At 38.6% G+C, this 121,478-nt stretch overlaps 5 protein-coding genes across 5 annotated transcripts; 2 read left to right on the forward strand and 3 right to left on the reverse strand.

Moving 5' to 3' along the window:
* Nucleotides 1–277: 277 nt before the first annotated feature.
* On the reverse strand, nt 278–10,238 carry ccdc69 (coiled-coil domain containing 69). Its single transcript, XM_084132803.1, has 9 exons — nt 9,932–10,238; nt 6,654–6,717; nt 6,193–6,368; nt 3,845–3,932; nt 3,644–3,717; nt 3,398–3,499; nt 3,195–3,314; nt 2,679–2,776; nt 278–1,511 (listed from the first exon to the last, which is right to left on the reverse strand). Exons 1-9 carry the CDS (start codon nt 9,977–9,979, stop codon nt 1,337–1,339), a joined length of 945 nt encoding a protein of 314 aa, XP_083988929.1. The 5' UTR covers nt 9,980–10,238; the 3' UTR covers nt 278–1,336.
* A 5,436-nt stretch (nt 10,239–15,674) lies between these two features.
* LOC311095354 (ganglioside GM2 activator-like) lies at nt 15,675–17,368 on the reverse strand (the record flags this gene model as incomplete). Its single annotated transcript, XM_084133846.1, has 5 exons — nt 15,675–16,258; nt 16,359–16,514; nt 16,839–17,027; nt 17,073–17,130; nt 17,361–17,368. 5 exons carry the CDS (start codon nt 17,366–17,368, stop codon nt 16,085–16,087), a joined length of 585 nt encoding a protein of 194 aa, XP_083989972.1. The 3' UTR covers nt 15,675–16,084.
* Nucleotides 17,369–17,606: 238 nt separating this feature from the next.
* Nucleotides 17,607–20,508, reverse strand: LOC311094686 (ganglioside GM2 activator-like). Its single transcript, XM_084132804.1, has 4 exons — nt 20,153–20,508; nt 19,902–20,051; nt 18,334–18,516; nt 17,607–18,224 (listed from the first exon to the last, which is right to left on the reverse strand). Exons 1-4 carry the CDS (start codon nt 20,255–20,257, stop codon nt 18,066–18,068), a joined length of 597 nt encoding a protein of 198 aa, XP_083988930.1. The 5' UTR covers nt 20,258–20,508; the 3' UTR covers nt 17,607–18,065.
* A 22,714-nt stretch (nt 20,509–43,222) lies between these two features.
* On the forward strand, nt 43,223–94,121 carry fat2 (FAT atypical cadherin 2). The gene is made up of 24 exons (XM_084133296.1): nt 43,223–43,428; nt 47,027–50,320; nt 50,792–51,103; nt 52,846–52,904; nt 54,066–54,377; nt 54,824–55,034; nt 62,403–62,542; nt 62,727–63,002; nt 63,359–63,569; nt 63,795–67,832; nt 68,063–68,259; nt 68,607–68,760; nt 69,325–69,558; nt 72,025–72,411; nt 76,250–76,461; nt 77,557–77,694; nt 77,851–77,994; nt 79,563–79,760; nt 80,741–81,542; nt 83,340–83,494; nt 87,028–87,469; nt 88,746–88,905; nt 90,477–90,985; nt 92,109–94,121. The coding sequence occupies exons 2-24, from the start codon at nt 47,056–47,058 to the stop codon at nt 92,564–92,566; spliced, it is 13,014 nt and encodes a 4,337-aa protein (XP_083989422.1). The 5' UTR covers nt 43,223–43,428; nt 47,027–47,055; the 3' UTR covers nt 92,567–94,121.
* Nucleotides 94,122–108,432: 14,311 nt separating this feature from the next.
* On the forward strand, nt 108,433–116,908 carry mtnr1al (melatonin receptor type 1A like). Its single transcript, XM_084133710.1, has 2 exons — nt 108,433–108,716; nt 115,878–116,908. The coding sequence occupies exons 1-2, from the start codon at nt 108,452–108,454 to the stop codon at nt 116,645–116,647; spliced, it is 1,035 nt and encodes a 344-aa protein (XP_083989836.1). The 5' UTR covers nt 108,433–108,451; the 3' UTR covers nt 116,648–116,908.
* The last annotated feature ends 4,570 nt before the right edge of the window (nt 116,909–121,478 follow it).

A 121,478-nucleotide genomic window follows, 5' to 3' on the forward strand; every position in this document is an offset into this window, starting at 1 on the left:
GTTTTTATCTTGAGTCATTGCGCCCCCTAGGGACAAAGTCTGTGTATTAACATCTTAGCCCTTGACATGCAGTTGGGATGTTTGAAGTTCATAAAATGTATTAATGTGGAGAATATAAGGTAACCAAATCTGATATTCATTCTAGAAGAAGAAAAAAAAAAAAAAGGAAACACATGCCATCTCCCACAACCAACTTTCTAACCAAACGTTGTCATTTATTTTAGTAATCTGTGTGGTTTAAATATTTTCATCTGGAAGAAATGTGCAGAACTTCAAATACAATCCCTTTGATGTAGCTTTTATTGCTTGTTTTTTACAGGAAACACCAAAGGCACTGATTTGGAAGTAAAAATACAGTATATATGACAGAACATGTTGCATGAATCACAATAGTTTAAAGAAAATGGTGGAGAGAGATATGGGTACAAAGGCAACCCATTTACCACTAATGTTTTTAAAATGGCAAATCAATCACTGCAAAAAGGAGGCCATCAGACACAGTGCCTAAAATGCTTTTAAAGTATGAAATCATTTCAAGAAGTTCACTGTCAAATGTTTCTGTTCAGAATGTTTCAGATTATTCTTTTAAAGTTGGCTTTGCAAAAATAGCATAACAGAAAACGGCTATTCTCTTCTTGTAATACATGTGTACTGGTTGTATGAGCAAACATTGGGTTTGCCCGAGCTAAAACGACTGGATTTTACCCAATAGGACACCAGTACTTTACCTACTACTGAAAAACAGGACTTAAAACAAAGATACTCCGGCAAGGTGTGCAAAGGAAAAAGCATACGGGTAAACACCAAAAGCCCATTATCTCTCTAACAAAATGGCTAGAGATAAAAGTGCAAGTGCATCTGAAAAGATACCAAATATTCATGCTACATGTACAAGTGCTTGGGCTCCAATAATGTCTTAAGGCAAGAAGATAACCGTTTTTTTTTTGCTCACAATACCTGCTTGACTGCTGTTTCCAGTTATGTAAATAATAATAATAATAAAAAAAATAGGCAAAAACTACTACACTGTGTAAAAAAAAAAAAAAAAAAAAAAAAAAAAACCTTTAAACATGAATAACTACTGCATATATCCACAGTCATTTCAAATAATAAATGCAACCAAATAAAATCCTGATAAACAATGTCTCTTCAAATAAAATGTACAAAAATATTTGTTTTGCCAGTTAAAAATGATAAATGCAGTGAGTAAGTCCATTTCAGCACTGCATGTTCACAGCACTCCATAATAAACTGGCATTTAAAAAAATAAAAAAGCGCTGCTAAGGCACCTCGTCCAGGCAGGGTGAGGATACAGTGACGAGGGTTAATGTTGCAGTCAGCTGGGAGACACCTCAGTGGGTATGACTGAAGGAAGGTGGAAGGAGGAGCACGAGTCTCTGCGGTGCAGGAGCTTAAAGAGCAGCTCTTCTTTCTCCTGGCTGAGCTTCTGGTTCTGCAGAGAACGCTTCTCTAGCGCCTCCTGCAGCTCATTCTGCTCCTTGGACAGTCGTCTGAAAGAGGACCACAAGGTTTATGGAGTCTATACATCACACGTGTTGAGTTTTCCATAGACAATGATTTTTTTATACTGAACAAACTTTATATTCTATCCCCTACCCCTAAACCTACCCATCACAGAAAACTTTATGCATTTTTACATAAAAAAAAATAAAAAATCACTTGGTATGATTTATAGGCTGTTTTCCTCATGGGGAGCAAAAGACATTTCCCCACAACGTGGAGTATACCTAGACCACACATGAACTCATAATTGGCCAATCATGTGATTGTGAATAGCAAGGGAAATATACATAAAAGCATCTAAAACGCCAGGTGGCGCCACATACAAACATTTGAGCTAACAAGAATAAAATGAGACCAGGAAAGCACGAGAGAAAACTAAGAGACAGCAATTTTATCATATTTGGAGAATAAGAGACTAGAGAGTTCGTTCCGTCTGTATGGAGTCTTCATAAAGTCCTTTTAAACTTGCTGAGATAATGCATAACATTTTTGTGCAACTTATTAGCAAACAGAATTGCTAAAATTCCTGTCATTGGCTGGAAAAACAAATAGTCCTGCCCCAAACATTGTTGGGCTGGACAACGAGAATAATAATGCTTTGATAGCAGCACTACAGAAGCAGTGTGTTTTTAATAGGATAAACTTAAAATGCATGACATATTTACAGTAAAACTTGTCAAACTTTTTCCACGTTGAAAGAAGCACAAACTTTGTGTCAATATTTTAATGTGTCCCTATTATGCTATTTTAAAAGTTGCTAATTTAGTTTTGGAGTTCTCCTACAATAGGTTTACATGCATCCAAGGTAAAAAAATAAAAACACAAATTCTCAAAATACACATTGCAGCATCACCTCTTTTCTCACATTTTCTGAAACGGTTCAATAAAGGACTCAGTCTCTCTAAACCCCTCCTTTCTGAGAGCCGAACAAAACTTGTAGACCTCAGCTAAAATACAGCGTTTGGGTCAAAGTAGACATTGTTCGCGGACAGCCAATGTAGACCATAGGCTGGCATTATGCAAATTTATTAAAAACCTACGTAGACATGTTACAGAAGTAAGACCGGAATTACTGACGACAGGTAATATTCGAAAAAGCATAACGGGACACTTTAAAATACTGTCTATAATAATAGTTTGCAAAGAAAACATACTGTATGAGGCTCTGGTAGTTTTCTATCCGGACCCTGTAGTCCTCATTCTGCTGGAGAACATGCAGGAGCTGATCCTCCAATGAGAGATTCTTCTCTACCTGACAATCAGTACAAAACAAGCAGCAGAAAGTTAGTAAAGCGTGCATTAAATGTTTTGGCCTCAGTTGGAAACTTCTGCATTTCTATTTGCAAACAAATAGGTCAATTTGCCACATTCAAATAGACAACATGAATACACAAATTATGTGCACCTGCTCTCACTTTTGTACATAATTTCTCTTACTCAGAGAGAGAGAGAGAGAGAGAGAGTATAAAGCTTTAACGAGGTGGATGTAACCAATTGTTTTAGATACTGTAGGGGATCAAATGTAAAAATGAAAGAATCTGCTATTGAAAACTGCATATTAATCTGGTCTAAATTGGTCTGTCTATAGATAGAGATAGAGATAGTTTATTGATCCCGAAGGAAATTAAGGTTACAGCCTTGCCCTCTAATTAGATGTCAATCAAAGTTACCAGTGTTTCCATCTGCAGCAGCTTGTTCCCCTGGTCCTGCAACCGCTCAAGCTTCATTTCAATGACAAATAACAGGCTCTCCTGCTCCTGCTCCCAGAATTCACCAGGGCTGCCATGAGTCTGGGATGAAAAGACAGATGCAGCTGAATACTACAGCTATCTGAAGCATGCTTTGACAATAGATCTCCATTCTCATAACAAACCTCAATATTTCTCTGGAGGTCTCTCTTGAGTGTGGACTCCTCCGCTCTGCGCTTTAACTCGTTGAACAGCTTCAGCTCTGATGTCAGCCCTTGAATCTGATCCTGAGTTCATGGAAAGTTCAGACCAATCATTTCAAAGTCAAGTCTGGCATGACTGGCTTGACGTGGGAAGTATATTAGATCAGTTCTCAATCAAATGAAGTAAGGCAAATTAGAGAAGTGATGTTACAAATAGACGTGCTTTACCTTCAAAGCGTTCTCAGCTGCTGCATGCGACTCATTTAAAACGCTCTTCTCTTCATTGTGTAATCGCTGTAGCTCTGCAAAGCAAATCAATGAATATTGCTATAATTACCTAGATGCGTTTGACAAAGTGACTTGGTACTTCACATTTGTGTCCATACATGACATCTGTTGTTAGTATTACATGTGCTGCCATGCTCTGACCTTCAGTTGCGCTCTGATGCCGTTCTAAGGTGCTCCTCATCTGTTTTTCATGGAGATCATTTAGATCAGCGGTTATCTCAGTCTTTACCTGTTAACACAAGACATCATGCATATTTACTATCTAATGCAATTTAAGCAGCAAAGGCTTTTTTCATGGCAAATAGCAGAAAACTTAAATAAATAAAGAATTATATACAATAACAATATTTCCCGATCACCCTGTCTGGGTTTATTCTGCGATAACAACCGGCTGGATGTACATTATCCCTTACTTAATAACCTTTACCAAATTTGGTTAAAAAAAATGTATTGACCAAAATCTGAATCACACATACATTACCAGTCAAACATTTGAACAAACTTGACTGGTTTCTCATGAAAATTGTATTACCTTGTAAAAAAAAAAAAAAAAAATGAAGAAAAGAATTAATTATTAAAAATGCCACAGTAAAAAATTATTTACAAAACTAAATGGATAGTGAAGGAAAAGTAGTAAACAAGCAAACATGTGAACTCTTTCGGTTTAGAAAAGCATCCCAGGATGTACCTTATTAAAAATGTTTAGATAACGGCCAGAGTTAGCAGAGTTATACATTTAGAATTATTTCACGTTGTATAATAAAAAAACAAAACATTTAACTATTGTATATATAATCTACACGTTACGATCACATTGATAAAATATTTTATTAGCTTAGCTATTTAAACCTCTAAAGAAACTAAGCTAAATCTGACAAAACCTTCTTCGGACATCACCTTTCATGTAGTGTTTAAATCGCTGTTTGTGAATGTAAAAGGTCTGCAAAGTTTCAAAGATCTAAAGGCAGATAAATGGAGTCTCAATGAAGCTATTGTCTCCCAAAACAAAAGAACTGATTCTGAACTGCCTAAAATGAGTCATCATTAATTCCAGTCTTGCTTCCTGCACAAACCTATGTAGTTGTAAGAAATTAGCATCATGCCAGCCTATGGTCTTCATTGACGGCCCATGAACAACGTCTACATTGACCCTATTTTCTACGGTCTTTCCCATCGCGGTTGCAACCTCTCTCCAGGCATTTTCGAGTGTAATTGCGATGAACTGTCTTATAAATGCGGATGTATACGTATAAGCTCGCATAATTTTTCCCCTTCGCCCGCCATTGTATTCAAACCTTCTTCTGTAAACATAATATACTTGAATTAATGTACAATACTTGCAATGTCACCCCCACCGACAACGCATAGTATTGCGTGCATCGGCGCGTCGTGTATCAAAAATTAGGACGACACATTTGGCTACGCATCGACACAATGGCGGCCGAAGCGTAGCGATGCGTAGCCTTGCGGACGCGTATGCGTACCGATGCGTTGACTATGTAACAGCACTAAAACCCAATGTCATCATTATGGTTCGCATCATTCTGCATCAAGTGTTGAGGAAGCCTCCAGAGCTGAAATTCAAATATGACAATTCTTTTCGGATGCACTGTAAGTGATAGACCAATCACAACAGACTGGGCCATCTGACCAATCAGAGCAGGAGGGGAAGGAGGGGTTTAGACAGACCGAATCTTTTATCAAACTGTTTCAGACACTGAGAAATGAGGTGATGTTGCAATGTATATTATGAGAAAATTAAAGTGTTTTTTGCCCTTGGATGCATGTAAACTTATTGTAGGAGACCTCCAACACAAAATTAGGAACCTTTAAAATAGCATAATAGGGGCACTTTAAATTCTAAAAATGCAGAGAGTTTTCTCTTAGGGTATGGGTTTGATTATAGTATACATACATTTTTTTTTTTTTTAAATCATTGTAATGTCCCCATTTAAATAGCTGCGCATGTGTGTATGCGTGTTTAACTCAACTAGTTTAAAAGTGATATATAATTTTATATAATAAATAAGTCTACAAATAAATTCTTGGTGAAAGGTAAAGAAAAACCATGCCATCTTCTGTTTTCCCCTGTTAAAACAAGTAGTGTTCTACAGTGTTTAAACATACAAGCCAGTCCTCTTTTCCGGGGCGATGAATAACATCCCTCCCTGCAAACAGGTTTAGCTTTGTTGGTCAGAGTTAGCACAAGGACAGATGTACCACAGCACACATTCCCAAACCCTGTACAGACAATCAGAACAACAGCGCACAGAAACGGCATTGATCCCAATTATGCTGTAATGGAAAAGCATGTCTTGTTTATTGCTGCTGACAGCTCCATAATGTATAAGCTGCTGACATAATCTGGGATCAGAATACTCGTCTTTCTTGAATGGCTACATGAAGCTGCATGAACTTGCTACGAGAGTTCCATTCACAAGACAAAAAGAAAAGGCTTTCAATACCAAGAGCTTTTATTTGCACCATACCTTTTCTGTAATGCTGTGGACTAAAGTGCAAATGTCTCCAGGACGGGCCTTGAGGAGCTGCTCTCTCTCTTGGTCTCCTGAAGCAGTCAAAACTGCATGTAGTATCTTTAGCTGCCACTCATAAGTCTCCAACTGATTCTCCAAACCAGAGCGTTGCTCCTCAGAAGAGTGTGTAACTAGGGGAGAACAAGCGAACACTACATTGTTTGCTCACCGGTACATCAGAAACAATATACCCATGAACTCAAGCCAGGATCGCCCACGGCCAGGAACACAAGAATATTAACAGGTCCCTGCAACCTAACATCAGCACTACCAAAGCCTGGCTCTGCCAAGATCAACACACTTCACAATGGGATCATGGGACATTCAAAAGGCTCTGAAAAGCACGCATTAATAGATAATAACCGTAGCACATGCATCATGCACATGTTCACATGAATGGGAGAGAAAGCACTTACCACTTGCATCTTGAAGTTTGATGTCCTTTATGTGCTTCTCACCTTCTTGTGCTTTATTTTTTTTCTAAATGAAAAGAGAGAGAGAAAAAAAAAGTTTGATTTATTGCATTTAAGCCAACGGCAGCAGACACAGGATTAATCATTCAAAAACTATCTGACAAGCTGGATCAACATGTGCAACTCTTTCACAGGTGTCTTATGAATTGATATTTGTTGCATTCCAACAAGTCTTCCATTACCGGTGAGATATGCACTCAAGATTGCACAAGCATGACATCATCGACAAATCACTCGCAGTAGTACAGCTCACTTTGAAAACTTGACTTGTATTTCTCAATAGGTAGGACAACTGAAATCTTACTTTTCATTTGTAAATAATAAACATTTTAACAAATTTATACAAGGCCACTGCTTATTCTATATAGATCATATTAATAAGAACAAACTACTCAAATCCCACACATTTATAACCATTCAAAAGGTTTTGGGTGGGTACAATTTTTTATTTAATTCGTCTCTTATGCTTTATTTGAAAATAATTTAAAATAAATAAATATAAACTTTAAATACAGTAAAACCAGTAACATCGCGGAATATTATTAGCCTACAATTTGAATATATTTTAAAATATAATTTATTCCTGTGACGCAAAGCTGAATTTTCAGCATCATTACTCCTACTTTTTAGTGTCACATGATCCTTCAGAGATCATTCTCATATGCTTCTCAGTGCTCAAGAAACATTTCTTATTATTATAAATGTTGAAAACAGTTGCTTGGATGCTTAATATCCATCATAAACAGCATTTATTCGAAATAGAAAGCTTTATCATTATAAAATGTCTTTGTCACTTTTAAACAATTTAATGCATACTTGGCTTGCTGAATCATTTATTTCTTATATCTCTTACGGACCCTAGACTTTTGAATGGTAGAATCCAAAGTGGAAACTAAGCTAAAGTAGAAGACAACACAATATAACTTCTCAAAAAGATGGCTTTCATTTAGCTGAAAACTTTAACACGCTTATTGTTTGGTTTATTAGCATGCTCTCACATTTCACAAGCTCCAAACACTTCTCTGTTCCAATAATTCAAATCACAGAAGTATTGGGGAAAAAAAGCTTATAGTTCGGATATAAATACACTGATGTCTAAAGGCAGCGATTAAAAAGCTTAAAAATAAATTATAATAAATCAATTACATCGTTATGCCAGTAGGTGGCAACAAATGGCTGTTAAAAATGTATTTGTCATCAAATCATTATTTCAAAAGATTCATTCAAAGTCTTTATGAGTGAGTCATTGAATCATTCACTCAAACTAATTAAAATTAAATATTTTTTTTTAAAAATAGGCTGCAGTAATTAACACTTCATCAGAACCTCTAGTAAATCACATGTTTTTTTTTTTTGTTTAGTTATCTTTTTAGAATTATGATCTGTTTAAAAAAAAAAAAAAAAAAAATCATGATTCTCAATTCATCCAGAATGGTGCAGCTCTACATCCCAGTGTGAATGTTTGAAGATGGCTGGTACTGTTCACAGGTGATTTAATGTTTTGAAGATTGCACGCCAAATGTCTGCCGAGAGATATAGCCTACACACACACAGCCTCAAAACACTCACAAGCGTCTCTCCAGAGAGCAAAATCTCCTGACTTCAGATTAGAGAAGCGTTTCTCAACACTGTTTCTGGAGCTTTTCACACAAAACAAATTTTAAAACACGAATAAGATTTGAGAGCGGCGACGAAGACTATCAGTGACTTCAATTTCTCTCTTAACTCGTACAAAGCAAGTCACATAACTTCAGTATGACTTGGAACTATTTTGATTATGATTCCGGGGGCTTGATTGCCCCTGGTCACCTTTCTCTTTCGTCACATTGAAAAGAGCAGCTAAACTTCATCTTTTTGTGCTGCGTATAATAAAAACATACTATTCGTCTAAGCCGACACCCTCGATCAAGAACGACAAATAAGAGTCAAATCATCCTGGTTAATCACTACTGAGATTCTCTCTGCCATGTGAGACCGTTTAAATGAGAATTCAGAAATAAAAGGCAAGAAAAGAAACGGCTTCCATTTCATAATTCAGTAATCCACACAACAGCGCTGTTATGCATTCGCTGGCTCTCTGTGGCAGGGAACCAAATGTTCTGGAACTTTAATGAACCCTTGGCTTTATTACACTTCACCGTCATGTGGTTATGTGCTTTTGATGCAGCAACTCCAATAAAGGCTGTAATAGTGAGTGTAAAGCTTTCTGTGTTTAGTCTTCAGAGACTTTTCACACTTCTCCAGTTGTCCATGTCAAGTATACTGACACATGGCTATGTGATTAACAGGACCAAAGGAACTCTGTCTGTTTATAGGTCACATTAAAACTTGCAGTGGGAAATTTGGGACCCTGTGTCTGTCACATTCGAGCCCAGTGAATCTAAATCCTTCAGCAATCTGGGCTAATGAAAGCTTGACCCTGTTGCTATCAAAGCCAGATTTCCCCTGAATGTTTAAAGGCCCCAGGAATTTCATTTTTAAAGCGTGAATGAGGCGCTAGAGGTACTTCTATTATAAATGGACTAATGAAATGAAACTATTCCTTCTTCTTTTTTTTTGCATGCATTAACATTAAAAATGCAATTAATTAAAAAAAATTGACTATGCCTTTTCCTTTTCTATGACAGACATGTTTTCAAAATGTCCCATTAAAATGCTTAAACTCTTGAAAAATATATAGTTTGGAATAAAATAAATAAATAAAAAAAAGTAACTTTTAAAACATATTTCTTTTGAAAATATAAAAACCGTTTAGAAAATATTGACTAAGCTGTGTACCCAAGTATATTTATCAACACCATTAAATCAATAATATTTGCAGGTAATGGTAAATGTTTAAAATACAAATTCGTACATCTTGATTTGTTATTGACCGAAATGCGGAACAATTTAAAACTGAGCAAAGTGATAACACTTAAATGTAGGATAACACACCTTAAATTGGTCATAACGGATGTCAGCGGCACATCTTAAACAACAGTGCTGAACCCGTCATCTGTGTCTAATTAAAGCTTTCACAAGTCGACAAACTAACATGAGAGCTTTCGCATCGACTAACGGATTAGAGAGGAAGTAACAAGTGATTTGAGAGAACAAAACAAGACTGGCTCCCATGATACAAATACATTTACACGTGGTGTATTTGCAACATCTCTAACATTGCTGCGGGTCTCATTGTAAACTGGCATTTTTTATGAAAATACTAAAACAACCTAACTTACCCTTTTCCGGGGGACCTGACCACAATTTTTGCTGTTGTGACAACCCATAGCTGCTACTCCGCTGTCTCGTCGCTATATTCTACCGCGTCTTCGCTAGTAAGTTTTTGTCTGCATGCAGCAGTTCAAATATGAGCTCAGCCTCATTGATCCGCTCGAATAGGTTGAGGCTGGGACAGAGGGGCGGGAACTGCAGGGTCAGGGCTGCGTTCCAAAAACGCAGCTACATTTAACATGAACAACTTTACGCCGAGACTAGCGGGAAATTGGTGAATCCGTGCACGTCAACTGATGTCACCGCAGCTTCCTCGAAGTGCAAATCATGGCTTTTTTTTTCTTTTTTTTTAAGGAAAAAGAATATGCCTATCTTAAAGTCACTATGAAATCAAATATATATATATATAAATTATAAATAACTTATCAGTATATATTAATTCTTTTTAAAATTCATGTAAACTTCCCCTCTCTCTTCTCTGATGGCGCGAGGGCGTGACATGACATCACGGCAATAACAAACCACAACCATCCAACCAAGTCCCGCCCACTCCGATATCGACTTCACAATAGGGAAGAAATGACATTTTTTTATTGCAGGAAAACACACAATAAGGCAATACAAAAATCAAATAAAATTCCTAAAGAACAGAGCACAACTCTACACTGTAATATATATATATATATATATATATATATATATATATATATATATGATCAATAAGTTATGGCAACATATGTTTTTACATTGCTTTAACCCATCAAAAGAAGTTAAGCAATTTTCAACTTTTTGTTTTTTTATGTTATACAAGATTCAACTCATTTTTAAGTCAGTTTAATGTGATTTAAGTTAAATGACTTAAATATCCCAGTTGACTGTACTTAAACATTTAAGGCAGCAACTTTTTTTCACAGTGTATAGAAAATAAACATTTCTTCAATAAACCAAGTAGTCTTCTTCCACTTTTCAATTTGAACATTCTTAAAGATTAAATCCAAAAATTATTTTTGAAAAACAAAACAATGGCTTTGTTTTAAGGCACTTACATTTATGAATATAAAATTTCCCCAAAATGAAAATGATTCGGTAAAAAATTTAACGTGAGGGAAGAAATGATTATCGCTCTTTCTGTTTCTGTTTTGTTCAATATAATAATTCCCTGATAAAGTTCAATTAAATCTAATAATGTTGTTTAATTAAATAAATATTAACAATATCCCTGTGTTGCATCATAATTTTGAGGGTTAATTGCTAGCTATATGCCTTACCGACAGATAAACAGATAGATAGTTACTGTTTGGCAGTCTGGCCAGCTAGAAGAAACCTTGAAATTAACAAATTTATTGGACATTTCCTTCTCTAAGCATAATATTGGTCATCTGTCTCCAAATTAAAATGAGTTCTGACAGTAAAATGGTTGTATTTTGCAGTAGGTTTAACTGAGGAGTAAAAATGTGAGGCTCACGTGCTCAACAGAGAGAATTTTAAGTTGTACTGTATTTGGCCATATTGTCACCCTGCTGCTTTAGAGGAATTGTTTAGAGAAACTGTCAAAACAGCAGTGATCCATAGTCAGTGGTGAGGTATGTGGATGCACATGCTGAATGTAAACATAACAAGGTTTATACTGGCTGCCAGTTGAGATTTCATCACCAGTGTCATTTTAACAAATGAGTTCAACTTTAAGTTTAAATTTAAAAAGAGAGCCAAATGGGTATTTAAACCTTTCTACCAATCCGTCACTGCCTTTCATAACATAAAACATTGTTAAATGTTCATTGGACAAAATATAAACCAGCTGAGCTGATCACATTCACTGCTCTATATATGGTGTATACAGTAAAGTGTCAGAGATGCATCTATTTTTGGCCTCTTGTTTGGTATATATTAAGCTCTAATACGATACGTCGACTTTGGATCATCTGGGTAATTTGAGACTTTCCTTTTTGTCGAAACTCTGTCTATTTATAGGAAGGTCTCTAATCTGTCATAAAAACGATAGAGCAGTTGTTGCTGAGAAGTGACAAACTTTCCATTGACAGGCAGCTGCAGGGTCTCGGCAGCTCAGTGGTGACAGTAATAAAGCGAGTCGTCTCTACACAGGAATATAAACACAGCAATCGCATAAAACAGTATGTTTGGATTTAACATAGGATTTGCCAAAGTTAACAGGCTTATCACACATATGAGGTCAGGGTTTTAAGGGAGAACAATAAACCAAGCCTATTTCCTTTACATTCATCATGACACACCTCTCATGCTTGGCATGAAATCTGAATGGTTTTGAAACCATGTTTGATGTATTTTGTGACAAAGCGGATTACCTTAAAACAAGTCGTTGGATATTTCAGAGCATGAAGTTCATTGTTCGTTTTTTAATAATGTTTTTCTGCATGGTAAACACATGTAGCGTGCCAGCCAGGAGCATGTGCCGCAAAGCTTTATGAACGTGCTTTGTGCCACAAAGCTCTTTAAAAAAAAACAGACGCAGCCTCTCAGTCAGCCAGGAGATAACATTCTTTCCGTTGCTCCCCCTCCGACCCCAGGCATGGTGTAAGCCTCAAGGCCTCGGAAAACCTCAGTGTTTTCAGAGGGCGAGATAAAACTCAGAAGTCCTACTGAGAGTTAAGCATCTGAGAGAACTATTAAGTTAGGTTTAATTAAAAACCTTAAAACAACACACTATTCCGATCACATACTTCTGAGAGTTCTGAATTTCATAGATACATTTGTATAGAGTGCAATTTAATAATCTTAACATTTCACATGTCAGGATTTTTTTTTTTTTTTTACAAGTGATGGTACATCTGGGTTAAGTGATCATTAAAAATGAAGAACATGGCTAGTCTTGCTCACAGTGGAAATCTGCTTTGGTTGGTATTCCACCTGGACATCTGGATTGAGGGCTCTTGAAAGACAGGCTGGAAAATCAGGAATGCAAACAATGTTTACAGGAGGAGAACAAACATGGGCGATTTTTGACCGTATGAACATATCCTGGTGAGACATGTATATATCAGCATTATGAAATGTCAAATTGTGTTTTGCTTTTCATTGCCATTCCTAAAGGCTGGAATACACAACACAGCTTTAGCCCCGATTTGCAGTTTAGTCAGTTACCAAAAAAAAGCTGGGCATCCTGTATACTTGCCGACTTTGTAAATGGTTACAGAGGAAAACTGGCCATCTTGCACTAAACGACTGATGATCTCACACTGCCAGACGTTCAAGTTGTTCTGAACAACAAACTCAAACAGAAACATGCGCCTCACTGCTAGGAGACATGACAAATGAACACAATGTTGTTTAATCAGCTTAAAATATATCAGAAATTCATACAGGTTTGGAACAACTTGATGGTGAGAAAATGACAGAATTTTCATTTTTAGGTGAACTATCCCTTTAAGTCGGAGTCAGTCTGCAGATTTGCATAGTGTATGATGGGCACAGACTCTGGATTTAGCAGTCAAAGGATATCCTGTGCATTTCCTAGCAATGAAGTACATTTTTCTTGATATTTTTGCATCCGGACCAACTTGAAAGTCTGGTAGTGTGTGATGCCTACAGGGTTTTAAAATCAGATTTGAAAAGTCACGTAATGTATTCCAATCTCAATATGCATGACTGACTGTGCACTCTGCTCCATAAAACAGAAGCATACAGGAACCAGAGGCGATCAAGCTAAAAAAGGATTAAAAAAAAGTACCACTGCAGCTTTCAGATCTCATTAGAGTTATATTTAAACTTTTGGTTACACATGTGAGAATGACATTTTGCATCACTAACATGACTGTGCAAATGAGATTTGAGAGCTACAGCACAGGGGGAAGATTATCAGACTTAAAAAATAATAATAAAAAAATTAACTACCATAGCATCACATACTCACTGGGAAAATATAATACATAACTAATAACAACGGTTACTGATTTGAATGTTTATTAAGTTTATAATGTTTATTTATGTTTATTAAATCCTTTTTAAAGGTAAATTATGTAATTTTTTTTATGTTAAAATATATTCTCTTAACCAAGTTTATTGTTTGTTTACAACTATTAGAATGCCATTCATGGGTTTATTTTCCCCAAACATGTAACCATTGATCCTCACAGACACCATCAAAACATTGAGAGCGGTCGATCAGATTTGTCAATCTCTTTCCAGGTCAACCTATGGCGAGAGTCTGGGGGCGTGGCTACTGTGGTGGGCGGAGCCAGAGGGTGTTTAGCCAAGTGCTGCTCATTTAAAGAGATAGTTCACCAAATGGTTTCACTTTATTTTGATGGTCCCTTTAACACATTCTGTTGTCTAGAAGTAACATTGCACCTACATGTCTACTAACTCTCATTAGAGTGTTGGTAGAGTATTAGTAGACTGGTAGGGTTAGGGTTAGAATAAGTTGACATAGTTGCAAAGTTACTTATAGTCAGTAGAGTGTCTGTTGGAGGACCATCACAATAAAGAGTTATCAGATATTAAGCAGACAGTACACTAATACTCTAATGACAGTTAGTTGACATGTAGTTGCAAAGTTACTTATAGTCAACAGAGTGTTCAAAAGGGACCATCAAAATAAAGTGTTACCCACCAAATAAATGAAAAGTAGCCCATGATGTACTCACCTTCAAGTCATCCTAGGTGTATATGACATTCTTCTTTCAGACGAATATAATCAGAGTTATATTAAAAAATCTCCTGGTTCTTCCAAGCTTTAAAATGGCAGTGAATGGCTGTTTCTGTTCTGAAGTCCATAAAAGTGTATCTATCCATCATGGACATGGAGGGGGGGTTAATAAAGGCCTTCTGAAGCGGAGCAATACGTTTGTTTGAGAAAAATATCCATATTTAAAACTTTACAAATTGTAATCTCTAACTTCCGCTAACTGTCGTATGTGTGTTCACGAGAGACTGGCGATCCAGCGTATGACGTAGGGCCCTCCGGTAAGAATATGCTAGTTCTCGCGAGACCCAAGTTTGTTGACATCGAAGGACATCCATGTGAAGAATTGAATAGTTTGAACTCTGTCGGAGGATTTCGAGATAATCAAAGAGGAGACCTTTTCCTTTAAACGCCCTCTTTTTAGACTTCTGATTCGCGACTGTGATCGTCACAATAACTTACACTACGCCTGCGTCCTACGCTGGATCGCCAGTCTCTCGTGAACGTGCATATGACATTTAGCGGAAGTTAGTGGTTACAGTTCGTAAAGTTTTAAATATGGATATTTTTCTTACACAAACGCTTCGCTTCAGAAGGCCTTTATTAACCCCCCGTAGCCGTGTGGAGCACTTTTATGATGGATAGATACACTTTTATGGACTTCAAAACAGAAACATCCATTCACTGCCATTATAAAGCATTTTTATAATATAACTCCGATTGTATTCGTGTGAAAGAAGAATGTCATATACACCTAGGATGACTTGAGGGTGAGTAAATCATGGGCTAATTAAAATTTTTGGGTGAACTATCCCTTTAAGTGCCAAATGACTTCCAGCTCCACAAAGGGGGAGCTGGATGTCAAACTCCCCTCATTGGCTCTGCAATGAGCAGGCTCTCTATTTAGCCAGTGTGGGACTATGAGTGAAGCGTTACGTGGGAAAAGACATTCAGCTTCGGGTACAGGAGTGCAAGGCAAAAATCGCTGTATTTAGACCTTCAAGGATCAAATGAATCCTGAATACGTCAAAGTGAAAATAATACCATACACCATGAGACACACTCGAGACACTCACGAGACACACACAGTTCAAATAGAGAAATGTACCAGTTTATAACACAGCCTCAAACAGTTGTGGTGCATCATGCACCCCCAGAGCAAATAAGTTGGGTGTGTTTATTAAAAGTGAGATGCTCGTTTTCACTCTACACAGTCGCTTACTCGTGACACATAGCAGCAACTGTAAGAGCTTTTTGTGAGTTGGCATCAATTCTTACATTTACAAACATTTAAAGTAAATTGATCTGACAAGCAGTCATCAATTAAAACAAGTTCATGAGATGTAGATTGCTTGTTAAAGTGTATGTTCTTGATGACTGAAGATTGTAATCTTAATTTACTGTAAGTATTGTAGATTAATTTAACTACCTTGAACATTTGTCTCTTTTGTCACTTTCCCAAAAGCCAGGATCCGAGCAGAGTGCTGTGGGACAGCTATTACTACATTTCATTGTGTTGGTAGTGTAGTGCTGATGCCACTGAGAAGTTGACTTTAAGGCATCCCAGTTCTTTTTCAGTGTTTCCTAAAATTATCTGCAATCTGAAATAAGTCAGTCTGTCAGAGAGTAAAAAATTTGGGATGTAGATACCAGACGTAGGCCAAATGTAGTCACCCTAAAACAGAGAGACATGTTAACTTGAAAAACAGATAAAACAATACATAAAAGTTTGCTGCATGTGAAACTAGATGTTCAGTGAATCAGTCAACACTCACAGCTTTGAACGGGCAGTCAATACTGAGTCCTGTGAGTCCCCTAAAGCGCTGCACCAAGCGTTCACAGGCATCAGGGTAATAACAACTTCCTAGGTCATCAACACAAGGTATTTTTACCCATGCACCAGCAACTTCTCTTTCCAGAGTCAAGTTCGCCTGAAACAGATAAAATGACATCATCCAAATGATCTTATGAAGATAAGGCATGGTGTTCAGCTGCTGAAATGTGGTCATACAGGTTTACCGTCTAAATGATGGTCTTAAAGTACAAAAGTCTCAGACATAAAAACATTTGTGACACCAAGAGTTTGTTAATAATGGGAATGGATGGGATACTAACTCAATTCAGAGGTTTATCATTTATCATGATTTATCATTATATTTCACTAAAATAAAACTTAAATATTGACGAAAATTCTATGAAATATTATTTATATGTTATAAATAGATCAGACGTCATACGACAATATTTCAACTTACAGGTAGAGCAGAGTGCAGCATTATTGATATATTGGCCGATGCTAATACATATCCTGGTGAAGGAATTGGGTTTGGATACACATGTAGCGTCTTCACATATATGGGGTCATCTGGCTTTCCACAGTTGTCCCAGGAAAATTTCTTAAACTGATCAGTAACACAAAGTAGCACATGACAATACAAAGACAACTAAAGTAGTATCGAAACGGTCTGATTTCAGTCTCAGGTTCTTACCTTCTTAAATGCAAAGCTTTTCCTGCTATGCCATTGGCTCGAAACTTCCAGCAAAAAACTGTTGGAAACGAATAACGCGATAAACACGGAAATGCAGCTTTTCAGTTCAACGGTTTAGTCTCACCTTGAATTTTTGGTTAATTATCTAAGAGGTATTTCCTACAAGTTGAAGATATGATACTCTGACACTGACACAGATTATAAAGTGTGTCATGCGATTGTTATGTTACTGAAATATGTTTTTCCGTGAAACTTTATGCATTTATAAAAATAAAAAAACAATTATACAGCGACATCTACAGGCTGATTCACACCATGACAACCCTTTAAAAAACCTCAACAATAAAGATTATAACTGTAACCATGACAGTAAAAAAACCTATACACCTTCCACTCTAACTCATTATCAAACATGTTTGTTTTGTTTATGAAAAATGATGTGCAGACAACAAAAAACTAAAGTTTAAAGTATTTAAAAAAAGTTAAAATGTAAAGCATTACAAACGCAATGAGAAAATGTTAAACAACTACTAAAAACTTGTTTGAATGTTTATTAAGAAAAAAAAAATCCCTTTTAAACAAAACTGGTTCAGCTTTGATTTGACACTGAACTAGAACCAAAAGAACAGCAAAAATCATGATAGGAATACAATCAGTAGTTAAAACATTCATGTTAATTACAGTAATAAAACCTGTGCAGTTTATGATCTAAAGATTTTCAGTACTCATGAGTCTCAGCTGTCAAACTTTGTCCAGTGGTTTGTGAAACAGTCTGATGTAGGGACATTTACAGTTTCTACCAATCATTTAAAAAACAATTGAATGAGACTTCTAATTAGTAAAAAACAAATGTGCTCCCATTCTAAAAAGTTATGAAAGTGAAACTTAAGTAAAAGTTCTATTATAGATGAATCACATACTACCTTTAATCAGGAAAGGTTTTCTCTTATTACCCAAAACCAGTGTCATAGGACAGTAAATGATCAGTAAAAGTTACATTGAGGAATGCAAGGAGAAGCTGATTTTGAGGCATCCCAGTTCCTTCTCAGAGCTTCCTAAAACACCCTGTACTTTGTAATTGCCATTAGTCAGCCAGCCAGGCAGTTCAACTTCTGGTATGTTGATATCTGACGTCGGCAAAGAATAATCACCCTGAAAAAAAAAAGAGAGATATGAACTTTGTTATGCCTCTAAAAAACGCATGATGAACTTTTGTGTTCTTGCATGTTCAATAAAATCTTGTGAATCAGGAGACTCTCACAGCTTTGAACGGGCAGTGGCAGGGCAGGCCATATGTATGCAGAGGCTCGGGACAGTCCTGTCCTGGGGGGATGAGCTGATTGAGCAGGTCACAGATATCAGGATAATGACAACTTCCTATTTCATCCAGACATGGTATTTTCACCCACAAACCAGCTACTTCTTTTTCCAACGTCACATTCACCTGAAACAGAGTAAACGGAGTTATTAATGGGATAGTTCATTAATTACTCCCCCTCATGTTGCAATACTTTCTTTCAACTTCGGAAAACAAATGAAGATTTTTTTTTATGAAATCTGAGTGTTTTCTTACCCTCCATTGACAGTCTGTAAAGGTGGTAAAGACATCATAAAAGTAATCCATGTGACTCCAAAGTAATCCAATTTACTACTTTATTTACTAAATATTAATCTCCATGTGGGTTCACGCAACAATGTTTGCTCTCGCATCAACACGCATACATCGTGTTGCTCTTGTGAACGTGTCGGAGATAAATATTTTGTAAATAAAGTGGTAAATTATGTTGTTGTTGTTTTTTTGCACAAAGCACTCACGTCACCTTACTACCTTTCTGAAAGTAATAGTTGCGTAGGCTGTCAATGGTGGGACAGAAAGCTCTCAGATTTCATCAAAATGATCTTTATTCGTGTTCCGAAGATGAACAAATGTCTTAGGTTTGGGACGACATGAAGGTAAGTGACAGAATTTTCATTCTTGGGTGAACTAGCCCTTTAAAACGATACCTTATGAAGACACAAACTATCATGGAGGCTTACAGCCTCTTGTGATAGTCACAAGACACCCAACAGAGGTTCCAGACATAACAATGTATTTCACTAAGCAGTCCATTAAGGCATAAACTAGGTCACAAGAATGGCCAGAAAACTCTGAACTGAATTCAGAGGTTCATGGTGCAGGGTAAAGATAGAGCCTTCTACACCTCGTTTTTGTATTTTTTAACGACTTTGTAGTATTTGAAGCATAATAAACATGACAATCTCATTAAGAAATCAGGAATTATGAAAATGAAGCAAAGATGTACATTTTTAGCCTTCATGTAACTTCTTCAGCAAGTCATCTGTAACGCAGGTATTATAAAAAATGCAGGAAAAAGATATTTATAGTTTTTTCCTATGCACACTAGCTTAAAAACAAATCAGTGTATGATAATAGGTAATAAGTGGGTGTTTCCAACCTTAAAAAAAAAAATAAAAAAATATTAACAAGAATTTGGGTCAACTTGTTGTATAAACAATACATGTAATAATAGGCAGTGAAATAAGTGTCATAGGGACATTGTCTTTAATACATGTAATGTTTAAAAATATATATAATAATGTCAATCACAAAACAATGTATGTACTATGTAGAGTTCCTCTTTCCACTAACAAATGTGATGATGTTACCTTTTTTAACCAAGAAGTGGAAGTTGTTGCATTTCTGAAAATCCTACAGAAAGTCTCTACATAATGCTTTTAGAGATATTCACTGCAAACATGCAATTCTGGGTCTCAAGATAAATATCAAAATGGATTTAGTCTTTCTATAATCATATGTCCATAGCATACCGAGAGAGGAGATACCAGCTCTACTGATGTTGTGCCTGATGCATCTGCTGTTAACTGTCCTGGAATGGGAATGGGATCTGGAGATATATGGAGACTCTTCAATTGTGCAGGATCTTGTTTACCGCAGTTTTGCCAAGAAAACCCCCACACCTGTTCAATAATAAAAATGAGCACATGACAAATGAAAGAAAACAGAAATTATACAGTCATCAGTATAGTGTGGCCCTGATTACAATATTTCACAATCTTACCGTGGTTAATTTAGAGATTTTCCTGCTGTGCAAGTGGCTCGAGCCTTCCAGCAACAAACCGTTTGCAGCGAAAAGAACGATAAACACGGAAACGGAGCTTTTCATTTTGCACGGTATAAAGTCAAAACCACGAAGTATAACTTTGGATTTTGTTTAACAAGAGAGCTTTACAAACCCCACAAGCGACCATGCCCGGAAACAGGTAACACGACGTAGCTTAAAAGCACCTGATAGAACAACAATATAAAGTGCGTTGAAGACCAATAAAAGCTTCACTTGAGGAACTATCAGTGTGTGTCGAGTGTGTTGTGGTATTTAAATGTTTTGCAATGATGATTCTTTCCGCATTTCATCCTGCGAAATAGAGTGTTACTGCGACCTCTAAAGGCAGGAGGAATAACAGCAGTCCGTTAGCAAACATGATTAGCAGAGATTTAAACAAAACGACAACAACTTATTGTAACTTTCAAAGAAAAGGACATTTTTACACAAGTGCATTTTTGGCACTTACAGCTTTTGACGTATAAAAATTGCCATGCAAACATTTTTGTCCACACTGACAGATATTTATGAAAACATTAAGTAGCCTAATCTTCATCCTGAAAGCACCTTTACCCTTTTTTTTTTTTTTTTTTTTTTACTTACATTTTTATTAATTCTCGACAGAGCAGTTACATGCATCAGCAATAATTATCATATATGTTACTAGTGTACAGTCTTGAAAAGAAAAAATAATATATTTCAGCATTACATTTTGCATTTCCATGTGGTTTCAGCATCACCATACAACCCTAAGAAAAAGATTCACTTTTGGTGGCAGAGCCGGGACCCATAAACCAGAACCCTAACTTGTTGGACCTTTACATGAATAAAACTTCTGCTGGACCCCATCGTAGACTAAAAACAGATTTCTGAAGTCGTAATGAGTATGTTATCTTTTCCATTTGATACAGTTCCCGTACTTTTTGAACCCAAACGTTGTAGAAGGGAGGCTCTACTTGCATCCACTTAATTGTGATGCATTTCAAGGCTGCTGTGAACAGAACATTTAAAGGTCCCGTTCTTCGTGATCCCATGTTTCAAACTTTAGTTAGTGTGTAATGTTGCTGTTAGAGCATAAATAATATCTGTAAAATTATAAAGCTCAAAGTTCAATGCCAAGCGAGATATTTTATTTAACAGAAGTCGCCTACATCGAACGGCCCGTTTGGACTACAGCCCTCATACAAGTATACTTCCTTCTTTACTGACGTCAGTAGGACAGTTTTTTGACTAACCTCCGCCCACAGGAATGCTCCCTCAACTCTACCGAAATTCGTTTATGTACTTGCACACTTCTTATAACTTAGATCAGTATATGTTTGATCATCATTCAGACAGCAGACTTGTAGGCTATTAATAAATAATGGATACATACAAGCAGATGACAAATACGTTATAATAACCGTAATTAAACTACTAAACTATACCTGTTTCATCTCTATACAGCACTCTGACTCTGTAGGCATTATTGTCCGACTCGAAATGAACACCGTTACTGAGTTTCTGATATTATCATCATTCCGTGAGATGAAATTGTCCTGAGAGACTGAGCGCGAGCTCATGAAGCTCCGCCCCCTGGGTCGTCCAGCAGCAGCTTATTTGCATTTAAAGGGCACACACTAAAACAGCGCGTTTTTCTGTGCCCCAAAAAATGACAATTTAAACATGCTGTAAAAAATGATCTGTTGGGTATTTTGAGCTGAAACTTCACATACACACTCTGGGGACATCAGAGACTTATTTTACATCTTGTGAAAAGGGGCATAATACGGGACCTTTAAGAGATATGATTTAGCACGTCCTTGCACACTAGCTGGCATAATACAGAGTAATGCAACTGTTGCATCCTTCGGAATGACCACCTTTACCCTTTTCACCCGCTATGAGCTCAACAAGGCCATACTTCTGGTGAGTTTATATAATACAATTATTTTGTGTTAGGCCTGACAAAGCATAATTTTAAAGGGATAGTTTACCCAAAAATGAAATTTCTGTCATTAATAACAAACCCTTGTGTCGTTCTAAACCCGTACGACTTTCGTTCATCTTTGGAACAGAAATGAAGATCTTTTTAATGAAATCTGAAATCTTTCTGTCCCTCCATTGACACCTACACAACTAGGCCTACCACTTTGAAACTTCAAAGTGTTCATACAAATATAAATAAAACTAATCCATACGAATTGAGCAGTTTAGGCTAGTCCAAATTATAAAGAGCCACTATCACTTTAGTTTATATGATGAACAGATTGAATTTAGGCTTTTATTCACATATAAACATTCGTCAACTCACGCATCAGTTGTGGTAAATGGAAGCTCAAGCATGTTCGCTTGATGTGTGAGAACCAATGAGGTTCATTCTCTGGGAAGTATTCCCAAGTCGAGATGTACCAAGCTGATAGACTCAAACTGAGTGTTGTAATAAAACCAAAGGGTGCCTTGATTAAGTATTAGTTCAGGGGTGTGAACACTTTATGCAATTAGTGAATCCAATGTTTCTACTTTTTTTGTTCTATTAAATCTGTCACTCATATGTGTTTTCAGTGCATTACATAACCAAAGAATGTCTTTAGTTCATTATTTTTTATTTATTTAGTTATCTAGAAAAATTGGAAGCATCATAAAGAATCATATAGCTGTCATGATTATGCTTTGGTTCCATTTAGTTTCATTGTGTTTTTAATTTGATATTTCCCTGTGCCCACTAGTTTGTTCCCATGGTTTCTAATTAGTTCTATGTTCTCATTTCTGTTAATAATTATCCCATGTATTCAAGTTCTTATCTCCCCAGTTCTTTCTTGCGGTAATGTGACGTTATGAAATGTATGTTTGATCTATGTTCCTGTACTCTCCTGAGTATTTTTGGATGCAAAATAAAGATTTCCTTCGTCGTTTTTACTGACCAGCAGTACGTGACAATAGCTAAAATTATTAATGCACTTGACATTTTTGTAAAATATAAACAAGTTTTTATGACAACCATTTAAATGATCTAAGAAATGATTAAAAACGTATTACAATAATTCAAAGCAGAAACTTTATAATTGAGTGCAAAAATCTTAAAATGTATGTCTGGGTTGTCATAATCACAAAATATTTAATGAAACTGTTGTGTTCACAATGCAGCTTAATTATCCTACTTTTAGTGTATTAGCTTATTTTACAATAATCTATTTATTACATTGAAATACAATTATTTATTGTGAACATTGTTTTACTTATACATTATGTCCTGTCATTACCATATGAACTGATTACATTATAAGTTGCTACAGTGTGTTCATAATGTAATATATTTCTCAATAACCTATTACATTATGTGAAAAATCGTTATTGCATTGGAAAATAGTTATTGCAATATGAGCGCAAGATTTTATTACATTTTGACAAAAATGATTACATTATAAACATCTTATTACATTAATAATGTAATACCTTTTACATTATGCTTCGTTATTACATTATGCTTTGTTATTACATTATGAGTTTTCTACATGCCTTCTTTTGTTGTTATCATTACTGCCTGTGGCCACAAGAAGGCGATCTTGTATTTGTACTTTAGAGTCATGATTGTCCACTTCAGGCATTCTACTAACTGTAATTAACTTTGCAACTAAATGCCAACTAACTCTTATTAGAGTATTAGTAGAATGTTAGTTAGGGTTCGGGTTAGTAGTTGACATGTACTTGCAAAGTTTCTTATAGTCAGTAGAATGTCTAAAGTGGACCATCAAAATAAAGTGTTAGCAGATATTAAGCAGACAGTCTCTAATAGTTGCAAAGTTATAGTTAGTAGAATGTGGACCATCAAAATAAAATGTTAACCTTATAAATAAGACTGTACATTTCTCAAACCACAGTGGCATAGCCAGCATTCCAGCAAAGCACACATTTTAAAGCTGAATAGTTTTATGGGAGAAATTCCTGTGCAAAAGTGCATCCTACAATCATTTTATGAGCAATATGAGGCTATATCATTTTCTATGTCAGTATATGTGTTTACTTCTGTGGTGAATCACATGAAAGAGTGCACTAATCAGGCTCTCAGGTTTTACGAGATGGAACACTTGTATTGACCGGCCATATGATGAGTGTATGAGTCACTCTTAATCTCACTGCATGTGCCTGCAGGTAAATGCCAGCCCATATGTGCCAAATAATCACACAATGTTTAGATCTAAAGGTACCGTGCGCTATTCAAACACAGCATTGTTCATACAGTTCTAAATTGGAGAAAATCACCGCTTATCAAATGACATACTCGCCCAGGGATTTGTCAGTGTGTTTAGAGGTCATATACTGTGCTTAAACATGAGCTTTATCCATTATATACAACCAAATATGTCAATTCACTTGACATGAGGTGTGAAAAGAGTTTAAATGCACATAGCTCATGTTGAAGCACATGATCTCGGAACACACTGATAAGCAGTAAAATAATTCTAATTACTTAATTAAATAAATATTATTTATATATAAGTTATATATAGGCTACTACTAGTCAAAAGTTTGGAATAATACATTTTTTATGTTTTTGAAAGAAGTCTCTTATGCTCACCAAGGCATTTATTTGATCTATTGTGAAATATTATTACAAATTAAAATAACTGTTTTCTACTCTTTAATGTTATATATTCCTGTGGTTGCAAAGCTGAATTTACAGAAGCCATTACTCCAGTCTTTAGTGTCACATGATCCTTCAAAAATCATATTGTGACAGAAGTATTGTAACTAGAATTCTTTTCATATATGTTGTCTCTTTATTCTCATTTGTAATTTATTCTTTCAACAACATTCCCTATTTAAAACAGATATCTAAAGGCAAAAGTGTCCCCTTAAAGGGATTGTTCACCCAAAAATTAAACATTTTGTCATCATTCACCTTCAAGTTGTTACAAAATGAGTTTATATCTTCTGTTGAACACAAAAGAAGATATTTTGAAGAATGTCGGTAACCAGACAGTTGACAGCAGCCATTGACTTCCATAGTAGGAAAAAAAATACTATGGAAGTCAATGGCTACCGTCAACTGTCTGGTTACCGACATTCTTCAAAATATCTTCTTTTGTGTTCAACAGAAGAAAGGAACTCATACAGATTTGGAACAACTAGAGGAACAACAGTAAATGAAAACAGAATTTACATTTTCGGGGAACTATCCCAATAGTTCCAAGTAGAGCACTTATCGACACATACCCTTATTGATTTTCATATTTAGAGATCAGAAGCCTAGAGATTTGGCATGTTTATCTAACTGGAGATAAGCCTCTGTTGCTATGATGTTTGAAAGTGCTGTTGGTTATTGGAATATTTTGTCAGGGAATGCTGTGCTTACACATTGTGAGATGAGGGTGCATCCGTGTTTTTACAAACAAGCTGAATGTCTGGTACAAAAGTGTATCTTGAATTGCGTGTGTGAGCATGCACATTCTTTATTCCTGTATTGATTTTTCTCATCTTATATTGAGAAATATATGTGCATCAGCTAAGTCATTTGAAAAACTATTCTGGCTTTCTGCAGTTTTGTGATTCATGCCAATGAATATTCATATAGGCTATATTGTAGAAAATTAGGATAAATAGCCTGTAAATGTGTGTAAATTAGCCTTTTTCATATGACCATAAGTTATGTAGCTCACTAAAAGTCAAGAGAGACAGTGACTTTTGCATAAAATTTAACCCTTAAATACATTAATGTTTCACCAATCATCATTACATAGGCTAACGACCCGGATCTATATCTAACACAGATGGATCTCTACCTGTCGCAATAATATAAAACTCTCCTGATATTAGAGGAACAATAACAGAAGAATAAAATAAAGCATATTTTGTTACCTTTTGGAGCTTGGAAGGGTTTGAGCAGATGTTTTATACCATCATCACTGTCCTCGTCAGAACTTCCCAGTACATTCAGCATCTGGCTCATATTCGCAATCTCAAACATATTCTCAATACTATTTTCAACATCTTCAAAATCAATATTTTGATCGCTGACAGCCTCTTCACCAGATCCACCATCCAGTGACAGTGAAACTATTATTTGATTGCGTTCAGTTCTTGCGCTGCAGTAAATCACTGAGCCATTTCAAGTTTTGCTGATGATACTTCCTATTCTTTTGTTCACTTCATAATTGTGTATCTGACATTGCCACATGGTGGAATAAAGGTGAATTGCGCTTATTCAGTCATCAAAGATTCAATTATTGTTGTGCAGGAAAAAAATATACTTGCACTGTTACACACCTCGGGTCGTTAGTGACCCTATACAAGTTTTACAAAACTGAATGGGAGAACAGACGTTTTTTAATAATTTAATTATTTTTTTCTTATTATATTGTTTATTATGAATTGATTGAGGAATACTAAGAAAGTTTTCTAGCTTTAAAATGAATGAGGAGGAGGGTAATGAAATGATGTCACGGGTCACTAAAGACCTGAGGTATGTCTTTAAGGGTTAAACATTTAGCATCTGATTATAGAAACTAATAGACATATTTGCCAAACTCCATTTACTAAATTTGGAGAATACTCAAAAACAAAGAAATTATATTTTCAATTGCTCTAATTTGTTTTTCAGACAACATATTTCAGTATGTTTAACAAAGATTCGCTCCATTAAATCTGTTATGTATACACTGTGGTCTCTTGCACCACGGCCCATCATTCATCTGTAGATTGTCTAATACACTCAAACGTGACAAATAGCCAGCATCTCTCTCTCTGTGTCAGGCAAACAATTTGCACATCTCCCAGGATGATAATGTTACCCCATATCTTGCACAGATGCACCCTGAGGTACAGGAATGAATGAAGGTTTGCATTCTGCAGGTGAACTCATGCATGACAATATAACATAATACAGTAGATTCCCTGACAAGAAATATGTCACTCTCCAGTGATTCTTTTAAATTTCATAGCCGTTAGGATATGCAGGCGCCTTTGATGGGTCGGTTTTAGCGTTTTTGCCATTTCAGATGAGAACAAATTTCTACAGATGACAATAGGCCCTACATCACAATCCAAAGATCTCTGCATGAGTAAAATCTGTGTTCACAATCCGTGCTGCAGCGTTATAGAGACTTTGTGTGCTGTTTTGAAATATAGCTGACATTTCTAAATGCCAAGTCAGTATCATCATACATACAGTGAATCCAATATACGCATAAGAGAAAAGCCACTCCTGTGTAAGGCCTCATTTCTGCACTGGATTTTTTTTCTTTTTTTTTCGTGTTTCTCCTGCTTGATCTAGACTTCTAGACTTAGATTACTTTCTTTACAACTCAATTTTGTTGCACAAACTACATAACTGACCGTGACTATAAAGCAGCACTCTCACTATGGAGCTTTGCTACATAAAATATGATTTTATTATTTTTTTAACCAGCATTTTTATGAATAACTTTATTTGAGAGCATTACACTACACAACTTCAGAAGTTTAGAGTCAAGTATAATCAAAGAAGTATTTTATGGTCACTAAGGCTGCATTTATTTGATGAAAAATACACTGTTGCATCATTACTCCAGTCTTCAATGTCACATGATCCTTTCAGAAATCATTCTAAGATGCTGATTTGCTGCTCAAGAAACATATCTTATTATCAATAGTGTTGAAAACAAGTGGTGCAAGATTTTTGTGAAAACTGTGATACATTTTTCTTTCAGGATTCTTTATACAAATACTCCTTACACATGTCTACATTTGGTCTTATTACCATAACGTAGCAGCAGTAGTAGTAGTAATCTTTAACATGTTATGTATAAAAGTTATTTGGTGACTTTTTACATTCTAAAAGTTCATTACTTTAAAGGAGACATATCATGCTTTTAAATTGTTCCTTTTTACATATAAATCATACATTTGTAGTCTATATAAAGCGGAACTGCAATGCTTGGGTCTGAATTCCTCATTATTATAGCTCCACAGGCCCCTTTTCTACCCCTTTTCTGATGTGCGTCTGAGAGCAACTCGTTTTGGTGCAGTCTCTTTAAATACAATTGAGACACTTCATACCCCACCCACACTCGGTTCAACTCCACCCCGTTCGGCCATTTTTGTAGTTTGATAGCAGAGATACGATTATCTAGCGGCACAGAAACTTTTTATTCACACGTTATTAACAAAATGTCAACAACGGAAGACTTGTCCAGCCAGCCTTACATGTTCGAGCCAGAGTCGGAGCAGGAGCGAGATGAAAATGAAGACGACGAACCTGTAGAACAACGTCTTCATATGGATGTATCGCAATGGTGTGTACTGTATTTACACATGAAACTTTGGTCTTCCGACCTTTTACCACCGTGTCGATTTATTTTGATTAATATGTGTGAGGGAGAGAGAGCAAGACAGCGTCTAGTTTGGAGACGGTGAAGTCTTGTTTACACTTTCGCCTGGCTCTGAAGAGAGAGAGTGAGCGCGCGCGTGACCGGGTCTCTCTCTCTCTGCTCGTTCTTTCAGTTAAACATGCGTCCTGTAACAAGCGCGGCAGTTCATCTACATTAAACGGTGTAATGAAGCGTGTGGGTTACTACATCCAACAACCGAACATTTTAACTTACCCTCTCGTAACTTCTGCATCCTTTAGCTTGGACTACAAAATTGCAGCGAGAAATAAAAATGGCGGATTGCTCAAAGTGTTGGGCCGGAAGTCAATGTCCTTATTTGGCAGTTCCGCTGCAAATACTGTGACATAATAGTTCAAAAAACGTCATAGATAACAGAAAAATCGGAACAGGTTGAAAAATATGACCAAAACAGAATATAAAGATATCAACGAAGCACCTGAAGAGAATAATTTCATATTTTCTATACTTCTAAACACTCCAAATATACAACAAAATGCATTTAAGGGCTAAAAAAGTGCATTTGGCATGATATGTCCCCTTTAAACTAGTATTACAGTTCAACAAAATCCTTATCTGCAGTGGGGCAGTTGACTTCAGTGAGTCAGTTATTTATGTTGATGTTTTGGGTTAGATTCAAACGCTCCAAGGGTGGTAAGATAGTGACAACTCCGAACCTTGTGAAAGCTCAGACTTTGCCAGGTTTAAGCTGTGCCTGAAGCATCATTGAGCAACTGCAGTGAATGCATGTGCCTGCACACGCAGACTTGCTGAGGCAAAGCCTGAGAGAGAAACTGATACTGTAATAGAGGAACAAGCTCAACAGTTGTATAAAAGACTGGGTGAAAGGTTTCGTAAGGTACACTCTGTACAAAAGGAAATCTTTGCTGTAGTCTGTTTAAACATTCCTTATAACCAGACCACATTTGTACGGGTGCCCATTTGTCAGGTCCTTATAGTACAGTTTTGTCATTTGCTGCTTAACAATGCATATCCATAGCAGCTGTTATTCAGTATGGAAACTCAATGGGATAGTAAAGCCTATCTTGTCCTTCATTTGTTCCTCTGTATCCTACACTCTTAAAGTGCACATATTTTATTATTAACTTTATTGTAGTATGTAATATTGCTGTTTGTGACTGTAAAAGGTCTACAAAGTTTCAAAGATTAAAGTTCAGATAAAGAGTTATTGTCTCCCCAAAAAAGAACCAATTCTGAACTGCCTGAAACGAGTCAGTAATTCCAGTCTTATTTCCTGCACATCTGACCAATCAGAGCAGAGTAGGTCAATCACAACAGACTGGGCTATGTGATCAATCAAGGGTGCGTTTCCCAAAAGCATTGTTAGCCAACTATGTTCGCAAATTCCGTCGCTATCAGCATAGTTCAACGAGTCAGTGTTTCCCGAAACCATCATTCTAACGAACATTCGCAAACAGCATCGCAAAGTTGTGTAGTTGGAACGACAGCTCTCGACCTGTGGTTAGAAGCAGAGTTTCTAGTTTGCATGACATGTGGACTTAATAAATACTTATCTTGAGCAAAATAAGCAAGCTGACATTCAGTACAACCTGTGTCTTTTATTTAGAATACATGCAAATATCATTTACGTCTTTTAGTTTGTCAAGAGATTTAAAGCATCGTTTTTGAAGATTGCGCATGTGCGAACGTGCTTTACTATGTAAGAACGAGCCTATGATTGAATCTGGAAATAGAGCAAAATGAGAAAAAAATGAGAAATAGTCTTCAGATGCCATGTCTGTAACTTATAGCAAAACATCTAGCGTTAATTCGATCTCAAACAGATTCATTAAAAGAAGTTATTCCTCCACCGCGTGACGTCATAAACCAACGTGGTTGAACGATCACTTTGCGACAATACGGTTTCGGGAAACAGTCGTGACTAGCAAGTTGATTTATTCAACGATGCATTGTAGTTAAGCAGCGAGTTACGTCGTTGTTCGGGAAACGCACCCCTGAGCAATGTAGGCTCTCGGAAAGTGGGGTTTAGAGAGACTGAATGCTTTATCAAAACTTTTCAGACACTGTGAGAAAAGTAATGTATATCATGAGAAAACGTAAGTGTGTTTTGACCTTGGATGCATATAAACCTATAGTAGGAGACCAAAACAATATTAGGAACTTTTAAAATAGTAGGGGCACATTGTAAAATGAAAGTTCCAAAGGGGGATTTTCCCAGCAATGAACCATTTTGGGTTCCCCAAATAACCTTTAAGTGAACAGTTCTGAAAAAAATATTTTCCACTTTTTCCACTATAAAGAAACTTTTGTGGAATGGAAAGGTTTCATGGATGTTAAAGAACATCTTACTGGGGATCCATGTTTCTCCTCCTTAGATCAGTATCAGTAAAGTCTTATTTAATGGCATACCAGCATCTGTGACTATCTTCACGGCAAAAACTGAATTGTTTTAAGGGAGATTAAAAGTCTGTTTGAGATTTCAGGGTGGATTTCATGCAATTTATTGTTCGGACACATATCCCACTCTTCTTGCCATGCACTTATTTAATATATAATGATTGACAGTAGGTCTAAGGTCTGAGGGAGGGATTTGACAGTCTTCTACATCCAGATTAATAGTCTCCTTTGCAGCAGTGTCAGCTCGCTCATTGCCTGAAAGCTCAACATGGCCTGGAAGCAGAAGATTATACCAAATAATTGATTCTAAGTGGTCTACTTTAAAGTATGATCACCAAAGGATGATCAGTTTTTAAAGCGACCATTGCTTGAAGACATGATTTGGAATCTGTGAAAATGATAAAATTATTTTGTTGTATCTTTTCAATATATTCCAAAGCTAAAAGTACTTTTACAAATGTGCTTCAGCTATGACAATTGAGCATCGTTTTGGAATGCGGATCCATAATGTTGTTGTCCAGTCACCATTGCTGCAGTCACACCATTTCCCACATTCAAACCATCTGTAAATATTGTGAATGAAAAGGGGAATGACTTCTTATGTCTGCTGTCTATATACATTTGGGTGAGTCACTCCTTTCTTCTGATGAGTCAAATCCAGGTTGATCCATGACAGGTTTCTTTATTTTTCAGCAAGGTAAAACAACTGAAGTGTATTTGATTTAAAGTGTTCAAGTTTATATTTAAGTTGTGGTTTAATACGATTACCAAAAGGTCTGATGCTTTTAGGTTTGCTCTCATACAAGTGAATGTATTGGGGTTAAAAGACTGTAAAATAGGCTGGGTTATTTTTGTTTGCTTTTAGTTTGATGGCATATTGAAGTGATAGCTTCAACTGTCTGTTTTGAAGTGATGGTTTATTGACTTTACACAAACTTTGCACTGGTGAAGTTCTGAATGCTTCCAAGGCGAGCTGTAATCCCTGATGATGGTGTCAAGCATCTGTTTATATGATTTCCTGGTAGAATCATAAATTATGCTCCCATACTCTACAAGGCCGCAGAAGGACAGTGTAGGCTGCTCCCCATTTAGTTCTGGCCAACACTTTAATTATATTCATAGCTTTAAGACATTTGTTTTTAACTGAGGAATGAAAAAAATGTTTCTCCTCTCTAGATATCGCTGAATTTACCGGCAGATCTTTGGCCTGTGTGTACATATGTGTATCTGTGGGGTGAGTGGGAGTGTAGTTCATGGCCAAAGGCTCTCAACTAAAGATATCAACTCTGCACTCTCCATTATCTGTTTTCTACACAAAGCAGTCTTTCATTTAGCTTCTGTTGGCGTGAACATCCAGAGAACATCTTCCTCAAAAAGATATTTGTTCCAAATGAGAACAACACAACCATTTATCTTATCTCAATGCTCTTCACCGCTCTTCACCGCTCTGACTATCTGCAGCTGAACTCCGTTGTCACAACAAGCAGAGCTCAAATCCTTAACAAAGCCTTTGTCTTAGCACTTATTTTCTTAGCAGAATAATATGGCACTTTCCTCAGGCTTAAAAGGATCAGGATGTCTGACATATTTTATACAGTAAGGAGATGGCTGAGAGGATAGTGGACTTTCAATGTCATAAAAATTAAAATGAAAAAGAAGCTATATGGAGATCCTCAGTCATTCAGTACTATGCTGATGGACACTGAAAGAGGTAGAGGCTTTTGGGCAGATAAGTGACCTAATAAATTATAATATGACAATAAACCTCCACAACAGGATGTCTTACCATGCAAATCCGTGAAATCAAGCAAATCCGTGTGCTGGCGAAACCGGTTTTCTGTTCAGTCAATAAATCTAGGAAAAGTACTTTCAGAGCTTAACTGTATTGTAAATATAACTTTTTACTATTTAATACACAAATCTCTGAGATACTTAATTCTGATTGGTCATTTGCAGCATTCTGTGGTCAAATGTAATAATGATAATGTGTATATTTGATTGATGGCAACCAATGTCCTATTGCTGTGCTAGTTTTATGTTTGTGGCACTCTTGTGTCTCTTTCTTCTCAGTTATTAAATTTAAACTTGTACTAAATATTTGATATCTATTTTATTAATCAGAGGAATCGAGCCATCCAATAAGCACAACAATTTTTACAGTCAGACATTATTGAAAAATAAATCATTTTATAGGCCCTTCTTCTGATCCTCCTGTCTAGTTTTGCAGTGATTTATCTTATTTATCTTATATATATATCTTTATCTTATATATCAAATTCAAAGACAAATTCCATTTTCTGTGATTGGCGATTAAAGTTTTTTCATTGAAAAAAACCTACAAAACAAAACTTTCATATTAGGACTTAACGCTTCATGCAACACACACTTTCAAAAAGTGAATGTGTGCAGTTTTAAAAAGTCATATTAAAATAGTCTTAAATATAAAATCAAATAAAATATATAATTTGAATAAAAACAACTCGCTTTAATTAAAATAAAAACATTCAGCGCTTTAATTGATTTTGTTTGATCCTCCACACTTTTTTTCACACGGCATTTACAGTTTTTCTGAATTGCTAAAACACTAAACCCCATTCTCTGAACCAAATTCTCAATAGCCTAAACCAATTTGTTGAATAAATCACTCTTTCTGTAAAACATTAAAGTTCAGGTAGTTAAAACATTGTTTGCAAATCTCGTGAACTCTTTTTTGCAAAACTCTAAACACATTCTCACTCACTAAAACACATTTTGCACTGTGATGCACTTATGTTTCAAAACGCTAAACATAGCCAGGTAAAAGATAAAAGTTGTCATCATTTATACAAAATTGTTCACACTTATTTCTAATGATGTGACCAAACCAACTGTACATAATACAAGTCAGTTCAGAGTCCCAAAATTGACTCAAAATGTTGCACTGAATGTTGATACCAACAATGGATGGAAACAATATAAGAGGGAGAGGAGGAAGAGGATGAGAAAGAGGAGGTGAACAAGCAGGACGAGGATGAGGAAGAGTGGTGTGGAGAATGTTGTCAAGGCTGGATCTGCTTTAGGGTTTTTCCCTTTGCCTGTAGAGATGACATTGTCTGAGATGTGGAGAAACTCCTCCGGCCGGACCAACATGAAGACATGATGCTGAAACAGATTCAATCTCACTGACCTTGATTTTGCAGTTGCACAACTCTTCTGAGTGTACTTTACTGTAACATGCTTTTCATTTAGAGTTTTTTTACTGTAACCTTTTTTGCTTATGCAGTTGGGTCACTATTTTCACAGTATGCAATTGTTATATACAGACATTTGATAGGCCTACTATTCAATATTCAGTACAATACTATACTTGCAGTGCATACAGTCTTGTATATTGTACTGCAAGTTGTCATTACCATACTTTTTTAGATACAGTAATTGCAAAATTTGTTTACTTTGTTACAATAGACTTTTTTCTGTAACTGCATGCTTTCTGTGTTCTCCATTTTTTTATGTAGCGTCTAACGAATTTATAAAATTGACTCACCGTGTGTATGATCTGAAAACATTGTTTGATTTTGAGCTCAGATAAAATTGTTTTGAGGCAATTGTTTGATTTTGCCAGAAGAGTCAGAGGTTCTGTGAATGTGGTTTGAAAATTTGGTTTTGAGAAAGTGAGTGATGGTTTCAAGAAATGTGTTTTTAGCAATTCAGAAAAATATGTGACTTCCTGTAACACAGCAAACATGACATATGTGCATCCAAACACATGTTTACATTATTGCAGTCTCTGCAGTTTTCCGTTCAGAAATGTGTCCAGAAAAGGTCATAATATCAGTGACCTTTTGGAAACCTATTCAAGTTATAGCAAATGGCCATAGCCATATGACGTTTTGAGAGGGACTGATATTGAGAGAGAGAGAGAGAGAGAGAGAGAGAGAGATGTGTTGTATGTCAGACTCAGCAGGTCTGCTGAGAGTTTGATTGTATTTCCTGGTCGTGCTGCGCTGTGCCTAGTCCTGTCCCCTTTCTCCCCAACCACGCGCCATCTGCCTCTCCTGCTCTTCATCCTCATCCCTCTCCTCCAGTATGCAAACAGCATTTCAACCCGCCCACAAAACCTGGTTCGAGCAGGGCCAGGCAATGATGTTGTGACACAAGGTAAAGGTTCTCAAGCACTTTTTGTTCCCTGTTGATATGCTGCTCTCTTAAGGCAGAACAGGGTGGATAAAAACATGCCGCTCTAATGCCTCGAGTAAGAAAAGTTGCTGGGTTTCCAACTTTATGTGGTGGAGTGAGTAATAACCAAACTTGTTTTTGTAAGGTTATGAAAACAGCCGTGAAGTTTTGCATTGCTGCTTAGATCTCAGTGAAGCTGTAATGAGTAGGATGATGCATGTATTTGAACAGCTTACATATATGACTGATAAAGTGAAATAGGATTAAATGCACATTTTCTCCAGTTGTTACGCTAATGGGAGACTTGCACGGTAGAATTCACACTCAAAACTAGTCATTGCAGCCCACTCATAGCTTAGCAGGCATGCAGAGCCCTTTTTTTGAGACGGCGTTTGATTTTGCCTCATTTAGTTTTTACAGCCTTGGACTAGTATTTGTCAGTTTGTTTGTTTTTTATGGCCAAAATGTTTTGGGTTGCAAAATCATTTCTATTGCACACTACTGTTAACAAGTTTGGGGTGGTGTTTAAAAGATGTCATGATGCTCACCAAGATAAAAAATACAGTAAAACGGTAAGATTGTGAAATATTATTGCAATTAAAAAAAGTGTTCTATTTTAATATATTTTAAAAGGTCGCATGATCCTTCAGAATCATTCTAAAATGCTGATTTGGTGCTCAAGAAAAAATTTATTATTATCATCAAATTTGAAAGCTTTTTGTGGAAACTTGGAGGATTATTTGATGAACTTAAAATTCATAAGAACAGTAGGCCTATTTATTTGAAATAGAAATCTTTTATAACATTATAAATGTCTGTACTGTCACTTTAGATCAATTTAATGCATCGTTGAATAAAAGAATATATTTTTAAAACGGGATCCCAAATGGGATGTAAAAAGTCACAACTGGAGATATGAATTCACGATTGTGGGTGAGTAAATGATGACAAAATACTCACATTTTAGGTCAACTCTTTAAAATTGTTCATGCAAATTTTATGGTTCCACGAAGAATGGGATGTCCATGGATCATTTCCAATGCACAAAATGTTCTTTATAGTAGAATGACAAGAACTATAAGAACTATGACATCACTGCAAAAAACCCTTTTGGAACCTTTATTTGCAAGAGTGTTGGTGGGAGTTGTATCCACCAATCTGACCCATTGAACTTTGCATCTGAAATGTTTGGTCTTTAAATTTTGACAGGGTCCATTTGATCTTCAACAATCAAAACAACAGACAGACAAGTCCAAAAAAGCCTAAATTTTCGAGGTGACTTCAATCCACCTTTTCATGTACCTGCAAGCAAAAGTCACACATATTTAACAATAAAGAGTTCCATCTATTTCCTCCACTGTCTGACAAAAAGGCCTGTTGAAAGAAAATTGCTCTCATCTCAGGATAGAAGATGGAATGGCGGCATATTTTTGAAAAGAAGGTTCTACAAGTGATTTACTTGTACCGACGGGAATTCTTTGTGTGCTTGGACAAAACAGCCTAAAGCTGAACATGAAACGGCATTCAACCGTGCTTGAATTCAGATTAATATCTCTCTGTTCAAATACCTGATTTGTTTAATAATACAAGAGGATCATGTGAACACAATAACCCAGTGATTCGCTCCGATGGGACCTTCATTATCTTACAGAAGCAGGCAACAAGAGATTCTTCAGATTAGCATTGCAGAGTCAGACTGACATATGAGTGAGCTCAAACTCATGGCTGTCCTGATCCCTCAGCTGTGATCTCAGCGAGAATTGTTATGCAGGCCACGAGCAGCTGTTCTCATTCTAATGAAGCAGTTAATGCATCCATGACAGGTCCAAACGCAATAAACATTAGGTGTTCATTGGCCAGCATTTCAATCAGAGATCATCGAAAGTCATCTAATCTTAACAGGTAAATGCTAGATGATTAGCAGCTTGAGATAATGTAACCAATATTGTATCAAGTTAAAGAGACAATACAATAGTTCACAGAAAAATTCACATTCACCTTGAGGGTAAATGATTCGCAATTTAAAATCTCATTCCAAACCTGTATGAATTTCTTTCTTCAAATGAACAAAAAAGGAGACGTTTAGCAGAATGTCCATGCTGCTCTTTTCCATGCAAGAGTTATGTTAACTCTTAAAAAGGTAATGGTGACCAGGGTCTGTCAAGCTAAAAACAATCAACATAAATATTTTTTTTTGTGGTCCGTGTAAGCAAGAAAACCATCTGGGTTTGGAATGATTTTTAATTTTGAGTGAGCTGTCCCTTTTATCGGGAGGATTTGATATTTCAAATACAGATGTGTTTCATTGTACCTCTGTGGTATTTCTCCATGTTTGTTTTGTGGCAGCTTTCATCAGGATTTTTCAGGTTGCAAACTAATAATGGATCATCTGTCAATGCACTGTAAAACCGTTAATCTGTTCCATCCATTCTCCTCATTGTGCTAGTAACCACACCATGCTTCTTCAGAAGCCAACACATTGAAATTCACATAATAGACAGTCATGCAATTTTGAGATGATCAGTAATTTCTGCATTGGCTGTTGACGTCAAACATTCTGCCCTCAGCCTGACATGAAATATAGTTATAGGCAAATTGCCAGTTGTGAATGCGATGCTTATCGAACGTTGATGACAGGCTTTTTTCTGTGTATATTTACAATAAATAAAACAGTACTGCCAAATTCTTTAAAAAAAAAAAAAAAAAAGGATTGTTTTGCCACTATGGGAATATAATTATAGCCCAGGAGGAAAGAGATCACCATTAGACATTCACCATTAAAACTCCCTATACAGTAGGGCTGCACAAATAATAATTAAACTGATAATCATGATTATTAATCACAATTATTCTCATTAAAAAAAATCCAGAGAAATATATATATATATTTGCATAAGGCCATTTTACATTTTGCGTATTCTTTACCTAACAGCCTTCACCTAATAGGTGACTTGTAGGTGGCACATGGACTTCATTTAGTCAACTATGATAGCTTCATCAAATGGATAATCAATACAAAAAATTTATTTATTACAATTAAATTGATAACAGTGAATAAAACAATTTGAGTACATTTGGTACTTGGTACTTTAAGAGAAGCAATTATGTTGCAAATGAGACAAACCTCAGATCCAGATTGCTCCTAATTTGAACAGACAGACTGCAAAAAAGTATTTTTTTCCTTTTAGCCATTTTCATCTTTGAAATATACAGTATATATATATATATATATATATATATATATATATATATATATATATATATATATATATATATATATATATACACACAGTACATTCAGATGCAAAAGCCTCTAAGTGCCATCTGAAATTTTCTTCTAGAATGATCATTTTTATCAAGCTTGTATATTTAAGTTCAGTCATTTCACTTAAATTGTCATTGCCATTTAAATGAAATTACTGAACTTAAATATACAAGCTTGATAAAAATGATCATTCTAGAAGAAATTTCAGATGGCCCTTTGAGGCTTTTGCTTCTGAACTCTTCATAATGTCACATTTCTGCTTTGTATTGTAGCACAGAGGTTGCGTAAGTGCATTTACTAAGAATCCACAATCACAAACTATGGTCTAGAATCATGTTTGAATTTATTAAAGTTTGTCACAGAGAAAGTTCCCTCGCAGATTTAGTAGCAGCAAACAGTACACGCTGTTCTTCCAGGAACACAATAGGCTACAGTAACAGTATGACACTTTCATTCAAGCAGAATTTCATAATGGACATTGCTAAACTCCAGCATACATGTTTGTTGGTGTTGTCATATCATCAGCGCTTTTTTTGCTGCCCAGAGAGAGCATTAAGTATTAATCGAGAGAAGCAGAAATGGTTATCACGAATAAAATATGATTAATCACTCAATTATTATTATTTATTCACCACTGGCAAAATGGGCTTTCAGTAAAACTCGGCTTCCTATCCAGTAAGGCTTTTCCCCCCCCTTTTTTTTTTGGTGCAACCTGCCTAGAGAAAACAGAGAAACTATTGTCTTCCACTTCAAACTTGGCTTTGATTTAGTAGGAAATACTTCTTAGCAAATTTTAGTCATAATGGTAAACCTTTAGTGGGAGTGAGTTACTTTCGTTTTCCAGTGATGGCAGCGGCTAAAGGCTGCGAAGAATCTTAAATACGGAGAGAAAGCCACATGGAAAATCTGAAAAACATCTGTCGGTAGTCAACATTTCAAACTGGATGACCATGAACAAACAGTGTTTGAGGCCAAACGGAGGGGATAAAACTGAAAGAATCTGCCTTTCCTTCAGTTCCGCCCGAATCAAAATGCCGTCGTGTATACAGGTTAGAAAGCTGTTGCCATGCTCCATTTTTACCATAATGCTGTTTTATGAGTAGACATAGTATGATACGATTTTCAATATTAATAACCCTCTGTCGATCCGACTGTCAGAAAAGCCCTGGAGCTGTCAAAACTCTTGCATCATTTGCTGACATGTAAACACGAATTTCTCGGCCCAGGTAACATGGAGAACTATTAAACCTCATTAATTTACATATACTACCGACATTGTACCAATAAAAAGAGGGTTAAAAATCTGTAAAGTTACACTTTAGAAGAACAGTTCTGTCATTAGAGTTTGAGTAAATCTTCGTACGGCTTCACAACACTTAGAATATAACACACAAGTAGCTATGTTTCCATCCAAAGGTGTGAATTTAAATTGTGCGCAAAACTGTAATATCCCATAAAACATTTGCGAATGAAGTGCTGTTTCCACCTAATGTGTTCAGGAGGACAAACTGTCACTTCCTGGGAAATTGGCACACAATATCTGTAATAAAAATGGTTGCTGCAATCGGAGGAAAAGGTCTTTTTTCATATATCATAAATGACTTGCTCCTCAGAGCGTGCAGACGAAATGCAATAACTGTCTTGTTATCTTGTGTTCGGATACAGATGCCTGGTGTTTGGGAATGTAATCAGGAATGAGATAGTTCTAGGAGGGGATTATAACCAAACATTGTGATAACAAACTTTGTCTCAGGCATTTCAGAATGACCAAATCAACATTTAAGATGCAATGCAATAAAATTGTTCTGCTGGTTAGTCCAGTTATCCAATCACATCCTCTGTCGAGCATTGAGGGATTTATCCAGTAAATGTGTTTCTATAGTAGTTTATGCACATGTCTTCTTACAGGATAAAGAAATGATCCGCCTCAACTAAGCGAATACGTTTTTTATGCCTGTCTTTCGAACTTTGATACACATCTTAGCATTTCAGTGCAGCATTTTTTATCGCGATATCCCAAAAATGGATGGAAACAGCTATATAGACTACATTAATTTGTCCATTTTAGAGCCTTTTTGATCACTGTTGCTGTATGGAAAAGAACAGCATAAAGATTCTTCACAGACTAACCACTAATTGATCTCAACCAATTTGATATCTGCACTTTCCCAGCAGTCATCAGCACTGTCTCAACATCGCTGAAGAGTCTCCTGACACCCATGTGGTCAGTGAGTGCAGAATACTGTTTACAAGGTGCAGGCAGTTGTGTATTTCAGTCATGTCATCAGTCATTCCCCTTACTTTGACAGACAAATGACTAGGTCTGTCTGAAAGCCAGTAAATGTGAACAGTGGTTTAGTACTTCCTCTCCACATTAGTCATGTTTGATTACTCAGAACCCTGCAAAGGTGAGTATCTGTAGCTTATTCCTGGACATTTGTTTGCTAGGTCGTGTATATACACAATGAAGTCACTAGTTTGCATGAATGTTTTGAACTTTAATTAAATTTACTTCATTATTTTAACAACTTAAAATGACAAGTAGCCTTGAAGAAAAATAGTTATGTGCAAGTTGTTCCCTTCAGTCTTGAATTGTTCTATTTTCTGCTTAATCTATACAAAGCTATACGGTAAGTGTTTTAAAATAAATGTTTAAAAGGCACAAAGTCCTAAGAATAATTAACTAAAATTACTATACAGGCTAAAATATTGTGCATAGCATAAAAATGAATAGCTCAATAAAATAAATACCAAACAGACCAGAATATTGCTTCGGCATGCCCAGTATTTTGTAAAGTTGTAGTGATAAGAGAGGTGTATGGGAGATCAATGAAAGGTTAAAAATGAACTAACCGTTCATTTTGAGTACAGAACCACACTCATGACAACAAGTTACTAAATGTGACAACAATGCAAATAAAACTGGCAAACTATCAAACAATGCAACTGTAATACATGCCCCATTGGATGCTAGAGGAGGGCAAATGAGACTTAAGAACAAAATCTGACATTTCTTTTGGCCAGTTTGAAAAAAATCTCTCACCTGCTGTTCGTTATGCTCCTCGTTAGAATTTGTCTTATTATTATTATTGTTATTGCTGTTTGCGTTATGATTTACCTTTCCAGGAAGTAACAACTGGGTGGTGTGCTATTCTCATTATGTAACTATATGTTTATTAGCATTCTTAACAGTATTAATTGATGATGGGAATCAAAATTCTGTGTTAAATTTCAATTTGTTAATATAAAATTCAAACTCAAATCAGTTTGGTTCAAATAATTTACCGCAGCATTATTGCATAAATATACAAACAATATATCATGGATAAATTCACTAAGAATTATTTTGTGTCTGCCGATAGCCATTCATTTGCACTTTACCTTGGAGGCTGTTCAGCATAACTCCTGAATCAGCATTTTATTTGTTTTTTTTTGTTTTTTTTAAATGCTGCTCATTTACACACCAAGTCTGGAAAGACTGGCAGTGACTTAATTTAAATATTCACAGCTTGAATGAGTACAACAACAAAACTTAATTAAAGTTTACAGAGTTTTAGACGGGAGGTTACAGTGAACACAAGAGCACTGTTTCACTGTCTCACAACCCTCTGACGGTTAATGCAAATCCAAGGCAAATGAAGACATAAAGAATCAAAGAAGCTCACAATGAGGAAGGTCATTATCTAAGAGGAAAGAAAGAGAGGACGCAGATAAAACAGAGTTGTCACTCGAGCCATGCCTGTCAAACACAGATGAGACTGCTTATATTGCTGACTGATAGGGAACACTTCACTCTGAGGCTGTGCCAAGAAATGCTTCATATCTTTTAGTTTGTGAATCCTAGGATTAAGTGGTTTGGTTTCCTTCCTTGCATTTTTGTAAGTGATGATTGATCCATTATCAAGATATGGTTTGAAATCATCTCAGTGCGCAAGATCTTGAAGGACAGGATGTTACAAAATACTGATATAAACATGGTCGTAATCCACTCATAAAACTGTCCATATAAGCAGCATTGTGAAATAGAGACGCATGTGGCATCTTTCATTAATGCCCTTAGGGTTGCACATTTTTCACTTCATCCTCAAAGTGCACTTCGTCAAAGTCCACCTGCTGCCAGTGGCCCGGTGCCCACCGTCTGTTGAGTCTTATTTGTGGGCCATGCCTGCTCCATGTGCTCATCCTCTCTCACTCCATGGCAGGTCTTGGCACCAAGTGTGGGGTCTGTTTACATCATCACTGGTGGGTATCTGGACGTACCTCAATGTACAGTTCTGAAGCCATTTTGTGTCTTTATCATAAGGTGACTGTGGAGAACTTTAATAGGGAAACTGCTAAAGAAATGCTGATCACCTTGTGTCTCAACATGATATGCATTACACTATAGTGTGAACGTGATCTCTGTTTACATAACAGTCAAACAAAGACTATGCGCTTCAGGCTGTTAGCAGTAGCACTAGCACTTATAATAGATAATTACCTTCTGGTATCTGTTGAAACGCTTTAATGTTTTGCTTTCATGAGTTAATCAGACACTCATTTTCTTAAGTCTGTTTCGATATTTTGTTCGCAATCTTCAAAAGCATTGAGGTGACTTTATACCACAAAGCAGAGTTGCATGCTATTAGAGCAATATGAAACCTGTAAGGTGTGTATTTACTTTTGAACAGGACTATTTTAACTTTGTGTAAAATTTAGAGCTCTACCTCACCCAAAGCCTAAAACAAACAGACTGATATACAGAGACAGAGAGAGAGAGAGAAAGGGTAAAAACGCCCCCAATCTGTGTGCCCGGCTGATGGCTGATGGGTGTTGGGCTGAGTTTAGGGAGAGGGGGAGGGTTTTTAGAGGGAGGGACAATGTCATCAGGATTGGGGAGGAGAAGATCAACCTGATTCCTCAGGGAGTAAGGTGTCTCAACTACTCTCATGAACATGGTAAATTAGCTGGAACCGTCAACACTAGCTTTTCTGGCAGAGTCTAAGTGTTCATTATGGATGAAAAGCGATTCGTTTTATTTCCGCATTGGAATACAAAGGTGTGAGGACTTTGGGAAAAGTTTTATGTATAGCGGCAGTCGAGGACCTCAGGTGAGTTTCTGAGATGTCAGACACGCGGTGTCAGTTTGCTAAACTTCTTTGCCTCATTTCTGTCAGTTGATTTTAGCACACAATCTACATATGTGAATATCCAAAAAAGTGTGTTAATGATGCTTTGTGGGATTTTATACATCTTGTTATTTTGCTGTGGTAAGCATTTCTTTGGGTCAAGCTGTTAGAAGTGTTACAGTGCAGCAGATGTAACTCCTTGTTACTCTATTTTTCTATTTCTAAATACAGATATAAATATTTGTTATATATAGTTCCTGGTATCAAGAAAGCTGGTGCTACTAATTACTAATGTGAAGAAGACTGTGCAAGTGTACTTCACAGGTCTGTATGTTTTTAATGACAATAGTAAGACAATTGTCAGTTTTTTAGTTGACACAAACCAATATTCTGATAACTATAATATTAATAATATTAAATATTATTCTTAATTCAGATCTTTGACTTGTCAATTACAACATGACCTCTCTTCTGAACACTTTATTGCTGGGGCCTATATGTAATCTCATTCAAAATTAAATTCTATTTCTTTCTAAATACCTAGTAATTTCCCATCTCATCCATCAAGGGCTTTTAACACAGTGTGGTCATTAGAGATTATATATAAAAGAAGAAATATATATATAAAAGATATATATAAGAAGTTGGTGATGCATGAAGGTGGACATCTTGACGATCACAAGAAGGTGGTCACCTTAAAGGTTTAGTTCACCAAAAAATTCTGTCATCATTTACTCACCCTCATGTCATTCCAAACCCGTACGACTTTCGTTAATCTTCAGACACAAATTAAGATCTTTTTGATGAAATCTGAGAGCTTTCTGTCCCTCCATAGACATCTATGCAACTACCACTTCAAACTACACTTCAAAAAGTTCATAAAAAGATCGTAAAACTAATCCATATGAATTGAGCGGAAATTTTCTGAAGAGACTCGATCGCTTTATTTGATTAACAGATTGAATTCAGGCGCTTATTCACATATAAACATTGATCAGCGAACATAAACAGAAGCTCAACCGCACTTGCTTTAATGCACAAGAATGAACCTCATTGGTTCTTGCTGAAGCTCAAACATGCTGCGTAACACGAGAATGAACCTCATTGGTTCTTGCAGAAGCTCAAACGTGCTGCGTAACACGAGAATGATCCTCATTGGTTCTTGCTGAAGCTCAAACGTGCTGCATAACATGAGAATGAACCTCACTGCGTCTCGCACATCAAGCGAATATGCTTGAGCTTCCATTTACCTCAACTGATGTGTGAGTTGACGAATGTTTATATGTGAATAAAAGCCTAAATGAAATATGTTCAGTGTATAAAGTGATCTTGATGAACTTCTTGAAGCGTCAAAGTGGTAGTTGTGTGGACTGTCAATGGAGGGACAGAAATCTCTCTGATTTAAAAATATATATATTTTCATTTGTGCATGTTCCCAAGATCTTACGGGTTTTGAAAGACATGAGGGTGAATAAATGACAGAAATTAAATTTTTGGGTGAACTAACACTTTGAGTGTCCAGGGCCAAGTAAACTAGGATTAAGCCATTTGTCTAAACTATCCATTCTCTGAAGCCCCCCCCAGTAATTTAGATAATAGCCTCCCTGTGGCGTTAGGTGTGGACATGAGGGTATTTATGTGAGGTCCTCATGCCCATTTACATAGATGGGATCTACTGACACACAAAAATGTTGTGCATGATGTTAGAATTCAATATTTAATGTCCCATACAGTAGAAAATATACATGCACTGAATGCTTCATTTTAAACAACTGCATTTGTCATAATCTTATTAGCAGACAGTTCTTGTTCAAAAATATTTTGCGAAGACGTTATATTCAACGTCATCCGCAATGCTTCAGCGCAGTTGAAATAGCTGCTCTGTTTAAAATTACACATACATGGGCATGTTGATGCTTGGCTCTGGCCACAACTTTTGCAAACAATAAACCTACAGCAAGAGCCAATGTAATCCTATAGTAACCCATGCACCACAAAGCATTAAACATGTGCAAAGTAAAAGTAAATCCTGTAGGGTTTGTTAAAAAGAAAGTGGAAAATTGCAGTATGCACAATAGATGAAGAGTGCAGTTTGTTAGCTTACTAGTGGTTTACAGTAGTACGTTTTAAACATAGGTTATGCTACAGTTTGCTTTGATGTGACTTTCTTGAGGTAGTCTTATTAATTGCTACACTTAAATTTGACTTGTTACTACACAGAAACATTACAAGAGTGATAGCATGTTAAACTGTTCAGAGTAAATGTCATTACATCTAACAAAACTGGCAAAGTGAGGACTGATAGTGAAATATGATCCGAGTGTGTGCTGGCCGTCTGAGCGTGTGGCGGCAGGTAGCTGTGAGAGTGTAGGCTGGAGGGCAGAACACGGCACATCCTACTGCTAACAGACTCAGCCTGAGGGATTTCACAACTTTAATTTCAAGAGATTTCAAAAGAGTTTAAAGTATTGTTCCTGAAACGTACCCACGCAGAGACACTAGGTTTCCTTATCAGTTTTAGGTTTAACCAGTATGGCACAGATTATTATTTGTTACTGCCTCTATCTCACAGTGCATTCCAGGAAATATTGCTCCATATCCCCCCCACCCCCATACAGAGAGATTTATGGCAGTTAAAACTGTTATCATACATTTACATAATTGTCATGCAGACTGGCAGAGAGAGTAAGCTTTAAATAAGCTCTACTTGCCTTTTTTTTATTTTACAAACTTCTTTACAGTTTCCTTTTTTTTTTATTTGTTGCCAAACACAAGTGCAGTTGTAGTTAAATCAGGGACATAAAGTTTTGGGGAGTTAGTGAAAGAATATTTGGCCCCTCTGAAAGTATACTTTAAGTCAGTGTGATTATTTAACTAAATGAAAATATTTTTGTTATTTGAAATAAAAGTAAAATCTAATTTAACTGTAAAAAGCTGAAAATAAACGAAAATACTAAAAACTAAACTGAAGTTGAAATGACTCCAAAACTAAACTAAAATAATCATGGCAACAAATTAACTTTGCTTTTAGTTTTTAATAAAGAATATATTGTAAAGGTGAAGAATTTATTTTTGAAACTGGGCTGGGTGGTATGATTAATATTTAGTTGAATGAGAGGGTAAGGAGGGGAGATCAGTGTCAGATGCCCCCCAAATATATGATTTTAGTGCCTGCTTTCAATAGAGTTCCAGTGCACTTCATAGGTTACATGTCCCATTTCCATATGCATATTATAGTTGACTTGGTTAAAAAAGACTGGCCTACCATGTGAAAATGTATCACCTGGTTTAAAGAGTTCTAGTGCTCTTCTCACAGTTAAACAATGTAATGTAGCTTGTCAAGACATGTCAAAACAGGAGAAAAAAATTGCTGACTATGGTTTTTTACTAGGTGAATGGACAATGAGATGAGTGGGTGTGTGTATGCGTGCCTTTTTTGTGCTTTCAGGTTATAGTATGTGTTTATATAATGGTCATTGCAATATTACTTTGTCATATCAGCTCATTGTAAGAGCATATATTGACACAGCATGGTCTACTTGTCAGAAATAAATTGTAAATTGTTTTGCCTTCTCTTCAGGTCTGCGGGTCCATGTTGAGACGGTGAGAATGGCTTTCACAGACACAGCCATAATTCTCACTGTCATAGCAGTCCTAGGAATGTTAACCAGATGTCAGGGGAGCCTGGTTAAAGACAACTCTCTGCTGAGGTTCACCAATCATTTGTATAATGCGAGCATTTATGAGAACTCTGCCCCCAGGACCTATGTGGAGAGCCCAGTCCGAATGGGCATCATACTATCTGATACCTTCTGGGACATCAAGTACAAGGTTGTCTCTGGTGATGATGATGGCCTTTTCAAAGCCGAGGAGGAAACCGTTGGAGATTTCTGCTTTCTGAGAATCAAAACCAGAAGCAGTAACTCAGCTGTGCTGAACAGAGAGGTACGAGACGTTTACACTCTTACCGTTGAGGCTACAGAAAGTACCTATGAGAACCGAGCTAGAACAAAGGTATTGATCCAGGTGCTTGACACAAATGATCTGAAACCACTCTTTTACCCTGCCTCTTATCATGTGCTAATCAAAGAGGACACACCGATCAAGTCAAGCCTGGTGAGAGTGACTGCAACAGATGCAGATATTGGCAGCAATGCAGACTTTTATTACTCATTCACCACTAGATCACACCCATTTGCCGTTGATCCTTTCACGGGGACCGTTACACTTGTCAAGAGACTTGACGCCAGTCAGAGAGACCGGTATGAACTTACAGTGCTGGCAGAGGACAGGACAAAGAAAATTTCTGGTGTGCAGAAGTTTGGAAACGTAGCAACGGTTGTTGTGACCATACAAAAGGTGACAGAAAACTTTACCCTCATTGCACCCACTAGTGCAGTTAGTCCGCAAACGGATGACGACAAAATAAGTGTGAACATCAAGATGGAACCCAAGGAGAAAGAGAAAGTGGCGTCTTTAAGTATAGTTGAAGGGGATCCACTTACGTGCTTTCAGATTATTCCATCAACTTTGCATGATGGTGGCTTTCAGCTTGTCTCAACAAAATGGATTGACTGGTCACAAAACCCATTTGGACTAAACATCTCTCTGCAGGCCAAAGACAGAAGTAACCGAAGTGTTGTATTGCAAACACCAATACAAACTGTGCATTTCCCTCCTCCTACTCATGTTAAACCCTTGACATTTGAACAAGAACTCTACTATGTCACCCTCAGTGAATTTTCCCCACCGAAAAGTCATGTAGTTAGAGTCTCTGTAGGTTTGAGTTTCAAAAATACAACCTTCAGCATCAAAGAAAACCCAGACAGCTATAAATTCAAAATCAGTGCCAAAACTGGTGTAATTGTAACTTCTCAGTCACTTGATTTTGAAAAGCACTCTCATTATGAGTTTGATGTTACAGCAAATGATGGAGAAGCGGTTACCCGTATCGTTGTGGATATAATTGATGAAAACGATAATGCCCCTAGGTTCACATTGCCTTCATACCAGGCTTCTCTACCTGAAAATGTACCAATCGGAACAAGCATCTTAGCTGTCTCTGCTATTGATGTGGACAAAGATAACAATGGTTTTGTGACATACGCTATAGCAAACACAGGTCCCGTTCCTTTCAGTATAGACCCACTGACTGGTGTGATTTCGACCTCTCAGGAGTTCGATTATGAGCTCATGAAGAGATGGTACCACTTGAGAATATGGGCCTCTGATAGCGGCAGCCCTTTTAACAGAGTGAGCGAATGCTCTGCAACCATCACCATGACCAACATCAACGACAACGCTCCAGTGTTTGAGCGGGTGGCATGCAATGCCTCCATCCCCCGACACTTTGCTGTGGGGCAGAGTATTACAGAGATGTCAGCACTCGATCTGGATGAGCTGCAGCAGATCAAATACAGGATAGAATCTGGGAATGACGACGGACTGTTTGCAATTGACCCTGTTTCTGGCACCATTAAACTTTCTAGGGCAATTCCCTCAAATTATGAAGACACAGATAATCATTTATATATACTTAAAATAACAGCAACAGATGGCAAATATAGTGCCGATCCCAATACCGTGACCATACATATCACAGACAAGGGCGAAGGTGCCACCACATATTGCGAGGAGACCGGAATTACTAGGCAGTTGACAGAGAAGCTTATTGAGTCATTTAAGCCGTCTCTCACGGTCAAAGAAGACGAGTCTATCTCAGATGTTCATATAATTAACCAGCACTCTCCAAAGTTTATCATGGGCACACCGAGCTCATTTGACATCAGGGAAGACTTTGCTCTCAATAAATCTGTGTTGCAGTTTAATGCCACTGATAATGACTCTGGCTTTAATGGAAAGCTTGTCTATGCAATTTCCAGTGGAAATGAGGATGGATGTTTTACTATCGACATTAACACAGGAGACCTCAAGATTATCAGTGCTTTGGACAGAGAGCAAAAAGAGTTTTACATTCTCAACATAACCGTGTATGACCTGGGATCTCCACAGATCTCTACATGGAAGTTTCTTGCTGTTAATGTTCTTGATGCAAATGATAATCCTCCATTATTTTCTCAGCCAAGATATGTTGTGAACATCCCAGAAAACACAGAGGTTGAAAAAAGCATCTTCAAAGTCAATGCAGTCGATTTTGACTTGGATGACAATGGAGCATTTCAATTTTCATTGTTAACCTTTACCGATTTGTTCAAAATTGATGAAGTTACAGGGGTGGTGAAGGTAACTGGGCCTTTAGACAGAGAGACCTTTAGTAGATATGACCTGACAATTGAAGCCAGAGATCAAGCCAAACTGGACACACAACTATTCTCATTTGTAAATCTGGTGGTTGTACTGGAGGACATCAATGACAATCCTCCAAAGTTTGTACCCACAATCTACAGGATCAAAGTTCCCGAGGATGTTCCTCCAGGCACAGTGCTGTTGTGGGTTGAAAGCTTTGATTTTGATCTGGAGAGCGGAGGTCTCATAAGCTACAACCTAAAGAACAGTGAAGCAGGGACGTTTTTCCTGGATACATCCACAGGCTGCTTGACTCTGGAGAGTGAACTGGACTTTGAAAGGCAGCAGTCTTATAATCTAACTGTTCGAGCTGTAGACCATGGAAAGCCACGGTCTTTATCGTCTTCATGTTTCATTGAGGTTGAAGTGTTAGATGTCAACGAAAACCTGAACCGGCCTGTCTTCACTCTTTTTGTGCATAACACAGCCGTTATGGAGGATGCTAAAATAGGAACTTCAGTCTTGACGCTAACGGCTGTAGATAACGACCTAGGACGAGATGGAGTAGTCAGATACTACATCCATGATGGCTCAGGGCTTGGCGTCTTCACGATTGATGAAGAAACAGGTATGTTTGTGATTACAATATTTCAAGTTTGTCTCACATGATTTACCTAGATAGGAAAATACCTCATGGACATGACTGACCTTCTCTTGTACAGTACCTGCCTTCAGCATTTTGGGTCAACATTGCCTGTTCAAAGATTTACAGATCAGTCATTAGGCATACCAAACATATGTAAAGACAATGTGATACATGGCTTTCTCCTGCATATGTTGAAATATTTTAATAATTTCAAAAGCCACTGCCTTAACATCTGTTACATTACATGCACCTATTTTTCTTTGAATACATAATTATTGGGTTGAGATTAGCAATACTTGTGCACACTGGCTTATGGAAGTGATTTCAGAATAAAAAAAAAAAAATTAAAAAAAAAATGTTGTTACTTGTTATGTATGTTCATTGTATGTTAAATGCTGCAGTGCAGTATATTGTTGTAATCGCTTGGTGATTCTGGATCATTTCATTTTGCAGGTGTTATTCGGACGGCAGGCCTTATGGATCGTGAGGCTGTGCCACACTATTGGCTGACAGTTTATGCAAAAGATCTGGGCACTGTACCACTGGTATCCTGGACTGAGGTCTACATTGAAGTTTGGGATATCAATGACAATCCCCCTGAGCTGTCCCAGCCTGTCTACTTTGGCTCAATACAAGAGAATTTGCCAAAGGACAAATCTGTGCTGAAAGTATCTGCCACAGACATGGACAAGTCCTCTGAGGGGAAGCTTGTTTTCCAGATCCTTGATTCTCAACGCATATATTTCGCCATAGACACAAAAACAGGTAAACTTTATGCTTCAAATGGCCTGTCAAAAAGTACTTGTTCATCAGTTTTGACGTTGGTGATTCATGTCATGCGATAATGCAACCTTTGATGGATCGATTAAACATGTCTAGGCACACGTTTTACATAAGGGTGGTATGCCTTGTGAAGGGCACAATGAATAGGACCTCTAATTACTGTGAATACTGTGATCAGTGTGTCATTTTGTGTCAAGGGTGAGGATAGTTGTTTAGCAGGCCCACAGAGTCACACAATCACAAACCACAACACATCTGACCCTTTTGCAGCAGCTTAATCTAGCCTTTGAACAGTAACTATGAAAATTAGAACCGCATTAACCAGCGTTGCAAGCTTGCACTTGTCTTGACTAAGTCTGGTCTTTTTGTTGTTTCATCTGCCGCACCCTGAGCTAATAGACAAGGATTACAAAGAAGACAGGGGGTTGGGTTGTATTATATGAAGGATCTATCACACTGAAATGCTTACTTGTAGATGTTTTATACCAGTCAAATTTTTTTTTAGATGTGCTCTCATTTCCATTGTTAAAGGGCTAATGGGTTTGGCTGGAAGTTTGAGGCGAAAACTTCTGTTAGTATGAACCATTACTCTTAAAAGAGACAGAGCTCCTTGAATATTGTATGCGTGTACTGTATAGTGCTGGAGGATAAAGGAGAATGCTAAATGAATATAAAAGTGTAATATAATCTAAGCTACATCTCAAGACAGCAACAAATACCACTTCAGTGTGGTTTTGCCTCTTTCTCCCAGGGCTAAAGGGACTAGTTCTCTAGAGTTCTCTTGTCAGGACAGGACAGCTGGAGATGACTAATCACTAGAATGAATACTGACTAAGCTAACCGCCTCAACAGCTTAGCACCACAAAACCATAGAATTTATTCGATATGAACCATTTCTAGTGTCAGTAAGTAGGTAAGACAAATAATTCCTGGGTGGGTTGGGAACAGAGTTTACATGATCAAATGCTCTAGGGGAGATTAAGACACAAGAATAGAGACAAAAAGGCTTGTTTTGTAATATTTGGAATGCTAACAGCACTAAAGACATTTTTAAATCCATGCATTTGCCTATTGTCCCATGCACGATAGGGCAGACTTTCCACAGGTGGGCATTAATGCCAAAACCACACTTTCAGGATCACCTGCCTAAATACAGGCTGTTATAAAAGCCCAGCAGGGTTTGTTTTGAGTGCCGCACAGGTTGATAGATGCTGTGGGTCCCTGCCAGGTCTCTTCCACTGAAATGACACTCTCAAGTGTTTATTGCAGCGGTGGTAAACCACTGTCACTAGTGCATTTTGTCCACCCTTAGCCTGAATTTAGCTGTTGAGGCATGAAGCACACTTAAACGATTGTCTGAGAACCTCTTGTACTAATTCACAACACTGCTTTTTGCACTTCTCAATATGCTTTGGTTCTTAAGCCGTGGCTCATTTTCTGTCAGTTTCTTGGCAACTGGAAAGTCTGGTCTTTTAGTATATATCAGCGATGGCTAAATCCTCACTGACGTGGATTTGAAAAATTACCATTGTTCCCACGGCTTGTATACCACAGGTTGACCTAATATAAACTGTGGAACAAAACAAATAAAGCTTGAAAAAACAAACCTGTGAGAAGAAGGGAGAGTAAAATGGGCAGCCTGGGGTGAACGAACAGGTGTGCCATCCATCTGAGGCCGGTGGCATTGATCAGCCTGTCTGTTCTTCCTCTGTATGTTTGTTTAGGTGTGATCAGCACCCTTGCTGCTCTGGACCGGGAACAAAAAGCAGAGCATATCATTGAGGTTGGTTCACTTGCTCCTTTCTGTTTACTAGGTCACCCTAGGTCACCCTTTTTAACTCACCCTATGTCATTTCAAACTGCTATTTTTTTTTCTGTGTAATTTTGAAAAAACCTTCAAGTATGTCTTTGCCATATAACAATTCATAGTGTCTCTGAGCTAAAAACAAACAAATAAAAAAAAACACTATAAATGTGATTGACTTATTTCAAGTCTTCTGAAGCCATGCAAAAGCTTTGAGTAATTGCAAACTTATTCACTCATAATGATCTCCCCTAAAGTGCTGTTAACTTGAGATCCAATGTGACCAAATCACTGAGTCGTTGTTAAATCAGTGAACCAGATATTCATGAAGATTGTTCAGAGTTTGTCCTATAAAAAAATAACAGTATTCAATTTTGGATGAAGTACATAATGCATATAGGCGGACAGTACAATATTTAATAATTTGAGGGGTGACTTTGAATAAACAAATAACTTTTTCTTACACTACATTCTGTGGTCATTCTAAACCTTTTTTCTGCCACGGAGGTTACAAATGTTTGCTCTGGAGAGCTTCCCTCAGAAAACATTCTTGTGAATAAAAAATTCACAACAGTGAGGGAAAGTGAAATGGATATGAATGCTGCCACTATATTCTCTATATTCCAAAATAAAGAATATTGCAGTTATAATATTTATATTTAGACTTTTGTATTTTACTTTAATAAATATCTTTGTTTTTAGTATTTACTTAATGTTAAGGTAAAATTTAATTAAGCTAACCTTAGAGCCAGTTTTGTGTTTGATTAATTCCTTTGTCATATACTGTTAGGGCACAGCTGATTGGTTCCTGCTGTATCAGTAGCCAATGAGCTCGCTGCTTAACCTTCAAATACTTGAATCTTATACTTATAGCATTTGCAGCGCACTTTAAGAAACCCTTAATATGCTTTTTGTGCACCAGTAGAATATCTTACTTGTTCACAGCAGCGTGGTGTGTATGTATTGACAAGTCTCAGTACTTGCTCTGCAGCAGCAGCAATAGCAGATCTATTCCACCAAGACCAATCATATCTACATTGTCATATCCATAACCATGCCTAACACTCTGAGAGTTGACAGAGATGTGGTTTTGATTTGTGCACGATGTTAAAGATGTTTTCCACACCTGCCATTTTTTAGGTCATGGTATCAGATCAAGGGGTTCCTCCATTAAGCTCCACTGCCACCGTAGTCATCGAAGTCTTGGATGAGAATGATAATAGCCCTCAGTTCAGTGAAAAGCTTTTCCAGATAAAACTACCTGAACAGCAGAGCACGGAGGAGCCTCAGGACATCTACAGGATGGTGGCCCGTGATGACGATGTGGGGCCTAATGGCATGATCACGTACAGCCTGGAAGACCGCAGTGACGATCGTTTTGATATCCATCCTGAGACCGGGGTGGTGACAGCTAGAGGAGAGTTTATTCGGGGCAACTACAGTATTCTGACGGTATGGAAACAATCTAGGGCTGTGAACTTTTAGGTTGACAGTTAATAAGTGTGATTTACAATATTTTGTTTCAATTCAGAAGTGACTTGTGCAAATTCAGAGCACTGGTAACACTTTATTTTAAGGTGACATAGTTACATGTTACTACATGTAATTACTATAGTAATAATGGTAAACTATGCATAATTACAAGTAACTAACCCTGAATTAAACCCTAACCCTAATCGTAACTCTATAGTACATGTAGTTAATGAATTTTACTTAGTACTTATTTGAGTAAGTACAATTTAATTTGGTATAACCCTAGTAAAACATTCTACAAACATAAACAAAATAGTTGCCCAACAAGTATTACATGATATATTCCAGTAAATCTAGTTATAAATTACAGTAAAAGGGGGGAAAATTCTTTTATTCACCTTTTGTTTTCTCCTTCACTATCATAGATACAAGCAACAGACCAAGGCAACCCTCCAAGAATGTCTAAGGCCCGTCTGCATGTTCAGTGGCTGCCCCAACCTGAGTCCAGCTCTGAGGTACTGGCTTTTGATGAGCCGCCCTTCAACTATGTGGTGATGGAGACAGATCCCGTCTCTGACATGGTGGGAATCATCCGAACAGAGATCTCAAAGAGCCTGCACTTTTTTGACATAACCGGTAAGCAAGGCTCTATCATTTACCACACCATTGCTCATTACAGTAAATGAACGTAAACAAGATTCACAGTCAATGCGGTAAGCATAAATCAAACTACTTTTAGTGATGTTTATGTTTAAAACAAAGAGTGGAAAATTTTGCTTTAACAGTAGAGTAGGCCTATAAATTCATGTTTTATAAAATAGCTATGCAAAAAAAGAGAAAAACAACGTCATGGGCACATGGTCCAGTATAGCATGTAGGGGGTGCTATAGCTTCCCTCTCTGTGATAAGATCTGTGCCAGGAGGTAGATCTTAGCAGTGACACATTTCTTCAGATGACAAGCCAGAGCGCCAGAGGAGCTGCCATCAGTCTCTCTGTGCCTGTGCTAGCAGCACACATTCGCCTGCAGTTAAGGGCTGAACCTGACCTTCTCTCTACTCCCCACATTCTTACCTTCAGCCCTGCAGACTCACTCCGAGAGAAATGAGCTTCAGTTGAAATAAATCAGAAGCATTTGTAGTAGGGAGGGAAAATGAATCAAGGAAGAAAGTTTACCTGTGGATTCAGAACTTGTTTTATCTCAGCATGGTTCTACTGAATATGATATAATGACAGCGAGGCCTGCATTAATTTAAATACGTTATCTTACTCTTAGATACGAACACATTATATTTTAACCAGATAACTGTAGTCAATTTGATGAAAAAGACTCAGTCATACTGTACATTTCAGATCTTATATATGTTGCTCTGAATTTGTCTTGCATAATGCTGTGATGATTATTAATGTTAGGTTAGGTCATATTCATGGTTTAATATCATTCACTTTGTGCTTTGAATGATGAGTTTTAATGTAATTCTGTACCTTTGGGGATTTCTAAATTAAGCCAGACAGTTAGAAGTGATGTGATTAAATAAATTCATAGTTACCCTACGCCTACGCCTATTTAATTTGCTTGAAAACCAACGGAAAAAACAAACAAATATTATGAATATACAAGTTATGGATTATTACTTTAGATTTCTGATTTAACAGTGTATAGTTGATTTGTTTACTGAAACATTAAATATTCTATAATTTAAATAAAATCAATGAATTACAAACAGCAGGGCAAAAAGAAAAAAATATTCACATTTGATTAGAATATTAGATTAAAAATCTGTGCAGTTGTCACGTACTGCTCAGAGACACGAAGTAGGAGATCCAAATGCAGCTTTATTTTGTGGGGCAATCCAGAGGCGTAATCCAACATACAGGCTAGGGTCATACACAGGAAAGCAGTCCAAAACAAAGAAACAAACAAAGAAACAAAACAGGCAGGGACCAGAGGCAAGAGAGTAATCCAGGGACCAGAGGCATGAGAGTAATCCAGGAAACAGGGCAAGATATCCAAAAACAAGAAACAAGACAACCAGGGAAACGCTCAGAATAGCAGTGTAACACTTAACAAGACTTCGCGGTGAGTGAATGAATGAACAAGGTATATATAGACAGACTAACAGGATGAGACAGGTGAATGCAATCAGTGAATGAGGTACAGGTGAATGTGATCAGTGATAAGTGATGATGAGTCCGGGCAGTGAGTTATGGGAAATGTAGTTAGTGAGTGAATATGATAGTCTGATGTGGACTGCCCTCTGGTGGCTCACAAGGGCAGCTTCAGCTGGTGATCGTTACATAGCCCCCCCTTTAAGGAGCGGATTCCAGACGCTCCTAAAAGTGTCCAGGAGGGAGGTGGAGCGGAGGCGGACCCGGGGGCGGGACGGAGGGCCAGGCCCGTGCAGCGGAAGGGGACCTGAAGACTCCGGCAGGGCGGAAGGCCAGGGCGGAGCAGGCTGTGCAGGCGACCAGGGCGGAGCAGGCTGTGCAGGCGTCCAGGGCGGAGCGGGCGGAGCAGGCTGTGCAGGCGGCCAGGGCGGAGCAGGCTGTGCAGGCGGCCAGGGCGGAGCAGGCTGTGCAGGCGGCCAGGGCGGAGCAGGCTGTGCAGGCGGCCAGGGCGGAGCAGGCTGTGCAGGCGGAGCAGGCTGTGCAGGCGGCCAGGGCGGAGCAGGCTGTGCAGGCGACCAGGGAGGAGACGACCCTTCAGGCGACCAGGGAGGAGACGACCCTTCAGGCGACCAGGGAGGAGACGACCCTTCAGGCGACCAGGGAGGAGACGACCCTTCAGGTGGCCAGGGAGGAGACGACCCTTCAGGCGGCCAGGGAGGAGAAGACCCTTCAGGCGGCCAGGGAGGAGACGACCCTTCAGGCGGCCAGGGCACAGGAACAGACACCGGCTCAGGAACAGGAACAGACACAGGGACAGGAACAGACACCGGCTCAAGGACAGGAACAGACACCGGCTCAAGGACAGGAACAGACACAGGGACAGGAACAGACACCGGCTCAGCGGAGACCATCTTGTCCTGAAACACTGGCTCGGCGGTGGCCATCTTGTCCGAAGACACAGGCGTGGAGTCGGCCATCTTGTCCGAAGACACAGGCGTGGAGTCGGCCATCTTGTCCGAAGACACAGGCGTGGAGTCGGCCATCTTGTCCGAAGACACAGGCGTGGAGTCGGCCATCTTGTCCGAAGACACAGGCGTGGAGTCGGCCATCTTGTCCGAAGACACAGGCATGGAGTCGGCAATCTTGTCCGAGGACACAGGCGTGGAGTCGGCCATCTTGTCCGAAGACACAGGCGTGGCGTCTGCCACCTTGTCCGAAGACACAGGCGTGGAGTCGGCCATCTTGTCTGAAGACACAGGTGTGGAGTCGGCCATCTTGTCCGAAGACACAGGCGTGGAGTCGGCCATCTTGTCCTGAGACACTGGTTCGGTGGCGGAGGTCATCGTGTCTGGAGACACAGGCGCAGAAAGAGGAAGAGGAACAGATTCAAGCTCAGTATCCGGATCAGTTTCAGGCTCAGGAACAGATTCAGTCTCGGCGGGACGAGACACTTGACGGGCGGACGTGACGTGAAGCTCAGTCTCTGGATCGGCAGAAGTGACGTGAAGCTCAGTCTCTGGATCGGCAGAAGAGACGTGAAGCTCAGTCTCTGGATCGGCAGAAGTGACGTGAAGCTCAATCTCTGGATCGGCAGAAGTGACGTGAAGCTCAGTCTCTGGATCGGCAGAAGTGACGTGAACAGTCTCTGGATCAGCAGAAGTGACGTGAAGCTCACTCTCTAGATCAGCAGAAGCGCACTCTGAGCTTGACGGGACCAGCGGCGGCGAGGGCTTTGAGCTGGGTAGGACCAGCGGCGAAGAGGACTCTGAGCTGGTTAGGACCAGCGAAGAAGAAGGCTTTGAGCTGGACAGAACCAGCTGCGAAGAGGGCTCTGAGCTGGACGGGACCAGCGGCGAAGAGGGCTCTGAGCTGGGCGGGACCAGCGGCGAAGAGGGCTCTGAGCTGGGCGGGACCAGCAGTGAAGGCTCTGTGCTGGACGGGACCAGCAGTGAAGGCTCTGTGCTGGACGGAACTAGTGATGTTACGCCTGACACCGACGCTCCGAAGCTTGCTTCAAACTCGAACGGTCCTTGCAATGAACCACTGCTTCGGAGCTTGTATCATTACGTCACTAGTCACGTGAAAATGACTTCTGAAGCAAACACACTGCTTCATTCTTGTAGTGAACCACCTGACTGCTTTGATTTGCCCAATCCAGTGTTGACAGGTTTGAAACCTGGCGGATGTATTTCTTATAAAAGTGAAGCCAAACCATGGCAACACCGTGGGTTGTAGTCGGTGTTTGGATTGGCGTTATTGTTGAGGAGAGTGGATTGAGTTTATTTCAGTGTTGTGCCAGCGAGAAAGAAAATAAAAATAAATAATATTTCTGAATAAAAACCATACCATTTAATGAACACTTTGTCTAAGCCTTCTGCATGTACCCAAAGCACAGCCTCTGACACATTTTTTTATTATTATTAATTAGAGAACATATGAACATTGTTACATAAAAACATGCATCAAAGACAGAAACTTCAAAAACCCTCTGCTACATTATACAAGTACAACACAAGCACATCCTTTTCAACATATAAAAATATCAGTCCCACCAGTTAACAAGTTATAGAGTACTGCTTCCCACAGCTAAACAAGATAAAGCTTTCACACGATACTGCCCTGCTAAAAAAAAAAAAAAAAAAAACTATAGAAACCATTATAGAAATTCTAATGGATTTAATGGTTTTCATGGGAATTTTATTGGTTGTAATGGGATTTATAGTGGTCTCTGTGGGTCTCTATTGGTGGGGGCATTAAATCCTAATGGAATATATCCCAAATACACTACAAAAAATAATTCTTTAGTGGTTTAAATGGTAAAAGCCAATGGTTCCTACTGGTATTTTAATAGAAACCATTAGAATTTCTGTGATGGTTTCCAACTTTTTTTAAGCGGGTCTGATCTTCTGTCCTTGTCTAAAGAAATAATTACACATACACATCATGCTTAATGTTTTATTATCAAGGTGAACACATGAAATTCATCAGTATCTGTAAAATTCACCTACATAAATGAGTTTCACAGCACTAACACTGGTTCAGCTTTGAACGCCTCGGTAAACACGTCATAAACGGGGCGTTAACATATAAGCCTTTGCATTTTATGGTTGTCAGCTTTGTTGCATTACATTTACTTCACCAGGAGATGGTGCTGTAATTTCTATCTGAATGAAGCTTCGAGTAATGAACCATTTTCGACACAATTGTATCAGAAAGCAATAATGCTTTGAAACGCTTCATTTGGCCATCACTAGACGGAACCAGCGGTGAAGAGGGCTCTGTGCTGGACGGGACCAGCGGTGAAGAGGGCTCTGTGCTGGACGGGACCAGCAGTGAAGGCTCTGTGCTGGACGGGACCAGCAGTGAAGGCTCTGTGCTGGACGGGACCAGCGGTGAAGAGGGCTCTGTGCTGGACGGGACCAGCGGTGAAGAGGGCTCTGTGCTGGACGGGACCAGCGGTGAAGAGGGCTCTGTGCTGGACGGGACCAGCGGTGAAGAGGGCTCTGTGCTGGACGGGACCAGCGGTGAAGAGGGCTCTGTGCTGAACGGGACCAGCAGTGAAGAGGGCTCTAGCTTGGCGGGCATGTCGCTTGCTGTCTTGGCTTCGGCAGATCTGGCGTGAAGTGCGGGCTCGGCTGGACTGGCGTGAAGTGCAGGCTCGGCTGGACGGGGGTGCCACGGAAGGAAGCTCTCCAGACATCTGGAGAGTGCCTCTCTCCAATCCAGACCAGAGAGATCGGGGAGCTCCCTCGGGTCGACCTCCTTAGCCCCCAGCCGGTAACAACTTAATAGCCTCGTCACCCAGAGAGCAAGAGGCAGCGAGAGGAAAAAAACCCCAGGTGTACTGGAACAGATCGAGGCTATCCAGGGCTAAGGCCGCGATCTGTCCAGCGAACTCCCGGCTCATGCTGGGAAGATCAGGTGAGATCCGTACTGCTGTATTACAGGAGGTCATAGCTGCTGGATCTGAAGTGTGGCGAAGTCTTCTGTCACGTACTGCTCAAAGACACGAAGTAGGAGATCCAAATGCAGCTTTATTTTGTGGGGCAATCCAGAGGCGTAATCCAACATACAGGCTAGGGTCATACACAGGAAAGCAGTCCAAAACAAAGAAACAAACAAAGAAACAAAACAGGCAGGGACCAGAGGCAAGAGAGTAATCCAGGGACCAGAGGCAAGAGAGTAATCCAGGAAACAGGGCAAGATATCCAAAAACAAGAAACAAGACAACCAGGGAAACGCTCAGAATAGCAGTGTAACACTTAACAAGACTTCGCGGTGAGTGAATGAATGAACAAGGTATATATAGACAGACTAACAGGATGAGACAGGTGAATGCAATCAGTGAATGAGGTACAGGTGAATGTGATCAGTGATAAGTGATGATGAGTCCGGGCAGTGAGTTATGGGAAATGTAGTTAGTGAGTGAATATGATAGTCTGATGTGGACTGCCCTCTGGTGGCTCACAAGGGCAGCTTCAGCTGGTGATCGTTACAGCAGTGAATCAGTGCAGTATTGGAAGTTAAATGATTACATAAAATCATCTCTAGTCTGCTTAACCTTACCCCCAACTCTAACTTTTTATCATTTAGTTTGAAGGCATTGTTTCACTGTAGCAGCTTTTTCAGGCCTTGAGAAGCCAATTATGTATTGATTAAAAAAAAAAAAAAAAAAAAAGCAATCTTGCTTTTTTTCAGAATTATCTCAAAGTCTCCATCAAGGGCAAAATTAGAGATGGTTGTCCTTCAGCAAAGAGGACGATTAATCCATTTGAGAACTGCTTTGTAAAGTTTGGAAATAAACATAGTGAAGAGCCACTTAAAATGAATGTTGTATTAAAATGGGACCAGATAGCCTTCAATAGGTGGAATGCTTAATAAACACCATCTGTTAAAGCAGGCACGAATTTGCCCCCACTGAGTAAGACGTCTGGTCTATTTTATACGTGTGCCAAATGTTTTCCCTTAAACAATAGTGCTGATGGTATGAAGAGTGTCTCAGGAGTGGTTTCCTGATGTGACCTTGTTTTCTGTCATTATTGTACCTGGATGGGCATAACAAACAAAGACTCATGTGGGTGTTAGAGAGCAACTGTGTGATTGGTACCCATACTCTCAAATGTGAAATCTACAGTATGCTTGTGCTTTTCATCAAGGCTTTTTTGTTGTTGATAGTCATGTAATTATTCTGCTAATGCTAACTGTAGAGGATTGTTGTGGATTACACTTCAACTGAATCTTACTGTCATAACACTTCATGTTACTCACTCAGCCCTGAAGTAATGTATACGGGTTCACTCACAAAGATTCACTCAGAGGTGTCGATGGTAAACCATCAGATGTGTTATTCTGGCCCAATGTTTTTTCTAATACAGCAGATTTTATATTGGACACTGAGTGGTGACCTAAAACAGAAACAAAATAGTAAAGTTGTATTGTAAAGTAAACAACATTTCTCTTAAAATCAAACATTAAAATGCATTAAACTTAATATTATTATAATATTGAATTGATATTGATCTTAGCAGTCAGTAATGTACACTATGGCTCAAACCATATTTGTAAACCCAAATAAAGGCTAAATAAATTATGGAATAATGAAATGCATACGTTTAAACAATATTAATATAACATTAAATTCAAACACATAAACTATTTAATCGACCAGTTAGTGAAGTAACATATGATTACGCACCAAAATACCATATAGATTGATTGGATGCAAGCCCTTTGAAGAATAAATGACACAGGAAGGGTTTTTTAAACCTTATTTTTAAAATTCATAAGGCTTTTATTTTGCTATCCTAAATATGTACATTTGTGTGGTTGGTTGATAACAAACCTCTGACCCATGTTGAGAACCACTGATCTAACCACTAGCTAATATTTTGTCTTAGGTGGTGATGAAGAGCAGGACTTCTACATTGAAAAGAACACAGGGAGCATTGTGAAAGCTAGACGTCTGGATGCTGGCAGAAAATCTCATTACAACTTAACAGTCAGAGTCACAGATGGATTTCAGGCCATAACCACTCAAGTATGAGCACACATGCCAAATCTATAACACATTGAGCGCAGAGTCAATAAATTCATAGCATGCACCTCTGCATATAGAATGTGAGATTAAAGATTTACCATTGTTATTAGGTCTGCATTTTAATGTGTCTTACTTTAAGCCAATGGACAGCTGAAAGTTTGGTGGTTTGTCTTTGTTCTCTTAGGCCTACATTCAAGTAGTGGATATAAATGAGCATCGGCCCATGTTCTTGAAGAGCCTCTATGAAGTAAGAGTGCCAGAGGACACATCTCCATGGAAGGAGATCCTTCACATTAGTGCTCATGATGCAGATGCCAACAGTGGACTCTTTTACACCATCCACAGCAGCCTCAACACAGACAGCCTCAAGTACTTTCACTTGGACCAAAGGAGTGGTGTGCTTGTCATTAAAGAGGAGCTAGACTATGAGACCATCTCCGCTCATACTCTGATTGTGATGGTAAAGTGACACTTGACTTGATTCAACTAGACTCTCATCTCAAGGTCTTATGTAAATAGTATTAATGGCCAGAGCAATCTGTTACAATTAGAGACAAGCCAGACAAAAATTATACTTTGATTAAATGGACATGAGATCATTTTGTTATTTGTCCAGTTAAATCATCTTGAATAATTATCTTGAGTCCCTGGCATAATGAGATAGAAAGGGTCAGAGCACAGGGGAAAACCATAAATCCACATTCCTGAAAAATTCCTGACCTCAAAAAAGTGCCTAAAAGGGTCATCAGTGGTCAAAAGTGATCTCCCTAACTCTTGCACCCCACACACATTGACCCATGTACTTTATCTTTCCAGGTACGAGATGACAAGATACCTATAAAAAAGAACTTTGCGAAGGTTGTTGTGCATGTAGAAGACTGTAATGACCACATCCCATCTTTTCTGAATACTCATTATGAGGGCACCATAAGTAATCTGGCGCTCACTGGCATTGAAGTGCTAAGAGTCAAAGCCCTGGATAAGGATACAGGGAGCAATGCAGAGATTGTTTATTCCTTTCACTCTGGTAAGACATTAGCCTGGAGCACTATATTGCCTTTGCTTTTTAACTAACTTTTCTTTAGCATTCATGCAAGCACATTTATGAATTAATGAAATCTTGCCGTAATACTCAATTTTAAGGTTGCATTTATAAATTATCTTGGGTGGCAATTAAAAATGATAATCACATTTAATGTTTTTGACATTTAACAACATTTTCTTAAAGTAAATAATCTCCTTTTTTATCCAGGTGGGAATGTGGATGGTGCCTTTGAAATCGACAAGGAGACGGGAAGCATTCGTGTATTTGATGCATTAGACAGAGTTCCGCAGGAGAAGTATCACCTCACAGTAAAAGCCACAGATCAGGGCTTTCCCCAGCGCAGTACCCTCTGCCCCGTTACCATCACTGTAAAGCTGTCTGAATCCACGCCACCGAGATTCTCCTCCGAAGAATACATCACTGAGATAAGTGAAGCCATACCTCCTGGCTCCCCTGTGCTATCTGTCTCTGCCAGCTGTCCGTCCTCAGTGCTGTACAGGATCAATCAAGGCGACCCCAATGGGACATTCCACATCAACATCAACTCTGGACTGCTATCTGTCCAAAATGCACTTGATTTTGAGCAGCACCCCTCCTACCGTCTGCAAATAAGAGCTACAAATTCAGCGGGAGTCTCATCTGATGCTGTAATTTACATTTATGTGATAGATGAAAATGACAATGCCCCTGTTTTCCACCAGGACATGTATTATGGGCAGATTAGTGAGTCTGCACCCATAAACAGCATGGTGACTGGTGAGAACAACACGCCGTTAGTGATCAAGGCGTCAGATGCGGACAAAGACACAAATGCTCTTCTGGTCTTCCAAATCCTTGAGCCTGCAGCCCAGAAAGTGTTTAAAATAGATCCGAGTATGGGTACCATCTTCTTAAAGACTACAGTTGACTTTGAGACAACACCTGAATTTTTCTTCAGCGTTCAGGTGTGGGATTCCGGCGAGCCATCGCTAACTTCTTCCAAGCCATGCAGAATAAATATTCGTGTCCTGGACTTTAATGACTGTCCCCCAAAATTTGCTTTACCTGTCTATGAAACTGCTGTCACCTTACCAGTTTTTGAAGACATGAAAGTGATCCAGGTGACAGCTCATGATGCAGATTCAGCAGTCACCTACATGATTTCGGAGAGTAGTAATAAAAATGCATTTAAAATAGACCAGTCCACTGGAATAATCTCAGTGAATGATTCATCTGAACTACAGTCCCATAATGAGTTAAAGATCACTGCCTCCGATGGGTTATATAAAGACACAACCCTAGTGAAATGCAATATCACCAATTCAGCAAAGACTAGTCTGAATTTCGAGGAGAGGATGCATGTAGCTAGTGTACCGGAGAACTCTGCATCTGTGAAAATTTTAGCCGTTCTGAGAGCAACAGGTAGCTACCTGAACGAGCCCTTGCAGTACACCGTTTTGAACCCACATGGGAAATTTGCAGTGGTTCCATCATCTGGAGTCCTGCAGACCACCGGAGTTCCATTTGACAGGGAGGAACGGGATGAGTACGATGTTTCCGTGGAGGTCCGAGACATGAGGCATCCACCACGTGTGGATGTAACTCGTGTTAAGGTCTATATAGATGATATCAATGACAATGCTCCGAAAATATCAAATTTGCCTCATTCGTTGATAATATCGGAGGAAACTGAACCAGGGGATGTTCTCTTCCAAGTGCTAGCAACCGACGATGACTTCGGTGAGAATGGATCTATAATATTTTTACTGGAGGATGATTTCAATCTCTTCAGAATCGACTCTTATCTTGGGGATGTGTCATTACAGAAACCTTTAGACTTTGAGTCTATGAATAATTATGTGCTCACTGTACTGGTATCAGATGATGGTGAGCCGAGTCTTTCAGCCGCTGGGACACTCCACGTCCAAGTGCAAAATCGTTCTCATCCAATATTTCAAAGCCTGTACTACCCTTTGAAATTACCTGAGAATATTACTCCATTAACAACGATCCTGCATGTGCAAGCAAGAAACCCAGAAGGATACGGCCTTATCTATAATCTAGAGGAAGACAATGCCTCCAGGCTTTTCAATGTCGATTTCAAAACAGGGGTCTTAAGTGTCACTGATTTCCTAGACTTTGAGACTCAAACAAAGCATATTTTGACTGTTCGTGCCACAGATTCGGTGACTGGTACCTTTAGCGAAGCCAAAGTAGAGATTGATGTGGAAGATATAAACGACAATGCACCTGTCTTTCAGAATCTGCCTTATATTACAGATGTGTCTGAGGGCCTTCCAATAGGCACATCTGTTTTACAGGTCTCAGCTGCTGACAGAGATTCAGACAGGAATTCAGAGGTAACTTACCAATTGATTGACAAAAGTGATTTTTTTTATATTGACCCACTAACTGGGATTTTGGTGACATTGCAAGTATTGGACTATGAAACCATGCAGCAGTTCACGCTGAAAGTTAAAGCCACAGATAAAGGTTCACCACCGCTCAGCGGTGAGGCTCACATCATTGTGAACGTCATAGATGTCAATGACAACCCTCCAGATTTTAGTGAGCCATCTTATCGGGCGTCTCTTGATGAAATGGCCACTTGTGGCAACATCGTTATCAAAATTCAGGCTTCAGACCCTGATAGTAAGGATGACCTCCAATATAAGATCCTGTCTGGCAACGAGGGGAGATATTTCTCTATTAATGAATCATCTGGACTTATCTCATTCTCTAATTTGTGCAAGAGAAACCTGGATCCATTTTATAACCTCACCGTTGCAGTTTCCGATGGTGTGTTTCAGAAGACTGCCCCTGTTAACATTGACATGACAAACGGCAACAAGCACAGCCCCTATTTCAACCAGAACATTTACGAGGCAGATCTGGCAGAGAACGCAGAAGTGGGAACTCGTGTGATCCGTCTGGCTGCTATTGACCCGGATGATGGGCCATACGGCAGTGTAGACTACACCATAATTAACAAGCTTGCCGATGAGAAGTTCTCCATCGATGAAGATGGACAAATTGTGACTTCTCAGTCACTGGACAGAGAAAATCCATCGCAAAGAGTGATTGCGATTAAGGTCATGGCTAAGGATGGTGGAGGAAGAGTGGGATTTTGCACTGTAAAGATCATTCTAACAGATGAGAATGATAACGTCCCTCAATTTAAAGCCTCCGAGTATCAGGTTTCCATTCAATCAACAGTAAACAAAGGCTCACCAGTGATACAGATAATGGCTTATGATGCAGATGAAGGTAAAAATGCTGATGTCACTTACACAGTAGAAGAAGCGGAGGAGGTTACTGAAGATGTTATTGAGATCAACCCTTTTACCGGAGTGGTCAGCGTCAAAGAGAGTCTGGTTGGTTTGGAGAATAAGATTTTCACCTTCAAAGTTAAGGCTCGAGATGGAGGCATTCCTTTTTACAACTCCTCTGTGCCAGTACAGGTCAAGGTGGTCCCACCAGAGGTCATTCTGCCCCGGTTTACCGAGCCATTGTACTCTTTCTCAGCATCTGAGGACCTCCCTATCGGATTTGAGATAGGCACAGTCAAGGCGGATGCCGATATGCCACTGATATACAGCTTGGTGGATGGTAACACTATAGACAGCAACAAAGAACATGCTTTCGCTGTCGACAAAGATAGCGGTACAGTTGTAGTGCAGAAGAACATTGACCATGAAAAAACCAAGATATACAAGATTGATGTGATCGCTCAAGGAAATCACAATGGTACCGATGTAGCATCACTTGTGTCTGTTCAAATAAAGGTTCAAGATGTTAATGACAATCAGCCTATGTTTGAGGCTGACCCCTATAAGGCCTTCCTGACTGAGAATCTGCCCCCCGGCACCACGGTCATTCAAGTGACAGCTAATGATGCCGACACAAACGTCAACGGAGAAGTCTCATATACAATCGAGTCAGAGTCAGATGATATTGGCGACATGTTTACAATTGATTCGCAAACTGGCTGGATTACTGCCTTAAAGGAGGCTGATTCCGAGACCAAACAGCTTCATAGATTCTATGTGGTGGCCACTGATCATGGCGACACTGTCAAACTGACCTCTTCAGTTCTAGTTGAGGTGACTATCACCGATGAAAATGATAACCCACCTCAGTTTACAGAGGAACTGTACCAAGGGTCCATCCTAGAGAACAGCAGGCCTGGAGAAACCATTGTGACACTGACAACTGCTGATAAAGATGTGTCTGCAGATAATAGACAGATTGTGTGTTATATAACAGGTACGCAAAGTCACTGGTTTAGTTAAATTATTATTGTCTATTAATATAATGTTAATATAACACTATTAATATAATGAAACTGAGTTCTAATAGTTATTCTGTGCTGTCTATCTTTACAATTCAGCTTTGACATTTTACTTCAACTTTGACTGTTGTATAAACATTTTTGCATGGGCAAAATGATGTATGTTGGTTTTAAACACATACTGTTGCTGTTTTCATCTCTGAAGAGGGAGACCCACTGGGCCAGTTCTCAGTCACAGCAGCAGGGGAGGAGTGGACATTGATTTCCAAAAGTCCGCTTGACAGGGAAGACAAAGACAAATACACCCTTAAGATAACAGCCACAGATGGAAGGTTTCAAACCTCTGCCAATGTTGAGGTCCATGTTCTTGACCTCAATGACAACAGTCCTTTGTGTGAGCAAGTAAGTCAGGCATTCTCCAGAAGATATCAGTATGTGTCTGCATGTTTATGTGTGTTTCTTCAACTATGGGCAGTCTTGTCCCTGTGGATCTATAAAAAAATAAAGGATAGACGGACAAACAGATAGATACATAGATGAAGACATGGTAAAAAGTTTTCAAAGACTGCTTTAATGTGATATTCTTTTTTTTATATACTGTATATATATAATAATAAATGTATTCCGACATGGGATATAAAAGTGCCTGTAGAAAGGCCTACATACTAGAACCTAAACTGAAGAAATTCTGAAATTTGATGTTGGTTGATGGCAACCTATTTTACTGAAAAATGTCCCACTTTTCCCAGTTACTTTATACAGAGGCAGTTGTGGAGAATTCCCAATCAGGCTTGTTCATCCTGAAGATCTCTGCTTCTGATCCCGACATTGGAACAAATGGCCAGGTGTCATTCACTCTTCATGGACCTAATTCAGACAAATTCCAACTCAACTCCAAAACTGGTAATTTTGATCACTCAATCCTTCCCCAGATTTCTAGTAGCATTCACTGCAGTTTGAGATAGGTTTGAGATTGATTTTACTTACTGTTCAAGGAAATCAAAACCAACAAAGAAGATAAGAAGCAACTTTCCCAGGACATTTGGAATTTTTGGAATTCCTTTTAAACAATGAGATTACTTGATTTATGATACGTTTATATGACTTAATCTCTTCCAGAACAACCTATCTAAATGTAACATCTTTTAAGACGGTTATTTTGGGTTAACAAGATACAAGATGCAGGAAATGCTTCAGGCAAATAGAAACAAAGGACCTTGTCCGGCTCTGTAGTGTAAATTTCTTGAAACAACAACTTTCTTTGTTTTTGCAGCCATGGTAAAGAAATGAAACCACTAACTTCAAGTAAATAATCTGTTGCACACATCTATCAAATAAATAACTAGTCAGGGCTTGTCTTAAATACCCTACATGTTACAACACAGTGTTTAACCGTTCCCTGTTATTGTCCTTTTTTTTTAATAAAGCCTAGTTTCAAGCATATGCTTTTTCTTTTCTTTTTTTAAGGTGAGCTATTCACCTTTGCTGTCTTGGACCGGGAGCGGGAATCAGAGTATGATCTTGTTGTCAAAGCGACTGATGGTGGTGGGCGCTCTTGTCAGGCAGACGTCACACTCATGGTAAAAGACACGAACGACAACCCGCCACAATTCTCCACGAGCCATTATGACATCACTGTGTTTGACAACACCACGATTAGGACACCTATTGCTGTCATCTATGCCAAAGACCCAGACACAGGTATGGCACTGTTTCTCTTGTCACGAATGGCTGCTTTAAAGCAAAGCACACAGACTATTTTCGACTTATCCACTCAGAAAGTATTAAAAGCCCCTCAGCTTTTTTCTTTGACCCTTCACATGCAGGTTGAAAAGCTAAAGGTATGCAGTGTTTGATGTAGGATTGAAGGCTCTGACAGAAAAACATGATTAGGGAGGTACAGACCACACCTGGAGATGTGTGTGAACTTGTAGAGTACCGTCACAGGGATTCATGTGAATTGGAACTACTTTGCTCTTATGTAATACGTCTTTAACAAGCGATTTAATGATATTATCCTTTCTAAGCATAAGTAATGCACAAATGTGCAAAGTCAATGTGAACACTATCTTGCCATGTAAACATAAATCAAGGTTTCAACCGGTTCAGGGGCCTCATTTATAAAACTTTGCGTAGGATTTGCGTCAGAAGTGGCGTACGGATGAAACATAGGACATATGCAGATTGATATCTAAAAGTTTTTTATTTTTCTTCTTCTCACGAACACGTTTATCTCACGATATATATATATACAGTGAGGAAAATAAGTATTTGAACACCCTGCTATTTTGCAAGTTCTCCCACTTGGAAATCATGGAGGGGTCTGAAATTGTCATCGTAGGTGCATGTCCACTGTGAGAGACATAATCTAAAAAAAAAAATTCAGAAATCACAATGTATGATTTTTTAACTATTTATTTGTATGATACAGCTGCAAATAAGTATTTGACCACCTGTCTATCAGCTAGAATTCTGACCCTCAAAGACCTGTTAGTCTGCCTTTAAAATGTCCACCTCCACTCCATTTATTATCCTAAATTAGATGCACCTGTTTGAGGTCGTTAGCTGCATAAAGACACCTGTCCACCCCATACAATCAGTAAGAATCCAACTACTAACATGACCAAGACCAAAGAGCTGTCCAAAGACACTAGAGACAAAATTGTACACCTCCACAAGGCTGGAAAGGGCTACGGGGAAATTGCCAAGCAGCTTGGTGAAAAAAGGTCCACTGTTGGAGCAATCATTAGAAAATGGAAGAAGCTAAACATGACTGTCAATCTCCCTCGGACTGGGGCTCCATGCAAGATCTCACCTCGTGGGGTCTCAATGATCCTAAGAAAGGTGAGAAATCAGCCCAGAACTACACGGGAGGAGCTGGTCAATGACCTGAAAAGAGCTGGGACCACCGTTTCCAAGGTTACTGTTGGTAATACACTAAGACGTCATGGTTTGAAATCATGCATGGCACGGAAGGTTCCCCTGCTTAAACCAGCACATGTCAAGGCCCGTCTTAAGTTTGCCAATGACCATTTGGATGATCCAGAGGAGTCATGGGAGAAAGTCATGTGGTCAGATGAGACCAAAATAGAACTTTTTGGTCATAATTCCACTAAATGTGTTTGGAGGAAGAAGAATGATGAGTACCATCCCAAGAACACCATCCCTACTGTGAAGCATGGGGGTGGTAGCATCATGCTTTGGGGGTGTTTTTCTGCACATGGGACAGGGCGACTGCACTGTATTAAGGAGAGGATGACCGGGGCCATGTATTGCGAGATTTTGGGGAACAACCTCCTTCCCTCAGTTAGAGCATTGAAGATGGGTCGAGGCTGGGTCTTCCAACATGACAATGACCCGAAGCACACAGCCAGGATAACCAAGGAGTGGCTCTGTAAGAAGCATATCAAGGTTCTGGCGTGGCCTAGCCAGTCTCCAGACCTAAACCCAATAGAGAATCTTTGGAGGGAGCTCAAACTCCGTGTTTCTCAGCGACAGCCCAGAAACCTGACTGATCTAGAGAAGATCTGTGTGGAGGAGTGGGCCAAAATCCCTCCTGCAGTGTGTGCAAACCTGGTGAAAAACTACAGGAAACGTTTGACCTCTGTAATTGCAAACAAAGGCTACTGTACCAAATATTAACATTGATTTTCTCAGGTGTTCAAATACTTATTTGCAGCTGTATCATACAAATAAATAGTTAAAAAATCATACATTGTGATTTCTGGATTTTTTTTTTTTTAGATTATGTCTCTCACAGTGGACATGCACCTACGATGACAATTTCAGACCCCTCCATGATTTCTAAGTGGGAGAACTTGCAAAATAGCAGGGTGTTCAAATACTTATTTTCCTCACTGTATATATATATATATTTAAATCGAATAAAACGGCAACAATATCAGGTAAGGTTATCAGCAAGGTTAGCTGATTACCTTAATTCCATAGATATTACTCTCAGTTCATACTGCTGTTAACACTTCCTTCGACAAGCGGATGCAATGAAACATGTTGTTCATGTGAAGTTCGGCTTAAAGCCTAGTTATTAGTGTATTTAAACAGATGTAATATTACTTTTGAGACCTTAAATTCTTGCTTTTAGTCATCTGTTGATCTGCTATTCCTGCACTATAATACTGAGAATATTATGTTATATAACTCTTCCAGGTATAAACTCAGAGGTGAGGTACTCTCTTCAAGGCGCCGACAGTGGCTTCTTCTCCCTAGATGAAATCTCAGGCATTTTGAGACTGGAGAGATCTCTAGCCGACGAGACCAAGTTCACCTATGAGATGAAAGTTAAAGCCACCGACCGAGGCCTCCCTCGCCTTTTCTCCTTTGCCACAATTACAGTACACGTGGTCATCCTGAGTGATTACCAGCCATTGTTCCTCAGCTCGGAGTACTTTGCACAGATCCCAGAATCGTTCCGGATCGGATCGGAGGTGATCAGCGTGTCCGCCCTCTCCAAAGATGGCACTGATAACGAGCCTGTACGATATACTATCCTCTCTGGCAATGAAGATGGCCGATTCCAGATAAACTCCATGACAGGTAAGGGCATTTTAAATTAGATTTCTTTATTAGTAAATGTTTAATATGTTTTGTAATGATGAATCAGGGAATATATGGCAAGGCTTTAAACATGCCAGTATTTTTACACTTCGAAATGTTTTCAATTTAGAGGTAGTTTTGTTTTTTGTTTTTGGTAGTTTGACTTAACCATTATTATAGACCTAACATTATCATGATGTAATCAAAGTGGAAACAACAAAAAACTGTTACTGACTGATAATGATTGATATAAAAGCGTAATGATATTTATGAATTAATGTTAATAATATTTGTAAATATCTAAATAAATGTAAAAATATTCTTAAATAAATACACTTATGTATTTAAGGTGTAAGGAAACTAAGTAAAGTAAAAAATGACTTTTTTAAGTGATTAAATGTAATCTTTTCTTATAAACGGTATGAAAATTCTAATATAGTTTTCATGAAAGTTTTTATATCTCTAACACATTTATTTTCCATTATCCATTTCATTAAATTTACAAAAAATTCTAGGTAACAATTTAGTTTAGGGTGCAATTCTCACTATTAACTATTTGATTTTTAACATGCATATTAAAGGATATTGGCTGTTTATTAGTACCTTAATCCTACCCAATACCTAAACTTAACCTAACTAACTATTAATAAGCAGTAATTAGGAGTTTATTGAGGGAAAAGTCGTAGGTAGTTATAGTGAGAATTGGACCCTAATCTAAAGTGTGACCAAATTCTGAACTGAAAAGACTTTAACTGTAGCCTACATAAATTGAAGTCAGTGTAAAAAAAAATGACATTGAGTTTGATGTTTGTGATCCATGTGCATTCATAGAAAGTAGATATATTAACATGCCGCCATTGATCCTCTGTGGCTTTATTGCTGTTGTGCAAAGCTGGAATGTTCTTCAGCATGAGTAAATGTTAAATGAAAGAACCTGTGCTGACATGTTTTGAATCCACACAGGCACTTGTCAGCTTGTTTACTCCCATCTGTTCAGTCCTAGTCTTCCCTCTCTTTCTTGCTCTTGTCCTCTTATCTCAAATCCTCTGAGCCTTCATGCTGCAGGACTTTTATCGAGGATTGAGCCAAACTCTTTATTAGTTGTCAAACAATACAAAACTGTCAGTTCTGCCTGATAGCAAGCATTCTGCATAAATCAATTGGCTATTTAGAGGTAATTCCCTTCCAAGCGCTGTAAGTCCACTGTGTAGTTTCGCATACTTTAATAGCAAATAATAGTCAAGCTCAGATCTGCTGGGTATGCATTATATTTTGGACTTTTTTTTCTTTTTGCCTAGAGTTCAGTGATTCATTTAAAGATGTGTCATCTAGAAAAACCTTTAATAAGATAGTGAATAAAATAGATTAGATGATTCATAGTTCAAAAGCAGTTCTTCAGTGTTGAATCAGCAATATTTCCTTTCAGGTACAGTGAACTCCTTTGGTGAAGTTTGCATGATTTGACCGTATCCACTGCATTTCAATAGAAATCTCCCCTTCTTTGAAGAAGACCTGAGGCTTTTTAATAATAGTTGTCAAACTTTTCATCTTCGATTGTTCTCCCTGTCTTACCTTTGTGTGTGTGTGTGTGTGTGTAGCATGAAGAAATTGAGCCATTTTACAGTTGCACTGGCATTCCCATTTATTTGTTTATTTGTTTGTGAAAATGAAACTCATCAATCATACATTAAACCACTTGCACTGTATTACACTTTCCTTTTTCTCATTTCATGCAAGGTCAAACTGAATAATTGTAGGATTAAAAATAAATTAATTTAATTTTCTGTTGGCAGTTACCTAATTAAACATAATAAGAACTAGTAACACTGATGGAATCATGAGTAAGATGATTTTCATGATATCATGATATATATATATATATATATATATATATATATATATATATATATATATATATATATATATATATATATATATATATATAAAATATATATTAGTATCATATATTAGTATCATTTATCACCATATTAGACAATTACCAGGCCTACTTTGGTAAACAAACATAATTTGATTAACAACACAATACCTGTTTGGGAGGTATAGACAGTTACCTGTTATGTTTGTCTCATTGCAAATAGCCTTAGGAAAGATTCCCTTAGTATTTAAAAAAATCAGTTTGCCTCAGCAATTTTAAAATGACTCACTAATAAAAAGAACAACTATAAAAATAAGAATATCGCGTGCATACCTTAACCTGATGGGTGAACATTTGCATGTTCAAAAAGGTTAATAGATTGCTACAGTAGTGACTCATTTAGCACTGGTTACTGTAGGCAAATTAACTACACAATTAGTGTAGTCAAAATTACGTGACAGCTGAAAGGAAGTAATCCTTTGTCACTAAAACATTCATATGTGTGACATCAACATCAGAGGATAAGAAAAGCTCAACACTGTTTTTAGACATTATGGAGCACATGGTTTTTGCATCTTCCAGTAGATGTCACAGTTTTACATCTTATTACCCACGGTTCAGTGTCACATTGCCTCTCTCACGGCAAGAACAGTGGCCTGTGTCTTTCGAACCAAATTAAAAATAAAAATTAAGACCAGACGTAATCTGATGTCTGACATTGATGGTTACTGCAGTCCATATGGACTGTTATTTTCATGAAGGCTGAGCCATTTGTTCCCATAACAGCCTCCATCACGCTCCAATTAAATGATCTACAAATACACGTTAAGCCCTAGTCAGCCATTCATGGCTAAAGACGGAAAACATTGATGCATCTTCATCACACTTGACACTGAAAAGTGTTCCTTTTGCTTAGACGAGGATTACTATGGCTGTCCACTCTTGCATGGAACAAAAGCTCTATGTTCAACACAAGCACAAACACACCTATATTGACAGAACTTGTGCCAAGGACAAACACTGCACTGTTTATAATATGGTGGTGGATCTTTAAGAAAGCCATTAAGTGACACAACATCAATCAATGAAAAGAAACATTACACAGAGCAATTTTGCACTGAAAACTCGATTCTTGAGCTTTAATCAAGAATGCCTATGCTTTTGATGTTCTGCTCCATCTTGTTTTACTCTGATAATGTGAGCAGACAGATCAGCAAGAGGTCCAGTAAGTCCAATAGCAGTGTCTACCCATAATGCACAGAGCAAATCCCACCGGATTTTCAAATACTTTAGATGAATCAGCCTCTTGTAGAAATCAAGCGCTTTGCAAAAACAGAAATGCAAAAATTGCAAAACAGATGTCATGCATTCAGTCCAACTCCACTGGGAAGTACATGAGAGTTATTAGTCAAGATTGAATGTAGGTAGTCAGCTTATACAGCGATAAAAGAAAATCAGCCAGTATTACATACAGTATATTGAAATGCTATAACTCCCATTCTATCCGAACTTTTCATTCAGCACTATTATATACTGAACATGGATATTAGGCACACAGTAGCAGAAATAGACACTGAACAATAAATCACATTTCACATTAGTTTACATGAGAATTGTAATAAAGCTCTTCATCAAACCCCAAGATCAGATGTGCTTCTATCACTGGGAAACTGCAAACAAACTCATCAAGATATTTTGTATTTTGCCAATATTGTTCACACATTTATGAAGCAATGTCAAGCCTTTTTTGAATGTGAAGCATTTTTAAGCCAAAACTGTCAAAGTAAATGGTGCTTTCAGAACAAACTTACATTTTCTCTGCTGTTTTTTCACTTTTAACCAACTGATCAGTATATCTGTGCAAACTGATAAAGAGATAGATGTATGCTGGATGTTTTCTGAGAAGAGCTGAGAATGCCAGCCAGGACTGACTGGATGTTATTTTGTTGCTCTGTGCCACAGGTTTGCTGTCGCTGAAGGCTGCGCTGGATTTTGAGCTGTGCCGCGAGTATTACCTGTCAGTGGAAGGGGCGAGGGGCAAACCACAGCTCACTGACATTGCCACGGTTATCATCAATATCACAGACGTCAACGACAACCCGCCTGTCTTTAACAGCAGTAGCTACAGAACCGTGATTGCAGAGGACATTTCACCTGAGGACATGGTTCTGCAGGTATCACACGTTTATTTTAGAAACAGCTGGTTAAATAATCTAGTGTTATTTTAGTATTATTTATATACTATAATAGTATTTATCATTTTTTTATTTTTATAATTAAGTTTAATAATTTAATTATGAGCTTTTGTCCTTATTATATATATATATATATATATATATATATATATATATATATATATATATATATATATATATATATTAATAGTTCTATTTAGCTTGATTTTTTTTATTTAAAAGTTTTGGTTTTAGTAATTTTAGTAGCCTACTAAAAAAAACTGAAAACTGAAAAAAGGTTTAATTAGTTAACATTAGTTAACTCCTTTAGTTAACGTGAACTAAGAATTAACAATACTTCTACAGCATTTATTAATCTTAGTTAATGTTAATAAAATCAAAAGTTGTATTTGTTAACATTAGATAATGCACTGTGAACTAACATGAACACAAAATGGTTTGGATTTTTTATTAACTAACATTAACAAAGATTTATAAATACTGTAACAAATGTATTGCTCATTGTTAGTTCATGTTATTTAATGTATTAACTAATGTTAATAAATGAGACTATTGTAAAGTGTTACCATTTTAAGTTCATTTAAATATTTATATTCTATTTTATTTCACCCTTTTTTTAACACTGAATGTGTCTAGTTTTAAGTATGCTTTTTTTAACGGAAAACAAGAGAAAAGAGTATGATTTTTTTTTTTTTTTTTTGGCTGTTATCCTGTTACAGTAGGCCTACCTTTGATTTCACAAATAATGTGTGTCAGACTTTCTCCACAATGCTTTCAATGAAGCAAAGTAAAGACAGCTGTTGTCAATCTGGTGACGGGATTGAAACAAGCTATTGTGCCAGCTGTTGAGCAAATGATTTACCGCATCTGTCATTTAAGCAATCAGAAAAACATTTTGAATGCAGCAATCAGCTAATGGACACTCACAGCCTTTTCAGATATTCATTGGGACATTAGGCGTGTCTGATGCAGACCGCTGGATTAGAAGAATCGGCAGTAATCCAGAGCTTTAAAGCTTGCTTAAACCACTCAGGTGTGCTCATCTTCCTTTCATTCACTGTGCATTTTTCTCAGGTAAGTGCCGTCGACCTTGATGGACCTCCGAATAACTTCATCATATACTCCATTGTGAACGGTGATCCAAAGCAGCAGTTCAGCATCGACCCTCGCACCGGACACATAACGGTCCGCTCCATGCTGGATAGGGAAGAGGTGAGTTTCTGAATCGCAACCCAGAACACGTACTTGCTAGTTTTATCAGGGATTTAGTTATATCCTCTGATCACAGATAAACATTTTAATCACTGCTGTGGATATTTGACTGTTCATATCTTCAAAATCCCACTGACACAGCCCCTCGCCTTTCAGATAACGCACTACTCATTAACTGTGCAAGCTGCCGATGAAGGCGATCCCCCTTTATCCTCTGCCGTCCAGGTGACAGTGACCGTATCTGACGTCAACGACAACCCACCGACGTTCTCCCAGATCAATCACAGCCTCGTTCTTCAGGTAAAAACACACACGTCCTCCAAAACCTACCTTCTTGCCTCCCTGCAAAGCTAGTCAATGACTTGACTTTCTTCAAACAGACAGTTTTAAGTCTTCCAAGACACCATAATATCACGGCAAACAATTTAGAACAAATTCAAATGCGCATCTATTTTAACAATCTAAGCGCATGGTTTTGATAGACCACTTTTGATAGTTTAATGACGGAAATATTGTCTAAAAGGGTTGTCCCTATTCTCTTAATGAGTAATGGGTGTGTTTTGGGCGTAACATGCAATAAACCAATCAGAGTCTCATCTCTCATTCCCTTTAAAATCCAGTTTCGCGCCATTGCGGATTGCTGAGGTTAAAGCGCGCAAGTAGACCATCTACGGGACAAGCCGGATTCCACCATGTCTTTATGTACACAATAATAATCTTTTACATTGTAATCCTTTTATTTTTAATATTTGGCATGTTTGTGTGCTGCCGCCTGTGTGTGTAATAAGCAGAGTGGACGCGCTTTGTGCACCCGCCTATAGGCGCATATTACTAATGTGCTCTTTAAATGGCAAAACAAATAATTCAGTTGGTCAATGGCAACAATGCGCCTGAACACACCCATGGGCGCACAAATGGGCGCAAATGTGACACAGGATGTGAAAATGATAACTGCGTCAGGCTGAAACTAGCAAAAATAGTATGACCGGGTGTATGACAGGGCCCATAGTGTTGTGGGACATCAAAAGTGCCAAAACCAACCAGATGCCTTCATATACTGCTTTGTTTTCAAGTTTCGGACACAGTTGTCATCTCATTTCTGCTCTAAGCTGCACATGGGCATAGGGGAAGGCAAGAGTTCAGGCCAATCAGCCATGCATAATATAGCATTTTTTTTTCTGTGCCAGCATTCAGACCGTCTGCTTACCCCTTCAGAGTCAGCCGGATCCATTGCTTCTAATTATAGGGCCAACTCTGCTGACTTGGAAATATTTCTCACACCCCATTTACCTCACCTAAGGTGTCTGTGTCTTTAGAGTGCAGCGGCTATTTGGCACCATGTAGGAGGTCAGTAACAATTTGGCTCAGCTCTGCCAGCCAAGCATTCTGTTTCAATTAGGCTACCTGTTCCAGTTGTGCCAGCTTGAACGGAGACGAGGAGCACATGTCATTCCAATCGGTAGCATTTTGTTGACAAATGCAGACAGAGTGATAAAAATCACCATCTGTTCTGGCTGTTCTTTCATTTCGACAGAATGTCTTTTTTTGTTGGCATTAAAAATGAGTCATGTGACAGAAATACGCTATTGATTTTGAAAAACAGAAAGAAACATAACAACATCGGAGCAGATTGATGGTTATTATTTTCCAACAATTCTGATGATTTGTCTGTGGTCACCAAGACTCATTGTGTTGCCAAAGCAATAGAATACAATAAAACTGACTTCAGAGCAAGAATCATCCTGATCAAAATAATGTATTTATGCTATTTGTTTAAGAAAGGACAAGAAAGCCACAACTTTCCTAAAAGTCAGATGTTATTTTCCCAAGCATGTGCGGCTTGATTAATGGTGTTTTTCTGGATACAGGAAGGGGCTTCTGTTGGAAGTGGGATTCTGCAGCTGTTGGTAACAGACAGAGATACGCCTCAGAACGGCCCTCCCTTCTCCTTCCATATTGTCTCGGGAAATGAGGACAAGAGTTTTCTCATTGACCAAGGAGGACTGCTGTCCATATACTCCCCGCTGAGGAGAAGAGGCAAGCCTCAACATCTGCTAAAAATTCAGGTGAAAGATTTCATTCATTAACTTCAGTTACGAGTACAACACATGTTTACAACACATGCTTGTTATAAGTTTAAAGGAATAGTTCAACCAAAAAATGAAAGACTGTTATAATTTACCCATCCTTATGTTGTTCTAATGGTGCGGTAACATTAGCAATATGTCAGCAAAATTTTGTGGGCAATTTTTTGTGGGTCTTTTGTCAATAGCATAGCAATATATGAAGCACAACTAAAATTAGGCAGTTTTCTGTTTATCAGCATGGTGAATTCCAGTGGAACTTTATTTTACAGTGTCCTTACCATAGTAATAACAGTAAATTATGCATAATTACATGCAACCAAATCCTAATCCCACCATAACCCTATAGTAAGTGCATGTAGTTGCTTAATATTGCTCAGTACTTAAATATATATTTACACTGTAACAATGACACCTTAAAATAAAGTGTAACCTTTTACGGCTGTATGCATGTAATTATGCACAAATTATATAATAATTACTATAGTAGCTACATGTAACGTGTGTAACAAGGGCACTGTAAAATAAAGTGTTTGGAATTGGAATCCCGAATCCTTTTTTACTACCTAAATTCAAATTCAAGAATTGCGTTGGAAGTTCAAAAGCATTCTTAATCAAATTCACTGTTATTATACAGAAAAGAGTAGCATGAACATTTTTCAAAACGTCTCCTTCCTGTCTTCCACAGAATAAAAAACCAAAGTCATATGGCTTGTAACAACATAAGAGCGAATAAACGATGAAAGAATCTTACATTTTTTCGGTGAACCATCCCTTTAAATGAAATATGACTTGTATGGTGTAGCACAAGCTGACCTATGGTTGTAAACTTGATTGTTATCTGTGGGCCAGGGATTTTACCACACCATCTTAAATTATTTAAAGCAACTCCTCAAAGGTCAGTGTATTGTTCACACGTCGCAATGTTTTTTTCACACTTCACATAAATATCATCTCCACAGGTCACTGACAGCGGCCACCCTCCGCTGTCCTCTATATGCGTGGTGAAGATCAACATCACAGAGCAGAGTCGATATCCACCCACTGTGTCTCCACTGGAGGTTTTCATCACCACCACTGGGGGGACGTTCTCCAAACGTGTCATCGGCAAGCTGCACGCTACGGACCAAGATCCCCAAGACACCCTGTCCTACAAACTGGTCTCTGATGACCCGGACCGAGGCCTGTTCTCTGTGGACACGGTGGATGGAAAGATCGTGGTGGAAAAGGACCTGGAGCCAGGCCTGTACCACTTGAACGTGAGCGTGTCCGATGGAACGTTTAGCATTTGGGCTGGAGTGAAGGTCCATGTTTGGGCTGGCACTCAACATGCTCTGGATCAGGGCTTTACGTTGCAGTTGGCTGGACTTTCGGCTGAAGAGTTTGTGTCTGATCACTGGAGAGGCCTCCAGCGCAGCCTGGGCTTTGAGTTAAACATACCCAGACAAGAGCTCCACATCGCCAGCTTGCAACAACAGCCAAACTCCGTCAACATGGAGGTACTGCTGGTCCGTCGAGCTCAGGATGGCTCCGTCCAGCCAGTGCCTGTTCAACGCCTGACTGGGGTCCTTTCAAATGTAGAAGATACACTGGGTTTGAATGTCTTGAGACTGAAGCATGATGGTTGTGTGGGCGCTGGTTGCCCACCTCGTGGTTGCAGGAACGCAGTAGTGATGAGGCAGGGGAGAATGAGTAACTACGCCACAGCACGGGCGAACTTCATCACCCCGCAGCACAGCTGGGAGAGCGTGTGCTCCTGCAATGGTAGGCAGACCACCAGCCTCGTATTCTGCATTCCACTGAGGATAAACCCCGAGGCCCTGAATATGATCAAGTTTCTCACTTAGTTGCACCTTTGTTTTGACTGCTCTGGGCTTACCTTAAAGGGACAGTTAACCTTAAATGAAATGCCCTTTCATGTCATTCCAAAATCATAGGATTTTCATTGTCCAGGGAACACAAAAGAAAACATTTAGCAGATATTTCAAGCTGCATCCTTTCATACAACAAAAAACATATTGTGACCAGGGGCTTTCAAGCTCCAATAAGGATAAAAAGCAATAGTCTATATCAGTGGTTCTCAATCAGAGGGCCAGGGCCCACAAGGGAACTTCAAGATTTCTTTAAAATGATTTAAAATGAGTCAAAACAAGCTTTAAACTGAAATCGAAATACTCAATATACTTCTTAAAATTGCCCCCTCATTAAGTTTTTGTCTTTGAAAAACTAGGATCCCTGTGTATTGGAAACATGAATGATGAAGTTTTGATTTCTAGTCCTAGAAAAGTCATGTAAATTAAAAAAATCTTAATGTCATGGGTAATTTTATAATGTATTTACTTTCTTTCCAGTTATGCCAAGGTCTAAAATATTTTATCTGGTAGAAATTGTAAGAATATATATATATTTTTAATCTTTATCCTTAATCCTTATCCAGTAAATGATGAATGACTGGAAAAGTCATGGGGCATTTGTGTGAAAAGAGTCAAAAGGGTTGAGAACCAATAGGTCTATATGACTTTATTATTATTATACTTCGAGGTGTCTGAAGCTATATGACAACTTTGCACATGCTCATTGTGTGTGACATGAGACATACAAGAACCAATTAACGTCAAGTGTTGACCACGAGTTGTGGCACGTTATATTTAAATGTATGAGAACGTTAATAAGATTTGAGGGCTATGCCAAAGGGGAAAATTTTTTTTGAATAATAACTGCAAAATCAGTCTATTGATTACACAAACACCACGAGCAAACACATTACATTTACAGTACTTTTGTATTTACATTGATACTTTTATTTTAGATTTATTCTTTTAGATCTTGACAGCTCCTGGGCACTATGTGCTTTCATTGATTTGTTTTTCATGTGCACTACCGTTCAAAGGTTTGGTGTAAGTAAGATTTTTTTTTTATAGATTTTCTTATGCTGACATTTTTTTTATCGAAACTACAGTGAAACAGCAATACTGAGAAATACTAGTACAATTTCAAATAAAATTGTGAAAAGTTTGATAAAGTTTTCTATATTGATATATTTTAAAATGTAATTTATTCCTGTGATGACAGAATTTCAGCATCATTTCTCCAGTCTTCAGTGTCACATGATCCTTCAGAAATCATTCTAATATGCACAAGTTATGCTTACGAAACCTTAAATTTAAGTACAATCAACTTGTATGTTTAAGTCATTTCAACTTAAATTACATTAAACTGACTTAAATGAGTTGAATCTTGTATAACTTATTAAAAAAGTAGAAAATTGCTAAACTTGTTTTGATGAGTTAAAGCAATGTAAAAACACATTGTCATAACTTATTGCTGAATACAGGTATTAATATCCTTAAAAAAAAATCTTAACCCAAACTTTTGAATGGTAGTGTCTGTAAACAGAACAGTATTATTTTTTTTTTGGTGTAATATTAATATAAAGTGGAAATAAAAAAGATGCTTTACATTAATTTATTTAGTGAGATACTGGTAGGCCTGTTTAACTTAATGCCAGTTATTAATTTCAAGAGGAAGTGGACCTTACTATTTATGCTTTCTTCATTGCAGAATCGGCTGTGAGGTTTGACGGCAAAGGTTATCTGAAATACCTCTATCAAATAGAAGAAGGCAACAAGAACTTCAATCTGTCTCTTCGACTCAAGACATCTGCTGCAGAAGGCACAGTGATGTCCACCAACGCCTCTGACTGGGGAACATTAGAGGTACAACATTTCTCAAATACTCTGACAAAAGAATCTTTAACTTATTCTTTTGTCTGCCACATTCTTGCACAAAAGGCTTATTTTGAATGCCCTGGTGTATGTTAAAGCCAGGTATAAATCTAAAATGCAAAGAAAACCCAGCCATCCAGATAACAATGGAACGATCACAGGAAACTTCACTCCACCCCATGACAAATACAACATCCAAATGTGTGCAACAGAAGCTTGTTTGTTCTCACGAACTTGCGCATTAAACGCGTTAATATTCAAGAGTGCATTCTATAAGGGAAGCAAAGAACTTGTGATGTGAATTTCATCCCGCCCTTTGAGCACATCAGTGATAAATCAACCTGTGTTTCTGAAATGAGTGTTATGATGAATTCATGGCTGACTGCTCTCAGAGGCACAGTGAGGGATCTTTGAGTAATTGTTTATTTAAACCTCTTAATGCAGCTTTGAAGCTTCAGCTACAGAAAGGGAATACACAAAAGAAAACCTATATATTGTGAGAAATGTGGAAAACATGACTTAAAACAGCAGCCTCTATTTCAAAATCACATGACATAACTCTCGGAGGTCGTCTCATTTATGCACCATAATTGAATATTCAATTTAAGTGGCTTGCAACATCAAAAGTGCACTCTGCTTTTTTTTCCAAAGCTTTACCTCTGGGTTTTGGAACTTAGCAAGATGGACTATTTCATTGTTGCAGAGGGGCTTCAAAAGGAATTGTAAAACACGGTCATCCAAGAAACCTTTAGGGCATACATCTCCACATGCTGCATAGAAGCCTATTTAGCCATGCATGACATAATTTATGTGTCTCTCTGGAGAATTAACATTCCGGTGCATATCAGCACATTCCTATCACTTCACGTCTTATCAATCGTTTCATTTGAGAGGTGCGACAGCTCATACTTTTGAAACTTGCAAAGTTCAAATTCAAATCTACTCCTCAGCTAACATTTTTTTAAGCTTTCTTACCTTTTAGTAATTACTTTCAAATGGAAATTGAGCCTATTTGAGCAAAGCCACCTCTGACAAGAGAAAGGGAATAAAAGGTGACTTGTCAGTTAAGCAGCTGTAGCATTTATGGATACCGACAGCTCTGATCTAACATTATTAAGAGAAACAAGATCTGTTGCGGGATAGATATGGTGGAACTGATACCCTTTAATGCTGTGTGGAGTCGGAGCATGGGGGCATTGATCGCAATAATTAGGTTTTTCTTCTAACTGGACTCGCATCAGGAGGTCTGTTACGAAACCTACCTCGACAGCATTGAAAGGCTTCACAGGCACGCTCCCGATGCCAAGACTCTTCCGAACAGTAGGGAGAAAAATGATGCTTCTAAGATCTGTAATGTTGGCCAGATTCTAAAGCAGCATTTTATCAAAGATGAGAGATAGAGTCAAGAGACATTTAGATTTATTTATAAATATAGCAGATATCATTGATCAAGGCCGCATATTAAGGTCCGAGTAGATTAGGTGATAAGCAAACAATCAGTTCTTGTTATCAGCATGTTGGATGCAGGAGAAATGGGCAGGAATAAAGATCTGAGAGACTTTGACAAGGGCCAAATTGTTATGGCAAGGTGACTAGGTCAGAGTATCTCTGAAATGGCAAGGCTTGTGGGTTGCTCTCGGTCAGCAGTGGCGAGAATGTGCCAACAGTTGTTCAAGGAAGGACAAACCACAACCCGATGCCCGAGGCTCATTGATGCACAAGGGCATTGAAGGCTATCCCATCTGGTCCGAACCAACAAAAGGTCTACTGTGGCACAAGTCGGACAAAAGTTTTTTTCTGGTTATAGGAGAAATGTGTCACAGTGCGTCAAAACATTAAACAATCTTACTGACCCCAAACTAGTGTATATACTTTAATATAAAAGCAATTTAGTCATTCACTACTAAGGGCCAAATTTACTAACAGCTTGCGCCAGCGCAAACCCTCTTTTGCGTTAAAAAAGTAGTGTCAGGATCTACTGAAGACACTCAGTGAAAAAATAGCGCTGAAAAGACGTGGACAGGGTTATTTTTGCGGCTGACCTTATTGCGGATGCATTTGTAGGAGTTTCCCTTAAGACACAATTTATGGGAGGACAGTATTTAAATTAAAAAGGTGATTTACGTTTTAAACCAGGCGTCGTCAGTAGATCACAGGCAGAACTTTCCACTCCCATCTGAGCTTTTTCAGAATTACACTAATTTGCCCTGTTTAGGAATATTCCAGAGTAAATATAATAGTGTAAAATAATAGTTAGTTGAACTATATCAGCAGAATTTCATGATCTTCTCCAGGTGGGAAAAGAACATAACTTCCTTTTAAGGATACTTTACACTGCTTGCTTGACCATAAATGTTTAGTTATTTGTTGTTTTGTAGCCGATTTACAAGCACAGCGAGATCATGATGTGCTATGAACCAAAACTCAGATCGAACATTCACCCTAGATGAGTCCTCCTGGGAAAAGTTCCTCTTCCTTTTTTGTGCTCATCTCACCACCATCATCACTGCACACTCAGCTCAACCCAGTACAGCAAAATCAAACAGCAGCTCCGTACAATGAAAGCAAATGAGCAAAACCCATGGGCTGACTGGTATCAGATCAGAGCAAAAGGCTCCGTGCTCACTTCTTACATCACAAAACTCTCTGAAGATTCTTCCGCAGCAATTAAGAGGCTGGCGTGAAGGGGATGATGCTTAATAATGCATACTTTTAGCATCAGTGTAATACTTTCAAATGTATAGTGCACACACAAGCTATGTTTTTTGGGTTTTTTTTAACGCACAGCAGGAAAGTAATACTTGCGTATGTGAGTAATTATTTGTGGGAGGAATGCTGAGGAGGCATAATGTCAGTGTGCTTTCGAATGCTCCTGATAGGACTGTTGCTTTGCATCACAAAGTCGTTGATGCGGTTTAACAAGAACTAACTGTGTTCTCCATCGAGCTCTGTCTTTCACAATTCCCTTCAATGCTCAAAGGGCTTTCTTATCTCCCACAGAGCGAGCGCTGAGAACACACGCTTCCAACTGAGCAAAAACACAAGCTATGTAACCTACCTCAGCAAGAGCCTTAACACAGCCCATAAATATGTAACTTTATTTAAGCCGCAGAGTAGACATCAGGCTAAAGCTAATAAGTTTGAATTGTATACTTTTTAGTGTTGAAATATTTTCTTTCATGCCAGAATGAAAGGTTTTTGGGGGTCAATGACGTGACATTTACATTTTTCTTTAATTAAAAATACCTATTCAAAATTACATTCAAAATGCAATTCATACTTACAGTGACTTAGACCCTGCATAGTGTGTGTGTGTGTGTGTGTGTGTGTGTATGTGTGTATGTACATACATTTTATTCTGATAGTCCACTTAAGAAGACATTCTACTTACTATAAATAACTTTGCAACTTCATACATGTCAACTAACTCTCTTTAGAGTATTCGTATTTTTTTTTAAATTCCCCCGTTCTTTATCATGAACATTGTTATTTTGTCATTGACTCTTTTGTGTTTGTGTTTCTAGCTGGTGGACAAGGAGCTGAGGTTCAGATATGGATGTGGCAACGTGCCTTCTGCCAGTATACAGGTGGCCAACCACCCTGTGGCTGATGGCCGCTGGCATCATGTCTCTCTGGAGGTCAATGGCACAACCCTTAGACTCACCATTGATACCAGCCACTCCAAGTCTGTCGTTCTGCCACAACCCTGCAAGCTCACTCAGTCCGGTGGGGCGCTGGTGCTGGCCGGCTCTAATCCCAGCACAGATGCAGAGCGACTGGGCTTCACGGGCTGTTTGGAGAGCTTACATTTCAATGGAGAAGCGGTGAGAGGAAAGGAGGGGGTGACAGGAACTGGCCCGCAGACCGGCACGCTCTTTGGGATCTACCAATGCTGCTCTGATGTGAAGATCTGTGCCAGTAATCCTTGTGAGAACGGAGGCACTTGTGTCGAAGACTCCAGTGAAGGTGGGAAAGCAATGATGCTCTACTCACACACAGTCTATATTGTTTTACCTACTTCTTTATAAAATAAGATATGCAAATTAGGTCACCAAATCTGTATGCCATTTGCACAATATGGTTTCCCATTTTTCTTGTCTACACCATGATTTTTTATATATGGATGATTATAATGCTACTTCATTTAATCGCCATATGATGAATTCCTGCTGCCATGATCACTAGAAAATGTCCATAAACATCTCTGTAAAATGAAATGCATTTTATTGCCAAAATAGTAGTATAGAAATAATAAAAATGGAAAAGGTTTGAGATGATAAAAATCAATTCATTGGTAACACTTTAAAATAATGTTTAAATCGTTAACATTAGTTAATGCATTCAGTCTCATCAACTAATGATGGACATTACTTTTTTATTATCATTAATCCAGGTTAATGTTAATATAAAATACTAATTAAAAATAATAAATTTTTAACATTTCAAGTTGTATAAATTAACTAATGTATTATGCATAAACATGAATTAACAGTGAACAAGTCTATAGTCTAAGAAATTATTGTTCATTGTTAGTTTCTGATACATACAGTAGTAAGACATTGTTAAAGGACACAAAAATGTACACAAACATCTCTGTAAAATGAAATGCATTTTTTTTAAACCAAAATAATAGTACAGATAAGGTTTAATAAAATACAGATTGGACTGCAATTGATAAAAATGTATTAATTGGTAACACTTTACAATAAAGTTGAATCGTTTACATTAGTTAATTAACAGGAACATTAACCTAGATTAATAAATGCTGTAAAAAATTATAGTTAGTTTCTAATGCATGAACTAAACGTTATTGAAAATTGTCTCTAATTAATTTGAATACACCTGGCTGCCATAGTGCTAAACTAGCACATATGCCAGAACCTGGTCAGGTTGGATAGTTAGTGAAAGTGTGCTAAAGTGATGCAAATGTATTCACTCCTCAACATATTTCACATTTTTTGTTTCATGTAATACAGCTGTGAAGTAGGGAATTCATTTAAGAAGTCCCTTGACTGTTAAGGGACAACAAACCAAAATGCTTGAATTGTCTTTGGAGGATCTAAGCAACACTACACAGATATGGAAATAAAGCTAGGGAGACGATCTCCATTGTATCTGCATCCGAATGTCTCTCAATACTCCAGTGTCAGTCTACTTTGATCTCAGAACAGAGAAGTTCCTATGCAAATGACTTTGTTATCTTGGCCATTAAAAGATGCATTTTTTAACGTCTGTCCTCCAGGGTTTCGCTGTAGCTGTCCAATGCTATTCAATGGCTCTCGCTGTGAGAACAGCAAGCTGCCGGACAATCCTTGTGCATCCCAGCCATGTCCCAATGGATCGTGTATGCCAAATAATCAAGGGTACATATGCAACTGCTCCACACAAATTGCTGGAAACAGGTGAGACTCATACAGCGGAGCTCTTGAAATCCCACATGCATATGTCCTTGGTGAAGGCATTGAGAAGTCTGACTCTGCATGAAAATTAATACTTGTGTATTCTGCCTCTTTATCTCTTTCATAAACCCGTGCCCACACAGGTTACATGTGATATGTGCATTTGGCATTCAGCCGTAACTCGCCTTGAGTTAACAATTTAAAACATTATTGATTGTCCTCATTCTTATATTATTCCAAAGCTTGAGCAAATTAGTCATGGATTGAATTTCAATCAATAGATGTCCTTCTGTGTATCTGTCTCTGTGTGCATCAAATCACAAACACTGTTTAGTTATCAAATAATGCAATTTTTTGGTTTTTGTTTGGGGGAACTATGCAATTATGTCCAGTACACTGCACATGATATCTGATATTATTGTAATGTATAGTTATTATGTAAAAATTATTATTTTCATTAGTGTTGCAAGACATAAAATTCTAGTAAGTAGTGAGAAATGTTGATTAAAATGTTTAATATTCATTTAACCATTTATTTTTATTTAATATTATTTATTATGCATTTTTCCTGGAGCGCTAGTGCAAAATGCCATCTAAAATCCATCAAATTTTCACTCAAAATTGTTATATGAAAAAAAAAAATATATATATATTTCTTTTTCGACTTGTCTTAACTCAAATCTCTTGCAATGCGTTACTCTCAAAACTGGTTATGTAATCAGATTACTTAAGTAACTAGTAAAGTAATGCATTACTTTTAAATTTACAACAATATATCCGAGTTACTTTTTCATAAGTTTTTCATAATGCATTCCCATTTATTCATTGGGTTGTGCAAAACACCCATATAGCTTGATAGCATTTAAAAATAAATGTATCTGGTACACTGGATGTTTAGAATGTGGAAGATATTAACTTCTGATAATCCATAAATGGCATACAGTATGGAGTGTACCATTTCCATTGATTAGTAATTCAGCTGTGGTATCTGAGTTTGACTGTATCTAGATCAGGGGTGCGTTTCCCGAACAACGACGTAACTCGCTGCTTAACTACCATAGTATGATGCATCGTTGAATAAATCAACTTGCTAGTCACGACTGTTTCCCGAAACCGTATTGTCGCAAAGTGGTCGTTCAACCACGTTGGTTTATGACGTCACGCGGTGGAGGAATAACTTATTTTAATGAATCTGTTTGAGATCGAATTAACGCTAGATGTTTTGCTATAAGTTACAGACATGGCATCTGATGACTATTTCTCATTTTTTTCTCATTTTGCTCTATTTCCAGATTCAATCATAGGCTTGTTCTTACATAGTAAAGCACGTTCGCACATGCGCACTCATCAAAAACGGTGCTTTAAATTTCTGAACAAACTAAAAGACGTAAATGACATTTGTATGTATTCTAAATAAAAGATATAGATTGTATTGAAAGTCAGCTTGCTTATTTTGCTCAAGATAAGAATTTATTAAGTCCACATGTCATGCAAATATGAAACTTTGCTTCTAACCACAGATCGAGAGCTGTCACACACTCCTACATTCAGTCAATTGTTCCTTCTCTTTGCAGATGTCAGATTGCGTGCTCTCCAAATCCCTGTCTGGATGGTTTCGCCTGTTCAATGGCGGGGAGCTCCATCCACTGTGAGCGCACCACCTCCCCTCCTTATGTGGAAATCGCAGAGATCTGCGCAGGCATATTGGGGCTTGTCCTCCTCGTCGTGGCCTTTGTGTGTTTACGAAAACGCTACGTCAGCAAAACGCAGCACAAGTCGGGCTGCGTGCAAGATTCCAACGGTTACTTCCCAACTTTACCCAAAAGCATGATGAAAGAAACTGAGATCAGCTCTCCCATGGAGATCAGCACTCTGATTGGCTCTGTATGTGATCCGGACAACAGTCATTTCCGTTCACTCAAACCTCGTGAACAGCGGGAGCTCATCCCTCAGGTGGGACCCCGATCTCAGAGGCCTCAGGGTCCTGTCATTTGCAGCGTCGCCCCCAATCTACCTCCTCCACCCTCCACCAGCTCTGACAACGACTCTATTAGGAAAAACAATTGGGAGCATGACTACGAAGGTGAGAACTACAGTTTTATTGATTATTTTCCCAGCTTCTACAGGCTCTTCACTTAATTTGGAATTTAGTCACATCATGAAAGATGAGAGAGGCGGAGGACAAATAGCTGCGTGTGCTTGTGCAGGTCAATGGAAAAGCATGTGCGGGTCATATTCAATTATATCTTCTGTTTTCTGCAGCACTGAGAGTTTCTCCTCGTGATGCTTTCCTTAAAAGCTATGGCTTAATAACTATCAATAGCACATTCAAAATTGTGATGTGCTGATATCTCAAGGACAGTTTTGCAACACTCAAACATTTCAAAAACAGTGGAGAATTAAAGTACATATGAATAGCTGTGCAAGCCCTACTTTTAATTTTATATATATATATACTGTACAATGTGTCTCTGCTGTTTCTGCCACATCCACTACTGCGTTGATGGACAGTGTGTGAATTTAACACCGTAGATTGTCATAACTGTTATAAGCAGTGCAAAAAACTGTCACATCCCACTCGCATATAGTGGAAGACTCTGGTTTCAAATATACAGTCAAATGAATGCCACACAGCAGGGAGAGGAATTTTCTGATGTATATTGAATATATTGGTGTTTAAGCTGATAGTGGAGATTTCTTAATGTGGGCAATATTGGATTAATATTGGCTCATATTTTGTATGTTTAATTGTGCATGCTTATTTACCCTGTTTATACATTTAGATTACCATTGCCATCATCGAACTCTCACTTAAAGTGAATCTTTGAAAACATAAATAATTTAATAACTTAACTATAAATTGCTAACATAATCATTAGCAGATCTCATACTGTACAGTATAATGTTGTGATGCATAAATTCACTTGTAGCATTTAATATTACTGATTTTATTTGTAAGTTTTACAAAGTTACAAGTTTTATTAAACCTACTCCAAACTTTCAGACAAGGCCATTTATTGTCCATGAAAATAATGTTTGAGACAGAATTTGTATTACTAGAACACAAGTGCACCCTGCAACAGTCATGTGGTCCGACTAGTCGACATAGACCCAACTCATCTACTACTTGTAGAACTAATCAACAAATCTGTGCAAACCATAGCAAAAAGAACAAGTAAACAATTTATACTAACTCTCATTCACAGTGTATCCAGCTGATCCAGACTACTATGGCCGACCCTCCGTTCAAGCGTTCCCACAGTTTGACATTGTGGAAAGCACCTACTCATCTACTTCCACAGAGTCGCGCAGGAACTCTCGTTTCGGAGGCTTCCCTTTCCCGCTGGACCGGGCCGACCGCCGTGCTCCGTTGCCCCCTTGTTACAGCAACCAGAACTTAGATGACTTCTTGGGGCCGGACGGGCTGCCGCTGCCCAGCTCTCAGTGCCCTAATGAGTACACGGCCATAAGCTACTACCCTACCCAGCACACTCGCAGCCTGGACAACGTCTCCAGCAGCCATAAGAGGCTCAGTGTGCGTTTGAGCGTGGCACAGCCTTCCTATGCGGACAGCGGCGGATCCACTAGAAGGACCGCTCGCAGTTATACTGGCTCAGACACGGTGGAGAGTGACTACGGCAGCTGTGAGGAGGTCATGTTCTAGGCCACAAAAAGAGGAGTCTGCGATGGATCAAAGGTCCCGTATGATTATAGAGGGGAAGGTTGTCTCGTGCATATAGTAGGCTATATGAAGCTCACTGGCTAAAAGCCACAGAAGCACTATCAGTATTAATAGTCACTTTCAGGGAAAACAAATACATCTGTGTGAAATGCGACTTTTCTCATTATTTTGCCCTTTACGAATCTGTAGAATTAATGCATGACCTTAAAAAGTCTACAGTGTGTTATACTGTAAATGATGTCAGTAGTGTCTAGAGATAATGCGCCCTTATTTGTTATTGCGAGTTCAATCGCACCCCGTCCGGTTTGGTTTGGGAAAACTATATTGGTATTAGCACATTTGTTAAATGATTGCATGTCATTATCAGATTGGATGCCAGCTGTGGGACGGATGATTATTCCTGTAAACTGAGCTGAGGTGTGGTGTTCTTTGAGGAAAATTGGAATCATTTTCAAGCGTGCCATATGGTGTAAACGTGTTTAGTGATGCAGGGTGTATAGAAGCACATTTCACTACAACAAAACAGCAGATTAGTGGTTACATTGATTTGTACAGTCGACTGAAGCAGAGGCTGGTTCCCTGCTGGATCAAAAATTTAGTACACAATGTGAAATATTACATGTATGTTCATGAAATATCAAATATAGTTCCCCCGCAAGTTGATGTGTCCCTGGTTGTTAGGAAATTTGGCTGTTCTGTTAAGATGTGTATGAATTGCTGTGTTTGGTGAATAGTAATTTTAGATGTGAACTATGCGCTGGCTTTAGCTTCTCGTACTGCAGATGTTTTCAGGTTTAAGAGTTCCCAGTGATCCAAAGTATTCAAACAAGGCCATAAGAAATCCCTATCTTTGTATGGCTCAATTATGCTTCTTGACTGTCATAATGCTTACTAATCATTAAAAAGATCAAAAATACTGCCAAAGTATGAAAGAAATTGGATTGATTGAAGAAATTTGTGTGTGTGTGTACATCACAAACAACAGCTGCATTTTATATTCTAAAGCGCTTCTGTCTATGATTCATAACAGTGATATCATCTTTAGTATACAATTATTATTAATTATATATTTTTTTTGTTGAGAAGTTATGAATAGGGATTCCCACCACAGCACATCTTATTGGATGCAAAGATGACCTGAATGTGAAAGGCTTTGGAGATTCGTTTATCAGACGGGTGCATGTGTCATCAAATTGTATTGCATGTGCTCAATGAAACTGCTTCCTTCCCTCACTGACTGTAGTGTTTAGTCTGTAGTGTTTCAAATGACATAGTGCAGTGTTGATGTACATATTAATGGCAGCTGTTGCAAGTATTTGTTATTCTGATCTGCCGGATGTTTGTGCAGTGGGCGTGGTATGTACGAATGGATTTTTTCTGTTTCTTTTTTTATATTTTGAAAATTCAATGTGGGGTGAAACCCATGTTTAAAATGAGTTCCTCTGTGAGAGAATCTGTGTTGTCTTTGCCATTTCCCATCTCTGTAGAAGATACTATGAACTATATTAAATAAAATTATGTTTAATATACAGAATGCACTGTGTTGTATTTGAATTTACTATATGTGACCCTGGATCACAAAACCAGTCACAAGTCGCACGGGTATATTTGTGGCAATAGCCAACAATACATTGTATGGGTCAAAATTGATTTTTCTTTTATGCCAAAAATCATTAGGATATTAAGTAAAGATCATGTTCCATGAAGATATTTTGTAAATTTCCTACCGTAAATATATAAAACATTTATTTTTGTGAGTTTTAATGTTGAATTCATCAATCTGGTGCACTTTGAGAGTTCAAAATTAAAAGCTCCAACCCATATTCAGTGTGCAAATTAAACAAAGAAAAATTCAAACCTTTTTTTAGTAACAGTAACAGTCTAGATTACACTACTAGCCTACATAATAATAGTTATAATATTAATCCCATGATAGTAATAGCCATATATTGCAAAACAAATGCACTGAAAAATAAAGGAAACTTTCATAATTAGCTTTGTACTAATTTCTATACTTCACATTAAAGATGTGATTGGGCCAGCCCAGTGTCAATCAAGAAAAGAACCAATGGGCCGCTGATCTACGTGTTTAATTAAAAATGTCAAAAAAAACTAACGCTGACTTTTTTTTTGGCCAATGCATTACAATGGCACTAACCCAGCGTCGCCAATTAAGCAAAACAAAACAAAACGAATGGGCCACAGATGTATGAGTTTTATGGGCCGTTAAAAAAAAAAACGCCTATTAGATGTATCGGCCCAAAAAGCACGTCGACCCACCGGGAATCTCCTAGCCTAGATGCGTGGACGTCACACTTTAAATCCTACCTGTTGCCTTTGACCACCCACTTATTTAGAACACAATTAATATTGCTTTATATTTTGAAATGTAAAATAAATATCTATAGCAAAAGAAAAAGCAATGCTTTAACAAAACAAATAAAACATGTATGTTATGCAGAAGGGTGCAGGCTTTTGTGTTTTATATACAGAAGACATAGGACACCAAAAACAAAGTACAAACACATGGTCAAACAAAAAAAGTATACAATTAAACAAATATACAAATTATATACCCAGTGCTTTAATTTCAAGTAATATGGAGTAATATGGGCTAAAAAGACATATAATAAAGTCAGATTTAAAATAGCACTGCATAGTTTATCATAGATAGATTAAAGCTTATAAAAGCCAAAATTATTCATTCAAGAGCTGCGACTGATTTTCTCTTTGTCTTTTGTTGTTTGATTCACATTAATGGAGCAACCGTCAGCAGGTTTATTAGACTGATGCCTCTTTAAGACCAAATGCAGATCTAATCATTATTACGCATCATATTTTCTCCCAACTATTAACGCCCATTTAAGACATAAACTATTTAAGTGAATAAATTGTTTAAGTGAATCTCCAAGACAGCCATTTTGACATATTTGATCGTTTAGATGTGCACACGAAGCCCAAAATATAGCTACGTTACTTGTCTCGTTGCGCTGTGATTTGGAGCGCGCGCCGCATTTGGAACAGCGTCTATTGCGTCAATTTTGGTACTATTAATAGCCTTTTATTATCAAACGCGTCCCGCAGTTTAGCAACAGTATAGACTACATTTTACAACAATCACCGATCATGCAAATTTTGATGTTATGTTTGGGTTTTAGGGAGATGACAGCGCACCGCTGTGAAGGGAAGGAAGTTGCGCTAGACAGAATGCAGCTTTACCTCAAATATATTCTTTTTTTTATAATCATTGGAAGCCAAAATCTAAATCTAAATTAAAATTAGTTGAATATCAAAGAAAGTGTAACCATTTAAATGTTTAGTTCTGTCCTCAATAACAAATATAAAATCAGACAGATCACATGCACACACCAGTTATAGGCTATGTTTAGACTAATCCTATTGTATTTGTTATTTCCCCAGTTGTAACCTGGTTTCATTGCTGTGATATCTGAGAGGAATTGGATTTAATAGGACTGCTTAGCTAATCAAATGATCGATCTCCTAACTGGCACGGTGTGTTGTAACGTAATGTCGGCGTAACGGCGACCATCAGTAAACACAAACAATATTTTATATATATTTTTTTTATTATTATTATTTTATCAAGCTGTTCTTGTCTTTACTAAAATCAAAATTAGGCTAATCAAAGGGAAGAGTGCTCTTACAAATCACGAGGGAGCGATTTGACGCTGATTTTGGCTAACATAATAGACTCGCTGTTTTTGCTGATGCTGAATCGTCTTAAGCATACAATACATTCAATACAAAAGTAACTTTAAGTTAAACGTGTGTTTAAACTACACCTGGGGAAACTCACTTCACCTTCAGAGGCTCTGGGGCAGCTCAGTCTCTCCAGTCGGGTTGCAGGGCCGCACCGCAGCAGACTCGCTGTGTGTGAGCCAGACTGAGCAAACGCCGCTCTGCACGTTTGAATCAGGGACGTTAAGTATTTTCTACTCAAGTCATGATGCGTTTCGGGGCGCCCAGGAAACAAAGGTTTTTACCGTAAATGCCGTCTTATTTTCAGCCGGCCTGGCTGACATCAATGGGGTGGCAGCTGGGGTGGCAAGACCTTTAATAGGGGTGGCAGCTGCCACCCCGTGCCACCCCAGTAGATCCGCCCCTGATTCCAGACATCTCAAAATGAATTTAGCGATGGATGAGGAAGACTCATTAGCTTTCACACATAGAATAAATGTGTTTAGTACAGGGGCGTAGCACCAAATGTTGGGCCCCGGTCACAGAACCAAGGGACGGGCCCCTCACAACAGCATATCAATATATCTTTGTGGGCCCCCCCTTCGCTGAGGGCCCCTGTTTCTCTGTTCCACTATTACCCCCTGTCCGACGCCCCTGGTTTAGTATAATGGAAGAACATAATGCGATCACTCAGAGGAGCTGCGACTCAGCTCGCCGGGGGGCTTCACAACAACTACTGTGAAGGCCATTGCACACTGAGTCCGAAATTCGCATCCGAAATTTTCGCACGTAAAAAAAAAAAATCGACCTCACGTTATGTCAATCACGCTTGCACACTGTCTACGAAACTTTCGTCCGTAATAAAAAAAATCGGATCAGGTTCGATTTTCTGCGTTTTTCACATCCACAGCCAGTATTTTGAGAGGTTTTTTGACAATTCAGAGCCACTGTACAAGCGAACGACAAAATCGAGCACCCAATTCGATTACTAATCATGTATTATTTGGGTATAAAATATAACCTGTATACTGCTGTTCTGTCTGCCCAGCGCTTCTGCCGGCCGTGTGTGTGTGTGTCTGTGCGTGCGTGCGTGCGCAGGCTATGTGTATGCGTGTGTGTGTGTGTCCATACCTTAGACATATAGGCTACTGCCAGTCTCTGTTCAGGATCGATTGGTTCACGGAAATTGGTGGTCTTCTTTTTAATATGTGGCTCCAGTATCGCTAGCAAAGCATCAAACTGTTCCACTGACATTCTGAGGTAAATTTTGAATCGTTTGGGATAATTTCGCAACTCCTTGATAAGGAGGTGAAACTCTCCTTCCTCTCGGCGCAATCTCAGGATTGGATGGACCCAATATTTCCTCTTGCTTTTTCTCTTTTTACGAAGAAAGAGGGCAACAAAAACAAAATCATTGTCACTGCTTGACGAATCCATTTTGTATTTTTAGCGTTTTTTTCCGCAAAGGTTTAATAAATACGCATCGGACTCAGTGTGCAAGGTTTCTGTGCGTGACGAATTTTAAGGCTGACGAACACGAAAAAACGAAAAAAATTTCGGACTCAGTGTGCAATGACCAGAGGCGGACAGAGTACACAGCTTCATTACTTAAGTAAAAGTACAGATACCCCTTGCTAAATTTTACTCAAGTACAAGTAAAAGTACTACAGTCAGATGTCTACTTAAGTAAAAGTACTAAAGTACTTGTTTTTAAAAGTACTTGAGTATCAAGAGTACAAGCACAAGAGTACAAGAGTACAAAACATTTTCTAAATATTGCATTACTACTGCCACAGTGCTTACATTGGTAAACACAGCAAACACTTAACACTTAAACACTTAAGCGAAAACTATCATTAACTTGTTCAGAAAATTGAAATAGTCTGGCGAGGTGGGGGAAGGCTCATGAATATTCATTAGGGAAGCCATCCCTGATTGGTCTGATGACCTACCCCTAACCCCACTCCTAAACCTACCCGTCACTGGGGGTCTTATGACCTCCCTAACCCCGCCCCTAAACCTACCCGTCACTGGGGTTAAGACCAATCAGAGATGACTTCCCTAATGAATATTCATGAGTCTTCCCCTACCATCCTGGGGAAAAAAATATTGCTCCTGGGATGGACCTGCTGCGTCTTCATCGATTGTTTCGTCCATGGTTTCGTCTCTTATCTAAATCTGACCATGGAGTTGACTTTGGCGGAAAGCTGAAGGTGATTGCTGATAGGCTGTCCTAATCAGTGGCGCCTGCACAATCCAATCACATTTGAGAGGGAAACAACAAATTGAGGGTTTCCGAGATGTTTCTTTTTTCCTTTTTAGAAGAAGAAGTAATGGGTACTCACAGTTATGGATAGAAATGTAGTGGAGTAAAGAGTACAATATCTGCCTCTCAAATGTACTTGAGTAAAGTCATGAGTACTCCCCAAAAATGATACTCGAGTAAAGTACAGATCCCTCAAAATTGTACTTAAGTACTGTACTCAAGTAAATGTACTCCGTTACTGTCCGGCTCTGGCAATGACCAATGGCAAAGATTTATGTACGAGTGAAAGTGGAGCAGTCCCATAATGTATACTTCTGTCTTCTTGAGGCAGAGGAATCTCCTCATGGCTAAAGACACTTTAGGGTTTCGGAAATAAGTGTCAACTAATAACAGTACTAAGTAGGCCTAGCCTACCATAACTCATCTTGAACGTGTTATTCAGGTGAAATGACTTCTCGAACAAGAAAAAAAGTTTTTTTTTTCTCTCTTTCTTTATCTTGTCTCTGGGGAATTGATTGGATGGTTGTGGTTTGTTATTGGTCGATCTAGTGTGAGTGACAGGTTGTACCGCCCTCGCGCCAGTAAACACAATAGATTGCAAGAGGGAGGGGAAATTATTTTAATAGACTATGACAGCACATGAATTAAAAAAAGGATGTGCAAGGACAAATACAGCAACATTCCATAAAAGATAAGAATTGTCTAATTTGATTTCATGGTGACTTTAATGTCCACAATTAGACGCTGTGAAAAGATTATCAACAACTGTGCAGCTGTTCGCACCGTCCCCTTAATATTCAGTACAAAACTGATCAAGAGACTGCGATTCACAGCAGAAGCTCATCCAGGATGATCATTAGCATTAAAGGGTCGCCTCATACAAACCTTTTGTGAACTCGGCTGTGGCCCAAATGTCTGTAATCAGCCCTGCCATTGAGCATTATTCAGATGCCAGTCAAGATCCATACAAAAAAACACCATTTCACTCACACACATACTAGTTATGCTTTTAAAAGGATACCCTGTGTGTGCCCTGCACACTCACATAGCATGATAAACATAGTCTTATGGGTAATATTCGCTATTAAATATGGTGCCAGAGTATGAAGGTGCCAGAGACTGATCATATGTTAGGGAATTCATACTTATCTCAGATTTGGAAACTGATAGATGATGATCAATCTGTTGTACATGGCATCATGGTGGAGCATGTAATATTGGACATATCAGTTGCCACATTAATCATGAAATTTAATTGTTGTACTTACCGTAGTTTCATAAAAAAAAAAAAAAATCACATTTTATTCTGAAAAATAAAAATAAACATTTTATCTTCAATGCAGAATCATAATATGAAGTAAGTGAGAGTGTATACTCCTACATGCCTTGACACTAGTATGCTGTCATAAACTTATCAATAAACCAACCAAGAATGACAACCTAAAGGATAAAATATTTATGGACCTGGCAGACTGACAGCTGACAGATGATGAAGCGGTGGAATATATCAGAAAATGTACCATTACTGACAGCTTATTATGAGCCATAAAGCCCTCACCGATGTTTTTTACCAAAACAATACAAACAGATACACCAAAGTAAATATAGGACTGGAGAATACAAATACCAGACAAATAATAAGTAACACAGTAACACTTTATTTTGAATGTCCATTTTAGACACTCTAATAACTATTAGTAACTTTGTAACTACATGTCAACTAACTCTTATTAGAGTTTTAGTAGACTGTCTGCTTAATATCTACTAACTCTGATGCTCCTCCAACAGACACTCTACTGACTATAAGCAACTTTGCAACTTCATGTCAACTTATTCTACTGACCCGAACCCCTAACCTAAGAATCTATATGGTCTACGAATACTCTACTAATACTTTAATAAGAGTTAGTTGACATGTAGTTGCAAAGTTAGTTATAGTTAGTAGAATGTCTAAATTGGGCCATAAAAATAAAGTGTAACCAAATAATCTAACTTACAAAAAATAAAAAATAAATGCATAGTAAAAGAGGAAACCAATAAAGAAACAAACAAACAAACAAAGAGAAAAAAAGGTGTGAAAATGCAAAGTAGTGAAAGTATGGTCTTATTGTTCTTCTTTATATAATTCCAATCTAGTAGATTTGATCTGATATACATAGAGGAAAGACAAAGAAAAAAAAAGAGACACACACTATGGGCCCTATCTTGCACCCAGCGCAATTGACTTTGTACACTGACGCATGTATCATTCCTATTTTGCACCCGCGCAAAGCGCGCTTTTCCCTCCACAGAAGCACGTTGCTAAACTAGGGAATGAACTTGCGCTCCCTGGGCGGTTCAGCGCAAAAAAGGAGGCGTGTTCCGGCGCAAACGTTCCTTCATGCTATTTTGCAGGTTTAGAAAACAATTGCGCCACTAACCAGGAAAAAATAGTTTAAAGTCAGTGGCGCGTTGCGCATGTTATTCATATGCTATTTTAAGGGCGCATGCTTGGCCATAATCAATGTAGCGTGTGCACAACGCGCATACACTTTGATTCTCTCATCTACACAGAAGCAGCAGTTTTCATTTTTGCAAATCATACATTATTATGATAGATAGATAGATAGATAGATAGATAGATAGATAGATAGATAGATAGATAGACAATTTATTATAAAAGCATACATCTAGCTTACACATTTACCCAAATTATCATACTCCTTTTTAACCGAAGTTAATTTGGGTGGGTTTCTCCATCCCCAACGTCCCTGACGAGAGCGTTGCTCTCCTTGGCTGTGAACCGCTCCTGGCGCGCGTCTGGCAAATCCGCCGTTATAATAGGAATCCGCTTTAGAACAAAGCGCGTCTGCTCTTAAAGGGAATGTGAGATGACGCTCTGATTGGTTTATTTCACGTTACGCCCAAACCACACCTATGAATAATGAAGCTACTTCAGACCAACCCATTTTAGATTTGCGCCTGGCGCAAGAGTCATTTATCCCGCTGGGAAAATAACAACAGCGCCAAGACCCGCCCACAAAGTTACTTGCGCTTTGAGCTTTGACACTTGCGTTTCAGATCGTTAAAATAGGGCCCTATATATTTATATATATATATTTCAAAATGACACCTGTGTAATGGAACAATTGCTGGATGATTTTTGCGTTTCTGAAATGTCAAAAGTCAATGAAATAAAGCAAGGAATGGTACTGCTTTTGCTAAAGTTGTGTCCTGTTTTGTGTCCATGCTTTGGTAAATCCTAATTATGACATAAAAAGTCAAACTAATGACATGCTAAGGCACAATTATGGCATAAAAAGTCAAAATTATGACCAATTATGGCATAATGTCAAAAATATGAAGTCAAAGTTATGACATAAATATTCAAAATGATGGCATAATTATGATACATTTTTCCCCATTGAAAATAATACTTTTTTAGATTTGTTAAAATAGAGACAAGGCCAAACATTTTTGAAGGCAGATTAGTGTCATCTGGTTGGAGTAAAAAAGAAGGAAAAACTTATATAATGCCATGGTGCACACTAGATTAATATAATATAGCTCTATAAAAAGAGGCTTGTCTTTAGTTGTTTTTTGACTATTAGAAAAACTATTAGGTTGTGGATTTGGATATATATTTGGAAATTCTACTTCTTAATTCTTGACTACTTTTTGTCAAGGTTTAGATATTTGTTGTTTGAAATGTTGATTTGGAGTGTTAGTTTTTCCACTAATTTTACTACAGTCAAACCTGAACATGACATGACAGATAAAGACATTTTGTTAAATAAAACATAAAAATTCAATAACATTTTAACAAATTGAAAAGGAATTCTTTATCAGAGCTTAATCAATCTGATATCAACCGCTTACTTGAGTCTTCTTGCTCTATTTTTCCATATTGTTACAGCCAAACCAGTTCATTTATGTGTGTATAACAGTGTGTTGTGTGTGTGTTTAAGTGAGTATGTTTTGTACTCTTGATGTTTTAGAGTGTAACCCATTCCTTGCTGTCCGTTGTTTTTCTGCATTGTGGCTGAATTATTGATTTTATTTCACACATGTGAAAAACCTTACTTTGTGTTTCAGTCATACCCGTTCATGTATGTTTGGGGGTGGGTCGAGTGTGTCTAATTTGCACTCTTGATATTTTACAGTGTCACCCTGTTAAAAGAAGGTTGCAGCAGGGATGAAACAGGATCTAAGTGCAGCAGCTTTATTCAAAGACAAACTCAAAACAGGATCTTAGATCTCAGGTACAGGTACAGAAACAGAACAACCAACTAAATGCAACATATAACTGACAAAGAACGGAAAGAAACACAAGGCTTAAATAGACAGAAAACAGAGGAACTAATGAGACTAATTAACGAGACACAGTTGAACTGAAACTCAAATCAAATCAGAAACCATATAAACAAACAGACAGGGGGCAGAGAAAGACAGAAATGAACTAATTAACAGATTAACCAAACACAGACAAGAACAGAAATCAAAACAAACAGACAGTGACCCCTTCTCTGTGATCTTTTTTCTGCATTGCATTTCCCTATAGCAGTCGTTTCTGACTGCGAACAACACAAATACGACTTTTTTCCCCCGACCATTTAGCTTTTTTGAATCAAGTCGATTTTTTGACAGTGACTGCCAGAAATGTCACAGAGTTTGTCAGAGTTTTCCCAACATTTTCTGTTTTGTCTAAAATGACTGAACGACACCAGAGGGTTAAGATTTATATTTCTTATGTGGCTGAAATGGGCTTCCAAGACCCCCAACATACCCCTCGTTTCAGGACTAGCACAAAATGCGGCATCGGCATCTCGCAGCGGCACTTCCGGTGGTATCTCCAGCGGCCAGGACTTTCTCTGGCACCTGTCGGTACAGCGGCATCTCCAGCAGTCACTTCCGGTGGCATCTCCAGCGGCCAGGACTTTCTCTGGCACCTGTCGGTACAGCGGCATCTCCAGCAGTCACTTCCGGTGGCATCTCCAGCAGCCAGGGACTTTTTCAGTCAGCTGCCACTGTTTATAACACCGAATCCGAATATTTAAACATCCTTTCACGCGATGCCAAAGAAAACAGCGCTCATGTATATGCAAAAACGATGTGATCATCGCAGCTGGCCCACCTTTACAGGTACTCTGCCCTGCCCCATCTGTGAGCCAGTGGCATCGCTCTCTCCTCTCCTTCTCTCCTCCTTTCAAGTACCGTCCTTCTCCCTGGACTAGCTCAAGGCTTGGCTACATCTCTCAACAATACAAGAGTTTGGTGGCTACAGCCAGTCATCAGATGGGCACCCCCCTTCCTTGGTGTTTCGTCGATTTAAGCCCATAACACCTCAGGAGGGCTCGACAGCAGATCCAGCGTCCTGGATATACCCCTGCTGACCACCACCCAACTCTATGCCATTTTTAGTCCTTCAACAGGTTTGCTCTGCCACCGCACCTCCCGCTGTATCCAAATCCAATTTGATGCTGTTTCCGCCTGTTCAGTGACATTGCCTACTAGCCGTTTCCTGGCCATCCCTTCAATCCCCAACAATCCAAGGGTTCTCCAAAGCGACTGTCCAGCAAAACCTCTGCAGCCGACCTCTACTGGTAGATTCCAGGCCTTCCATCCTTTTTGCTGGCTCTCGAGGATAAGGCCTTGATATTTTTAGAGCTTGCGCTCATGTGCCTCCTCAATCCTCTCTTCCCAGGGTAGTGTTAACTCTATGAGCACCACCTGCTTGGTACCTCTAGACCAGCGGACAATATCTGGTCTGAGGCTAGTGAGTGCTATCTCCTCTGGGAATTTGAGTCATTTGCTGAGACCAGGACCCCTCTGTTCCCCCGTCCTGCTGCAGTGCTCTCTCCTGTCCTGATGAAATGGATAAAGTGGTGCCTGTTGGAAAGTTGTTTACCCTTCTTCCTTGCCTGTTCCACACCATCTGCCAACCGAGACAGGATCTTATCGTGATGCCACCGAATTTCCCATCTACCAAACTTGACTGGCATGCTGAAAGGACGTGCTCAAGATTGGCTGTCTTTCCACACAGCGTGCAGCTGGGGCTATACCATCCTCCAAATATGGAGGTTTGATGGAGTAGGCAAGACATCGTAGACAGAACACATCAAGAACTTTATCCGAAGTCCTTCCATGGTCCAGATGTCCTGCCATGTCAGGGCCCTTTCATCGTACGCCCTCCCACCTTGTCCAGCTGCCCTGTTTTTTTTCATGGCAACAACCTTGACATGCCGGGTTTCCTCCTCTGCTTTACGGACCTCCCTCTGCACCATGCCGCAACGTTCTTTTGGGTCAGATTTTTTCCAGCTCGTTCTGGTGGAGCAACCCAGTCCAAGCCTGCCCAGAGCTACTGTCCTAACGATGTCAGCATGATGCAGTCGATCCTCAGCCACCGTCAGTGCTCTGCTGGCTGACCATTTACAACCTGTCCTGACCACAATACCTGCTTGGTGTACTCTTTCGTCCTTGCTGTCTCACAGCATCATGGCCTGGCGTTGTTTTTTCCGCTTTATACTCCTCGACCACTGATGTCACTAGCAGCTGCAGCTTGCTGCCTGTGCTATACAAGCCAATGGAGCAGAAGCTTCTTGGGACGCCCAGCCACCTCCTCAAGTAGGTGTTAATCTTCCTCTCCAATCCCTCGTAGAGACAGGTATCTCATAAACAAGCAGAGGCCAGAGCAGCCTAGGGAGTATCCTGTGTTGGTAACCCCAGGCCTTATACTTGCCGGGTAGGCCGCTCTTCCCTAGGGATGTCATCTAGGTATCTACTTGGATAATTATCTCCCTCACACTCTGCTTATCATTGAGGTCTGCCCTGTACCATTTCCCCAAGCTCTTCACCGGTCTCTCTTGGACCACTGGGATGATGGTATCTTTGATCCTGGAGCGGAACCGGTCCTGAATGCGCCCCTTCCTCAATACCAGGCTTCTGGACTTTTCTGGTTTGAACTCCATCCTTGTCCAATCGGTGAGCTCAATCAGATCCTCCAAGATCCATCTCCCTTCAGGTACTGATTTTGCCGTGATGGTGAGGTCGTCCATAAATGCTCTTATAGGTACCTGCTGGATGCCACTTGCCAACACTGCGCATCAACGCAACTTCTCTGCTGATTTAACGAGAAGGTTCATCGCTGCCAAAAACAAAATAACTGAGATTGTGCAGCCAGTGACAATGCCCACCTCTAGCCTCTGCCATTCGGTGGTAAAGTCTCCACAGGTGAAGCACATGTTGAAGTTGTCATAGTAACGCTGCAAGAGCTTCTGGAAACGCTCTGGGACATGGTAGGTCTTCAACGTCAAATCCACCAGCTTGTGGGGTATCGTCCCAAACGCATTTGTTAAATCCAGCCACAGAACTGCCAGGTCCCCACAGTTCTTCTTCGCATCTTCGATAATCTTGGTGATTATGCTGGTGTGCTCAAGACAGCCTGCTACCCCTGGAAATCCCCCCTTTTGGATGGACGTGTCCATGTATCCGTTGTCAATCATAAAGGTGGTCAGTCTCTTCGCCTGAATCCCAAGAAAAATCTTGCCTTCAACATTAAGGATTGAGATGGTACGGAATTGCTTAATCCCTATAGAGTTTTCTTCCTTAGGGATGAAGCATCCCTCAGCGACCAGCAAACTATGAGCAAGGAAATCCTTCTTCCATGCCACTCTCAGTAGCTTCCAAAGTCGTCTCTTGAGCCTTTCGCAATACTTGTACACCTTATATGGAATGCCATTCGGCCCTGGGGCTGATTTTGCTCTGGCCTTCCTGAGAAAGGTGTTCACCTCCTGCCAGCTCGGTTCCTCAGCTCTGAAGGGGGTAGCTGGTTTTGTTGGTTTTATGAGTTTCTCCATCTCCTCCAGGCTGTTCTCCCTTCTGGGGTCACTATGGACCTGACGAAGATGCTCCTCCACCTCCTCCTTTGTTGCTTTCAACTCCCCTGATCTTACATCACCCAGAAGTTTCAACAGATATTTGAAAGGATTCTTGGTGAAATCTGTCCTCTCCTTCATTCGTCGCTTCCTGTCCCTACGGTGACATTCAGCTCTTCGCAAGATCTTAATACGCTCCCTCAAGTTGTCACGGATTTCCTTGAGTGCTGGTCTCTCATCCACTGTTGCTTCATGAAATGCCACAGATCCCCTCTAAGGATTGCTATTTCCTTCATGCGGCTGCTTTCCTTTGGCTGGGTGTTTGTTTTGGCCTTCAGCTCTTTCTTTCCGAAGCAATCAGCACCTATGCTCCAAATAATGGAAGCCATAGCCTTGAGCTTCATACCCACATCTCATGCCAAGGCTGTTTCCATCCACATCATGATCAAACCTCTCCCACTCCTTCCTTGCCACTGCAGCGGGCCCATATATATATAACACAGACAATTATGCCAAAATTATGTTGAGTATCAGTATCAGTGATACTGGCCTTCATTCATAAAAAAAACTTAAATGTTTTTAATCGTGATTAATTACAGAAAAAAAGTGTGATTAATTAGTAAGAAAATGTAATCGATTGACAGCACTAATATATATGTTTATATATATATATATAGAGAGAGAGAGAGAGAGAGAGAGAATTATTACATTATTACATTAATAATGTAATGCTTATTAGTTCATTTTTGTAGTTTCAATATTATGAGTTGCTACAATAGGCTACAGTAAGCATTAATGTAGATCCCCTATAATGATAATGCGTTAAACACTGAGAATAGCATTTCAAATCTACTATTTAATACACTGCATTTTTTAAATAAATAAAAAAAATCAGGCTACATGTAGAATACGTGCTTTATTACTTTCATCTGCACTGAAACATAACTGTGATAATGATTGTCATCATCACACACGTCACTTGATTGACTGGCAGCTGGCTGCTGGAGATGCCATCAGAGGTCCCGCTGAGAGATGCCGCGATTTAGACTTTCTATCATGTCATATATAGCTATTGATTGCGGATTCCGCATTATCAGTGCTCATTTACAGACTATACACTTTTACCCCAGTACTTTTGTTATTATTTGATGTTTGCAACTCATAAATTGCAATACACTGAGGTTGAAAACACTGTTTGTGAAGTTGTTTCAGATATAGTTTCCATGAGCGCTGTTTTCTTTGGCAGCGCGCGGATATGTTTAAATATTCGGATGTGATCGTGATTCCAGATGCCGCGGTACCGGCAGGTGCCAGAGAAAGTCCTGGCATGCCGATGCCGCATTTTGCGCTTTCTCAACATATTTAGGGCAGCTTTAAGGGTCAGACCGACCCCCTCCCCCTCCTCAAATCGCATTGTGGTTATAGTGTTCTCTCGTGTACACCTGCTAATTGGGACACGACAGAGCTTTAACTGCGCTCTCCAGGCTGGTGTCACCAGCTGCCCTCACATGATCAGCACGAGCATCCTCAGCAGCATCCAGCTTCACACGAAGGCAACACAAGTCAGAGCACATGCGGATATAAATGAGACAGGTCTCTGGATCTTCATCTGCGTCTGAGTTGACGATGTGATAACTTTTGAACTTTGGGAGGTGTTTTTATTTATTAGCCTATTTATTTCTTGGTGGCTTTCTTGGAGGCAGCATTGTGAATGAGGGACGCACGGTTAAGAAGTGAATGAATGAACACGACTTGTATTTCATGTGTACATGAATCAGATTTATGAATGGGCATCTTGACAAGCACAGCGCGCTTCATAAGTTCTCATGATCGACCGAAGAGACACTGGATTACAAATGTCCCTCCGCTTGTCAAGCGGGATTGTCTAAAAACGAGTCTGAATCGCCGCATGTTTATTTGACAAGGTACTATTTTTCTTTGATTCAATTTAATAACTGCTTTCTATTTTATCAACTCGAAATCCTTTTATGGCAGCTGTAAGAGCGCACAACTGAACTGGAGCACTACCCGCAGCAGCTCGATGTCTGGATGCGCCCGTTGCGCGGAAGATACCCGTGGCACGGAGGACTGGACCCCTCACCGCTGCCCTGTAATGATGAATTGAGGATGGTGGAGGGAACGGACGCCACTTTGAGAAACATTTCGACAGGAAATCGGGACAGCAAGTACCTCTCTTTCCCCTGGGTGGTGACTTTACTCTCCAGTGTTCTGATCACTACGATTATAGTAGATGTTCTGGGCAACCTGTTGGTCATTGTATCCGTCTTCAGAAACAGAAAGCTCAGGAAGGCAGGTAAATGTCTTCATCTCTATAATTCATCATGTTGATAGTTTATTTATTTGTGTTTTATTGGCAATAAGCTTCTGAAGTAAAATTATTAGAGATCTACTGATATCTCTGATTGATCAAGAACAGATCAGAATTTTAAAAATGGTTTTATTTCTGACAGAGTTGCAATAAATAAGCATTAGTCTACAACCCCCCCCCCCCCCCCCCCCCCCCCAAAAAAAACCCCAAAAAACATTATGATTATTTATTATTATCACCTATGCTGGTCTTTAAACCTGACCAACTAATAAAAGTGCCTATAAAATCCCTCTAAAACAAGACAACAGAGTCTGACCAGTAAGACCAGCAAATCAATGGCTGTTTTTACCCTGCAGTTATTATTTTTCATCTTTTTAATTATCTTCTTCTTCATCTTAATAATAATAATAATAATAACAATAATAATAATAATGTTTTCCAGCTGAGTCATTATTATTAATTAATCTTTTTCAACTCCTTCTTAATACTACTACTAATAATATTACTACTACTAACATCAACAACAATAATAGGTTAATAATAATAATAATGCAATACTAATAATATTTATGCACAATTGTTTTGCAAGCTTAATTGTCACAACTTTTCATTGTTTTGGCTATTTAACTGTTAAACTTTGTTGAGAATGAACGGCTGAAAAACAATTAATTATGCAAACAACAATTTGCACAACAAACTGTGATCACCATCATTTCCCATTGTGTCAAATGGTGATATTTATTCACTGACCTGATATTAAAGTACCAATAACTGACTATCAGTTATCTATTCTCATTCTTTTGTTTTTAAAGATTCAGACACAGAGTAATGGACTCTTCAATGATTTCCAGACCATTATGATCACATGAGGCGTCAAACTGAAAAGACAAAAGTTATCAGCTGCTCTATGGATGCCTCCTTCTGCTTTGCTAACATTCTCAGTTTTAGTGGCGTGAGTTGCAACATCTCAATCTACCTCCGGCCACTGGTCTTATCTCATGAACACAGCACAGCCTGACCTTTTCCTTAGGAGATTTAAACTTAAAGTGTTTCTAATGTGCAGTCATTTTGTCTGACCAACTAATGATTGACCTTTAAAAGATACAACCAATGAGAAACTTTGGATGATCTTTTCTAATGATATTTAGATAATTAAATAGTTCCACACATAAATATCCTTTTATGTGATGTTTATTTCTGTTGATTAGAAGGCATCTAATCAACAGAAGGAATAATACTAAACAAACTGTGGTTTGTATTGTCAATGTTTCCTCTATATGAAGCCATTAACACCATTTTAATGCAGGAGTTGGCAGTGAGAGGGTTCATGAACTGCTGACACACCCCCAGTAATTAGAGCTCTAGTGTTTTGCTGCAATGTGTGTGTGTTTGTTTAGAGATACCAGCACATTATTTGCACCTCATATGATCTATTGGTGAATCTCTCTCTCTCTCTCTCTCTCTCTCTCTCTTTTCATAGCCTTGACATACATACACTGCAAAACAACATTTTCTTGTATCAGTATTTTCACCATAATTTCAGTGAAAAAACAGATACTTTGAAGCAGAACTTTGTATAAGAAGAGAACACATATAGTTTATTTTTCTTGCACTACTGGGGAAAAAAAATTCTTGTAAGAAAAAGTTCTCAATATGATGAGAATGTGAAAGTGTAAAAAAATATTTTTGGTATAGAAAATTTTGCAGTGTATAGCAATGACCAGACAATACTCTCTATAAGGCACTATACTGTAGCTCTATGTAGGTCTTTAAATGTTTTTTCATTTTAAACACTTATAGGTGAAGCTGTACTTTTCTCGCCCACTTGATGCTCAGTGAGGGCAGATCCATTACAGATAGTGGATCTGGATCAAAGCTAATATGTGATAAATGTGATGATTTATTCCATCACAGGTCCTGACATTTCAGACTGAGTCATGCACAAGTGACAAAATTCAATTTGTGTCCCATTTCCATTTTCATCAATAGCCAAAAATGTATTTACAGCTCACAAATTCAAAATATTCTTGACCTCAATTCTTGTGACACTGAATTCATCATCTTTATTTAAATAGCAGACAGGGGTGCGTTTCCCAAAAGCATTTTTAGCCAACTATGGTCTCAAGTTCTGTCGTTACCAGCATAATTGAACGATTTGGTGTTTCCTGAAACCATAGTTCCAACGAACATTCGCGAACAGCGTCGCAAACTTACGTGGTTGGTACTACAGCTCTCGTAGTTCAATGAATACATTTTAGCGTGTCAACAATCAGCGCTGTTTTTGAAGAGTGCGCATGTGCATAAATGCATAAGGGAATCCCGGAGAATAAAGTATTAGGGACAAACTACGGGGAACAAAAACAATGAAGTAGCCCTCAGTTCACTACAGCAGCATGTCAGAGAAGTTATGTTGTGGAGACAGCTGCTGACTGAATGAACTACATACATAATGGGAGTAAAGTATACGCCCAATACTGCATGATAACATCATTTAAAAATTAACCACCTTCTATTGTTAATGTAAATTAAATACCAAGTTCTGTCATGAAACACTAGATGGCGCAGGCTGATAGATCCAGCTCCACCTGTATAGATCTGCTATGGCTAATTTCATATATGCTATTTGTCTTACATGCTCAGTACTAAATAGCAGCAGTAGGAGCAAAAACCAACAGCAGCAGCACAACAGATCTATTCCACCAAGACCAAATACATTAACAATGTCATATCCATTACCATGCTAAACTCTTACTAGAGTTGTCATGATAGAACTATAATAATGTTACATAAATTGGTAGGCAATTTTCAGAGCAGCTAGCAATAGCAAGTTAGCTTTGAAAGCATGAGATCCCACCCTCCCTTCAGAGCGTCTCCAAAGCCACGCCTCCTTCAAAACACATGATCGAACACAGCAGAGTCGGCAAAGCGTCACGGGATGAGAAACGGCGTTAAACTACCTCATGTCTCAAAGCACATAACAATACAATAATACTGAACATAAACAGCTTAAAGAGCACTGACCTATACCACCTGACTGCTGCAGATTTATTTAGGCGATGATAGTGTTGTCATTGAGAGGCATAAATTTAAGTAACAAACCGCTTCGAGTATAACGTCACCGGTATCCATTTCTTCCAAATTACAGTAGTTATGGCGTGAATGCAGCATAAGCTCGTTGTGTTGGTTCAGGAGGAGCTGTCAAAGGTGGTTGCTGTTTCGGTTGCGGTGCTCGGTGACTGGCGTCTGTCTAACTCACAGCTTGAAACACACTGATGACGTGTGATGTCTGCGTGAGTAGGTGCGCGGAGGTATAGAAACATTTTATGGTCCTACACCTTCCACAGACGATATACATATAAATACTTGTAGACCACTTAACTTAGTGATTGCTATCAGAATGTGAAGAGACTTTCAACCAGCATAACAAAAACATGTTTCTGGAAAAAATTTGCCTACTCTGCCTTTAATTGCAATCTGGAATCGATTAATTAGCAGAAGTTATTACACCACAGCCCATTCTCATCCCAAGGCGTCATATACTGACGCTTTTGAAATTTCTTCAATATCCAACGCACAGGGCACCCTTAGGCGTCAATATGAGACGCAGATAAATATGAGTCTAGGAGGCGCCTCCTAGCGGTCTAACCCTAAACCTACCCCAGACCTAAACTTACCCATAACCGGCGTCTCATATTGACGCTAAAGGGTGCCCTTTGTGTCGGATATTGAAGAAATTTCAAAAGCGTCAGTATATGACGCCCTAGGATGAGAATGCGTTGTACACCACCACCTGCAAATGATGCCATTAGCGACAGTCCTATATTGTTGAACTAACGTGGTTCAAATGATAAATGATAAGTTCAAATGGTGGATAAACAGTGATTTACGTCGATGTACGGGAAACACACCCCAGATTGTTTCAAAGCAGCTTCACAGTAACAAACAGGATAATAACAGAATCAATGATGCAAATTTTAATATAAGACAAATGCAAATACTGCTGTAAAGAAGCACTAAAAAGACAGTAGTGTCATTATTCAGCTCAATTCAGTTCAGTGTTGATTCAGTTCAGTTCAATAAAGTAAAGTTCCTAAATTTTAAAACAAGTTAAATTCAGCTACTGTAGACAAGATAACAGAATTGTTATTCAGCTTAAGTCAGTTCATTCAGTTCAGTTCAATAACAGGGTCAATGTTGCAAAATTCATCAATTATGAAACAAATTCAGTCTGAGCTGTAAATAATCTCTACAGAAGACAATAGTGTCATCATCCAGCTCAATTCAGTTCAAGTTTTTTTTCTCATTTGACAGTGTCAGTACAGTAAAATTGATAATATTACTGAATATGAAGTGTCTTTTAAACCCTAACTAAGCAAGTAAAAGGCAACTGTGGCAAGGAACCCAAACTCCATCAAGTAACAGAAATGGAGAAAAAGCCAACATGGACCACAGAAAGTACCTTCACGACAGCAAAGTTCATATGAAGAACAATCCAGTCCATCAAAAATCACACACATCCATCAGTAAAAAGTCTATACTTTGATCACCTAACTGAACTCGCAGAACAACAACGCTGCAGGCTTGTTTCAGAATGACAGCCTGTAGGCATGAATTTACATGTGTCCTGTCATCACAGATATCTGTTGAGCAAGACAAGCTGATCTGTGAAGTAACTGTGTTAGTGCTACCTGTGCAACACAGAAAAACTTGAACAAACCCACAAAACCAGAATTACAGTACTTCATCGTGTCTTCATATCATTTGACACCTTTGTAAATACACTTTTCCTCATCACTGGATCTGAATATCTGGAGTCAATCATGCAAACCTGTCCCCAATATCTGCACTGTGATGACTGAGGAGAAGCACCATTAACATGTTCAGAAAACTGAGCTGAGCTCTACCTCAATACGAAACACTGTTGTGGCAAATAAAGTAACAACTACTGCTCTCATTAGTTGCTGATTGATTGAGTTGACAAGCAGAAGATATGGCACTCTGGTTTGAGCAATTTAGAAAACACCTGAAAGTAAACTAAAATGTCAAAAATGTTACATATGATACCGGCATAGGAGGGTTCAAATCATTTGCAGTAACTGCGTTGTTCACGTATGAGCCCTGCCGACACATGAGATTAGCGCAGATGTGAGGCGTGCTTGGTAATTCAAAGAATTCAATTCATTGCCTCCAGTCACAGATGTGGATGCAGAAGTCAATGCAGCACTTGTTTAATAGAGCATCTAGTACCTGGAGTGTTGAAAGGTGCCTTTTAAATAGATACTGAAATTCAAAATAAAGCAATTTCATTACTGAATAATTTATTATGAAAGTCAACCCCCATAAGTGATGCCACACTAGCACTAAATATAAAAAAACGAATGTGCTCAAAGTGCTCTACAGGCATGGACACGTTTTAATTGTTTAATTAAATTTTATAAGCCTATTAATGTAGTTACACAGAACTTGCAAATCCTTTCATTAAAGAAGAAAGGCCAATCATTGGTCTTATAATGTGTACCATCATTAGCTACATGAGCTACAGTGTAATGGAGTATAAAGACATTGCTCAAACATTTCAAGATCCAATTATACCGTGTAGGTCATTGTTTGAAATCCCTGGATTTGTCTACACACAGTTTGATATTGATATTTACTGCACATAAGGTTTGTTTGTGACTCATTTCGAGCACGTCTATTTGTTTTGGGCTTATCACACAAATTGGGTTTTGAAGTTCGTGCAAAGTAAAGAATGATAATCCACACATGAAAGGTAACATGGCTGTTAATTTCAGTCGCTCAACAGAGGCCAACAAGAGATTTTACCCTCCCAGTGTAAGACTGTTAATGCTAAATGAGATGATTTGTATGATTACAAGCTTTTTTCACATGTTCAGTCAGGTGTTCTGCGGTTCCTCTATTGCCTTACAGTCAGGCCTGAAGGCAAGTATATGAATGCAAATGCTTCTAACTTTGCATGCATGATTTAATGAGTCATTGCATGTTGAAATTAGTCTATAACACCTGAATAAAATAATCTCAATGGAATGAATACGCAATTTGAAATCTGCTATCTTTGTTCACATATGCTTACTTCTTTTTTTTTTATCTTGAGCCAATCATGCCTTGTAGCAAATTATTCTGAATGTTTTTGCAATTAAAAAGTCAGAATTTAAGGCTTTTTGGGTCCAGATGGTGAAGTGCGCAAAATTCGCAAACATGCTAACATGGCTTTAAACCACCATAGATTGTAAAAAACACTATACAAATAAAAAACATTTTTAGTGTTTCCACAATGGGCGCTATAGCGAGAAGTAGTGTACATTGTCCTCTTCTACTGTCAATGCAGTGTCACGCAAGATCCTATTGCACAGGATCCAATGACTGAGGCCATTTTGAATGCGTATTTATTCAGATTAGAAAGAACAGAAATCACTTTATGGTGTATTTATTCTTAATCATGAGATTGATGATTTAAATTACACATCACATCACATTATACCCACAGCCCAACAAAGAGGAAAGTGTTTTGGAGAATGGATGGATGAACACATTAGTAAACCTAAAAATGGTCAAATTAAACATTTCACTTTTTTGAATGTTAGACTACTATCTTAACAAAGCACTAACCAGTTAAGAAAAGCTATTTTTAATAGCTAAAACAAAATATCATAATTACACACTATGTTTTTGCAGGAATTGGGGATTAGGTGGAATCGAGAATATAGGATTCTGAGGGGGGGGGGGGGGGGGGGGGGGGGGGGGGTGATATTGCCAACACTCTCTCTTGGCTAATCATAATGTATTGCCGAATTGTTGGCTAATTAGCATGAATTCTCTCATTCATATGTTTTCACATGATCTGCTAACACCCCACTGTAATCGCAAGTTTCTGTGCAAATCACAATGTGCGACCAGTTGCGTTTTCTCATGAGATCAGGTTGAATCTTGCATAACCGTGAAGCAACTGTTTATAGCTAGCTATGTTTTTTGAAGGCCCATTTGCAACGTGTTGTCTAGACATTTCCTTCTATGCTTGAGTTTGTTTCTTGGCCTATTTGTGATATTCTAGAAGAGAATGAAAAGAAAACTCCACACAAAATATCTATACACCCTGTTTTCAGTGATCTTTTTCTCTCGTCCTTACAGGCAATGCATTTGTGGTGAGTTTGGCAATAGCAGACCTGGTAGTAGCCATCTACCCCTACCCACTCGTCCTAACGGCCATCTTCCATGACCGCTGGATCGCTGGCGATATTCACTGCCAAATCAGTGGCTTCCTCATGGGGCTCAGCGTGATCGGCTCTATTTTCAACATCACAGGTATCGCCATCAACCGCTACTGCTATATCTGCCACAGCCTTAAGTACGACAAGCTCTTCTCCAACAAAAATACAGTATGCTACGTGGTGCTGGTCTGGGTGCTGACTGTCCTGGCAATCGTCCCCAATTGGTTTGTGGAGTCTCTGCAGTACGACCCACGCGTCTACTCGTGCACCTTCGCCCAATCAGTGAGCTCGCTTTACACCATTACGGTGGTGGTGGTACACTTCATTCTGCCCATCGGCATCGTCACATACTGCTACCTGCGCATCTGGATCCTCGTCATACAGGTCCGCAGACGGGTCAAGCCCGACAGTCGGCCCAAGATCAAGCCTCATGACTTCCGGAACTTTCTCACCATGTTTGTGGTGTTTGTGCTGTTCGCTGTCTGCTGGGCTCCGTTGAACCTTATAGGCCTGGCGGTCGCAATCCACCCTAGACTGGGTCAAGATATACCAGAATGGCTCTTCACGGCCAGCTACTTCATGGCATACTTCAACAGCTGCCTAAATGGTGTTATATATGGAGTGCTAAACCACAACTTTCGAAAAGAGTATAAAAGGATTGTACTTGCTATTTTCAATTTTAATTGTTGAGTTATGCACAATGAGACAAGCACTGTGTCATTCTTAAAATTCGTAAGTTATTTAAAAGTTTTTCAAAAGTCAATGATGCATCTTTTGTCATATTGTTTGAATATTGTTATACCAAATATGGACATTTTGAGTCGCTGTATGTATACATGCTTACATTTGCACAGTTTGAACTTGAGTTTCTTGTTTACATTATCGTCTACACTATAATTTCTTATTTAAAGATTTCATAAATGTAAAAGATGGTGCCACAAAACTAAGCAAAACCTCTGATAATGTTCATTTGAAAAACTATTTAAATTAAAATATTGCTTGATTTGATTTAAAATCGATTTAGTAGATAATTCAAATGCCTAAAAATGTTATGTTTAAATATAATACATTTTAAAAAAAAATCTGAAATGCTATTTCTTTTAAACATGTTATGTGATTTTTAATTTCAGCATTATTATCCTGATCATGGTGTCTCATTTGCATGTTAAATATATGATTACATTGTAGAAAGATCTAACAAAACAATTAGTGAATATCTGAAGTGCTAATGGAGCATGTCGAATGAGTTATTAGGAGGCATGTTTGAGAGGATTTTCAGGTTATATTCAAGTTTATAATAAAACTTAAATGTACATATCATTTAATCTAAATTTAATTAATTTAATTATATCAATTTTATTAGGGTGACTTAAGTCCCATATTTGGAGAGACTTGGTATAATTATTTTTTAATAAGAAAATATATCTATGTTATGAATGAATTCAATTAAAGAGGATGTAGGATATCTGAGATTTTGATAGATAACATTTGAGAGCATAATTGTTGCTGAAGGAATAGGGTTATGCCAAATGAAATTACTTTATTATATGATACTTCAATTACAAAAAAGAATGTTTGATGTATTCTAAATTATTTGAAACAAATATATTAATACAAATGAACTGATAAAAATTATATCATATTATTACAAAATCATATTATTGCCTGTTTCTGGCTAAAACAAAGAAAATGGATTACAAGTGGGAAGTTATAGCAGTTTATCAGTTCACAATAATAACATAGTTCATGCAATTGCAAAAACCGCAAAAGGAACATAGAGTGTTGCAATGGAAATCACTTCCATGTGTCCTACAAATATTTGTGTTTTTGCGTGTTAAGGTGGTTGTTGAAAATCATAAGTGGAATGCTGTGTTATTTGAAATCCCCACTCTGCACATTTTTCTGATCAAATATTTATTAAACAATCATATTTTTATATGTAGACATTCCTATGAATGCCATTGGAATCTGAGCTCTGCATTCATTCTCAGTCCAACGTTTAATAGTAATACGTCCTGATAAAATCTGATCACTGTGCCTATAAGAAAATATAAGAAATATTCACAGCACTGTGGGCAAAGGAAGGGAAGGACTTAGAAGTAAATACAACTTTTCTGATATGTGGTTGATTTCATAGATGAACACCAGAAGAACATGCTTGGCAAAACATATCTCTCAACAACCTCAAGAGTTTTACAAACAGTAAATACAAGTCAACGCACCTTAGAAATGCAGTTTTCTTCATAGTGTGCTTCCAGTCATCATTAACCATTCAAAGCAGGTTCGGCAGAAGTAAAGTATAGATCTCTGACAGGGAGCTTTGTGGGTCAGCGAGGACAAATAGCATGTAGATGATAGATTTATGCCTCAGGGTTTCAGAATAAAATAGGGAAATGTCACACAGATGCTGAAGCTCACAGAAAGCTCAAATCACAGTTATAGGCATTCGGTTTTGCTCAAAATTGGTCAATGGCGCCAATCAGTAGCCGAATATTTCCAAATATTCAACATCGACTATGGCAATGCTGAATATCAGTGTACTCATCCGGGTAACTGAAACTTGTGCTAGTCTGTCCAACTTTATATTAAGTGTCTTTAACATAAATTATTTAATTATTTGGTGTAGCCGTATGTATTAGCGTTACTTATTAAACTCGTTTGCAGCTGGTAGGCCATGCAACTTTCTCATGAGTCAAGACACGCTTTCCATTTTTTTTTTGTACAAACTCATAAAATTCATCTCTCTTGGCAGAAGCTAGCCAAATTACCTAGATGCCAGTGTGGATCGGTTGTATCATGGCCCTCAAATAACATTAAGAAAAACTACACAAGACAAATGAAAACACGACCCAGGCTATATTAAATAGAGGTTCACTTGCTGCAAGTGTAAACATGGTTTGTGCCGAACACAATATGCTTTTATGTGGTGAATTACTGGCTGCCGAGAGCGTGAAACCTTGAAACTGCACAATAAACAAATGCTGTGTTGGGTTTCCACTTAATGTTTGTGGTGGCAAACACAATTATATCACTGAATAAGAGACACACATTTCCAATAGTCTTTGATGAGGTGTATTTTCTTGCAAGACAAGGCCAGCAGTCGTACAGTCACACAGAATGGCTGCAGAGTGTGACAGTGAGGGGAGGGCATCCTTGCTCTTTTATAGTTTTGACTCCCAGAATGTTATCTTTCTAGGCCAATTATGGTATAACATTCTTAGACTTGTTCATCATATTTTATCCTTGAGAGGAGGCCCTCCTGTCACGTACCAACACTCCTTACCTTTCCAATACAATTCCATATAAGAATAAGGTTTGTCATGATGGTCACACACATCTTAAAGATCAAATTTCTTCCACGTTCAATGTAAAAGCTGGGTCTTGAAGCTAAATCAGTTGATAATGTGACACCTCAAATAATACTCACTATGAGCCCCCATTTTTACTTTTAAACTCAGTGGAATGCCTTTTCCCACAGGCCTCCAAAGTTACTGCCTATTGTAATCGACAGCATGCCACAGACAATACCCACAGAGCTTGACTTGTATTGAACAGGAAACATTTCTGTAATGATTCTTGACACAGGTCACATATTACTTGACCTTCCTCACATCCTACAGACTGCTAGACACTGGGAGTTCTTTGTGTGTTGTCGAGCAGCTGAGGAAAAGTAAAAACATTTGAGGCCCAGAACTACATAATAGAACATGGTCAACACTCGTCTTAATCCACACTGTATTTTCTCCTCATAAATAATGACAGCCTAGTACCATAGCAATTTCCTTTCGATCTGTCAAAGTACAAAACACTATTATTGCAATTTCTGACACAGTATTGCGGATGACAGCCTTAGTCATCCCAACCAATCAAAGGCTTTGCCATGATGCAACTTTAATGAAAGAGTTGTGGATTAGAAATCAACATTTTCAGCTCGTTCGTTTGTGCAAAAGAAGAAAGGTAATGGAATTAAAATGAATGAATAAACAAAGCTATAATTCACATAAATCCTACATGTATGGTAATCATATAGCCATGCTGATATTCAGTGATGAAATCTGCCTTTTATTACTCAGTGCAAAGACATATTTCCTCACAAAAAGCCTCATTGCCATACTGGTATACTGTACGTCACAGACAGGCACCAATGAGAATGGAGGAATGACTGCATTTGTTGATTTCATCTGAGCTTTCAACAAATGCATTCCCTTTCCTGTCTTTATAAACCAGCAACCAAGCATTACCTTTATAAATGCCCCTCCTGAAGTGTTGCGCTTTCTAAATGTCTAAAACTAGTGCGACTAAAGCCACATTTGACAGCCAGAAACAACTACCAACAGTTACTCTGTAAAAAGATGGCTTGAGATAGGGGGCCCTATCTAGCACCCAGCGCAATTGACTTTGTACACCAACACATGTTTCATTCCTATTTTGCACCCGCGCAAAGCGCGCTTTTCCCTCCACAGAAGCACGTTGTTAAACTAGGGAATGAACTTGCGCTCCCTGGGCGGTTCAGCGCAAAAAAGGAGGCGTGTTCCGGCGCAAACAATCCCTGGTGCTATTTTACTGTTCCATAAAACAATTGCGCCACTGGCCAGAAAAAACCTAGTCTAAAGTCAGTGGCGCATTGCGCGTTGTTCATTATGCTATTTTAAGGGCGCATGCTTGACCATAATGTATAGCGTGCACAACGCGCATACACTTTGATTCTCTAATCTACACAGAAGCAGCAGTTTTCATTTTTGCAAATCATATTATTACAAACGATAGATAGATAGATAGATAGATAGAGACAATTTATTATAAAAGCATACATCTAGCTTACACATTTACCCACATTATTATATACCTGTTTAACCTAATTTGGGTGTGTTTCTCCATCCCCGATGTCACTTCTCTCTCTTTTACGGCCGTGACAAGAGCGTTGCTCTCCTCGGCTGTGAACCGCTCCTGGCGCGCGCCTGGCAAATCTGCCTTTATAATAGCAATACGCCAAGGAAAAAGCGCGTCTGCTCTTAAAGGGAATGTGAGATGTCGCTCTGATTGGTTTATTTCACGTTACGCCCAAACCACACCTATGAATAATGAAGCTACTTCAGACCAACCCATTTTAGATTTGCGCCTGGCGCAAGAGTCATTTATCCCGCCGGTATAATAGCAACAGCGCCGAGACCCGCCCACAAAGTTACTTGCGCTTTGCGCTTTGACACTTGCGTTTCAGATCGTTAAAATAGGGCCCAGGAAGTTTTTCAACAATTTCAAAATACAAAATCTTTCCAAGTTCCCTTGGAGCATGCATACTCGCGATTGGAAACCACTGTCCTACAACAAAAGAAGAGGCAGTACACTTATTAACATCAAGGCAGGCTATCCGTTCTTTAATTCAACCACAGAGCACATACCAGCAAGCAGATTTAACTTAACTTGTGGACCATGAAACTCTCATGTTGATAATCAACATATAAATGAACAACAAGTAATGTGATGTCTGTCCATTTTTTTAAATATCATTTTTACATAATTT

This window comes from Abramis brama, assembly GCF_963993115.1.
Source record: "Abramis brama genome assembly, chromosome: 13".
Lineage (NCBI taxonomy): Eukaryota > Metazoa > Chordata > Actinopteri > Cypriniformes > Leuciscidae > Abramis > Abramis brama.

Bases quoted from the DNA above. Each gene is read 5' to 3' on its own strand.
- ccdc69 (XM_084132803.1), bottom strand. From the start codon at position 9,979: ATGGGTTGTCACAACAGCAAAAATTGTGGTCAGGTCCCCCGGAAAAGG. The intron at 3,718-3,844 runs GTCAGAGCATGG...TTTGCTTTGCAG, and splicing joins GCATCAGAGCGCAACTGAAG to AGCTACAGCGATTACACAAT. The intron at 3,315-3,397 runs GTTTGTTATGAG...TTTTCATCCCAG, and splicing joins ACCTCCAGAGAAATATTGAG to ACTCATGGCAGCCCTGGTGA.
- fat2 (XM_084133296.1), top strand. From the start codon at position 47,056: ATGGCTTTCACAGACACAGCCATAATTCTCACTGTCATAGCAGTCCTA. The intron at 67,833-68,062 runs GTACGCAAAGTC...TCATCTCTGAAG, and splicing joins GATTGTGTGTTATATAACAG to AGGGAGACCCACTGGGCCAG. The intron at 83,495-87,027 runs GTACAACATTTC...TTGTGTTTCTAG, and splicing joins CTGACTGGGGAACATTAGAG to CTGGTGGACAAGGAGCTGAG.
- LOC311094686 (XM_084132804.1), bottom strand. From the start codon at position 20,257: ATGAAAAGCTCCGTTTCCGTGTTTATCGTTCTTTTCGCTGCAAACGGT. The intron at 18,517-19,901 runs GTATGCTATGGA...ACTCTGTTTCAG, and splicing joins AGCTGGTATCTCCTCTCTCG to GTGAATGTGACGTTGGAAAA. The intron at 18,225-18,333 runs GTGAGAGTCTCC...TTTTTTTTTCAG, and splicing joins GCCACTGCCCGTTCAAAGCT to GGTGATTATTCTTTGCCGAC.
- mtnr1al (XM_084133710.1), top strand. From the start codon at position 108,452: ATGCGCCCGTTGCGCGGAAGATACCCGTGGCACGGAGGACTGGACCCC. The intron at 108,717-115,877 runs GTAAATGTCTTC...TCGTCCTTACAG, and splicing joins CAGAAAGCTCAGGAAGGCAG to GCAATGCATTTGTGGTGAGT.